This window comes from Ranitomeya variabilis, chromosome 2 (assembly GCF_051348905.1).
Source record: "Ranitomeya variabilis isolate aRanVar5 chromosome 2, aRanVar5.hap1, whole genome shotgun sequence".
Lineage (NCBI taxonomy): Eukaryota > Metazoa > Chordata > Amphibia > Anura > Dendrobatidae > Ranitomeya > Ranitomeya variabilis.
Genome location: NC_135233.1, coordinates 1,046,891,623 through 1,047,035,801, shown reverse-complemented (window position 1 = coordinate 1,047,035,801; position 144,179 = coordinate 1,046,891,623).

The window sequence follows — 144,179 nt, the reverse complement described above, 5'->3', positions numbered from 1 at the left end:
TCCACACCAAACAAAAAAAAATGGGGTGGACAAAAATATTGGCACTGTTCGAAAAATCATATGATGCTTCTCTAATTTGTGTAATTAACAGCACCTGTAACTTACCTGTGGCACCTAACAGGTGTTGGCAATAAGTAAATCACACTTGCAGCCAGTTGACATGGATTAAAGTTGACTCAAGACCAAAGAACTGTCTGAGGACTTGAGAAACCAAATTGTGAGGAAGCATGAGCAATCTCAAGGCTACAAGTCCATCTCCGAAGACCTGAATGTTCCTGTGTCTACCGTGCGCAGTGTCATCATGATGTTTAAAGCCCATGGCACTGTGGCTAACATCCCTAAATGTGGACGGAAAAGAAAAATTGACAAGAGATTTCAATGCAAGATTGTGCGGATGTTGGATAAAGAACCTCGACTAACATCCAAACAAGTTCAAGCTGCCCTGCAGTCCGAGGTTACAACAGTGTCAACCCGTACTATCCGTCGGCGTCTGAATGAAAAGGGACTGTATGGTAGGAGACCCAGGAAGACCCCACTTCTTACCCCGAGACATAAAAAAGCCAGGCTGGAGTTTGCCAAAACTTACCTGAAAAAGCCTAAAACGTTTTGGAAGAATGTCCTCTGGTCAGATGAGACAAAAGTAGAGCTTTTTGGGCAAAGGCATCAACATAGAGTTTACAGGAGAAAAAAAGAGGCATTCAAAGAAAAGAACACGGTCCCTACAGTCAAACATGGCGGAGGTTCCCTGATGTTTTGGGGTTGCTTTGCTGCCTCTGGCACTGGACTGCTTGACCGTGTAACTACCAGCAAAATTAGCAGCATAATGTAGGGCCCAGTGTGAGAAAGCTGGGTCTCCCTCAGAAGTCATGGGCCTTCCAGCAGGACAATGACCCAAAACACACTTCAAAAAGCACTTGAAAATGGTTTGAGAGAAAGCACTGGAGACTTCTAAGGTGACCAGCAATGAGTCCAGACCTGAATCCCATAGAACACCTGTGGAGAGATCTAAAAATGACAGTTTGGAGAAGGCACCCTTCAAATATCAGGGAACTGGAGCAGTTTGCCAAAGAAGAATGGTCTAAAATTCCAGCAGAGCATTGTAAGAAACTCATTGATGGTTACCGGAAGCGGTTGGTCGCAGTTATTTTGGCTAAAGGTTGTGCAACCAAGTATTAGGCTGAGGGTGCCAATACTTTTGTCTGGCCCATTTTTGGAGTTTTGTGTGAAATGATCAATGTTTTGCTTTTTGCTTCATTCTCTTTTGTGTTTTTTCATTTAAGACAAATTAAATGAAGATTATAATACCAAAGAATTTGTATTTGCAATCATTTTCAGGAAGAAACTGAGTATTATCTGACAGAATTGCAGGGGTGTGAATACTTTTGGCCATGACTGTGCATACTACATACATACTACATACATACTACATACATACAACATACATACTACATACATACTACATACATACTACATACATACACACATACATACTACATACATACATACATACATACAACATTTATACATAACACATTCTACATACATACTACATACATACAACATACATACTACATACATACAACATGCATACAACATACATACAACATACTACATACATACTACATAAATACCACATACATACCACATACATACCACATACATACCACATACATACTACATACATACAACATACATACAACATGCATACTACATACAGTACATTCATACATTACATACAATACATACATACAGACATACAGTACATATAACATAGAGTACATACTCACCATCACTTGTCACTTTGTTCTCCGAAGCCAGTGTCATCTGTAAAAAAATTAAAATAACAAACAAACTCTATACTCCCTGATCCGCAGAAATCCACGAGTGTCCCACAACGATCTCCCATGGAGAACGGCAGCATCAGCTGATGCGACCGCTCTCTAGGGGCTCCAGGAATACAATGATGGGAGGAAGGTATCCTTCCGCACTGTATTCCTCCGCCGCTGTAAAAAAATAGTCCCTAGTCTCACTTTTGGCATTGCTGTGTGAGAAATTTCCCAAGCAGCAATTGCCATAAAGTGAGACTCTGAGAGGTTACTATAGTTCAGTGATGCGCTGCAGGAGCCATTGTCTCACCGATGTCACTGTTCTATAGGGGAGATCATCTTGGGACACTCGTTATTAATTGGACTATGGCGGACAGGTAGTAAACGGTTTATTATTTTATGTTTTTTTGCAGGTGCTGAAGTATGGTAAGTATGGTTAAATGAAGAATATTAAAATACTTTTTTCTGGCTGTGTCTTTATTTTTGTTTTAACTCATTCACTACACTAGAATTAATAATGGATAGGCTTCTTATTGACGCCTCTCCATTATTAACCCTGCTTAATGTCACCTTGCAATAGCAAGGTGACATTAACCCCTTATTACCCCATATCCCACCGCTACACGGGAGTGGGAAGAGAGGGGCTAAGTGCCGGAATTGGCGCATCTTACAGATGCGCCATTTCTGGGGCGGCTGCGGACTGGTATTTGTAGCCGGTGGGGCCAATATCCCCTCTCTAGGCTATGAATATCAGCCAGCAGCTGTCTGCATAGACACAGCCAGAAAAAAGTATTTTAATATTCTTCATTTAACCATACTTACCATACTTCAGCACCTGCAAAAAACATAAAATAATAAACCCTTTACTACCTGTCCGCCGTAGTCCAATTAATAACGAGTGTCCCACGATGATCTCCCCTATAGAACAGTGACATCGGGTGATGTCACTGCTCTATAGGACCTTCAGTGACACACTGACAGGAGACAATGGCTCCTGCAGCGCATCACTGAACTATAGTAACCTCTCTGAGTCTCACTTTATGGCAATTGCTGCGTGAGAAATGTCTCACACAGCAATGCTAAAAGTGAGACTAGGGACTATTTTTTTACAGCGGCGGAAGGATACCTTCCTCCCATCATTGTATTCCTGGAGCCCCTAGAGAGCGGTCGCATCAGCTGATGCTGCCGTTCTCCACGGGAAATAGTCATGGGACACTCGTGGATTTCTGCAGATCAGGGAGTGTAGTGTTTGTTTGTTATTTTAATTTTTTTTTACAGATGACACTGGCTTCGGGGAACAAAGTGACAAATGATGGTGAGTATGTACTCTATGTTATATGTACTGTATGTCTGTATGTATGTATTGTATTTAATGTATGAATGTACTGTATGTAGGATGGATGTAGTATGTATGTAGTATGTATGTTGTATGTAGTATGTATGTAGTATGTATGTTGTATGTATGAAGTATGTTGTATGTATGTTGTATGTATGTATGTTGCATGTATGTAGTATATGGTATGTTGTATGTATGTTGTATGTAAGTGGTATGTTGTATGTATGCTGTATGTATGTATGTAGTATGTATGAAGTATGTTGTATGTATGTATGCAGTATGTATGTAGTATGCTGTAAGTATGTAGTTTGTATGTAGTATTTTGTATGTATGTTGTATGTTTGTATGTTGTATGTATGTAGTATGTATGTATTATGTTGTATGTAGTATGTTGTATGTATGTAGTATGTATGTAGTATGTTGTATGCATGTTATATGTATGTAGTATGTATGTAGTATGTTGTATGTATGTATGTAGTATGTATGTAGTATGTTGTATGTATGTTGTATGTATGTGGTTTGTATGTATGTAGTATGTATGTATGTTGTATGTACAGTGCCTACAAGTAGTATTCAACCCCCTGCAGATTTAGCAGGTTTAATAAGATCCAAATAAGTTAGAGCCTTCAAACTTCAAACAAGAGCAGGATTTATCAACAGATGCATAAATCTTACAAACCAAAAAGTTTTGTTGCTCAGTTAAATTTTTATAAATTTTAAACATAAAAGTGTGGGTCAATTATTATTCAACCCCTAGGTTTAATATTTTGTGGAATAACCTTTGTTTGCAATTACAGCTAATAATCGTCTTTTATAAGACCTGATCAGGCCGGCACAGGTCTCTGGAGTTATCTAGGCCCACTCCTCCATGCAGATCTTCTCCAAGTTATCTAGGTTCTTTGGGTGTCTCATGTGGACTTTAATCTTGAGCTCCTTCCACAAGTTTTCAATTGTGTTAAGGTCAGGAGACTGACTAGGCCACTGCAACACCTTGATTTTTTGCCTCTTGAACCAGGCCTTGGTTTTCTTGGCTGTGTGCTTTGGGTCGTTGTCTTGTTGGAAGATGAAATGACGACCCATCTTAAGATCCTTGATGGAGGAGCGGAGGTTCTTGGCCAAAATCTCCAGGTAGGCCGTGCTATCCATCTTCCCATGGATGCGGACCAGATGGCCAGGCCCCTTGGCTGAGAAACAGCCCCACAGCATGATGCTGCCACCACCATGCTTGACTGTAGGGATGGTATTCTTGGGGTCGTATGCAGTGCCATCCAGTCTCCAAACGTCACGTGTGTGGTTGGCACCAAAGGTCTCGATCTTGGTCTCATCAGACCAGAGAACCTTGAACCAGTCAGTCTCAGAGTCCTCCAAGTGATCATGAGCAAACTGTAGACGAGCCTTGACATGACGCTTTGAAAGTAAAGGTATCTTACGGGCTCGTCTGGAACGGAGACCATTGTGGTGGAGTACGTTACTTATGGTATTGACTGAAACCAATGTCCCCACTGCCATGAGATCTTCCCGGAGCTCCTTCCTTGTTGTCCTTGGGTTAGCCTTGACTCTTCGGACAAGCCTGGCCTCGGCACGGGAGGAAACTTTCAAAGGCTGTCCAGGCCATGGAAGGCTAACAGTAGTTCCATAAGCCTTCCACTTCCGGATGATGCTCCCAACAGTGGAGACAGGTAGGCCCAACTCCTTGGAAAGGGTTTTGTACCCCTTGCCAGCCTTGTGACCATCCATGATCTTGTCTCTAATGGCCTTGGAATGTTCCTTTGTCTTTCCCATGTTGACCATGTATGAGTGCTGTTCACAAGTTTGGGGAGGGTCTTAAATAGTCAGAAAAGGCTGGAAAAAGAGATAATTAATCCAAACATGTGAAGCTCATTCTTCTTTGTGCATGAACTACTTCTTAATACTTTAGGGGAACCAAACAGAATTCTGGTGGGTTGAGGGGTTGAATAATAAATGACCCTCTGAAAAGACTTTTCACAATTTAAAAAAAAAATAAACAAAGAAATAACATTCTTTTTTGCTGCAGTGCATTTCACACTTCCAGGCTGATCTACAGTCCAAATGTCACAATGCCAAGTTAATTCCAAATGTGTAAACCTGCTAAATCTGCAGGGGGTTGAATACTACTTGTAGGCACTGTATGTATGTAGTATGTTGTATGAATGTAGTATGCATGTAGTATGTATTTAGTATGTTGCATGTATGTTGTATGTATGTAGTATGTATATAGTATGTTGTATGTATGTATGTAGTATGTATGTAGTTTGTATGTAGGTAGTATTTATGTATGTATTATGTATGTAGTATGTTGTATGTATGTAGTATGCATGTAGTATATATGTAGTATGTTGTATGTATGTTGTATGTATGTAGTATGTTCTGAATGTATGTTGTTTGTATGTATGTAGTATGTATGTAGTATGTTGTATGTATGTAGTATGTATGTATGTATGTATGTATGTATGTAGTATGTATGTAGTTTTTTATGTAGGTAGTATGTATGTATGTTGTATGTATGTATGTAGCATGTTGTATGTATGTAGTATGTATGTAGTATGTATGTATGTAGTATGTATGTATGCAGTATGTATGCAGTATGTATGTATGTATGATGACTTGTAGTCCCATCAGACAATGCCTGCACACAAACACAAAGACCCCCGAGAGGCCTGTACAGACCCCTGGCAGGCCTCACAGACCCCTGGCAGGCCGCACAGACCCCCGAGAGGCCCATACAGACCCCCACCAGGCCCGCACAGACCCCCAGCAGCTCTCACAGACCCCCGAGAGGCCCATACAGACCCCTGGCAGGCCAGCACAGACCCCCCACGGTCCCACACAGACACGCAGTCTCCGCCCGCGCACCGCCCACACTCTTCCCCCCCTCAGGAACTGCATTTGCAAGGAAAGAAAGGGCTTATTTTCTTTCCGATATTTGTGTCCCATTGACTTGCATTGGTTTCCGGTATCGGTATCAGCGATACCCGATATTTTTTGGATATCGGCCGATCCAATCCGATACCGATATTTCCAGATATCGGAAAGTATCGCTCAACACTAATCACAACTGCTATACCCAATAACTTAAATGATACAACACTGGAATCAGGGTCTCTTTTCCTACATCATGCTGCTCTCAGATGAGGTAGCAAAAACCCGTTGACATATTCCTTTTAGAGCAGCATTATGGCCTAATTTTTCTCTCTTTTGGAAGTCAGTAGACCCTGCATGTTGTGATCACTGACAATTTAGATTCCAGTTCTTGGGAGCTTTGGGTGCATCAGCTGTCAGACCCCTAGTAATAACACAATTATAAGCTATACTGTGGATAGGTGATCAAAAATGTTTTTGGTACATCCACTTTAAAGCAAAGTTTTCTTATACCCAGAGCAAAGGTTCAATTTACTGCCTTAGCCCTGTATGTAAGCACCTTAACCAAGTGGCTTAGTGGCAGCCTCCTGGCACTAATCACCCGACACACAGTTCCACCAATTACTGTCCTGTTCAGCTGCACACCTATAAAAAGTTACCGAAAACTTTTAGTAACTTCTGAAGTGCAGTCTTCTGGGAAATGTTAAAAAGCCTCAATAGGGAGATATGGTAAAACAAGGAAAATTGTACGCAAAAAGGATATTGACATTAGAGTAAAGCAATAACTAGAGAAGATTTTACACTTTATAAACCAGGCTACTTCTTCGGAAATGAGAGAAGGTCACGCTCGGCCTGAATGGAATTATTTTAAGAATCATTTCAGATATTTCACAGAAATCCTTTTCATCAACATGGCTTTACAGGGGTCGAAGGGCAGCATCTGAAGATTAAGAGGAGCAGGAGATTTCAGCTTGAAAATGTTCAGAATGAGCAATAGAAATGTGTCATCTGTGTATTGAGAGCTTTCAGATACATTAAAGACTGATCACAAGATATGTATGAAAATAGTCTGCCACATACATGATGGCACAGATTCATTATATTCATTCTGGTCTCAGAAAAATACAGAAATGATTATATTTCCTTGTGAAATGTCAAAACCCGCAGAAACTGAAATTACAAATTGTGGAAACATTTTTAATTACGGTAGTATAATGACAATAAAAAATGAATGTTTTTTCTTTATTTAAATGGAATGTGGCATCACTAAATGACCTTTTTATGATAAATGTATTTTTTATATAAATTAATTGTTTTCAGTTTTACATGTTGAAATCTATGCAAAATTCTTATATTTACACTTATACGTCTTGTTCTGTACAGATGACTTTCAGCAGTCTCATTCATTACCTTCACAGACAGGATTTCAATATTAGGCAACACCTCTAAATACAGTAGATAGCACAGGATCCACTATTCACAATTGATGTCACAGTTCACTTCTTCCCCCTTCCTTCCTAATGACATAAAAAAAGCTCTCCATTGTGACTCGTTGAGTGAAGAAGCAGGCTTTTTTTTCAAGTTTGGGTTTTCCTTCCAACCTGAAGTGCCCAAACTTTTCTTTTCTATCTTTTAATCGACATAGCTTATTTTGTACAGATGCTGCAGTCTCCATTGTAGCAACTACAGTAGATGTTAAAACTGATGTTGTCCACCTAAAGCCTGCACATACAATTCTTGCACATATACACCTTTAAAAAAAAAAGAAAATTAATGAATTTTAACTGTTTTTCATAAAGTTTTTAAAAAGATTTTAGTCCTTTTTTTGCACAATTATATATAATAATTTTAAAATTTCATAGAGCATTTAATCATCTATAGACTTAGAATCCTAGAATGTTAGAGTTGGAAGAGACCGCCAGGGTCATTGTGTCAAACCCCCTGCTCAATGCAGGATTCACTAAATCATCCCAGACAGATGTCTGTCCAGCCTCTGTTTGATGATTTCCATTGAAAAAACGCACCACCTCTTGTGTTCGCTTGTTCCTTTCATTGGTCACACTCACTGTCAAAAAGATTTTTCTCATATCTATTCTGTATATTCTCCCTTTCAGTTTCATTCCATTGCTTCTCGTGTTTCCATGTGAAAATGAGAATAAGGATGATCCTTCTGCACTGAGACATCCCTTCAGATATTTGTAGACAGATATTAAGTTATTAAGTCTTACAAAATTGCACGAAAAGTGACTCCCACAACAAAATACTGTATGTAAGAGCAGTATTAAAGAATCCCTCCCATCCAAATTTGTATCTTCTTAATATATTGCAATTATCTTATTATTTAGCACTGTGTATTTACAATTGCTCATTTTTCCTTTCTACCCAGCTAATTCTTCTCTTTTCCGTTAGGTCCATGACATCACGTGATCAAAAGCAGACTAGCTGAATCCTTCTAAGCTCTATGTAGAAACAGGAGGCCAATTTTCCCTGCATAAGTCATGAGTCACTGCAAAAGTCCCTGGCAGGAGGGAGCAGCTGGGTCAGGAGCTGAAGAGGGAAATGATTTATGAAAGGAAAAAAGACTTCCTGTTTCTACATAGAGCAGAGAAAAGAGAAAAATAATTGGGTAGAAAGGCAAAATGAGCAATTGTAAGTACACATTGCTATATAATGTGATAATTGTAATATATTAAGGGGATAAAAACATGACGGAAGAAGGAGTGCTTCTTTAAGGAGTATTTGATTTTTCTATACTGAGAATCTTGTGTAATGGAAGGCTAATCAAGCATGCTGAAAACCATTATAACAGCCATGTGGTTCAATATCCGACCACCATGTAATTACAGGTCATATTCCAATAGAAGTTTTCATTTAGTCATTAAACCAAAGAAAGTACCTAGCCACCATAACAAACTTTAATCAATTTTCCTCATACTTGGTTATTCCAGGCAAATCTAATTTATTTTGTGCTAATGATTTCACTGTGAATTTGTGTTGCTCCTCTTGATAAAATGTCACATATTCTATAATTTCACTGGTGGTGATCATACAGAAGCTGATCTGATCACATCGCAAATTTTATGTTTGGTAGTTTATGATTAAATTGTCGCTAGAATTCTTAATACTTTTAATGAGAATATTATATATTTCGTCATATCAATAGCAATAATAATATGAGTCAGTGATTATTGCAATAAATTCTAATATTGTTAACAGGGCCGGTTTTAGACAAAGTGGGGCCCTAGGCAAAAGTTCAAAGTGGGGCCCCAAATGCTCACATTGTAAAATCACACAAACATTTAGGCTACATTGCATGAGCAGGATGCGGATACAGTTGGCGGAGAGGCCTGGAGCCAGCGCTGGCACTGTGGCCCCCATATTTAGGGGCCTATATCGGCCAACAGGTCTGCCACTATTAGATGTACACAGGGGCGTTGCTAGGGTCAGAAAGGATTGGGGGCCCAAGACAAAGAGTTGCCCCCCAACCCCCTCTTAATTTTTTTTTTTTACACTGCAGATAACACAGTGATAACTCTCTGAGTACAGATAATGTAGTAGATGTCAACTGCAGTCCTATGTAACACCACAGATACCACAGTGATAACTCTCTGAGTACAGAAAATGTGGTAGATGTCACCTGCAGTCCAATGTAACACCACAGAAATCACAGTGATAACTCTCTGAGTACAGAAAATGTAGTAGATGTCACCTGCAGTCCAATGTAACACCACAGATATCACAGTGATAACAGTGATAACTTTCTGAGTACAGAAAATGTAGTAGATGATACCTGCAGTCCTATGTAACACCACATAAATCACAGTGATAACTCTATGAGTGCAGATAATGTAGTAGATGTCACCTGCAGTCCTATGTAACACCACAGATAACACAGTGATAACTCTCTGAGTGCAGATAATGTAGTAGATGTCACCTGCAGTCCCCTGACGAAGGTTTCCCGAAACGCGCGTTGGGGCAGGCGCTGGGACCCCCTATCTGCCTGCACTAGCTGACCTCATTTGGGTGATGTCTTACCTACGTTTGTTTTTTGTGCTATGCTGACTGTATTCTTTGACATCCATTCATATGTAATTTGTATACTTACCTTTATACTCCTCATGGAGGTTGTGTTATATATATTTATTTTATATCTCAAAGGCATGTTCTGGGTTCCCAGTGCCCCTGCGTTTTAATCTGTTTGGTGGTTACTTGCTGTTGTCACCACCTACATGCCCTGCACAATAAAGCATTTTTATAGACTTTGGCTATCTTTTGGAGTTTGTTCTCCCCCCCAGTACAGATAATGTAGTAGATGTCACCTGCAGTCCTATGTAACCCCACAGATATCACAGTGATAACTCTGAGTACAGATTGTTGCAATATCTGCAGCTTTTTTATTCTTTCATTGCTTTCTACTGAAAGAAGTGACCGCTGCTGATTTAAAAAGCGCTACAGCTCTGGAATCCAGTCAGAAAACAACAAGCGCCTGCAGGAGATTTCGGAAATCTCATATGTTTTGCTGGCACTTTAAAAAGCAGCTTTTCACCATGTTCATATGCAGAATTTTTGCAACTTTTTCTTCTGCAAATAAGAAGTTTGCAGCATTTTACAGCACAAGCAAAAACTGAGATTTTCAGAAATCTCCTGCGCACCCTTTTATTTTCTCCTTACTGAATTTCACATCTGCAGTGTTTTTTAAATCTGCAGCGTGTCACTTCTTTCAGCAATTTTTTTCACCCGTAGAAAGCAATGAAAAAGTTTAAAGAATGCTGCAAATGTGGCAATGTTGTTTTTTGCTGCATTTTTGGTGAATAAAACTTTATTAAACATGTACTGTAGACAAAATGCATACTGTAAAAAACAAACAGAAAAAGCTCTAAGGGTGAGTGCCCACAATCAGTAAACGCTGCGGGTCGGCTGCTGTGCACTTGTGCAGCGTCCAACCCACAGCAGCCAGATGTTACAGCACAGCATAGTGGATGGGATTTCAAGAAATTCCATCTCTACTATGCGTGCACTGACACCCGCACCTCACCCGCAGAGACGGACATGGGGCGCGTCTGTCCAGGCTGCAGCATGTCAATTTATATGGCGCAGACGCGAGTCTCCGCAAGAGAAATCTCACCCGTGCAATGTATAGCACTCGATGATTCCACACGGTTCAGTGAGCACATGTGGAATCACCTGTGTTCAAAAGATGGCAGCACATGTCCGCTGTGTCCAAAGTGCTACCATTTCCGGATCGTCTGCACATACCCTAAAAAATGGTTGCTGTGAAAGCAGTGTTTTTACTGCCAGGAGAGCAGGCTTTGACTGCAAAAAAAATGCACCAAAAACATTGATTCCTATGCACAGCTGTACTATATATGTGTATGGTTTATCCTTATTATTTCATGTGGGAATTCATTTATTTCTATATAATAGATACCCTGATTCAGCAGACAATATTCCTGCCTTGTGTCATCCAGACAGTAGTGACAGGAGGTCGCCCTGTCAATACAAGCACTGATTTAGTGACTGTGGTCAGAGCCTATGCTGATCCCTGCTGTATGTGACTGTGAAACCTGATCCTACAGCAATCAGCACAGAGCTCCTGGACCACAGTCAAGGGGGGTTTACGAGAGAAGCTCCGGGACTACAGAGCAATGCACATTATTCACTGCTGTACACCCTTTGGCACTTCATTAAGTGGCTGCAGACGCAGGAGGCCCCCTTTATAGGTGGGGGCCCCAGGTGTCTGCCTGGTCTGCCTGCCCCAAATGCCAGCCCTGGTTGTTAAATAATTCTTATATGGGTAAATTCACACGACCGTTTTTTCTCCATTCGAGAAAACCGGTCTGAATATTCTGATCAGAGTTGGATTAGAGTGGTATCAGTTTTTATTGGATGCAAAGAGAAAAAAAGTTTCTCCACTTCCTTTATTATATCAGTCTGTGAAAATCAGATTGTCACCCGGGTGCGGTTTGATATTTTTCACAGACCCATAAACTTACATTGCTGATTTTGTTACAACTCTCTGATTAAAATCATGAAATGTCTCCTATTCTTTCCTCGGACCACTCAGTCATAGTAAACAATTGTATATGGGCACAGCCCCATAGAATATCATCGGTACGAATGTGATCTGTGAAAACACAGTTAACACTCGTCCGAGAAAACCAGTCATGTGCACGAGCAGAAATGAGACTATAATAACAGCCATAAGATGGTTTTAGACGGCTGTTATAGGGTTGATTTTTACCACCTCTATTACTGGACTCTGACATTTTTACCCAACCAAACTTGGATCCTCAAAAGAACCCTGTGACGATGTAGCCAATTTTGTTTTTCGCACTTTCTTTTTGTTTTTTTCCTTCTATTCTTCCAAGAGCTATTTTTTTTCATCAACATAGTAATATGCCAGGTGAGTTGCTGCTGGATGAGTTTTTGCTGGACGAGTTTCAGTTTGAATGACATTTTTTTACATTCCCACATGATATAGTGAAAAAGGAGGAAAAAATCCATGTGGAGTGAAATGAAGAAAAAAACAAAGAAAAAAACACAGATTGTTTAATCAAGATCTCGCATCTGTGCTTCTGCCGCCTCTGATTGTTCCACTCCTGATTTTGGCTTGCAGATACTGATGCAAAATACTAACCAAATTCTGAATGTGTAAAAATAGGCAGTATAAAAGCTAAAGCAGGAAATGCAGTGGCCATTTTGTGGTCAATTTGGATAGTGAAAATATCACGTCTATGATGGATTACAGGGTTTTCAAACCGCAGAACTCATGTAATTTTAACCCAAAACAATCTTTATTATTTAAAGAAAAGGCAAACAATGCCACCACAAAGTGACCAAAACAAAACAAAACCAACCAAAATGAACTCCACTTAGTTAAAATCTATGGGATATTCCTAGCAATCACTGAACAAGGTCCTAGATGATGCCTGCCTACCAGCGGAGGTTAACACCCTAGGGGGGACGTATTGGTGCCCCCACTCCAACGATGACTGACCCTAGGGGCCCTAATACACCCTACAACCACTGGTGAGACCCTCTGCCCATGTGCTAAAGGACCACTACGTCTAGACAAACATATGCTGTCCTAGGGAAAGCTAGCACCCAAAGAGATATATAAAAACAATCTGAGCACAACAGGACCAGACCAGTGTATTAGATAAAAGATATCAGCAGATATTGGTAACTACTTACGGTGGCTGCTTAATAAACGTATACCCCTACCATACCAGGGGTTAAACACCACCCCAAAAAAAATTTCATTAGTACCTCAGGCCCTTCGAATCCAGGGTTACCTGCAATTATCAGACCGATACTCTAGTACATAAGTAAACTGTGTATATATCTGCACAGTCCGGATACCACATATATCATGGTTGATGAACCCAAGAAGACCATAAAGGCATCCACCGCAGACTTAATACATATGTACACAGTAATGGTGTTTTAGCAGCCAACACGCCCATAAAAACCATTGATACTCATCTGCAAAATGCCAGACTTCCTACACCGTCTGTCCTTCAATGTTAACGCCTCAATGCGTTTCGCCTGCCTAGGCTCATCAGGAGGCTCGATATATTGATGTCCTTGTGTCCCAAGAAAATGGCTCAATGCCCGCCGATATCCACCTACTTTTATGTCTCCCGCTTGTTGTGCCGTATGGATACCATATACCGAAAACGGCAACTACTTACTTATATCACTACAAACAGAGGGGCTAGGAGCAGGATACCACAGAGTTCACTATGCCACAGACTATACATCATATGTCACTAAAGAGAATAGGAATATTCATATATGGCATGTGATACCTAACATCTTATCCCATCCACCCTCAAGTCGAGGACTATCCAGCAGTAGACTGCATACTAAATTTAACATTTATGTGACAATATTACTCTGTGTATCTGCTTTAATAGTGCCAGTCGGCATGTGCGGGGGAGAACATAAAGAAGGAAAAGTCAAATATCTTAGATAAATCATATAAATATATGTAATTTCTGAAAACTAAGAAATCTACCAATAGTTTAGCATAGTTCAATATCTCTGGACTCTGTAATCCTACTTTTCAGTGAAAACTACAGGAAAAGAGGCCTCCCACAATGTACCGTACACTTATAGAAAACATGCGTATGACAACTGCTCATTTAAACCAAGAGGTTCCCGGGACTCCATTCTAAAAATCCATTCACATTCGTGACGAAGGATTGATCTATCAATGTCACCCCCCCTAGGGTTTACCCTGACAACTTCCATGACGGTGAACCTGACTCCTGTTATATCATCACTATGGTGGGAGCGCATATGTTTGGCCAGTGGGGTATCTCGGTTATTTCTGATATCTCCCATATGTTCCCCCACTCTTCTCTTGAACTCCCTCTTTGTCTTGCCCACATAATCTTTTGGACAAGCGCAGGAGGCCACATACACTACACCCATAGTCTTACAATTTGAAAACTCTCTATGATAGAAGGTTTTCCCTGTGGCGGAGCTCTGGAATCGTTTGCCGGGTTTCATCCATTTACAGAGACTACAGTCACCGCATTTAAAGAAACCGCAAGGTCTCCTATCTAGCCATGTGCCCCTCATACTGGGTCTCTGGTACTGGCTATGTACTAGCATGTCCCTAATTGATCTGCCCTTCCTAAATGTAATGTTTGGGCGTTCACTAATCGTATCATTCAGATCAGGGTCAAATTTCAGGACGTCCCAATGCTTTGTAAAGATCTGTCTTACATCCTTATGTCGCGAATCAAAAGTCCCAATGACCCTCACAACGTCCCCAGGATCATCCTTCATACATTTTTGTAACAGACTCTGGCGGTCCATCTTCTTGGCACCATTGAATGCTCTATCTATAACATGTCTCGGGTATCCCTTTTCTTGGAACCTATTGGACATATCCACCGCCTGACTTTTAAACACGTCAAATCTGGAGCAATTTCTCCTCAACCTAAGGAATTGACCCTTAGGGATTCCTCTCTTTAGGGGAGTCGGATGGTGGCTGTGCCAATGCAGCAGGCTGTTCGTGCTTGTGGGTTTACGGTAGATGCTGGTAGATACTCCTACATGCACCTCTTTTTTAATTTTAATATCCAAGAATGCCAGTTCAGCCTCATTAATATCTAATGTAAATCTAAGACCCACATCATTGATGTTAGGGACTCGCAAGAACTCATGGAACTCCTCTTTTTGCCCCGTCCACACCACAAGCACGTCATCGATATACCTATACCACATAGATATATGTTTGTGCCACCACTCATCCTCACCCCCAAACACAACAGTCTCCTCCCACCAGCCCAGGAACAGATTAGCGTACGATGGGGCGTAGGGACACCCCATCGCAGTGCCCTTGAGCTGGTGGAAGTGTCTGCCGTCGAAGGTAAAAGCGTTATGGGTCTACACGTACTCAAGTAGTGACAGAACAAAGTCATTATGCTTGGTACAGGTCACCGATCTCTGCTGTAAAAAATATTTCACACCCCATATCCCTGCTTGGTGTGGAATACTACTATATAATGCTTCGATGTCAATCGAAGCAAGCCACACATTTTGACCCAGGCATACACCCTCAAGTTTAAGTACTAAATCTGACGCGTCTCTTAAGTAGTAGGGAATAGAGATAACAAATGGACGAAGAATCTGATCTATGTAGAGTCCACAGTTCTGTGTTAGGGAATCCACCCCTGAGACAATTGGTCGTCCCTTCAGGGGGTGGAGACCCTTATGGACCTTGGGAAGTACATAGAATATTGCAGTAATAGGAAATTCTGGTAGCATGAAGTCAAATTCATTTTTTGAGACCAAGCCCTGGGATAAAGCAATCTCCAAAATACCCCTCAACTCATCCTTAAAGGTCCCCAATGGGCTTCCAGAGAGAGTCTTGTATGTTGTATTGTCCTCCAAAATAGAAATACACATTGCCCGATACTCAGGATGATTCAGAATGACCAGATTCCCCCCTTTATCCGAGGGTTTTATAATAATCTGGTCATTCTTCCTAAGACCATCCAATGCTTTCCGTTCATTTTCAAGAAGATTATCCTCTGATTGCCAATCTATTTTATTCAACTTTTTGAGGTCCCTCTCAACTAGTAAGGAAAATAGATCGATGCTACTCATGTCACCCTGGGGTGGCATCCTTACACTCTTGATTTTTAAGGAGGTGAATGGACCTTTTCCCTCCTCAGGGGTGCTATTGTTCTCTTGTAATAGTCCCCGAAGTGCCTCATATCCAATCAAGTCTTCATCTTGCAGACCCAATCTATAACATTCCTCACGGTTGTTATGTTGAAAAAATTTTTTCCATTTAAGTTTCCTACAGAACAAGTTAAGGTCCTTGACCCATTCAAAGCAATTAAATTGGTTTGTAGGAACAAAGTTGAGGCCTCTCTGGAGTACACTGGACTCATCCCTTGTAAGAGTGTGCGAGGACAGGTTCACAATCTGACCCCTACTTAGTTGAAGCGGGTTCTGAGATCGTAACCCGCTCTCGCACCCTGCCCCAAAAAAGAGGAAGAGGAAGGAGGAGGCAGGTGTTAACAAGGGTGTACCGGATGCTTGGCCAGAAACTGTATTGGATGCCAAGAAGGGGGTCATGGTGCCCATCCCACTTTTGTGGGCCCCTCTCCCCCTTTTTCACGATTTCCCCTTCCCACCCTGCCATCTCTGCCTGGATTGATGACCTCTAAAGAATTGTGTACTTATTGTTGCTGTCTCCGTCCTCTCCTCTCCGTATCTGATGTATCAATATCAGAAGAGGAGGCTTCTGACTGTCTCTCTACCTGAAAGTTCAGGACCTGGTTCTCTTTAAAGTCCTTCAGGTCCCTTTGGAACTGCAGATGTTTCCTTTCTTTGAGGAGTGCCTGATATCTCTCTACCGATGTCTGTAACAGGCCCTCCCTCCTATTGAAGTCAGGATCCGTTTTACATTTCAGTACACGCTCTATTTGTTCAACTCGGTGGTGGATTTCTCAAATACTTTCTTCTCCTCTGTTAATAGGATTTGCATGAATCTAATTGATGACTCAATAGATTCTTTGAACCACACATTCATCAATTCAGGGGACGCGATTCTCTGAGAGGGGGCAATATTTATTCTCAATCCCCTAGGAACAATCCGATTCTTTAAATAATTTTCCAGTGTCCTAATTTCCCACCATGATTTCAAGTGGTTCTTGTACCCACCGTATACCTCGTTGAACAAATTTTTAAGAGCTAAAGGGCCCGTACTCGTATCCTGTGAACCATTCACACTGAATGCCTGATTGGCGTCTTCCAACCAGAGATCCGAATTTACAGGTCCAACCAAAAAACTGGCCATGCCAAACTGAATTACCGTATATACTCGAGTATAAGCCAAGATTTTCAGCCCACTTTTTTGGGCTGAAATTGCCCCTCTCGGCTTATACTCGAGTCATACCGTGGGGTCGGCAGGGGAGGGGGAGCGGGGGCTGTCTAAAAATACTCACCTAGTCCAGGCGCGGTCCCTGCTTCCCCAGCGCCGGCAGCAGCAGCTTCAGCTTCTTCCTGTACTCAGCGGTCACATGGTCCCGCTCATTACAGTAAATGAATATTCGGCTCCACATCCCATAGGGGTGGAGCCGCCTATTCATTACTGTAATCAGCGGGACCATGTGACCGCTGAGTACAGGATGAAGCGCTGCGGCGTCGGGGAAGCAGGATCTACACAGCGGCAGGACCAGGTGAGTATACGGGGAGGGGAGCACAGCGCTGGGCGATAGTCACCTGCTCCTCGTTCCGGGCGCCGATCTGTCTCCAGCACTGACGCTGAGGTCAGAGGGCGCGGTGATGTGGTCAGTGCGTGCCCTCTGCTGAACGTCAGTGCTGGAGACAGATCGGCGCCCGGAACGAGGAGCAGGTGACTATTGAAAGTGCGGGGGCCTGAGCGACGGAGAGGTGAGTATGTGATTTTTTTTTTTTATCGCAGCAAATGGGGCAAGTGTCTGTATGGAGCATCTATGGGGCCATAACGTTCCTGCAGCACTATATGGGGCCATAACGTTCCTGCAGCACTATATGGGGCCATAACGTTCCTGCAGCACTATATGGGGGCCATAACGTTCCTGCAGCACTATATGGGGCCATAACGTTCCTGCAGCACTATATGGGGCCATAACGTTCCTGCAGCACTATATGGGGGCCATAACGTTCCTGCAGCACTATATGGGGCCATAACGTTCCTGCAGCACTATATGGGGCCATAACGTTCCTGCAGCACTATATGGGGCCATAACGTTCCTGCAGCACTATATGGGGCCATAACGTTCCTGCAGCACTATATGGGGCCATAACATTCCTGCAGCACTATATGGGGGCCATAACGTTCCTGCAGCACTATATGGGGCCATAACGTTTGTGCAGCACTATATGGGGCCATAACGTTTGTGCAGCACTATATGGGGCCATGACGTTTCTGCAGCACTATATGGGGCCATAACGTTTGTGCAGCACTATATAGGGGCATAATGTTTGTGCAGCACTATATGGGGCAAGTGTCTGTATGGGGCCATAATTAACGTTTGTAGGGCACTACGGCATATGGGGCAAGTGTCTGTATGGAGCATCTTATAGGGCCATAACATTTGTGCAGCACTATAAGGGGCAAATATCTTTATAGAGCATCTTATGGGGCCATAATCAGCATTTGTGCAGCATTATATTGGGCAAATGTGTCTATGGAGCATCTTATGGGGCCATTATTAACCTTTATGCAGGATTATATGGGGCATATTTTAATATGTAACATCTTATGGGGCCATAATGAACAGTATGGCGCATTATATGGGGCTCCTGATTCAATATGGATATTTAAAGACACTTAACCTACTGATGTCTCAATTAATTTTACTTTTATTGGTATCTATTATTACTTTTGACATTTACCGGTAGCTGCTGCATTTTCCCCCCTAGGCTTATACTCTAGTCAATAAGTTTTCCCAGTTTTTTGTGGCAAAATTAGGGGGGTCGGCTTATACTCGGGTCGGCTTATACTCCAGCATATACGGTACTCAAAATATCACGTCTATGATGGATTACAGGGTTTTCAAACCGCAGAACTCATGTAATTTTAACCCAAAACAATCTTTATTATTTAAAGAAAAGGCAAACAACGCCACCACAAAGTGACCAAAACAAAACAAAACCAACCAAAATGTGCTCCACTTAGTTAAAATCTATGGGATATTCCTAGCAATCCCTGAACAAGGTCCTAGATGATGCCTGCCTACCAGCGGAGGTTGACACCCTAGGGGGGACGTATTGGTGCGCCCACTCCAACGATGACTGACCCTAGGGGCCCTAATACACCCTACAACCACTGGTGAGACCCTCTGCCCATGTGCTAAAGGACCACTACGTCTAGACAAACATATGCTGTCCTAGGGAAAGCTAGCACCCAAAGAGATATATAAAAACAATCTGAGCACAACAGGACCAGACCAGTGTATTAGATAAAAGATATCAGCAGATATTGGTAACTACTTACGGTGGCTGCTTAATAAACATATACCCCTACCATACCAGGGGTTAAACACCACCCCAAAAAAAATTTCATTAGTACCTCAGGCCCTTCGAATCCAGGGTTACCTGCAATTATCAGACCGATACTCTAGTACATAAGTAAACTGTGTATATATCTGCACAGTCCGGATACCACATATATCATGGTTGATGAACCCAAGAAGACCATAAAGGCATCCACCGCAGACTTAATACATATGTACACAGTAATGGTGTTTTAGCAGCCAACACGCCCATAAAAACCATTGATACTCATCTGCAAAATGCCAGACTTCCTACACCGTCTGTCCTTCAATGTTAACGCCTCAATGTGTTTCGCCTGCCTAGGCTCATCAGGAGGCTCGATATATTGATGTCCTTGTGTCCCAAGAAAATGGCTCAATGCCCGCCGATATCCACCTACTTTTATGTCTCCCGCTTGTTGTGCCGTATCCGGGCTCCTCCCCTCCGCTTCCTACCATGTGTTGGCATCATAGCACACGCCACCCTCCCGAGCGCATGTGCGGGCTGGAACGTAGAACAGCCCGTCCATTCAATACCTTGTCATGAGAGACGTGCGAGCGATTCCGGTTCAGCCGGAGTTTACTTCCTGTCTAGGTAATCCTGACGTGCTCGCCGTAAGTGTGTGTATGTAGGGTTGCTTAGCAACCACATGGATACCATATACCGAAAACGGCAACTACTTACTTATATCACTACAAACAGAGGGGCTAGGAGCAGAATACCACAGAGTTCACTATGCCACAGACTATACATCATATGCCACTAAAGAGAATAGGAATATTCATATATGGCATGTGATACCTAACATCTTATCCCGTCCACCCTCAAGTCGAGGACTATCCAGCAGTAGACACTGCATACTAAATTTAACATTTATGTCACAATATTACTCTGTGTATCTGCTTTAATAGTGCCAGTCGGCACGTGCGGGGGAGAACATAAAGAAGGAAAAGTCAAATATCTTAGATAAATCATATAAATATATGTAATTTCTGAAAACTAAGAAATCTACCAATAGTTTAGCATAGTTTAATATCTCTGGACTCTGTAATCCTACTTTTCAGTGAAAACTACAGGAAAAGAGACCTCCCACAATGTATCGTACACTTATAGAAAACATGCGTATGACAACTGCTCATTTAAACCAAGAGGTTCCCGGGACTCCATTCTAAAAATCCATTCACATTCGCGACGAAGGATTGATCTATCAATGTCACCCCCCCTAGGGTTTACCCTGACAACTTCCATGACGGTGAACCTGACTCCTGTTATATCATCACTATGGTGGGAGCGCATATGTTTGGCCAGTGGGGTATCTCGGTTATTTCTGATATCTCCCATATGTTCCCCCACTCTTCTCCTGAACTCCCTCTTTGTCTTGCCCACATAATCTTTTGGACAAGCGCAGGAGGCCACGTACACTACACCCATAGTCTTACAATTTGAAAACTCTCTATGATAGAAGGTTTTCCCTGTGGCGGAGCTCTGGAATCGTTTGCCGGGTTTCATCCATTTACAGAGACTACAGTCACCGCATTTAAAGAAACCGCAAGGTCTCCTATCTAGCCATGTGCCCCTCATACTGGGTCTCTGGTATTGGCTATGTACTAGCATGTCCCTAATTGATCTGCCCTTCCTAAATGTAATGTTTGGGCGTTCACTAATCGTATCATTCAGATCAGGGTCAAATTTCAGGACGTCCCAATGCTTTGTAAAGATCTGTCTTACATCCTTATGTCGCGAATCAAAAGTCCCAATGACCCTCACAACGTCCCCAGGATCATCCTTCATACATTTTTGTAACAGACTCTGGCGGTCCATCTTCTTGGCACCATTGAATGCTCTATCTATAACATGTCTCAGGTATCCCTTTTCTTGGAACCTATTGGACATATCCACCGCCTGACTTTTAAACACGTCAAATCTGGAGCAATTTCTCCTCAACCTAAGGAATTGACCCTTAGGGATTCCTCTCTTTAGGGGAGTCGGATGGTGGCTGTGCCAATGCAGCAGGCTGTTCGTGCTTGTGGGTTTACGGTAGATGCTGGTAGATACTCCTACATGCACCTCTTTTTTAATTTTAATATCCAAGAATGCCAGTTCAGCCTCATTAATATCTGATGTAAATCTAAGACCCACATCATTGATGTTAGGGACTCGCAAGAACTCATGGAACTCCTCTTTTTGCCCCGTCCACACCACAAGCACGTCATCGATATACCTATACCACATAGATATATGTTTGTGCCACCACTCATCCTCACCCCCAAACACAACAGTCTCCTCCCACCAGCCCAGGAACAGATTAGCGTACGATGGGGCGTAGGGACACCCCATCGCAGTGCCCTTGAGCTGGTGGAAGTGTCTGCCGTCGAAGGTAAAAGCGTTATGGGTCTACACGTACTCAAGTAGTGACAGAACAAAGTCATTATGCTTGGTACAGGTCACCGATCTCTGCTGTAAAAAATATTTCACACCCCATATCCCTGCTTGGTGTGGAATACTACTATATAATGCTTCTATGTCAATCGAAGCAAGCCACGCATTTTGACCCAGGCATACACCCTCAAGTTTAAGTAGTAAATCTGACGTGTCTCTTAAGTAGTAGGGAATAGAGATAACAAATGGATGAAGAATCTGATCTATGTAGAGTCCACAGTTCTGTGTTAGGGAATCCACCCCTGAGACAATTGGTCGTCCCTTCAGGGGGTGGAGACCCTTATGGACCTTGGGAAGTACATAGAATATTGCAGTAATAAGAAATTCTGGTAGCATGAAGTCAAATTCATTTTTTGAGACCAAGCCCTGGGATAAAGCAATCTCCAAAATACCCCTCAACTCATCCTTAAAGGTCCCCAATGGGCTTCCAGAGAGAGTCTCGTATGTTGTATTGTCCTCCAAAATAGAAATACACATTGCCCGATACTCAGGATGATTCAGAATGACCAGATTCCCCCCTTTATCCGAGGGTTTTATAATAATCTGGTCATTCTTCCTAAGACCATCCAATGCTTTCCGTTCATTTTCAAGAAGATTATCCTCTGATTGCCAATCTATTTTATTCAACTTTTTGAGGTCCCTCTCAACTAGTAAGGAAAATAGATCGATGCTACTCATGTCACCCTGGGGTGGCATCCTTACACTCTTGTTTTTTAAGGAGGTGAATGGACCTTTTCCCTCCTCAGGGGTGCTATTGTTCTCTTGTAATAGTCCCCGAAGTGCCTCATATCCAATCAAGTCTTCATCTTGCAGACCCAATCTATAACATTCCTCACGGTTGTTATGTTGAAAAACTTTTTTCCATTTAAGTTTCCTACAGAACAAGTTAAGGTCCTTGACCCATTCAAAGCAATTAAATTGGTTTGTAGGAACAAAGTTGAGGCCTCTCTGGAGTACACTGGACTCATCCCTTGTAAGAGTGTGCGAGGACAGGTTCACAATCTGACCCCTACTTAGTTGAAGCGGGTTCTGAGATCGTAACCCGCTCTCGCACCCTGCCCCAAAAAAGAGGAAGAGGAAGGAGGAGGCAGGTGTTAACAAGGGTGTACCGGATGCTTGGCCAGAAACTGTATTGGATGCCAAGAAGGGGGTCATGGTGCCCATCCCACTTTTGTGGGCCCCTCTCCCCCTTTTTCACGATTTCCCCTTCCCACCCTGCCATCTCTGCCTGGATTGATGACCTCTAAAGAATTGTGTACTTATTGTTGCTGTCTCCGTCCTCTCCGTATCTGATGTATCAATATCGGAAGAGGAGGCTTCTGACTGTCTCTCTACCTGAAAGTTCAGGACCTGGTTCTCTTTAAAGTCCTTCAGGTCCCTTTGGAACTGCAGATGTTTCCTTTCTTTGAGGAGTGCCTGATATCTCTCTACCGATGTCTGTAACAGGCCCTCCCTCCTATTGAAGTCAGGATCCGTTTTACATTTCAGTACACGCTCTATTTGTTCAACTCGGTGGTGGATTTCTCAAATACTTTCTTCTCCTCTGTTAATAGGATTTGCATGAATCTAATTGATGACTCAATAGATTCTTTGAACCACACATTCATCAATTCAGGGGACGCGATTCTCTGAGAGGGGGCAATATTTATTCTCAATCCCCTAGGAACAATCCGATTCTTTAAATAATTTTCCAGTGTCCTAATTTCCCACCATGATTTCAAGTGGTTCTTGTACCCACCGTATACCTCGTTGAACAAATTTTTAAGAGCTAAAGGGCCCGTACTCGTATCCTGTGAACCGTTCACACTGAATGCCTGATTGGCGTCTTCCAACCAGAGATCCGAATTTACAGGTCCAACCAAAAAACTGGCCATGCCAAACTGAATTACCGTATATACTCGAGTATAAGCCAAGATTTTCAGCCCACTTTTTTGGGCTGAAATTGCCCCTCTCGGCTTATACTCGAGTCATACCGTGGGGTCGGCAGGGGAGGGGGAGCGGGGGCTGTCTAAAAATACTCACCTAGTCCAGGCGCGGTCCCTGCTTCCCCAGCGCCGGCAGCAGCAGCTTCAGCTTCTTCCTGTACTCAGCGGTCACATGGTCCCGCTCATTACAGTAAATGAATATTCGGCTCCACCTCCCATAGGGGTGGAGCCGCCTATTCATTACTGTAATCAGCGGGACCATGTGACCGCTGAGTACAGGATGAAGCGCTGCGGCGTCTGGGAAGCAGGATCTACACAGCGGCAGGACCAGGTGAGTATACGGGGAGGGGAGCACAGCGCTGGGCGATAGTCACCTGCTCCTCGTTCCGGGCGCCGATCTGTCTCCAGCACTGACGCTGAGGTCAGAGGGCGCGGTGATGTGGTCAGTGCGTGCCCTCTGCTGAACGTCAGTGCTGGAGACAGATCGGCGCCCGGAACGAGGAGCAGGTGACTATTGAAAGTGCGGGGGCCTTAGCGACGGAGAGGTGAGTATGTGATTTTTTTTTTTATCGCAGCAAATGGGGCAAGTGTCTGTATGGAGCATCTATGGGGCCATAACGTTCCTGCAGCACTATATGGGGCCATAACGTTCCTGCAGCACTATATGGGGCCATAACGTTCCTGCAGCACTATATGGGGGCCATAACGTTCCTGCAGCACTATATGGGGCCATAACGTTCCTGCAGCACTATATGGGGCCATAACGTTCCTGCAGCACTATATGGGGCCATAACGTTCCTGCAGCACTATATGGGGCCATAACGTTCCTGCAGCACTATATGGGGCCATAACATTCCTGCAGCACTATATGGGGGCCATAACGTTCCTGCAGCACTATATGGGGCCATAACGTTTGTGCAGCACTATATGGGGCCATAACGTTTGTGCAGCACTATATGGGGCCATGACGTTTCTGCAGCACTATATGGGGCCATAACGTTTCTGCAGCACTATATAGGGGCATAATGTTTGTGCAGCACTATATGGGGCAAGTGTCTGTATGGGGCCATAATTAAGTTTGTAGGGCACTACGGCATATGGGGCAAGTGTCTGTATGGAGCATCTTATAGGGCCATAACATTTGTGCAGCACTATAAGGGGCAAATATCTTTATAGAGCATCTTATGGGGCCATAATCAGCATTTGTGCAGCATTATATTGGGCAAATGTGTCTATGGAGCATCTTATGGGGCCATTATTAACCTTTATGCAGGATTATATGGGGCATATTTTAATATGGAACATCTTATGGGGCCATAATGAACAGTATGGCGCATTATATGGGGCTCCTGATTCAATATGGATATTTAAAGACACTTAACCTACTGATGTCTCAATTAATTTTACTTTTATTGGTATCTATTATTACTTTTGACATTTACCGGTAGCTGCTGCATTTCCCCCCTAGGCTTATACTCTAGTCAATAAGTTTTCCCAGTTTTTTGTGGCAAAATTAGGGGGGTCGGCTTATACTCGGGTCGGCTTATACTCCAGCATATACGGTACTCAAAATATCACGTCTATGATGGATTACAGGGTTTTCAAACTGCAGAACTCATGTAATTTTAACCCAAAACAATCTTTATTATTTAAAGAAAAGGCAAACAATGCCACCACAAAGTGACCAAAACAAAACAAAACCAACCAAAATGTGCTCCACTTAGTTAAAATCTATGGGATATTCCTAGCAATCCCTGAACAAGGTCCTAGATGATGCCTGCCTACCAGCGGAGGTTGACACCCTAGGGGGGACGTATTGGTGCCCCCACTCCAACGATGACTGACCCTAGGGGCCCTAATACACCCTACAACCACTGGTGAGACCCTCTGCCCATGTGCTAAAGGACCACTACGTCTAGACACACATATGCTGTCCTAGGGAAAGCTAGCACCCAAAGAGATATATAAAAACAATCTGAGCACAACAGGACCAGACCAGTGTATTAGATTAAAGATATCAGCAGATATTGGTAACTACTTACGGTGGCTGCTTAATAAACGTATACCCCTACCATACCAGGGGTTAAACACCACCCCAAAAAAAATGTCATTAGTACCTCAGGCCCTTTGAATCCAGGGTTACCTGCAATTATCAGACCGATACTCTAGTACATAAGTAAACTGTGTATATATCTGCACAGTCCAGATACCACATATATCATGGTTGATGAACCCAAGAAGACCATAAAGGCATCCACCGCAGACTTAATACATATGTACACAGTAATGGTGTTTTAGCAGCCAACACGCCCATAAAAACCATTGATACTCATCTGCAAAATGCCAGACTTCCTACACCGTCTGTCCTTCAATGTTGACGCCTCAACGCGTTTCGCCTGCCTAGGCTCATCAGGAGTGTTGTGAATTGACTTTTTGGGCTCCCTCTTGTGGTCACTAGTGGTATGACTCTGGGATTGTCTTTCTTCTGTTTGGAACTCACCTGGGTCGTTAGTCCAGGGGTGTCGCTATATTAACTTCCTGGATCCTTAGTCCAGTGCCTGGCATCGTTGTAATCTGATCCTTCTGTTGCTCCTGTCTGCTGGTCCTGTGTCATGGTTCCCAATGGCAAGAGAACGTCAGAAAAACATAAATAAGGACTAGCTCTTGGGTGATGGAATCTCGAGCTGACCGTGAGCTAAACCTACCACACAACTAATAGTGGCCGGGTGGCGTACCTACGTTGCCCCTAGACGCCCAGCGCCAGCCGGAGGACTAACTAACCGTAATAGAGGAAAAACAGACCTGGCTTACCTCTAGAGAAATTCCCCCAAAAAGGAGACAGAAGCCCCCCACATATATTGACGGTGAATTCAGAGGAAAAGACATACGTAGTATGAAGGTAGGTTCAGCAAAGCGAGGTCCGCTTAGTAGATAGTAGGAAAATACAAAAGGGGACTTCACGGTCAGCTGAAAACCCTCTTTAAAATACCATCCTGAAATTACTTTAAGACTCATGTGTCAACTCATGACACCGGAGTGGCAATTTCAGTCCACAAGAGCTTCCAGCTACAGAGAAATAACACAACTGTGAACTGGAACAAAAATACAAAACAAACTTAGGACTAAGAGTCCAACTTAGCTGATCAGAAGACTAGGAGCTGGAACATGCAACAGAAAGGCTCTGGTTACATTGATGGCCGGCACTAGAATAACTGAGCAGCAAGGCTAAATAGGATACACCCATATCCTGATGGAAACAGGTGAACAGAGAAAGTGAAGCACACAAGTCCAGTACCACCAGTGACCACCGGGGGAGCCCAAAAACCAAATTCACAACAGTACCCCCCCTTCAAGGAGGGGGCACCGAACCCTCACAAGAACCACCAGGGCGATCAGGATGAGCCCTATGAAAGGCACGGACCAAATCAGAGGCATGAACATCAGAGGCTGTCACCCAAGAATTATCCTCCTGACCGTAGCCCTTCCACTTGACCAGATACTGAAGTTTCCGTCTGGAAACACGGGAGTCCAAGATCTTCTCCACAACGTACTCCAATTCACCCTCAACCAACACCGGAGCGGGAGGCTCAACGGAAGGCACAACCGGTACCTCATACCTGCGCAATAATGACCGATGGAAGACATTATGGATAGAAAAAGATGCTGGGAGGTCCAATCGAAAGGACACGGGGTTAAGAATCTCCAAAATCTTATACGGGCCGATGAACCGAGGCTTAAACTTAGGAGAAGAAACCCTCATAGGGACAAAACGAGAAGACAACCACACCAAGTCCCCAACACGAAGACGAGGACCAACACGACGACGGCGGTTAGCAAAATGCCGAGTCTTCTCCTGGGACAACTCCAAATTGTCCACCACCTGTCCCCAAATCCGATGCAACCTATCCACCACAGTATCCACTCCAGGACAATCTGAAGACTCCACCTGACCGGAAGAAAAACGAGGATGAAACCCCGAATTGCAAAAGAAAGGAGAAACCAAAGTGGCAGAACTAGCCCGATTATTGAGGGCAAACTCCGCCAACGGCAAAAAGGCAACCCAGTCATCCTGATCCGCAGACACAAAACACCTCAAATAAGTCTCCAAGGTCTGATTAGTTCGCTCAGTCTGGCCATTAGTCTGAGGATGGAACGCAGACGAAAAAGACAAATCAATGCCCATCCTAGCACAGAACGCCCGCCAAAATCTAGACACGAACTGGGTCCCCCTGTCAGAAACGATATTCTCCGGAATACCATGCAAGCGAACCACATTTTGAAAAAACAGAGGAACCAACTCGGATGAGGAAGGCAACTTAGGCAAGGGCACCAAATGGACCATCTTTGAAAAACGGTCACACACCACCCAGATGACAGACATTTTCTGAGAAACAGGGAGATCAGAAATAAAATCCATAGAGATGTGAGTCCAAGGCCTCTTCGGAATAGGCAAAGATAACAACAATCCGCTGGCCCGAGAACAACAAGGTTTGGCCCGAGCACAAACATCACAAGACTGCACAAAAACTCGTACATCTCGAGACAGGGAAGGCCACCAGAAGGACCTAGCCACCAAATCCCTGGTACCAAAGATCCCGGGATGACCTGCCAACACAGAAGAATGAACCTCCGAGATGACTCTACTGGTCCAATCATCAGGAACAAACAGTCTACCAGGCGGGCAACGATCAGGTCTATCCGCCTGAAACTCCTGCAAAGCCCGTCGCAGGTCTGGGGAAACAGCAGATAATATCACCCCATCCTTAAGGATACCTGTAGGTTCAGAATCACCAGGGGAATCAGGCTCAAAACTCCTAGAAAGGGCATCCGCCTTCACATTTTTAGAACCTGGTAAGTATGAGACCACAAAATTAAACCGAGAGAAAAACAACGACCAGCGCGCCTGTCTAGGATTCAGGCGCCTGGCAGACTCAAGATAAATCAAATTCTTGTGATCGGTCAATACCACCACCTGATGTCTAGCCCCCTCAAGCAAATGACGCCACTCCTCAAAAGCCCACTTCATAGCCAAAAGCTCCCGATTACCAATATCATAATTTCGCTCGGCGGGCGAAAATTTTCGAGAAAAGAACGCACAAGGTCTCATCACGGAGCAGTCGGAACTTTTCTGCGACAAGACCGCCCCAGCTCCGATCTCAGAAGCATCGACCTCAACCTGAAAAGGAAGAGTAACATCAGGCTGACGCAACACAGGGGCGGAAGAAAAGCGGCGCTTAAGCTCCCGAAAGGCCTCCACAGCAGCAGGGGACCAATCAGCAACATCAGCACCCTTTTTGGTCAAATCAGTCAAAGGTTTAGCAACATCAGAAAAACCAGTTATAAATCGACGATAAAAATTAGCAAAGCCCAAAAATTTCTGAAGGCTCTTAAGAGAAGAAGGTTGCGTCCAATCACAAATAGCCCGAACCTTGACAGGATCCATCTCAATGGAAGAGGGGGAAAAAATGTACCCCAAAAAAGAAATCTTTTGAACCCCAAAAATACACTTAGAACCCTTCACACACAAGGAATTAGCCCGCAAAACCTGAAAAACCCTCCTGACCTGTTGGACATGAGAATCCCAGTCATCCGAAAAAATCAAAATATCATCCAGATACACGATCATAAATTTATCCAAATATTCACGGAAAATGTCATGCATAAAGGACTGAAAGACTGAAGGGGCATTTGAAAGACCAAAAGGCATTACTAAATACTCAAAATGACCCTCGGGCGTATTAAATGCGGTTTTCCACTCATCCCCCTGCTTAATTCGCACCAAATTATACGCCCCACGGAGATCAATCTTAGAGAACCACTTAGCCCCCTTTATTCGAGCAAACAAATCAGTCAGCAGTGGCAGAGGATACTGATATTTGACTGTAATTTTATTCAAGAGTCGATAATCAATACACGGCCTCAAAGAGCCATCTTTTTTAGATACAAAGAAAAAACCGGCTCCTAAGGGAGATGAAGAAGGACGAATATGTCCCTTTTCCAGGGACTCCTTAATATATTCTCGCATAGCAGCATGTTCAGGTACAGATAGATTAAATAAACGACCCTTTGGAAATTTACTGCCCGGAATCAGATCTATGGTACAATCGCAATCTCTGTGAGGAGGTAGTGAACCAAGCTTAGGCTCCTCAAAAACATCACGATAATCAGACAAAAATTCCGGAATCTCAGAGGGAATAGATGACGAAATGGAAACCAAAGGTACGTCCCCATGAGCCCCCTGACATCCCCAGCTTAACACAGACATAGCTTTCCAGTCAAGGACTGGGTTATGAGATTGTAACCATGGTAATCCGAGCACCAAAACGTCATGTAGATTGTACAACACAAGGAAGCGAATCATCTCCTGATGGTCTGGATTCATACGCATAGTCACTTGTGTCCAGTATTGTGGTTTATTACTAGCCAATGGTGTAGAGTCAATACCCTTCAGAGGTATAGGAACTTCCAGAGGCTCTAGATCAAACCCACAGCGCCTGGCAAAGGACCAATCCATTAGACTCAAAGCGGCGCCAGAGTCGACATAGGCATCCGCGGTAATTGACGATAATGAACAAATCAAGGTCACAGACAGAATAAACTTAGACTGCAAAGTGCAAATTGAAATAGACTTATCAACCTTTTTTGTACGTTTAGAGCATGCTGATATAACATGAGTTGAATCACCACAATAGAAGCACAACCCATTCTTTCGCCTAAAATTCTGCCGTTCGCTTCTGGACAGAATTCTATCACATTGCATATTTTCTGGAGCCTTCTCAGAAGACACCGCCAAATGGTGCACAGGTTTGCGCTCCCGCAAACGCCGATCAATCTGAATAGCCATTGTCATGGACTCATTCAGACCTGTAGGTGCAGGGAACCCCACCATAACATCTTTAATGGCATCAGAGAGACCCTCTCTGAAATTCGCCGCCAGGGCGCACTCATTCCACTGAGTAAGCACAGACCATTTACGAAATTTTTGGCAGTATATTTCAGCTTCATCTTGCCCTTGAGATAGGGCCATCAAGGCTTTTTCAGCCTGAATCTCTAAGTTAGGTTCCTCATAAAGCAACCCCAAAGCCAGAAAAAACGCATCCACATAGAGCAACGCAGGATCCCCTGGAGCCAATGCAAAAGCCCAATCCTGAGGGTCACCCCGCAGCAAGGAAATTACTATCTTAACCTGCTGTGCGGGATCTCCAGCGGAGCGAGATCTCAGGGAAAGAAATAATTTACAATTATTTTTGAAATTCAGGAAACGAGATCTATCCCCGGAGAAAAATTCTGGTATAGGAATTCTAGGTTCAGATATAGGAGCATGAATAACAAAATCCTGTAAATTTTGAACCTTCGTAGCAAGATTATTCAAACCTGTAGCCAAAATCTGAGGATCCATTTTAATCAGGTGAGATCAGAGCCATTCAAGGATTAGAAGGAGAGAGAGAGACAAAGGCTGCAATTAGAGCAGAAATGCAACTGAGTCAACTAAAAAGCAAGCTCAGAAGAAAAAAAAAAAAAATCTGCAGACTTCTTTTTCTCTCCTTTCTTCTGCCAACGGTTTTAACCCTTGGCCGGCCATACTGTCATGGTTCCCAATGGCAAGAGAACGTCAGAAAAATATAAATAAGGACTAGCTCTTGGGTGATGGAATCTCGAGCTGACCGTGAACTAAACCTACCACACAACTAATAGTGGCCGGGTGGCGTACCTACGTTGCCCCTAGACGCCCAGCGCCAGCCGGAGGACTAACTAACCCTAATAGAGGAAAAACAGACCTGGCTTACCTCTAGAGAAATTCCCCCAAAAAGGAGACAGAAGCCCCCCACATATATTGACGGTGAATTCAGAGGAAAAGACATACGTAGTATGAAGGTAGGTTCAGCAAAGCGAGGTCCGCTTACTAGATAGTAGGAAAATACAAAAGGGGACTTCACGGTCAGCTGAAAACCCTCTTTAAAATACCATCCTGAAATTACTTTAAGACTCATGTGTCAACTCATGACACCGGAGTGGCAATTTCAGTCCACAAGAGCTTCCAGCTACAGAGAAATAACACAACTGTGAACTGGAACAAAAATACAAAACAAACTTAGGACTAAGAGTCCAACTTAGCTGATCAGAAGACTAGGAGCTGGAACATGCAACAGAAAGGCTCTGGTTACATTGATGGCCGGCACTAGAATAACTGAGCAGCAAGGCTAAATAGGATACACCCATATCCTGATGGAAACAGGTGAACAGAGAAAGTGAAGCACACAAGTCCAGTACCACCAGTGACCACCGGGGGAGCCCAAAACCAAATTCACAACAGTCCTGGCTCTTGCAAAATTAAGCTAAGTCTTGCTTCTTGTTTTTTGAGTTACTTGCTTTGCTTCTATTTTTGTCCAGCTTGCACTAAATGTAATTTCTGACTTTGCTGGAAGCTCTAGGGGGCTGGTGTTCTCCCCCCGGCCGTTAGTCGGTTCGGGGGTTCTTGAATATCCAGCGTGGATATTTTAATAGGGTTTTTGCTGACCATATAAGTCATCTTGCTATATTCTGCTGTTAGCTAGTGGGCCTCTCTTTGCTAAATACCTAGCTCATGCATATGTTTGTCTTTTCCTCTTACCTCACCGTTATTATTTGTTGGGGGCTTGTATCCAACTTTTGGGGTCTTTTCTCTGGAGGCAAGAAAGGTCTTTCTTTTCCCTTCTAGGGTTAGTTAGTTCTCCGGCTGGCGCGAGACGTCTAGAACCAACGTAGGCACGTTCCCCGGCTACTTCTATTTGTGGTGCTAGGATTAGATATATGGTCAGCCCAGTTACCACTGCCCTATGAGCTGGTTTTTTATGTTTGCAGACTTGGTATTTATTCCTGAGACCCTCTACCATTGGGGTCATAACAGTATGCCAGGCCAACATTGAATGTTTAATGCATTGCAGAAGTGGGATATAAGAAAGGAAATTCTGAATTTTTTTTTTCCCTCTCTTCCTCCCCTTTACCTCTGAGTGGCTTGAGCTTGCTGCAGACATGAATATCTGTCATGATTCTCAATGGCGAGAGAACATAGCCCAGCATATATGAGAACTAGCTCTTGGAAGATGGAAACTATACTGACCATGAACTAAACCTGCCGCACAACTAGAAGTGGCCGGGTAGCATGCCTACGTTTTTTTATCCCTAGATGCCCAGCGCCAGCCGGAGAACTACCTAATCCTAGCAGAGGAAAAGACAGTCCTGGCTCACCTCTAGAGAAATTTTCCCAAAAGGCAGACAGAGGCCCCCACATATATTGGCGGTGACTTAAGATGAAATGACAAACGTAGTATGAAAATAGGTTTAGCAAAATCGAGGTCCGCTTACTAGATAGCATGAAGACAGAAAGGGCACTTTCATGGTCAGCAGAAAACCCTAGCAAAACACCATCCAGAAATTACTTTAAGACTCTAGCATTAACTCATAACACCAGAGTGGCAATTTCCGCTCACAAGAGCTTTCCAGACACAGTAACGAAACAGCAGCTGTGAACAGGAACAAAATGCAAAAACACACAAGGACAAAAGTCCAACTTAGCTGGGAGTTGTCTAGTAGCAGGAACATCCACAGAAAGGCTACTGATTACATTGTTGACCGGCATGAAACTGACAGAGGAGCAAGGTTATATAGCGACTCCCACATCCTGATAGGAGCAGGTGAACAGAGGGGATGATGCACACAAATTAAATTCCACAAGTGGCCACCGGGGGAGCCCAGAATCCAATTTCACAACAGTACCCCCCCCTCAAGGAGGGGGCACCGAACCCTCACCAGAACCACCAGGGCGATCAGGATGAGCCCTATGAAAGGCACGGACAAGATCGGAGGCATGAACATCAGAGGCAGTGACCCAAGAATTATCCTCCTGACCGTATCCCTTCCACTTGACCAGATACTGGAGTTTCCGTCTGGAAACACGAGAGTCCAAGATCTTTTCCACAACGTACTCCAACTCACCCTCAACCAACACCGGAGCAGGAGGCTCAACGGAAGGCACAGCTGGTACCTCATACCTGCGCAACAATGACCGATGAAAAACATTATGAATCGAAAAGGATGCAGGGAGGTCCAAACGGAAGGACACAGGGTTAAGGATCTCCAATATCTTGTACGGGCCGATGAACCGAGGCTTAAACTTAGGAGAAGAAACCCTCATAGGGACAAAACGAGAAGACAACCACACCAAGTCCCCAACACAAAGCCGAGGACCAACACGACGACGGCGGTTGGCAAAAAGCTGAGTCTTCTCCTGGGACAACTTCAAATTGTCCACCACCTGCCCCCAAATCTGATGCAACCTCTCCACCACAGCATCCACTCCAGGACAATCCGAAGATTCCACTTGACCGGAGGAAAATCGAGGATGAAACCCCGAATTACAGAAAAACGGGGACACCAAGGTGGCAGAGCTGGCCCGATTATTGAGGGCGAACTCCGCCAAAGGCAAAAAGGCAACCCAATCATCCTGATCCGCAGACACAAAACACCTCAAATATGTCTCCAAGGTCTGATTAGTCCGCTCGGTCTGGCCATTAGTCTGAGGATGGAAAGCAGACGAAAAAGACAAATCTATGCCCATCCTAGCACAGAATGCCCGCCAAAATCTAGACACGAATTGGGTCCCTCTGTCAGAAACGATATTCTCCGGAATACCATGCAAACGAACAACATTTTGAAAAAACAGAGGAACCAACTCGGAAGAAGAAGGCAACTTAGGCAAGGGAACCAGATGGACCATCTTAGAGAAACGGTCACACACCACCCAGATGACAGACATCTTCTGAGAAACAGGCAGATCCGAAATAAAATCCATCGAAATGTGCGTCCAAGGCCTCTTCAGGATAGGCAAGGGTAACAACAATCCACTAGCCCGAGAACAACAAGGCTTGGCCCGAGCACAAACGTCACAAGACTGCACAAAGCCTCGCACATCTCGTGACAGGGAAGGCCACCAGAAGGACCTTGCCACCAAATCCCTGGTACCAAAGATTCCAGGATGACCTGCCAACGCAGAAGAATGAACCTCAGAGATGACTCTACTGGTCCAATCATCAGGAACAAACAGTCTACCAGGTGGGCAACGATCAGGTCTATCCGCCTGAAACTCCTGCAAGGCCCGCCGCAGGTCTGGAGAAACGGCAGACAATATCACTCCATATTTAAGGATACCTGTGGGCTCAGAATTACCAGGGGAGTCAGGCTCAAAACTCCTAGAAAGGGCATCCGCCTTAACATTCTTAGAACCCGGTAGGTAAGACACCACAAAATTAAACCGAGAGAAAAACAACGACCAGCGCGCTTGTCTAGGATTCAGGCGCCTGGCAGACTCAAGGTAAATTAAATTTTTGTGGTCAGTCACAACCTGATGTCTGGCCCCCTCAAGCCAGTGACGCCACTCCTCAAAAGCCCACTTCATGGCCAAAAGCTCCCGATTCCCAATATCATAATTCCGCTCGGCGGGCGAAAATTTACGGGAAAAAAAAGCACAAGGTCTCATCACGGAGCAGTCGGAACTTCTCTGCGACAACACCGCCCCAGCTCCGATTTCAGAAGCGTCGACCTCAACCTGAAAAGGAAGAGCAACATCAGGCTGACGCAACACTGGGGTGGAAGAAAAGCGGCGCTTGAGCTCCCGAAAGGCCTCCACAGCATCAGGGGACCAATCAGCAACATCAGCACCCTTCTTAGTCAAATCAGTCAATGGTTTTACAACATCAGAAAAACCAGCAATAAATCGACGATAAAAGTTAGCAAAGCCCAAAAATTTCTGAAGACTCTTAAGAGAAGAGGGTTGCGTCCAATCACCAATAGCCTGAACCTTGACAGGATCCATCTCGATGGAAGAGGGGGAAAAAATGTATCCCAAGAAGGAAATCTTCTGAACCCCAAAAACACACTTAGAACCCTTCACACACAAGGAATTAGACCGCAAAACCTGAAAAACCCTCCTGACCTGCTGGACATGAGAGTCCCAGTCATCCGAAAAAATCAGAATATCATCCAGATACACAATCATAAATTTATCCAAATAATCGCGGAAAATGTCATGCATAAAGGACTGGAAGACTGAAGGGGCATTTGAAAGACCAAAAGGCATCACCAAATACTCAAAATGGCCCTCGGGCGTATTAAATGCGGTTTTCCACTCATCCCCCTGCTTGATTCGCACCAAATTATACGCCCCACGGAGATCAATCTTAGAGAACCACTTGGCCCCCTTTATACGAGCAAACAAATCAGTAAGCAGTGGTAACGGATATTGATATTTAACCGTGATTTTATTCAAAAGTCGATAATCAATACACGGCCTCAAAGAGCCGTCTTTCTTAGACACAAAGAAAAAACCGGCTCCTAAGGGAGATGACGAAGGACGAATATGTCCCTTTTCCAAGGACTCCTTTATATATTCTCGCATAGCAGCGTGTTCAGGCACAGACAGATTAAATAAACGACCCTTAGGGTATTTACTACCCGGGATCAAGTCTATGGCACAATCGCACTCCCGGTGCGGAGGTAGTGAACCAACCTTGGGTTCTTCAAAAACGTCACGAAAGTCAGACAAGAATTCAGGAATCTCAGAGGGAATAGATGATGAAATGGAAACCAAAGGTACGTCCCCATGAGTTCCTTTACATCCCCAGCTTAACACAGACATAGCTCTCCAGTCGAGGACTGGGTTATGAGATTGCAGCCATGGCAATCCCAGCACCAAAACATCATGTAGATTATACAGCACCAGAAAGCGAATAACCTCCTGGTGATCCGGATTAACACGCATAGTCACTTGTGTCCAGTATTGTGGTTTATTACTAGCCAATGGGGTGGAGTCAATCCCTTTCAGAGGTATCGGAGCCTCCAATGGCTCCAAATCATACCCACAGCGTTTGGCAAAGGACCAATCCATAAGACTCAAAGCAGCGCCAGAGTCGACATAGGCGTCCGCGGTAATAGATGACAAAGAACAAATCAGGGTCACAGATAGAATAAACTTAGACTGTAAAGTGCTAATTGAAACAGACTTGTCAGGCTTCTTAGTACGCTTAAAGCATGCTGATATAACATGAGTTGAATCACCACAATAGAAGCACAACCCATTTTTTCGTCTAAAATTCTGCCGCTCGCTTCTGGACAGAATTCTATCACATTGCATATTTTCTGGCGTTTTCTCAGTAGACACCGCCAAATGGTGCACAGGTTTGCGCTCCCGCAGACGCCTATCGATCTGAATAGCCATCGTCATGGACTCATTCAGACTCGCAGGCACAGGGAACCCCACCATAACATCCTTAATGGCATCAGAGAGACCTTCTCTGAAAATCGCCGCCAGGGCGCACTCATTCCACTGAGTAAGCACAGACCATTTGCGGAATTTTTGGCAGTATATTTCAGCTTCATCTTGCCCCTGAGACAAGGACATCAAGGCCTTTTCCGCCTGAAGCTCTAAATGAGGTTCCTCATAAAGCAACCCCAAGGCCAGAAAAAACGCATCCACATTGAGCAACGCAGGATCCCCTGGTGCCAATGCAAAAGCCCAGTCTTGAGGGTCGCCCCGGAGCAAGGAAATTACAATCCTGACCTGCTGTGCAGGGTCTCCGGCAGAGCGAGACTTCAGGGACAAAAACAATTTGCAATTATTTTTAAAATTTTGAAAGTGAGATCTATTCCCCGAGAAAAATTCAGGCAAAGGAATTCTAGGCTCAGACATAGGTGCATGAACAACAAAATCTTGCAAATTTTGTACCTTTGTGGCGAGATTATTCAAACCTGTAGCTACACTCTGAAGATCCATTTGAAACAGGTGAACACAGAGCCATTCAAGGATTAGAAGGAGAGGAAGAGAGGAAGGCTGCAGTATAGGCAGACTAGCAAGTGATTCAATTAAGAGCACACTCAGAACTAGAGGGAAAAAAAAAAAAAAAAAAATTGTAGCAGACTTCTTTTTTCTCTCCTTTCTCAGCCAGTAATTTAACCCTTTTTTTTGGCCGGTCAAACTGTCATGATTCTCAATGGCGAGAGAACATAGCCCAGCATATATGAGAACTAGCTCTTGGAAGATGGAAACTATACTGACCATGAACTAAACCTGCCGCACAACTAGAAGTGGCCGGGTAGCATGCCTACGTTTTTTTATCCCTAGATGCCCAGCGCCAGCCGGAGAACTACCTAATCCTAGCAGAGGAAAAGACAGTCCTGGCTCACCTCTAGAGAAATTTTCCCAAAAGGCAGACAGAGGCCCCCACATATATTGGCGGTGACTTAAGATGAAATGACAAACGTAGTATGAAAATAGGTTTAGCAAAATCGAGGTCCGCTTACTAGATAGCATGAAGACAGAAAGGGCACTTTCATGGTCAGCAGAAAACCCTAGCAAAACACCATCCAGAAATTACTTTAAGACTCTAGCATTAACTCATAACACCAGAGTGGCAATTTCCGCTCACAAGAGCTTTCCAGACACAGTAACGAAACAGCAGCTGTGAACAGGAACAAAATGCAAAAACACACAAGGACAAAAGTCCAACTTAGCTGGGAGTTGTCTAGTAGCAGGAACATGCACAGAAAGGCTACTGATTACATTGTTGACCGGCATGAAACTGACAGAGGAGCAAGGTTATATAGCGACTCCCACATCCTGATAGGAGCAGGTGAACAGAGGGGATGATGCACACAAATTAAATTCCACAAGTGGCCACCGGGGGAGCCCAGAATCCAATTTCACAACAAATATCCAGACCTTGATTACAAGTGTGGACCAGCTTGCTGCTCGTGTGCAAAGCATACAAGATTTTGTTACCAGTAGTCCTATGTCTGAACCTAAAATACCTATTCCTGAACTGTTTTCTGGAGACCGATTTAAGTTTAGGAATTTCAGGGATAATTGTAAATTGTTTCTATCTCTGAGACCCCGTTCATCTGGAGACTCAGCTCAGCAAGTTAAAATTGTTATCTCTTTTTTACGGGGCGACCCTCAGGATTGGGCCTTCTCGCTAGCGCCAGGAGATCCGGCATTGGCAAATATTGATGCGTTTTTCCTGGCGCTCGGATTGCTTTACGAGGAACCCAATCTTGAAATTCAGGCAGAAAAAGCCTTGCTGGCTATTTCTCAGGGTCAGGATGAAGCTGAAGTATATTGCCAAAAATTTCAGAAATGGTCCGTGCTTACTCAGTGGAATGAGTGTGCTCTGGCCGCAAATTTCAGAAATGGCCTTTCTGAAGCCATTAAGAATGTCATGGTGGGTTTCTCCATTCCTACAAGTCTGAATGATTCCATGGCGCTGGCTATTCAAATTGACCGGCGTTTGCGGGAGCGCAGAGCCGTGAATCCTCTGGTGGTGTTGTCTGAACAAACACCTGATTTAATGCAATGTGGTAGAATTCAGACTAGAAATTAACGGAAAAAGTCAATTCACAACACAGGAGGCTCGATATATTGATGTCCTTGTGTCCCAAGAAAATGGCTCAATGCCCGCCGATATCCACCTACTTTTATGTCTCCCGCTTGTTGTGCCGTATCCGGGCTCCTCCCCTCTGCTTCCTACCGTGTGTTGGCATCATAGCACACGCCACCCTCCCGAGCGCATGTGCGGGCTGGAACGCAGAACAGCCCGTCCATTCAATACCTTGTCATCACAGATGTGCGAGCGCTTCCGGTTCAGCCGGAGTTTACTTCCTGTCTAGGTAATCCTGACACGCTCGCCGTAAGTGTGTGTATGTAGGGTTGCTTAGCAACCACATGGATACCATATACCGAAAACGGCACCTACTTACTTATATCACTACAAACAGAGGGGCTAGGAGCAGAATACCACAGAGTTCACTATGCCACAGACTATACATCATATGCCACTAAAGAGAATAGGAATATTCATATATGGCATGTGATACCTAACATCTTATCCCGTCCACCCTCAAGTCGAGGACTATCCAGCAGTAGACACTGCATACTAAATTTAACATTTATGTCACAATATTACTCTGTGTATCTGCTTTAATAGTGCCAGTCGGCACGTGCGGGGGAGAACATAAGGAAGGAAAAGTCAAATATCTTAGATAAATCATATAAATATATGTAATTTCTGAAAACTAAGAAATCTACCAATAGTTTAGCATAGTTCAATATCTCTGGACTCTGTAATCCTACTTTTCAGTGAAAACTACAGGAAAAGAGACCTCCCACAATGTACCGTACACTTATAGAAAACATGCGTATGACAACTGCTCATTTAAACCAAGAGGTTCCCGGGACTCCATTCTAAAAATCCATTCACATTCGCGACGAAGGATTGATCTATCAATGTCACCCCCCCTAGGGTTTACCCTGACAACTTCCATGACGGTGAACCTGACTCCTGTTATATCATCACTATGGTGGGAGCACATATGTTTGGCCAGTGGGGTATCTCGGTTATTTCTGATATCTCCCATATGTTCCCCCACTCTTCTCCTGAACTCCCTCTTTGTCTTGCCCACATAATCTTTTGGACAAGCGCAGGAGGCCACATACACTACACCCATAGTCTTACAATTTGAAAACTCTCTATGATAGAAGGTTTTCCCTGTGGCGGAGCTCTGGAATCGTTTGCCGGGTTTCATCCATTTACAGAGACTACAATCACCGCATTTAAAGAAACCGCAAGGTCTCCTATCTAGCCATGTGCCCCTCATACTGGGTCTCTGGTATTGGCTATGTACTAGCATGTCCCTAATTGATCTGCCCTTCCTAAATGTAATGTTTGGGCGTTCACTAATCGTATCATTCAGATCAGGGTCAAATTTCAGGACGTCCCAATGCTTTGTAAAGATCTGTCTTACATCCTTATGTCGCGAATCAAAAGTCCCAATGACCCTCACAACGTCCCCAGGATCATCCTTCATACGTTTTTGTAACAGACTCTGGCGGTCCATCTTCTTGGCACCATTGAATGCTCTATCTATAACATGTCTCGGGTATCCCTTTTCTTGGAACCTATTGGACATATCCACCGCCTGAATTTTAAACACGTCAAATCTGGAGCAATTTCTCCTCAACCTAAGGAATTGACCCTTAGGGATTCCTCTCTTTAGGGGAGTCGGATGGTGGCTGTGCCAATGCAGCAGGCTGTTCGTGCTTGTGGGTTTATGGTAGATGCTGGTAGATACTCCTCCATGCACCTCTTTTTTAATTTTAATATCCAAGAATGCCAGTTCAGCCTCATTAATTTCTGATGTAAATCTAAGACCCACATCATTGATGTTAAGGACTCGCAAGAACTCATGGAACTCCTCTTTTTGCCCCGTCCACACCACAAGCACGTCATCGATATACTTATACCACATAGATATATGTTCGTGCCACCACTCCTCCTCACCCCCAAACACAACAGTCTCCTCCCACCAGACCAGGAACAGATTAGCGTACGATGGGGCGCAAGGACACCCCATCGCAGTGCCCCTGAGCTGGTGGAAGTGTCTGCTGTCGAAGGTAAAAGCGTTATGGGTCAAAACGTACTCAAGTAGTGACAGAACAAAGTCATTATGCTTGGTACAGGTCACCGATCTCTGCTGTAAAAATATTTCACACCCCATATCCCTGCTTGGTATGGAATACTACTATATAATGCTTCTATGTCAATCGAAGCAAGCCACGCATTTTGACCCAGGCATACACCCTCAAGTTTAAGTAGTAAATCTGACGTGTCTCTTAAGTAGGAGGGAATAGAGATAACAAATGGACGAAGAATCTGATCTATGTAGAGTCCACAGTTCTGTGTTAGGGAATCCACCCCCGAGACAATTGGTCGTCCCTTCAGGGGGTGGAGACCCTTATGGACCTTGGGAAGTACATAGAATGTTGCAGTAATAGGAAATTCTGGTAGCATGAAGTCAAATTCATTTTTTGAGACCAAGCCCTGGGATAAAGCAATCTCCAAAATACCCCTCAACTCATCCTTAAAGGTCCCCAATGGGCTTCCAGAGAGAGTCTCGTATGTTGTATTGTCCTCCAAAATAGAAACACACATTGCCCGATACTCAGGATGATTCAGAATGACCAGATTTCCCCCTTTATCCGAGGGTTTTATAATAATCTGGTCATTCTTCCTAAGACCATCCAATGCTTTCCGTTCATTTTCAAGAAGATTATCCTCTGATTGCCAATCTATTTTATTCAACTTTTTGAGGTCCCTCTCAACTAGTAAGGAAAATAGATGCTACTAATGTCACCCTGGGGTGGCATCCTTACACTCTTGTTTTTTAAGGAGGAAAATTGACCTTATCCCTCCTCAGGGGTGCTATTGTTCTCTTGTAATAGTCCCCGAAGTGCTTCATATCCAATCAAGTCTTCATCTTGCAGACCCAATCTATAACATTCCTCACGGTTGTTATGTTGAAAAAAAAATTTCCATTTAAGTTTCCTACAGAACAAGTTAAGGTCCTTGACCCATTCAAAGCAATTAAATTGGTTTGTAGGAACAAAGTTGAGGCCTCTCTGGAGTACACTGGACTCATCCCTTGTAAGAGTGTGCGAGGACAGGTTCACAATCTGACCCCTACTTAGTTGAAGCGGGTTCTGAGATCGTAACCCGCTCTCGCACCCTGCCCCAAAAGAGAGGAAGAGGAAGAGGAGGCAGGTATTTCTATTTTGGAGGACAATACAACATACGAGACTCTCTCTGGAAGCCCATTGGGGACCTTTAAGGATGAGTTGAGGGGTATTTTGGAGATTGCTTTATCCCAGGGCTTTGTCTCAACAAATGAATTTGACTTCATGCTACCAGAATTTCCTATTACTGCAACATTCTATGTACTTCCCAAGGTCCATAAGGGTCTCCACCCCCTGAAGGGACGACCAATTGTCTCAGGGGTGGATTCCCTAACACAGAACTGTGGACTCTACATAGATCAGATTCTTCGTCCATTTGTTATCTCTATTCCCTCCTACTTAAGAGACACGTCAGATTTACTACTTAAACTTGAGGGTGTATGCCTGGGTCAAAATGCGTGGCTTGCTTCGATTGACATAGAAGCATTATATAGTAGTATTCCACACCAAGCAGGGATATGGGGTGTGAAATATTTTTTACAGCAGAGATCGGTGACCTGTACCAAGCATAATGACTTCGTTCTGTCACTACTTGAGTACGTGTTGACCCATAACGCTTTTACCTTCGACGGCAGACACTTCCACCAGCTCAGGGGCACTGCGATGGGGTGTCCCTGCGCCCCATTGTACACTAATCTGTTCCTGGGCTGGTGGGAGGAGACTGTTGTGTTTGGGGGTGAGGAGGAGTGGTGGCACGAACATATATCTATGTGGTATAGGTATATCGATGACGTGCTTGTGGTGTGGACGGGGCAAAAAGAGGAGTTCCATGAGTTCTTGCGAGTCCTTAACATCAATGATGTGGGTCTTAGATTTACATCAGAAATTAATGAGGCTGAACTGGCATTCTTGGATATTAAAATTAAAAAAGAGGTGCATGGAGGAGTATCTACCAGCATCTACCGTAAACCCACAAGCATGAACAGCCTGCTGCATTGGCACAGCCACCATCCGACTCCCCTAAAGAGCGGAATCCCTAAGGGTCAATTCCTTAGGTTGAGGAGAAATTGCTCCAGATTTGACGTGTTTAAAAGTCAGGCGGTGGATATGTCCAATAGGTTCCAAGAAAAGGGATACCCGAGACATGTTATAGATAGAGTATTCAATGGTGCCAAGAAGATGGACCGCCAGAGTCTGTTACAAAAACGTATGAAGGATGATCCTGGGGACGTTGTGAGGGTCATTGGGACCTTTGATTCGCGACATAAGGATGTAAGACAGATCTTTACAAAGCATTGGGACGTCCTGAAATATGACCCTGATCTGAAGGATACGATTGGTGAACGCCCAAACATTACATTTAGGAAGGGCAGATCAATTAGGGACATGCTAGTACATAGCCAATACCAGAGACCCAGTATGAGGGGCACATGGCTAGATAGGAGACCTTGCGGTTTCTTTAAATGCGGTGACTGTAGTCTCTGTAAATGGATGAAACCCGGCAAACGATTCCAGAGCTCTGCCACAGGGAAAACCTTCTATCATAGAGAGTTTTCAAATTGTAAGACTATGGGTGTAGTGTATGTGGCCTCCTGCGCTTGTCCAAAAGATTATGTGGGCAAGACAAAGAGGGAGTTCAGGAGAAGAGTGGGGGAACATATGGGAGATATCAGGACATAACCGAGATACCCCACTGGCCAAACATATGCGCTCCCACCATAGTGATGATATAACAGGAGTCAGGTTCACCGTCATGGAAGTTGTCAGGGTAAACCCTAGGGGGGGTGACATTGATAGATCAATCCTTCGTCGCGAATGTGAATGGATTTTTAGAATGGAGTCCCGGGAACCTCTTGGTTTAAATGAGCAGTTGTCATACGCATGTTTTCTATAAGTGTACGGTACATTGTGGGAGGTCTCTTTTCCTGTAGTTTTCACTGAAAAGTAGGATTACAGAGTCCAGAGATATTGAACTATGCTAAACTATTGGTAGATTTCTTAGTTTTCAGAAATTACATATATTTATATGATTTATCTAAGATATTTGACTTTTCCTTCTTTATGTTCTCCCCCGCACGTGCCGACTGGCACTATTAAAGCAGATACACAGAGTAATATTGTGACGTAAATGTTAAATTTAGTATGCAGTGTCTACTGCTGGATAGTCCTCGACTTGAGGGTGGACGGGATAAGATGTTAGGTATCACATGCCATATATGAATATTCCTATTCTCTTTAGTGACATATGATGTATAGTCTGTGGCATAGTGAACTCTGTGGTATTCTGCTCCTAGCCCCTCTGTTTGTAGTGATATAAGTAAGTAGGTGCCGTTTTCGGTATATGGTATTCATGTGGTTGCTAAGCAACCCTACATACACACACTTACGGCGAGCGCGTCAGGATTACCTAGACAGGAAGTAAACTCCGGCTGAACCGGAAGCGCTCGCACGTCTGTGATGACAAGGTATTGAATGGACGGGCTGTTCTGCGTTCCAGCCCGCACATGCGCTCGGGAGGGTGGCGTGTGCTGTGATGCCAACACATGGTAGGAAGCGGAGGGGAGGAGCCCGGATACGGCACAACAAGCGGGAGACATAAAAGTAGGTGGATATCGGCGGGCATTGAGCCATTTTCTTGGGACACAAGGACATCAATATATCGAGCCTCCTGATGAGCCTAGGCAGGCGAAACGCATTGAGGCGTTAACATTGAAGGACAGACGGTGTAGGAAGTCTGGCATTTTGCAGATGAGTATCAATGGTTTTTATGGGCGTGTTGGCTGCTAAAACACCATTACTGTGTACATATGTATTAAGTCTGCGGTGGATGCCTTTATGGTCTTCTTGGGTTCATCAACCATGATATATGTGGTATCCGGACTGTGCAGATATATACACAGTTTACTTATGAACTAGAGTATCGGTCTGATAATTGCAGGTAACCCTGGATTCGAAGGGCCTGAGGTACTAATGAAATTTTTTTTTTGGGGGTGGTGTTTAACCCCTGGTATGGTAGGGGTATACGTTTATTAAGCAGCCACTGTAAGTAGTTACCAATATCTGCTGATATCTTTTATCTAATACACTGGTCTGGTCCTGTTGTGCTCAGATTGTTTTTATATATCTCTTTGGGTGCTAGCTTTCCCTAGGACAGCATATGTTTGTCTAGACGTAGTGGTCCTTTAGCACATGGGCAGAGGGTCTCACCAGTGGTTTTAGGGTGTATTAGGGCCCCTAGGTTCAGTCATCGTTGGAGCGGGGGCACCAATACGTCCCCCCTAGGGTGTCAACCTCCGCTGGTAGGCAGGCATCATCTAGGACCTTGTTCAGGGATTGCTAGGAATATCCCATAGATTTTAACTAAGTGGAGCACATTTTGGTTGGTTTTGTTTTGTTTTGGTCACTTTGTGGTGGCATTGTTTGCCTTTCCTTTTAATAATAAATATTGTTTTGGGTTAAAATTACATCAATTTGGATAGTGAGTGGACATCAGAGCTCCCAGTATAGCAACAGAAATAGGGAACGAAAGCCATAAAACACTAAATACAGTGTGTACATATTGTGTAAAAGCACAATAGTGAAGATCATTCTGTGAGGAAAAAAGAATAGTGTTATACATGTTTTTCAAGGAAATTGCAAGCTTAGGAGTATTTTGGATTCACTGTCAATTAACATTTCAAAAAAATGTCCTTTTCTATGGTAATAAGTGCTGTTTGAAACCTAAGAGTTTAAGGTGAAGCAAATGTCATATTTACTTGATTTCTTTACACACATCACTGCTTTAGATAGTAATATATATATTTATTTTGTTGAAATATAATAGTTGAGCTGTTTTTCGGCTGCTCTGAAGGTTAACTGTTTTGCAGAGGTTTGCAGTTTATCTTAGGAATAATGCTCAGTTTTGCCTTCTTGGGTCTTTAATTATTCATAGTGGTGAAGGAACATGAGAAACGTCTTTATTATATATGTTCCTTTCTTGCACCTGTCTTTGTTTTCATTACAGTGGTAAAGTGCCTGTAGAAATTACACTTCTCATAAATGTGCAACAGATTCCATTAACACCTGCAGGACGGAGTTTGAACCTCTTACTTTGATGGACAATGGAAGAAGCCGTAGATGATGCAAAGGAAAATTTTATTCCCTTCAATTTCACCGCCATGAAATAAAGGCTCATAGAAGTGCAAGGGCATTGTACATTAAAAAAAATAATAATAAAAATGGAATGAGCATGGAGAGTAAGGCCGGCGTCACACTCAGCGTATGAAAATACGGTCCGTTTTTTACGGCCGTAATACGCAGAAATGTTCCCAAAATAGTGGTCCGTATGTCATCCGTAGGCAGGGTGTGGCAGCGTATTTTGCGCATGTCATCCTCCGTATGTAATCCGTATGGCATCCGTACTGCGATATTTTTTCGCAGGCTTGCAAAACCGACATCTAATGGATTTATGTGCTCAAATGTTCGTTAAAACATATATACAGTATCTATATATATGTCATTGAGACACATATATATATATATATATATATTTATATTTCAGACAGCGCTAGATATCATAAAAGCCGGTAATTCAATTGCCGGCTTTTGCTCTCTCCTTCTCACACCCGACATGATATGAGACATGGTTTACATACAGTAAACCATCTCATATCCCTTTTTTTTTGCATATTACACACTACTAATGTTAGTAGTGTGTATGTGCAAAATTTGGGCCCTCTAGCTATTAAATTAAAGTGTTAGATCGTGGAAAAAATTGGCTTGGGCTCCCGCGCAATTTTCTCCGCCAGAGTGGTAAAGCCAGTGACTGAGGGCAGATATTAATAGCCTAGGGAGGTACCATTGTTATTGCCCCCCCTGGCTAAAAACATCTGCCCCCAGCCACCCCAGAAAAGGCACATCTGGAAGATGCGCCAATTCTGGCACTTGGCCACTCTCTTCCCACTCCCGTGTAGCAGTGGGATATGGGGTAATGAAGGGTTGATGTCACCTGCTATTGTAAGGTGACATTAAGCCAGATTCATAATGGAGAGGCGTCAATTATGACACCTGTCCATTATTAATCCAATAGTACGAAATGGTTAAAAAAACACACACACATTATTACAAAGTACTTTAATGAAATAAAGACACAGGGTGTTTTAATATTTTATTAGACTCTTAATCCACCTGAAGACCCTCGTTCTGTAAAAAAGGAAAAATAAAAAAACAACAATATCCCATACCTTCCGTCGTTCTGGTCACGTCCCACAATGTAAATCCATCTGAAGGGGTTAAAGCACTTTACACCCAGGAGCTCTGCTAAAGCAGCTGTGCTCGTGGTTGTAAAAAGACGGGGAACGAATGGAGTGCAGGGGAATGTCCTGTAGTTACCTCGAGTCGCGGTGATGCGCCCTCTGCAGGATGTCTTCATATGAACTTGAGCGTGGGAACTTTTCCCAGGCTAGAGTTCATATGAGGACATCCAGCAGAGAGCGCATCACCTCGACTCAAGGTAACTACAGGACATTCCCCTGCACTCCATTCATTCCCCGTCTTTTTACAATCATGAGCACTGCATTAGCAGAGCTCCTGGGTGTAAAATGATTTAACCCCTTCAGATGGATTTACATCTTGGGACGTGACCAGAACGATGGAAGGTATGGGATATTGTTGTTTTTCTATTTTTCCTTTTTTACAAAACGAGGGTCTTCAGGCGGATTAAGGCCAATGTGATATTTCAGTTTCTCTTTTTGAATAAATTTGGAAAAATTACTACATTTCCATTTTTTTCATTCAATATGGGGTGCAGAGTGTACATTAATGAGAAAAAAAATTAACTTTTTTGAATTTACCAAATGGCTGCAATGAAACAAAGAGTGAAAAATGTAAAGGGGTCTGAATACTTCCCGTACCCACTGTAGATATTAGACTAATGTTGGCCGAACCTACCGATATTGACAGTTTCTGCCAATGGTCTAATGTGCATGGGGGCGCCAGCACACTGTTGGTTGGGGGAAACATCAGTCGGTGACTTCTTCAGAGCACACAGGAGTGCTTAGACTCATGAGTGCTCCTGTGTATGGGAGAGTCGTCTTAGATGACAGTGGGACCAACGATCGGCCAAAGCATCATTCAGCCGACAGCTATTTAATGTGCTCAATCAAATAAGGCAGCACACTGCAGCGCTGAAACATGCAAACATGAAACACGAAAATTGAACTGCATTACTGCAATAGAAATATGAAAAATGAGAGCATTTAGCGCATAAAAATGGCCAATTTTATGTGTACCTGGTAGCCACTTTACGGCATCTCTCTTATACCAGGTCCTACGCTTTCCTTTCCTCGCTGAGAATAAACATCTCCATCTGAATGGGTACCTATGAAAACCTCTTCTTAGACTAACATTCTCTCTCTCTGAAGCCTTCTGACCGAGCACTCCGCCTCCTAGCCACAGGTGTTTTAATTGCAACAGGTCCAATACCCCTCCACAGAGAGAGAGAATGTAGTCTAAGAAGAGGTTTTCATAGGAGATGGAGATGTTTATTCTCAGCGAGGAAAGGAAAGTGTAGGACCTGGTATAAGAGAGATGCCGTAAAGTGGCTACCAGGTACACATAAAATTGGCCATTTTTATGCGTTAAACACTCTCATTTTTCATATTTCTATTGCAGTAATGCAGTTCAATTTTCGTGTTTTATGTTTGCATGTTTCAGCGCTGCAGTGTGCTGCCTTATTTGCTTGACTATATAAGAGTTGGTGACTCTAGGTTCAGCACCTGTTCACACTTAGTCTATGTTTGGATGTGACGGTCAGTTTTTTAAAGCTATTTAATGTGCATCATAGCCTTAAGACATAAATATTTTGATAGATTTAGTGCTGTCTGAGTGTGTTAAATAATTTTATACATTTGTATACCTAGACCCATTCTTTATTAATGACCTTGTGGATGGGATTGAGAGTAAAGTGTCGGTCAGTTCTGACAACACCAAACTATGCAAGATATTAAAATCTGACCTTCACAGTACAAATTTACAAAACAATTTGGATAAGATGACTGAATGGGCAAACACTTGGGAAATGTAGAGTAATGCACCTAGGATGGAGTAATCCCATTGCTGCATATACATTAAATGGGAGTATACTCGGGACTACAGAACAGAAGGACTTGGGTATTCTGCTTGAAAGTAAGCTGAGCAGCAGTACTCAATGTCAAGCAGCAGCCGCAAAAGCAAACAAGATTTTAGGATGTATAAAAAGAGAGATGAAAACCCTTCCCAACGTATTGTTAACCCTTTATGGATCACTTGTAAGGCCTCATCTAGAATATGGGATCTTGTTTTGGGTTGGACATTTTAAAAAGGATATTTAGAAGTTAGAGTCTGTAAAAAGGCAGGCAACTATATTAATAGAAGGGATGGAAGGCTTCTCATCTGATGAGAGGTTGGAAAAGTTGAGCTTGTTTAGCTTAGAAAAAAAGAGAGATCTCATTTATTTGTATAAATATGTGAGGGAGGGCCAGGGCCATAGTCATGGCTGAGACTATCGGTTTACACGCGCCCTGGTCTCCCATCACATGAATATAGTGTCCCCTTTGCAGCATACCTTCTGTTTCACCTTCTGCACCGTCAGGGTCCCATCTGGCTGGCTGAAGTCCCGCTGCTGGCATTGTTGCATATAAAGATACAGAGTCCATTTCAAACTTAAAATGTAATACTTTACTTTCCTCTTTTTTTGCAGCACATCCTTTTCAGATACAGCATCAGCATAGTGCTCCATACAGTCCACATTCTCTACATTCTGTGCACTTTTTTCTACGTCCCTCAGTACACATCCGGGTCGTACCGCCTCTTGCGGTAACGCAGTGTCCTCCCTTTCCAGACTCACTATGCTTGGGGTTCCCCCATCTGTTTTGCGCCGGATCTGAGGGCATCAGCCCATGCGATGATCTGTCACATGATGAGCGACCTGCATCCCCGTACTGTTTAGGACCTCTTCTTTCACTTCTGCACAACACTACTGTCACACGGCTGCTTCATCTGAGCTTCAGTCCATCCGGACTCTGGATGGCTGGGCACTTTGCTTTAACATTGCGGAACTATCCGCCCTACACGGGCACCCAGACCCCTTCTGCCATACAACAGGAAGACTTCTCCTCTTAACCACGGCTAGCTCCTCCTAAATAACTATGTACTCTAATGTGCCCCATCTAGTGTCCGCTTCAGGGTACTACACTTACCCTATCTCTACTCACATATAGAAAGACAAATATACACAGCAGTAACACATTATACTCTACTTCAAGGGGGTAGGGACGTGGAACAGTTTCTGTACCCCCTTTCAAATACATGTGTGGTCCATAGAAATGACTGGCACATGACTTTTTCCTACTAAAGAGCAAACTAAGGTAGAAGAAAGGCAATTCGAGCAGCTAAATAGGAAAGGGTTCTTTACAGTTAGAGCAGTCAGACTGTGTTGAGCCCCACCACAAGAGGTAGTTATGGAAGACACTATAACAGCTTGTTAAAAATGACTGGATGGTTTCCTCAGTACAATAACAGTATGGGTTATAGATTTTTATAGATTGATAGAATTTAGTGACAAAAATTTATAATTAGTGAAGAAAGGTTGAACTTGATCTTTTTTCAAGCTGTGTAACTATATAACCCTTCTGTTTCTGTGATTTTAAGTTCCCTTTTAAAATGGCTACCGTGACACAGCTTATGCTGTATTCTGAACCATAGAAATGTTTAGTCACAAGGAGATGGATCTTTTTATCTCATTTTTATCTTATTGTGTGGCAATGAGACCTCATCCTTTCTTTCAGTTTTTGTCCTGTTTTTCCAACATAAAGACCCCCAATAGGATATTTAATGCACAGAATCAGGAACATGACATTCGATGTAGAACATGTGAAGGTTCCTGGACTCTTCTCGTCCTCCTGGGCATTGGGGATCTGTGGTGTTTATATGATCACAGGTTTTGCATCTCCTTTCATTACAGCAATAAGTACCTTTTGGTCTATCAAAGGATATTGAGCTTCTGATCTTGATATTTCTTAAAGATGGAGGTTGTCCGTAACATAGCAAGGGAGCATCTTTGAATATTGTATTTAGCAGGTCATCCTTGTGTAGGATTAGAAGTGAACTACGTCAATATAGATAAAAAAAATTGTGCATCTATGGTAATGAGTGTGACATACAGCAGGGGTGTCAAACTGCATTCCTCGAGGGCCTCAAACCATGCGTGTTTTCAAGATTTCCTTCTCATTGCACAAGGTGCTGGAATCATTCTGTGCAGGTGATTAAAAGATCACCTGTGCAATACAAGGAAATCCTGAAAACATGACCTGTTTGCAGCCCTTGAGGAATGCAGTTTGACACCCCTGACATACAGCCCACAGATTGAGATACTAAAAAACAAGATAGGAAACTTCATCATATCATCATCTGCGGACATCCCCACTATCATCATGGGCGATTTCAACATACCCATTGACACTTCCCTCTCAGCTGCCACTAAACTTCTATCTCTCTCTTCCTCCTTCGGCCTCACTCAATGGTCTTCTGCAGCCACTCACAAAGATGGTCACACACTGGACCTCATCTTCACCCGCCTCTGCTCCCTATCTAACCTCTCTAACTCGCCTCTTCCTCTCTCTGACCACAACCTTCTCACATTCTCATCTCTCTCCACTCCATGTCTAGAGTCCCCACCCCACAAACTTTCACACCCTCGCAGAAATCTTAAACATCTTGACCTACATTAATTCTCTGAATCCCTCCTCCCTCTCACAGACATAAGTTCCATACACAATGCGGATGACGCTGCCCCACTTACACATACCAAAGCTCGCAAAATCAACAGACAGCCCTGGCACACCAGCCTGACCAAAGAACTGAGGCAAGCTTCCAGGGCTGCAGAGCGCAGATGGAAAAGATCCCACTCCAACGACCACTTAATCGCATTCAAACAGTCCCTCACTACTTTCAAGACCGCACTCGCCACAGCTAAACAAACCTACTTCTCATCTCTCATATCCTCCCTGTCTCACAACCCTAAACAGTTATTCAACACCTTCAATTCTCTCCTCCGTCCCCCAGCACCTCCTCCCTCCTCACTTATCTCTGCTGAAGACTTTGCCTCATTCTTCAAGCAGAAGATTGATAACATCAGAGACAGTTTTGGTCAACAAGCCCCAGAGCCCTTCCTCCCAACTTCCCTACCCTCCACCTCCAAAACCAACTACTCCACCATTACAGAAGATCAACTCGCCACTCTACTCTCAAGATCGCATCTCACCACCTGTGCACTTGACCCGCTCCCAACCCACCTCATCCCAAACCTCACCACAATCTTCATCCCAACCCTAACCCATCTCTTCAACCTATCACTAACAAATGGTGTTTTCCCCTCAAGCTTTAAACATGCCTCCATCACACCTATCCTCAAAAAGCCCTCTCTTGACCCATCCTCTGTATCTAGCTATCGCCCTATATCACTTCTCCCCTATGCCTCAAAACTACTGGAACAACACGTCTACCTTGAACTGTCCTCCCATCTCTCTTCTTGCTCCCTCTTTGACCGCTTACAATCTGGCTTCCGGTCACACCATTCCACTGAAACTGCCCTAACTAAGGTCACCACTGACCTTTTAACCGCCAAGAGCAAGCGACACTACTCTGTTCTCCTCTTCCTCGACCTGTCGGCTGCCTTTGACACAGTGGACCATTCCCTATTATTACAGACCCTCTCATCCCTTGGCATCACAGACTTGGCCCTATCCTGGATCTCATCATACCTAACAGACCGGACATTCAGCGTCTCCCACTCACACACCACCTCCTCACCTCGCCCCCTCTCTGTCGGAGTCCCACAAGGTTCAGTCCTTGGGCCCCTGCTCTTCTCCATTTACACCTTTGGCCTGGGACAGCTCATAGAATCTCATGGCTTTCAGTATCACCTCTATGCTGATGACACACAGATCTACATCTCTGGACCAGATATCACCTCCCTACTAACCAGAATCCCTCAATGTCTGTCCACTATTTCATCCTTCTTCTCCGCTAAATTTCTGAAACTTAACATGGACAAAACAGAATTCATCATCTTTCCCCCATCTCACGTGACCCCCCCAACGAACCTATCCATTACAGTAAATGGCTGCCCACTCTCCCCAGTCCCACAAGCTCGCTGCCTCGGGGTTATCCTTGACGCTGATCTCTCCTTCAAACCACATATCCAAGCCCTTTCCACTTCCTGCCGACTTCAACTCAAAAATATTGCACGAATCCGTTCATTCCTCAACCAAGAATCTGCAAAAACCCTAGTCCATGCCCTCATCATCTCTCGTCTTGACTACTGCAACCTCCTGCTCTGTGGCCTCCCCTCAAACACTCTCGCACCCCTCCAATCTATTCTAAACTCTGCTGCCCGACTAATCCACCTGTCCCCCCGCTATTCTCCGGCCTCCCCTCTGTCAATCCCTTCACTGGCTCCCCATTGCCCAGAGACTCCAGTACAAAACCCTAACCATGACGTACAAAGCCATCCACAACCTGTCTCCTCCTTACATCTGTGACCTCATCTCCCGGTACTTTCCTACACGCAACCTCCGATCCTCACAAGATCTCCTTCTCTACTCCCCTCTTATCTCCTCTTCCCACAATCGTATACAAGATTTCTCTCGCGTATCACCCCTACTCTGGAACCCTCTACCACAACACATCAGACTCTCGCCCACCATCGAAACCTTCAAAAAGAATCTGAAGACCCACCTCTTCCGACAAGCCTACAACCTGCAGTAACCACCGATCAACCAACCGCTGCACGATCAGCTCTATCCTCACCTACTGTATTCTCACCCATCCCTTGTAGATTGTGAGCCCTCGCGGGCAGGGTCCTCACTCCTCCTGTACCAGTTATGACTTGTATTGTTCAAGATTATTGTACTTGTTTTTATTATGTATACCCCTCCTCACTTGTAAAGCGCCATGGAATAAATGGCGCTATAACAATAAATAATAATAATAATAATAATCATATCCCGCACATCACTGTTGCTTTGCATCGCTGGGGTTCTAGATTCATATCCCACAAAGGACCACAAGGAGTTTGTATGTTCTCCCCTGTTTGTATGGGTTTTCTCCCTCACTATAAAGACTTTTTAATAGGGAAACTAGATTATAGAATCCAATGGGGACAGTGATGATGCTGTCTGTAAAGCTCTGGAATATGATGGCACTATATAAGTAATTAAAATATTTAAATTGGGTCTTTGGTGTGCTTTGCACTGATGAAAGGCAAACAATCTGAATCATGTGTCTACAATTAGAGATTCTGGTTTGGGATTTTATCCTAAGTCCTGTAACAAGTCTCTTTAAAGAGTCGATATGGAATTTTAGGATTGCTAATTCCAATTGGAAGCACTAGAGTTCAAGTCATCTTCCTCTCTGAAGAGGCAATTTGCATATAAAATAAAAAAGTACATTGGGGGAAACTAAGATGGAAAAATAGGGGAGTCGCCACGCAATTACAGACGAAAAGAAGTACCTCCATGTGGTTAAACCTTTTTGTGGTCTAGGATACAACATCAATCATGTGAAAGCTGTCAAATTAAAAGGCAACTTCAACCAACCCACCCCTGACTTTCACTTTTATAGAATGCCATAGGGATGAGCAGTAGTGTTGAGCGATACCTTCCGATATCGGAAAGTATCGGTATCGGAAAGTATCGGCCGATACCGGCAAAATATCGGATCCCGGATACCGATACCCGATCCCAATGCAAGTCAATGGGACGAAAATATCGGAATTAAAATAAACCCTTTCTTTCCTTGTAGGTTCATTCTACATGAAGGAAAACAGCTAAGAATAATGTAGGATGTATTGGGGGAGGTGGCGGAGACATTAAAGGCACAGAGGTTTAGCCCAATCACATAGAATAGCAGGAATATTAAATTTTTTTTAATACGTTCGGAGTTACAAAGATATTGACTATGTTACGTTTTTTTTTAATTTGTCAGATATTGATGTTTCACTACTTCCACGCCCTTCACCCTCTTTTTTACTTCTCCCACACTTTCTTCTTCATCATCATCAGCATCTTTGACATCAACTTCTTCTTCACCTTATTCATCTTCTTCTTCATCTTCTACCTCTTATTTTTTTTCTTACATTGTTCATATTCTTTATATTTAACTATTATTCTTCTTTATATTCAACTTCTTCATCATATTCTTATTTGTGACAGGCATTCTCATAGTTGTTATCTCTAAAAGTTTGAAGATTACACCTTCCGTTCTGCCTGTCACAAAAGAGTTACATTTGTCCGTGTTCAGTTTGGCCTACAGCATCAGGCTTTATCCAGGGGCACCACGAGGAGGAAAGGACTCACCCCAATACACTGCTTAGTCTTCTTCTGCTTATAATTTAGATAATATCTTTTGCTCTGATATTTAGTGTTATGCTTAATGTTCTTCTGCTCTTTGTTCTGCAGCCTCTTGCTCTTCTGCTTCTCGGTCTCCCATGTCGTCGTCGTCTCCAGGGTCGTCGTCTCCGGGGTCGTCGTCATTGGGGTGGTCTTCAGGGTCATCTTCTCCAGGGTCGTCGTCATCTCAGTGGTTGTCGTCTCTGGTGTCGTCGTCATCTTAGGGGTGGTCTTCCGGGTCATCGTCTTTAAGGTCTTGAACTTGGAAATGTAGCAGAAGGTACAAGAAGGCTGAGAAAATGCCGAGAAACAGCTGATGGAACAGGAACTCGGATGGCTACCCGAAGGTCCAAGAGCCAATGGAACTACCGAGGACCAGCTGACGTTACTGGAACCCGGTTACTAAGCAGGAGGTACCCGTGCCTGAAAGCACTACCAAGGACCACCTTATGTTGGTGGAACTCGGATACCCAGAAGGAGGCACCTAAGCCAAAGGCTCTGCCCGGAACCAGCTGACGGTACTGGAACCAGGATGGGGAGCAGAAGATACAAGAGCAAAAGACTTCCTAGAGCCCCAACTAGTGGTGTTGGAGCAAAGGGTCAGCAGGGGGAGCAGAGTGTAGGCCGAAGCCTGCACTGGAGGCATTTGGAGGTCTGTTGTGTCTGCGTGGCGTTTGCAGGACACGATGCCGGCTACATAGCAGGGGAACAGCTGGCGTTGCTGAACCCCACTGACACATTGGCTGGTGTTTTTCTCTGTGCAGCCAGCACTTCCGGGAACCAACTGGCGGTGTTAGAGCCCAGGGTCAGCAGGAGGAGCAGAGGGAGCAGAGTGTAGTCTGAAGCCTGCACTGGCGGCAGCTTTGTGTCTGTGTGGCGTTTGCAGGACACGTTGCCAGCTACACAGCAGGGGCACAGCTGGCGTTGCTGAACCCCACTGACACATTGGCGAGTGTTTTTCTCTGTGCAGCCAGCACTTCCGAGCACCAACTGGCGGTGTTAAAGCCCAGGGTCAGCAGGAGGAGCAGAGGAGCAGAGTGTAGGCCGAAGCCTGCACTGGAGGCAGCTTTGTGTCTGCGTGGCGTTTGCAGGACACGTTGCCGGCTACACAGCAGGGGAACAGCTGGCGTTGCTGAACCCCACTGACACATTGGCGGGTGTTTTTCTCTGTGCAGCCAGCACTTCTGGGCGCCAACTGGCGGTGTTAGAGACCAGGGTCAGCAGGAAGAGCAGAGGGAGCAGAGTGTAGGCCAAAGCCTGCACTGGCAGCAGTTTTAGGTCTGTTGTGTCTGCGTGGTGTTTGCAGGACACGATGCCGGCTACACAGCAGGGGAACAGCTGGCGTTGCTGAACCCCACTGACACATTGGCTGGTGTTTTTCCCTGTGCAGCCAGCACTTCCGAGCACCAACTGGCGGTGTTAGAGCCCAGGGTCAGCAGGAGGAGCAGAGGGAGCAGAGTGCAGGCCGAAGCCTGCACTGGTGACAGTTTTAGGTCTGTTGTGTCTGCGTGGCGTTTGCAGTAGACATTGCCGGCTACACAGCAGGGGAACAGCTGGCGTTGCTGAACCCCACTGACACATTGGTGGGTGTTTTTCTCTGTGCAGCCAGCACTTCCAGGCACCAACTGCCAGTGTTAGAGCCCAGGGTCAGCAGGAGGAGCAGAGGGAGCAGAGTGTAGGCCGAAGCCTGCACTGGCGACAGTTTTAGGTCGGTTGTGTCTGCGTGGCGTTTGCAGTACACGTTGCCGGCTACACAGCAGAAGAACAGCTGGCGTTGCTGAACCCCACTGACACATTGGCGGTTGTTTTTCTCTGTGCAGCCAGCACTTCCGGGCACCAACTGGTGGTGTTAGAGCCCAGGGTCTGCAGGAGGAGCAGAGTGTAGGCCGAAGCCTAATTGAACCAATTTTAAAGGTAACCTTTAACCCCCCCTCAGGTGTTACAAACTAGAAGAGCCACACCTTGGGCAGCAGTAATGCTGCACAAGTCAAAGGTTGCTCTTTTAATTTTGTTCCTTGCACACGCTGCATGAAACACGTATAAAATTTAGCCCCTTATACAGTCAAAACTGTCTTGGAGGCGTGAGTTCCCTTCTTAATGAGACGCAGCACAGCTGTCAAAAAAACCACCTTGGTGCTTGGCGCGGCCTCCTGAGTGTTCCATTTTGCTGTACAGGAGTCTGCGCTGTTGTGTTATCCCTTGGCAAAGCGCTGTTTGTGCTGCCCATCTTCTGACATCATTTCATGTCAGCCGGTGCGGTTCGCGATGCCCATGAATCTCAGCCCCGCAGTGTCTTTTCATTAATTCACACTGCGGGGCTGGGATTCATGGCCTTGTGCAGTAAATATGTTTGCCTCTCACTCATGTCCTTACACCTGCTTCAGACTGTGCGGCGTCAGCTGATCCCTTATCGCATGCCACGGCCATGAAGCCATACAGTCTGAAGAAGGCGGAAGGAGATGAGTGACAGGCGAACATATGCACTGCTCATGCCCAGCAATCACACCCTCGCAGTCAAAATAAATAAGACACCGAGGGGCGTTGTGTCGGGCAGGGCGGCCGCAGAGGCGCAGCCAGCCAACCAATGATGTCAGAAGATGGGCAGCACTACCAAGGGGGTTGCAGTGTGTCATTACAAAGAAAAGTCACACCTCAGGGATAGTTTAATGGTCTCAGGGGACACATTTTAGACGTGTTGTGTTCGACGTGTGCAAGGAGAATAACTGAATGAGCCACCTTGTACAAATGCAGCATTACTGCTGTACAAGGTGGCTGTTATACATGCCAACGCCTGGGGGGGGACAGGTTCCCTTCAATTTCAGTTCTTGTGTCTGCGTGGCGCTTGCAGGACACGATGCCGGCTACACAGCAGGGGAACAGCTGGCATTACTGAACCCCACTGACACATTGGCTGGTGTTTTTCTCTGTGCAGCCAGCACTTCTGGGCACCAACTGGCGGTGTTAGAGCCCAGGGACAGCAGAAGGAGAGGGAGCAGAGTGTAGGCCGAAGCCTGCACTGGCGGCAGTTTTAGGTCTGTTGTGTCTGCGTGGCGTTTGCAGGACACGTTGCCGGCTACACAGCAGGGGAACAGCTGGCATTATTGAACCCCACTGACACATTGGCAGGTGTTTTTCTCTGTGCAGCCAGCACTTCCGGGCACCAACTGGCGTTGTTAGAGCCCAGGGACAGTAGGAGGAGCAGGCTGGAGGTATTGCCGCAACACAGCAGGGGAGCAGCTGGTGTTACTGAACCCCAATAACAGAGCAGCGACTGGTGACTGTGCAGACAGCACTTCTGGGCAGCAACTGACGGTGTTGAAGCTCAGGGACAGCAGGAGGAGCAGATTTGTTTTGCCAGAAACACAGCTGGGAATCAGCTGACGTTACTGAAACCCAATAACATGACAGCAAGTGTTAACTGTGCAGCCAGCACTTCCAGGCACCAACTGGCGGTGTTACAGCCCAGGGACAGCAGGAGGAGCAGAGGATCACAGTGTAGGCCAAAGCCTGATTGTAGCAAGTCGAAAGGGAACCTTTAACCCCCCCAAGGTGTAGCTGAAAGAGCCATCTTGTGCAGCACTAAGGATGCAAAAGGAAAAGGTGGCTCTTTTAATTATGCTCCTTGCAATCACAGAACTAAACACTTATAAATTGTGTCCCCTGATACCGTGAGACCGTCCCGGAGGTGGGACTTTCCTTCGTAATGGGACACAGCTCAGCCGTCATTCCTACCCCCTTGGTGGCGTGCACCGCCTCCTCAGCATTGTTTGAATCTGTCCCGGAGCCTGCACTGTTATGTTATCCCTTGGCCAGGCACACTTAGCGCTGCCCGTCTTCTGACATCATTCAGGGCCACGCTGCCCGAGATCCCACCTCGCAGTGTTGTCTAATGTAATCCCACTGCGGGCCTGGATCCATGGGCATGCGCAGTGCATATCCTCTCCTCTCACTCCCCTTCCTCCGGCTTCTTCAGACTGTGCGGCATCACGGCCGTGGCATGCTATTAGGGATCAGCTGACGGTGCAGAGTCTGAAGAAGGCGGAGGGAGATGAGTGAGAGCCTGAGGTGAAGATATGCACTGCGCATGCCCATGGATCCCAGGCCTGCAGTGTGATTAAATCAGAAGACACTGCGAGGCGGGATCTCGGCCAGCGCGGCCGCACATCCGCAGTCAGCCTGACACCAAATGATGTCAGAAGACGGGCAGCGCTAGGTGTGCATGGCCAAGGGACAACATAACAGCGCAGGCTCCGGGACAGAATCAAACAACGCTGAGGAGGCGGCGCACGGCACCAAGGGGGTAGGAATGACGGCTGTGCTGCATCACATTATGAAGGATAGTCCCACCTCCGGGACGGTCTCACGGTATCAGGGGACACATTTTATAAGTGTTAAGTTCTGCATGTGCATGGAGCTAAACTAAAAGAGCTACCTTTTCCTTGTGCAGCATTACTGCTGCACAAGGTGGCTCTTTCAGTAACAAACGCCTGGGGCGGGGGGGGACAGGTTCCCTTTAATATTTTGTTGTGCCAGCGTGGCGGTCGCATGACACGTTGCCAGATACACAGCAGGGGAGCAGATGACGTTACTGAACCCCAATAACACATTGGCGAGGTGTTTGGCTCTGTGCAAACAGCACTTCCGGGCAAAAACCAGCAGTGTTGGAGCCCAGGGACAGCAGGAGGAGCAGAGTGTAGGCCGAAGCCTGCACTGGAGGCATGTAAATGTCTGTTAGTGTGCCAGTGTGGTGGTCGCATGACACGTTGCCGCACACACAGCTGGGGAGCAGCTGACGTTACTGAACCCCAATAACAGAGGAGTGTCTGTTGACTGTGCGGACAGCACTTCCAGGCACCAACTAGCGGTGTTAGAGCCCAGGGACAGCTGGAGGAGCAGATTGGAGGTATTGCCGCACACACAGCTGGGGAACAGCTGACGTTACTGAACCCCAATAACAGAGGAGCGACTGTTGACTGTGCGGACAGCACTTCCAGGCACCAACTAGCGGTGTTAGAGCCCAGGGACAGTAGGAGGAGCAGATTGGAGGTATTGCCGCACACACAGCTGGGGAGCAGCTGACGTTACGGAACCCCAATAACAGAGGAGCGACTGTTGACTGTGCGGACAACACTTCCAGGCACCAACTAGCAGTATTAGAGCCCAGGGACAGCAGGAGGAGCAGAGGAACACCGTGTAGGCTGAAGCCTGATTGGAGCAAGTCGAAAGGGAACCTATAACCCCTCCAAGGCGTTTGTAGCTGAAAGAGCCAGCTTGTGCAGCACAAAGGATGCAAAAGGAAAAGGTGGCTCTTTTCATTATGCTCCTTGCAAACACAGAACTAAACACTTATAAAATGTGTCCCCTGATACCGTGAGACCGTCCCGGAGGTGGGACTTTCCTTCATAATGTGACGCAGCACAGCCGTCATTCCTACGCCCTTGGTGCTGTGCGCCGCCTCCTCAGCGTTGTTTGATTCTGTCCCAGAGCCTGCGCTGTTATGTTATCCCTTGGTCAGGCGCACTTAGCGCTGCCCGTCTTCTGACATCATTTGGTGTCAGGCTGGATGTGCCAGTGCGGCAGCGCTGCCCGAGATCCTACCTCGCAGTGTCGTCTAATGTAATCCCACTGCGGGCCTGGATCCATGGGCATGCGCAGTGCATATCCTCGCCTCTCACTCCCCTCCCTCCGGCTTCTTCAGACTGTGCGGCGTCACGGCCATGGCATGCTATTAGGGATCATCTGACGGCGCACAGTCTGAAGAAGGCAGAGGGAGATGAGTGAGAGGCGGAGGTGAAGATATGCACTGCACATGCCCATGGATCCCAGGCCCGCAGTGTGATTAAATCAGAAGACACTGCGAGGCGGGATCTCGGCCAGCGCGGATGCACAGGCTCAGTCAGCCTGACACCAAATGATGTCAGAAGATGGGCAGCGCTAAGTGTGCCTGGCCAAGGGATAACATAACAGCGCAGGCTCCGGGACAGAACCAAACAACGCTGAGGAGCCGGCGCACGGCGCCAAGGGGGTAGGAATGACGGCTGTGCTGTGTCACATTCCGAAGGAAAGTCCCACCTCCGGGACGGTTTTACGGTATCAGTGGACACATTTTATAAGTGTTAAGTTCTGCGTGTGCAAGGAGCTAAACAAAAATAGCTACCTTTTCCTTGTGCAGCACTACTGCTGCACAAGATGGCTCTTTCAGTAACAAATGCCTGGGGGGGGACAGGTTCCCTGAAATTTCAGTTGTTGTGTCAGCGTGGCGGTCGCAGGACACATTGCCGGCTACACAGCTGGGGATCAGCTGACGTTACTGACACCCAATAACACTGGGTCATATGTTTTGACTGTGCAGACGGCACTTCTGAGCCTCAACTGGTGGTGTTGGAGCCCAGGAATTACAGTTCAGGTGGTTGAAAGATGAACACAACAGGAGACCTTGATACTGTAGACAGTCACCCAATTATTTAATCAGGAAGAGGAGTGGCAAATTCCTGCAAGATCCAGGCCTGGTTCATTTTCAGGAAAGTAAGCCGGTCAACGTTATCGGAGGATAGTCGCATGCGACGGTCTGTTAGTACACCACCTGCAGCACTAAAGACGCGTTCCGATAATACACTAGCCGCAGGGCAAGCCAGCACCTCCAATGCATACTGGCTTAGCTCTGGCCATGTATCCAGCTTAGAGACCCAAAACTTGAAAGGGGAAGAGCCGTCTGGGAGTATAGTAAGAGGGCAAGACATGTAGTCTGTCACCATCTGATGGAACCGTTGCCTCCTGCTGACTGGAGTCGCCTGTGATGGTGTAGACATTTGTGGCGGGCACACAAAACTGTGCCACAGTTGGGCCATACTGGTCTTGCCTTGGGCAGAGGCACTGCTTCTGCTACCTCTTTGTGCAGAGCCTCCTCCACTGCCAGGACGCACTGAGCTGCTTTGTAAAGCACTAGCAGCACTTCTCTCAGTTGGACTGGAGAAGATGATGGAATTCACCAGTGTGTCTTGGTACTCCCGCATTTTACAATCCCGGTTCAACGGTGTGATGAGGCTTTGTACGTTGTCCCGGTAGCGGGGATCGAGGAGGGTGTACACCCAATAATCAGCCATGTTGAGAATGTGGGCGATGCGCCGGTTGTTTCTCAGGCACTGCAGCATGTAATCAACCATGTGCTGCAGACTGCCAACTGGCCAAGAAACGCTGTCCCCTGCTTGAGGCGTGAGCTCTGCCCGCTCTTCATCACCCCACCCTCGCTGTACACACTGACTACTGGACAATTGTGTAACTCCCTCCTCTGGATGGATGTCTTCCTCCTCCATTGACTCCTCCTCATCCTCCTCACAAAGTGTCCCCTGCCTACACGTTTGTGAGGAACCACGTGGCGCTGACTGTCCAGAAGCTGATGGAAATGGTGAGTCCTCATCCTCCACCTCTTCCACAACATCATCCCTTAGCACTTGCAGTGTTTGTTGAAGCAAGCTGATAAGGGGGACAGTCATGCTGACTAGTGCATCATCTGCACTCGCCATCCGCGTGGAATAATCTAAGGGACGCAAAACCTGGCAGACGTCCTTCATAGTGGCCCACTCTGTGGTTGTGAAGTCTGAACGGCGCGGAGTGCGACTTCTTTGCGCCTGATGCAGCTGGTACTCCATTACTGCTTGCTGCTGCTCACACAACCGCTCCAACATATGTAACGTGGAATTCCACCTGGTAGGTAGGTCACATATGATGCGATGTTCCGGAAGGCGGAATCGGCGCTGCAGAGCTGCAATGCACGATCTTGCCATGCTGGAACGTCGCAAGTGAGCACACTCTAGGCTGACCTTGTGCAGCAGTGCATCAAGATCCGGATAGTCCCTCAAAAAACTCTGCACGACCAAGTTGAGCACATGTGCCAGACATGGGATGTGAGTGAGGTTGCCGAGGCCCAGAGCTGCCACCAGATTTCGGCCATTGTCACACACTAGCATGCCTGGCTGGAGATTCGCTGCCACAAACCACACATCACTCTCCTGCTTGATGGCATTCCAGAGCTCCTGCGCTGTGTGGCTTCGATTCCCCAAAGAAATTAATTTCAAGACGGCCTGTTGACGTTTGGCCACGGCTGTGTTCATGTCGGTCGTAACAGGTAAACGTTCACGGGTCCATGTGGAGGTGGACTGTGATGGCTCCTGCAGCGATGTTTCTGAGGAACTTGTGTATGAGGAGGAGTCAATGCATACAGACTGGATTCCTGCAATCCTTGGAGTGGGCAGGACACGTCCTGCGCCACTCGCACGATCTGTACCCGGCTCACAACATAACAACATTAACCCAATGGGCAGTGAGGGAAAGGTATCACCCCTGTCCATGGTGACTGGTCCACGCATCTGTGGTGAGGTGGACCTTGCTACTGATGGCGTTCAGTAGCGCGTGTTTTATGTGTCCCTCCACATGCTTGTGCAGGGCAGGGACGGCTTGCCTGCTGAAATAAAAGCGGCTGGGCACATTGTACTGTGGGACTGCCAATGCCATCAAGTCACGGAAGCTGTCAGTCTCCACCAGCCTGAATGACAGCATTTCCAGTGACAGAAGTTTGGCAATGCCTGCATTCAGAGCCTGTGCTCGTGGGTGGTTTGATGAGAATGGCTGCCTTTTCTCCCATGCCTGTACTACCGATGGCTGTAGACTGGCCTGGGAGTGTGAGGATGACTGGGAACGTGGTGCTGCAGGTGGAATTACAGTGGGTCTCTGGACAACAGTGCCAGAGGTTCTTCCTTGGCAATCCTGGGAGGAAGCCGAACCAGCTGTGTGTGAGCTGGAGGAAGAGGCAACACGAGCTGAAGAGGTGGTAGCTGCCGCTGTTGGATGGCCTAGCTCTTCAGTGTGTTTTTGTAACTCCGCCGCGTGCCTGGTCCGCAGTCTTCCCCCTCCCTCTCCCTCTTTGGCCCGTTGGGGGAATCTCTTCCTCAGAGCTGCTCCCACCACCTTCCTGTCCCTCACGCCATGATGGGTCAAGGACCTCATCATCTACACTACCCTCTGCCACCAACTGCTCCTCCTGGGTAGTCTCAGCAGCACAGCACGCACCAGAAAGTGGCACCTGAGTGTCATCATCAGCGGATGCGTACTGCGGTGTGGTGACCGGAGACACTGGCCCACCCGCCTCTTCAGACTCAGAGAGAAAAAGCTGTTGGGCATCACTGCACACTGCCTCTTCTTCCGTTTCTCCAATGCTGCTTGGCTGGCCCCCTGTTTCCAAGCCAAGAGATTCAGAGAACAGAAGTAGAGACGGCTCCTGTCCTTGGCTCTCTGACTGCCTGGGCAATTTGGCAGGTGGTGAAGAGACAGATGGGTGCTCTCCAGTGCTCTGTGCCTGAGAGGATGTGGCACTAATTGAAGTCGATGCGTTAGCTGCCTTCCATCCGACAACGGCTTCATTTTGGTCTTCACGCAGCAGCGGTGTACGGCGCTCTCCGACAAAGCTGCGCATGAAGGACTGTTCCCTGCTGAAACTGGGTTATGATGAGTCACCGGTGCCCGCAGCAGGCACAGAATCCCCACGTTCTCTCCCTGCTCCGCACCCATGCCCACGTGCCTTACTCCCTGCCTTCTTCATCTTGGTTGACTGATAAAGATAAGCAGAAAAGTACTAACGGCTTAGTGTGCTTATTCCTGAACAGCTCCTAACAGGTATAAGAAACACTAATTTTCTAAAGTGTGGACTAGACTTTAATATGAGCTAATGTGGCCTACACAACTGTAAAGTGGTGTTTGGTGAACTTTATTAGCTATTTATTTTTTGGGGGCTGAACTGACTACAGTGCGAGCTGCACTCACACGGAGACCGTGCAGACAGCCGTAAACGGCGCTGCAAGGCCCAAAAAACCTCCTCTACGTTATCCTATGTAGTGTTTTTCCACAATTTAGCTGGATACGGGTGGAAAGCCACTAATAGGAATTATTTGAAAAAATGTGCAGCAGGCTGCACTATTTGCAAAAAAGGACAATGTATTTTATGCTATGAGGCAGTGACGCACCCTGAGCTGGATACAACCGGCTGTGGCTGCACACAGACTACAGGGTGAGCTGCACTCACACGGAGACCGTGCAGACAGCCGTAAACGGCGCTGCAAGGCCCAAAAAACCTCCTATACGTTATCCTATGTAGTGTTTTTCCACAATTTTGCTGGATACGGGTGGAAAGCCACTAATAGGAATTATTTGAAAAAATGTGCAGCGGGCTGCACTATTTGCAAAAAAGGACAATGTATTTTACGCTATGAGGCAGTGACGCACCCTGAGCTGGATACAACCGGCTGTGGCTGCACACAGACTACAGGGCGAGCTGCACTCACACACAGACCGTGCAGACAGCCATAAACGGCACTGCAAGGCCCAAAAAACCTCCTCTACATTATCCTATGTAGTGTTTTTCCACAATTTAGCTGGATACGGGTGGAAAGCCACTAATAGGAATTATTTGAAAAAATGTGCAGCGGGCTGCACTATTTGCAAAAAAGGACAATGTATTTTACGCTATGAGGCAGTGACGCACCCTGAGCTGGATACAACCGGCTGTGGCTGCACACAGACTACAGGGCGAACTGCACTCACATGCAGACCATGCAGACAGCCATAAACGGCACTGCAAGGCCCAAAAAACCTCCTCTACGTTATCCTATGTAGTGTTTTTCCACAATTTAGCTGGATACGGGTAGAAAGCCACTAATAGGAACGGTTTGAAAAAATGTGCAGCGGGCTGCACTATTTGCAAAAAAGGACAATGGAATGGATAGAACAGTATGAGACAGTGAACCACCCTGAGCTGAATACAACCGGCTATGGCTGCACACAGACTAGAGAGTGGGCTGCACTCACACATACACACAGAGACCTTGCAGATCACTGTGAAAACAGCGCTGCAAGGCAAAAGCAAGGTGAACACACAGCGGTTGCTAAATTAGCCTGGGAAAAGCACAAAGAAGCAAATCGCTATCTCAACTGGCCCTCAGTCTAAACACAGCATCCTATGCCTAACTGAATTGACAGCAGAGTGAGCCAGAAAGGGCGGCAGCGTTTTTTATAGTGCATCATAACATCATTTCAGCAGCCAATCACAGCCTTGCCAGTAGTTACATGCCCACCATGCTGAACAGGATGTGCCCACACTTGTAATCATTCCTCATTGGCTGAATTTGTGCTGTTTGAATTATGGGAACTTCCGATTCCGGTATCCGATATGCGGTAAGTATCGGATCTCGGTATCGGAATTCCGATACCGCAAGTATCGGCCGATACCCGATACTTGCGGTATCGGAATGCTCAACACTGAGCAGATCTGTGGATTTTCTGGTTTGTCCTGTTTGGCCAAACTGTAGTTCCAAGTTCAGGTCACTATCAAAACTTGACTCCAAACCCAAACCCAATAGAAGACAATGGCGACCTGAACTTCAGTGCTTTAGAATGGCTGTAAAAGCGTCAAAGTGAGGGCTAGGGAGCTGCAAAAAGGAAGCTAAATGGGAGTAAGAGCAGGACAATTACCCTGCAAACAAATGTGAATAGGGAAATTACTTAAAATAGCAGAATAAAAAAAAGGAAAAAATTATATTTTTGAACCATGAGGCGGAGGTCAAAGTGGAGGAGGTAGTGGAGGTGTGTGTGGAATAGGCGAAGGAGGAGGAGGTAGCCAACACTGTTTTTGTGTTTATTTTTATTTTTTTATTTTTTGGGGGGTTTCTGAAAACAGGCAGTGTAATTATCTACTAATCCTTCTCTCCCTGTATACAGGCCCTGTAATACTCTACCCTTTTTTAGTGAAAACAATGAGGAGAGCATCAAATAGGGAACATGGCTGTGTTGTTGGTGATGGTGGTGTAGCTGCTGCAGGAGGAGAGGGGTCATGGTTGATCTGTGCCTGTTACACACCCAATTGAAACACCTTCTTCTGGTGCATGCAGGCAGCAGGACTTTCTGTGTCATTTTGTAGGCCCGAGTATTGCTGGATGAATGGTGAGGCCAGAAAAAGTAGAGGTGGTTTTAGATTGGTTGGCTAAGAGTGCCTTCAGTTCCTTTTCCTTGTCTTCCACCCATTCCCCTGCTGAAAGCACAAATTTTTCACCTCTCGCCCATAGGCATCTATCATCCACCTCACCCCCTTGTAAATCAGGATAGCAGTCTGAGCCACAAGTTATGCAGAAGTCAGTTCTGCTTTCACATGACTCTGTTGGCTGTGGTTCTGTGGGCCATCCACCTGGCCCTGCCCCACAAGTGGAAAAGACTGAGTGCACTGATAGCCACCAATCTGGTGTTGGTGATGTGTCAGCAGGGTCTTAGCAGGCTGTATGCTGTGCTGAAGACATGGGTTTTCAAGTTCCGCTTGAAAGTTCAGAATGTAGGGTATAATCGGATGTGTTGGGCCACAGAATTCTACAGGATGAAGAATACATGTGAGAAGTCTTGCCGTTGATTGGATGAGGAACATGAGATTGTGGAGGAGAGAAAGAGATCTTGAGAGGACCACAGATTGCATGGTGGGAGATATTGGGAGATTTGTTCATTTGTGGGAGATTATGGATGGCTTTGTACGTCAGTGTTATTGGCTTGAAGTGGAAATGTTGGGGTATTGAGAGACAATGAATGGTTTTGCAGAAGGGAGAAGCAAAGGAAAGGTGAGGACAGAAGTGGATTAGTAGGGCAGGAGAGTTAAGGACAGACTGTAGAGGTGCGATAATGTGATGGGGGATGATGAGGTCCAGACCCCACATGGAGTCAAGGAAGGCCATCTAAGTAATGTGGGCTGCATGGAGGAAGAGGTAGTGGTCATGCTGCCCCAGCTGCACAGAAAATGAAGGAGCATGGTGTAAAAGAGAGAGCAGTGTGCAAAAGCACAGAGGGTGGCCCCTAGCCAGGAAGTCAGCTGCTACTGGTCACTGTGCTGATAAACTGAGCACAGCACTGATGATGCCATTGTAACACCCCAGGTAACTGGCTGTTACAGTGGTATTGCCTTTGTAGCGCCCCCACTGCCGCAGGGCCGAGGGGTACCCGGTACCGGGCCTCTGAGTTTCTGCTTCTGGGGTTGTCACGGCGGCTAGGCCCCGGTCCGTGACCCTGCCGTGGGGCGCACAGTGAATGATCGGTGTGGATGTCGGTGCAGTTGTGGGGTGCAGGTCACGGTAAATAACGAGGACACCAGGTTGCAGTCTCTTTACCTCTTTACTGGAGATCTCTGAGTCCTCAGTCCAGAATACGGTTCACCAGGCTGCGGAAGTCCGGCCGGTCCAATGGCACTTCCAGAGTTCTCTTCACAGGTGGAAATCGATGCCTTCCTTCTTAGCGCTATGTGTTGTAGTCCTCCCCTGCTGTGCTTACGGAAAGTACCCCACAACTGTTGTGTCTGTTTCTTAAGTTCCCTCACAACTCGATTAAATGATGATCTTCTAATCGTCCGTCCCTCCCTGATGTTACGGTTAGAACGGCACCCGTTTGTCGGGTAGGCCTGGAGTTCTTCCGGGACCCTAGAGACGCCCCTCTCCCGCAATTGCCTCCCAAGACTTCATAGGTGATATGTGTTAGACAGCCCGCCTTAAACTGACTGTCCTGCCGCTGTTTGGAGTATTGCTTGAAGCTGAATGTTATTCTACTCCCTCGGCGTTCCGGCCACCGGTAGTGCGCCTCAGTAGGGTGTTGCTTCGGTCTTACAGCACGACCCCTACTGGAATTCTCCTATTGCTTGATCTCGTTTCTCACTCAGCACAATCTATCTCGCTTCTAGTCCTTTCTTAGGGCACCGCCGCTTTTCTGAGCAGGCACGGTCCCGTTACGTTCTTTCCAATGCCAAGCCTCTGCCAGGATCCCACCCCTGGCAGAGACCCTACTGTCTCTTCCTCCACAACACCCTCTGCCACAAGGTGTTGCTTCGTTCAATCCAGTCAGCTTTCTGATCTAACTTCCTGCCTGACCCCCGGTTTACCCACTATGGTGGGGAGTGGCCTAATGAATAGCACCCTTAGCTCCCCCCGGAGGCCCTGCGGTGAAATGTATTGGTGTCTGTGATACCTGATCAGATGAACTCCTTCAGTGCCATCGAACGCACCATGGCTCCCCATAGTGGCGGAGCCACAGTACTGCAACGACCAGGACTCTGGGGCGCTGCACCTTCCTCACGGGGAGGGTGATGCCATGCTTGGAAGCGAGGAAGGATTCCTTTGACAGGTAAACACATACATGCAACATGTTCTGACTTTAATCAGGCCAGGTATCCACACATGTCTTGGAGGATGAGTTTCTGTACCAATAGTGGCCAGGTAAACACATGTCCAACCAGGGGACAGTTTTGGAGGAGGAGGAGAATTAGGAACAATCATGTTCACAGTAGGGTTTGCTCTCAAAGCAGCTCATGGGCATCACCGGAACATGGATCTGGAATACAGAGGACCCTTACCATTCACTTCTCACTGAGGACAGCTTGTCTTTGCCTCTGGGCAGCGTGGAACATGAGGCAATACATGCAGCTGTGCCTGTGCAATGACCGCCGAGTTGCCCGGATTGTTTGTTACAAGTGCTGATTACTGGGTGGCCACCCTGCTGGATCCCATCTACAAGTGCAACATGCCACCCTTACTTCCATCACTAGAGCATAATTGGAATAAGCAGGAATACAAGAGCACACTGGTAGACACACCTGTCCACGGGTGCTCAATGGGAGTACAAGACAGAGGAAGATGAAGTCGCAGACACAGATATGACACAGGCACCACCTCGGAAAAGAGGGTTAGCATGACAGAAATGTGGAAGACTTTCCTCAACATGTCTGAACACCAAGCACCACCATCTGATACGGTCCCTATTAGCAGGAGGCAGCGATTAGATTATGCCTGTGTACCAACTTAATTTGGATTAATAGGTAATTTACTAAAAAAACAGCCACTGAGCTTGCCAGTTCGTGTGCAGACTAGATATCCCAACATGACAGTCCCTAGTGGTGCCTGTGGTTACAGAGATAGCAAAGAACTATTATAACTCAAACCTAAATTCCCTAAATGGCCATGGAGTTGCTTCAGAAATGGAGAGTAGTGCAGAGTGTGAATTAACTACAAAAGCAGAAGTGTGCTGAACAAAGAAAAGATCTCAGCGTGAATAAAGCAAATAACGAAGTACCAAGCAAAGAATAAAGCAATTACTCTTAACAAATATACAGTCTACTTACTAAAGTTAAACAGAAGAGAGGAGCAAAGTATAGCAAAGATACAACGAGATGAAAACCCTTAGCTCAAAGCTCACTGAATCCAAACATCAATGCAATGTCAGATCATCTAAATGACTCTATAACCAGCAGGAAACACACAGTGAGAGACAGAATATAAACCTGTCATACTAACAGATAACCCTAAGGGTAAATGGATTCAACTTAAGGGATAATGTGATTAAAACTTTACTTTTATTGTAATTAATATGGTCAAATAAATAAGGATTAATATAACATTTGTTTGGGACTCCTCTATGGGATATAACTCTCCTAAAGCCAATATATCTCCTACCTAGATTAATGACTGCAGTCCACTAGCTGGGATAGCTTTTCTTAGGATAATTATATATGTCAGTTGCAAGACTACTAGAGCAGATTGAAATGTACTCATAGCCTCTCCGACAATGTTTCACCATGACCGGCTTCATCAGAGAACTGTGGCTAAATTTAGTTCAAAAGAGAGTGCAAGGTATTTAAGGCTTCTGTTGTGACATCATCAAATTAACAAGCCAATCAGGTCTTCCTATATATTATGTCCAATCAGAAGTAGAGCTGTTAATAATGATGTGTCATAGCATCCCCATGTTATGCAAGCGATAAGCATACAAAAAATGATAGTTACATAGTGGGGCAAATTAAAAAAGTTTAAAAAAAGTTAGAAAAAAGTTTAAAATAATTGTACAAATATTTTTTTTAAAATTATTGCTTCAAAGCATAAAAAAAGATATAACTGTAATCGTACTGACCAGAAGAATAACGCTGACTTACCAATGTTATCACAAGCAGAACGACAAAAGAAATCCAAAAATTGCTGGTTTTTGTTCAATCAGCCTTCATTGAATCAGCCCCAACCACATATGGGGCATCGTTACATTCAGTAGAAATAGTGGGACAAATTATGGTAGCATTTTTACTGACTTCTTGCGTCAAAATGTAAAATCTGGGGCTAAAACTAAATTTTGGTGGTAAAAATGTAGTTATTTTTTCTTCATTGCCCAATGGTGTAAAATTCTGTGACACATCCATGGTGTCAGTATGATCACTGCACCCCCAAATGAATTAGTTGAGAAGTGTAATTTGTAAAATGGGGTCACTTATGGGTGATTCTGCTGTTCTGGCAACTCAGGGGCTCTCCCAGTGGTCATGGCACCCCAAACCATAATAGTCAAATCTGCACTGTAGTATGGTGCTCCTTTCCTTCTGAGCTTTGCACTGTGCCTGAAAAATATTTCCCTATTACAGGTAGGATATTGCCACACTAAGGGAAAAATGGACCTCAGGTTTTGTAAAAAAAAATTCCTATAAACCCTTTGAAAAATTAAAAACTTGGGGCTAAAACAACAATTTAGTAGTAAAAATGTTATTTATTCTTTCTTCACCGCTCAATGGTATAAAATTCTGTAAGGCACATGGTGTCAATATGATCACTGCACTCTTAGATGAATTCATTGGTGAGTGTAGTTTGTAAAATGAGTTCACATATGGGGGTTCCTGTTGTTCTGGCACCTCAATATTGTGCCTCTTCCTTCCTGAGCTTTGCACTGTGCCTTACAAGTAGTATTTCTTCACATATGGTTATCAGCGTGCTCAGGAGAAATTGCACATCAAATTGTATGGTGCAATTTCTCCTGTTACCCTTGTGAAAATAAAAAAAATTGGGGCTAAAATAACAATTTTTTCAGGGAAAATGTGATTATTCTATTTTCATGTCTCAACGTTATAAACTTTGGTGAAGCACTTGGGGGTTCAATGTGCTCACCACTAGTGTTGAGCATTCCGATACCGCAAGTATCGGGTATCGGCCGATACTTGCGGTATCGGAATTCCGATACCGAGTTCCGATACTTTTGTGGTATCGGGAATCGGTATCGGAACCATATTCATGTGTAAAATAAAGAATTAAAATAAAAAATATGGATATACTCACCTCTCCGGTGGCCCCTGGATCTTACTGCTGTAACCGGGAGCCTCCGTTCCTAAGAATGAGCGCGTGAAGGGCCTTCGATTACGTCGCGGCTTCTGATTGGTCGCGTGACCGCTCATGTGACCGCTCACGCGACCAATCAGAAGCCGCGACGTCAGCCGCGACGTCACCGAAGGTCCTTCACGGGCTCATTCTTAGGAACGGAGGCTCCCGGTTACAGCGGTAAGGTCCAGGGGCCGCCGGAGAGGTGAGTATATCCATATATATCCATATACTCACCTCTCTGGTGGCCCCTGGATCTTACCGCTGTAACCGGGAGCCTCCGTTTCTAAGAATGAGCCCGTGAAGGACCTTCGATGACGTCACGGCTGACGTCGCGGCTTCTGATTGGTCGTGTGAGCGGTCACATGAGCGGTCACGCGACCAATCAGAAGCCGCGACGTCATCGAAGGCCCTTCACGCGCTCATTCTTAGGAACGGAGGCTCCCGGTTACAGCGGTAAGATCCAGGGGCCACCGGAGAGGTGAGTATATCCATATTTTTTATTTTAATTCTTTATTTTACACATGAATATGGATCCCAGGGCCTGAAGGAGAGTTTACTCTCCTTCAGACCCTGGGAACCATTCCAATACTTTGCGTCCCATTGAAATGCATTGGTATCGGGTATCGGTATCGACGATATCCGATATTTTTCGGGTATCGGCCGATACTATCCGATACCGATACTTTCAAGTATCGGACAGTATCGCTCAACACTACTCACCACACATCTAAATACATTCCTTAAGGGGTTTAGTTTCCAAAATGGGGTCACTTGTGTGGGGGGGTTCCACTGTTTAGGCACATCAGTGGCTCTCCAAACGGGACATGGCGTCCACTAATTATTCCATGAAATTTTAGATTTTAAAAAGTCAAATGAAGCTCCTTCCCTTCCCAGCCCTGCCGTACGGGCAAACTGTTGTTTTCTCCCTCATATGGGGTATCAATGTATTTGGAGAAGTTGCACAACAAATTGTATGGAGCAATTTCTCCTGTTACCCTTAAGAAAATGCAAAATGTGCCGCTAAAATTTTTGTTATCCACATTTTGATTTTATTTTAAACCAAAGAAATTTCACACAAACCAAGTTGTAGAGTATATGTGAGAACAGTTAATTTCTGAAACAAAAATATTTTCATTGTACCAGGACAAGCGGTTTGTAAAAATTTGAACCCACTGTCATTTTACACAAAGCTTGTTAAACTGTGTGGATGACTAATTGAATCAGGAAAACATTTTTGAACTTTTTTTGAGTGTTGCATACCACCAAAATGTACTCAAGAACACGTAATACTGTACGGATCAGCAGTTTAATACGGATTAATTTTTGAACAAGTTTTCTGAGGATTATATAGCAACAAAATGTATCCAAGTTTATGTTGTATTAGATGGATGAGCACTATAATTCCTATATATTTTTAGCAAGTTATTGGAGGGGTATATACCAATGAAATAAAAGTAGAATTATTTTTTAAACACACTACTAGTATAGGCCCAGCGGTAGGTTAAAAATTTTTTTAGGCACACTACTTGTACAGAAAGAGGGGGGGAATAGAATTATTTTTTGGGCACACTACTCACAAAAAGACGGCTGTAGAGTAAAATTATTTTTAGGCCCACAAATAGCAAAGAGACTGCTGTAGAGTAGAATTATTTTTTAGTCACACTACTCATACATACATGGCACAGAGTACACAGAGGCTTTTTTGAACAGTACTCCAACAGTCAGGGATGCAGAGTACACACAGAGGCTTAAAAGCATAGTACTCCCACAGGTGGTGGTGCAGAGTATGTAAGGAGGTGGCGAGGAACCTCACATGCCTCCTCTCCCCTGGACACTGTTCACATGATTACCTGCAGCACCTCATTGTTATTAATGTGTAGTGTAATGTTTATGTACTGTGATGTCTTGTATCTGCCATGTACTGTGCATATGTTTAGGATTAGGGATAGATGATGGTGTTAGTTTAGGCACAGGCAGCAAGGAGTTAAGTAGATGGAAGGGGAACAGAGCAGAGCAGCAAAGAGCAGGGAGATATAGGAAAGGCACTTCCTGTTTAGAATCATATGCCTGGGCAGTCTGCCCAAGGGCAGGACTCATACAGTGAGACAGTTACAGGCCATAGGGGTAAAGATGCAAACAGCAGTAAGGGCCCCCCGGCTGGAGAATAATACAGTCGGGCACCAGCTAAACAGGACCATCCCCAAGAAGGATCCGGGGTCTACAACCGGGGAGGGAGCAGCTGAGATGGCATTCCTGGCACCTTTCCCAATTGGAACCGGACGAGGGGCTGACAGGGAGCTGGTGAAGCTGAAGGTACAGATGGGACACAAACTGTCCAAAGATGCTGCCCGGATGGCACAGGAAAGGAAAATGCAGACAGGACAGAGTCTGGCTAGAGGTACGGCAGTGAACACTGAGAGTAAAGAGAGAGAAATGACAGAGATACTAGTGTCTGCCCAGATTGCAGAGGAAGGGAAAGTACAGGAAACGTTGCCCTGTGTGAACTGTGCTGCTGATGTGATGGATGTGGAGCGCCCCCAGATGCAGGGCCATGGGGTACTCGGTACCAGGCCTCTCTGTCTCGGTCCTGGGGTTGTCATGGTGGCTAGACCCGGTCCGTGACCCTGCTAAGGGGCGTCCAATGAATGGTGTGATGGTGGTGCGTGGTACAAGTCGCGATGAATAACGAGGACACAGGGTTGCAGTCTCTTTACCTCTTTACTGAAGGCTTCAGGATCCGCAATCCAGAGCACTGCTAACAGGGCTGGCTGAGACAGGCCGGTCCGAAGGCACATCCAGAGTTCCCTTTATCAGGTGGAAATCAGTGCCTACCTTCCAGCGCCTGTGTGTTGTAGTACCTCCCTGCTGAGCACCACGGGATAGTCCTCACAACTGTTGTGTCTGTTTCTGATGTTCTTTCTCACAACTCTCGTTTCTGTTCTAATGTTCTTCTATGTCCCCCACATGATATGGCTAGGACGCACCAGTATGACGGGTAGGCCTGGAGTTCTTCCGGAACCCTAGAGTCGCCCCTCTCCCACAATTGCCTCCTATGTCTGCTTAGGTGATTTAGGTGAGACAGCCAACCTAAAGTCAACTGCCCTGCCACTGTTTGAAGTAATGCTTGGAGCCCAATACTTCCTCGGCGTTCCAGCCACCGGCTACGCGCCTCAGTAGGATGTTGCCACGATCTTAAGGCACGACTCCTACTGGTTCTATTCTCCTTTGTGCTGTGATCTCGTTTCTCACTTCTCCACAATAAACCTCACTTCTTATCCTTTCTTAAGATACCACCGCAATCAGGTGCAGGCGCGGTTCCGTAACGATCTGTCCTTTTCGCTAGGCCTCTGTCAGCATCCCACCCCTGACAGGGACCCTGAATCTTCCCCTGCAACACCCTCTGCCACAGGATGTTGCCTGGATCGAACCCAGTCAGCTTCTCCCCCTAACTTCCAATCCAACCCCCAGTTTTACCAGATTGTGAGGAGTGGCTTAATACATAGAACCCTTTGCTCCCCCTGGAGGCCAGAGTGTGAAGTGTAATGTGTGACTGTGATACCTGGTCAGGTGAACTCCTTAAGTGCCATCAGACGTACCATCACTCCCCTTAGTGGCGGAGCATCAGTACTGCAACGACCAGGACTCTGGGGCGCTGCAGATGCCTTGCTGTTTAGTAAAGTCCAACTGTTAGAAAAGAATGGTGACTTTGTGATGTTTCAAGGAACCTGGGAGCCAGAAGCTGGAGCAGCGGAGGTAACCAACTGTACAGCAGTACAAGGACTTTATTTATATTTTCATGTACAAGGTGTCGGAGGGCTCACAGACTGTTGCTTAATGAACTCTCCCACGACTACCACCCCGTGCCACCATGTTACAAGTACACATAGAGGCTTAAAGGCACAATACTCCCACAGGCGGGGTGCAGAGTACACAGAGCAGCTTTTTGGCACAGTACTCCCACATATAGGGGTACACAAAACACACAGAGGCTTAAAGGCACAGTACTAACACTAACAAGGATGCAGAGTACACACAGCAGCTTTTTGGCACAGCACTCCCACATATATCGGTGAAGCGTACACACAGCAGCTTTTTGGCACAGCACTCCCACATATATCAGTGTAGAGTGCACACAACAGCTTTTTGGCACAGCACTCCCACATATATCAGTGTAGAGTACACACAGCAGCTTTTTGGGACAGCACTCCCACATACAGTACAGACCAAAAGTTTGGACACACCTTCTCATTTAAAGATTTTTCTGTATTTTCATGACTATGAAAATTGTACATTCACACTGAAGGCATCAAAACTATGAATTAACACATGTGGAAGTATATACTTAACAAAAAAAGTGTGAAACAACTGAAATTATGTCTTATATTCTAGGTTCTTCAAAGTAGCCACCTTTTGCTTTGATGACTACTTTGCACACTCTTGACATTCTCTTGATGAGCTTCAAGAGGTAGTCCCTGGGAATGCTCTTCCAACAGTCTTGAAGGAGTTCCCAGAGATGCTTAGCACTTAAAAAATCTTTAAATGAGAAGATGTGTCCAAACTTTTGGTCTGTACTGTATATCAGTGTAAAGTACACACAGCGGCTCTTTGCACAGTACTCTGACTGAGACACGTTCAGAGTACACAAAGAGGCTTTTGCAGAGTGCGTAGTCTAATTCTGTCCCTCACTCCAGCTGCATCCTGTCCCTGTAAATAATACCTGTAATGCTCGCATGGCTGTGTCAATAAAGTTTTGTCAAATCAAAATACCAGGAAGTATTAAAAACAAACCAGCTTTGTTTAGAACATGATACACTGAAAGAGACAAAAAATGCAGCGCCAAAAATGCAATGAAATTGCAAAGAACCTAATTTACCCAGTAGTTGCAGAAATGTGGCACATTGCAATAAAATGCAATAACAGGTGATTAAAAGATTGTATCTAGACAAAAATGGTATCAATAAAAACTTCAGCATGGCGCTAAAAAAATAAGCCCTCCCCCAGCATCAGGTCACGAAAAATGGAGAGACGCTACAAGGTCTTGGAAAATGGTCCCATTTCTGTTTTTGCTTTTTTACCAAATTTGTGATTCTTTTTTTCAACGCTTAAATAAAAAGGAACCTAGACATGTTTGGTGTCTATGAACTTGTCATAACCTGGAGAATCATAATGACTGTAGAATTGCACTTTTTTGCAATTTCGCCGCACTTGGAATTTTTTTTTTTTTTTTCTACTACATGATATGTTAAAACCAATGGTGTCATTCAAAAGTACAACTTGTCCTGAAAAAAACAAGCCTCTACATGGCCATGTTGACCGAAAAATAAAAAAGTTATGGCTCTGGGAAGAAGGGGAGCGAAAAACGAAAATGCAACAACGGAAATATCTCTGGTCGTGAAGGGGTTATAACCATCAATATTTATTTCCCATATTAAAAGACAAATTTTTGTTATAAATTTCCATCATAGACCTGAGCAAATCATTCTCGAATACATTGCACTGTGCTTCTGACCTCAAACACTCTTTCCTAGTAAAGTTATAGAAGCCGTGAAAACACGAGGCCAAAGTTACCAATAAATTCTGCTGCAGATTTACATGTTGTTTAAGGCAGAACTCTTATTAAACTGCTGGCACAAGCAATTGTTTTAGCAAGGCCAGGCAGTGTGAGAATCAGTAATTACATTTGCATACAGTATGTGGTGTACTGTAAAGAAGTCATTGCATCGGAACGTTCTGTGCAGAGACACAAATGCCGCTCATAGATTACTGACGATGAAAAGGGTTATCTAAACCGATCTGAAAAAGAAAAGCCTCATATCTGAATAACTGTAATGTATTAAAATAAAACACATTATTATTTCTAAATAGCAGGAAATAAATGAATGCACATTTTTATTGTATTTTTTCCATACATCCTTATTACATACATTCCTGCGCCTGATAATCCCCCTTTCTCTGCCAATAAGCTATCTATGGAAATGTTCATAAATCAGTATTAATTAGAGCAGGGAAGGAGGGGGATGCAGCTGCAGCATTGTATCTCTCAGCACATTGTGTCTAATAGGCAATAGGTAGTGCTACTATTGATTATGTGAAAACATTGGAAGACCTTGAACTTTAATATATGTAAAAATGGATGCACTCCACTTGGCACAATTGTGGATTTGCCCTGGATAAAGCTAAAAGGGAATCTGTCAACAGGCTTCTGCGATGTAATCCGAAAGCAGCATGAGTTAGATGCATAGCTCCTTATTCCAGCAATGTATCACTCATTTTACTGGATGGTGCAGTTTTTATAAAATCACTGTTTTATCAGCTGCAGATCTAGCAGTGTTCAGAATATTGAGACCTGTATAGCCATGCCCACATTATTGATTTGCTCCTTGGGCATATGTAGAAAGCTGCAAATCAGTGGGAGGGGGGAATACACCGAGCATGAGGACTACATGACACAAGACAACTAGTCCTTTAGTTATAAATCTCCTGCTGATAAAACACTGATTTAATTGAAAATACAACAATCAGCCCAGTAAGTGATAGATCCTTGGAATCAGTGTCTCTACCCCTACATTATGGTGCTCTCAGAATAAATAGCAAGAACCTGCTGTCAGATTCAATTTAAAGGAGGTTTCCCCTACCATAAAATTTGTGTGGGGAATTATATAACCCCCTCAACTTCCCAGCATTGTTTCTGCTCTGAACTGACTTCTGTGCCCCCCGCCAGTCTCCTGATGTGAACAATGTCATGTGACACCTACATCCAATCAGCAGCTATATGCTATTTGAACAGACCTTTATAGTGTAGATGAAATGTGAAAGCTGCAGTTGATCATTCCCAATTTTTTTAACATTTCCATATAAATGGTAAAGGTCGTCCTTAGGAATGAGAGAAATGAGAGATGTACTTCATCCTATGTGGCTGCACAGGGCTCAATAGTCATCCTGCAGTTATCCTGGCACCAAAAGGCTCAAAACTACCACAAATCTTAACATGAAAGGGGTTGTCACTCTATGTTGGTATTATTTGGGCAATGTACGGTGGCATACATACTGTATATGGCACTTCTACATAGGTGGTATACAGTAAATGATCTCCGCAGTGTATTGTGCTGGCACCATTGTGTAGCATTTTGGTTTAGGCAACCTTATGGAAGTTGTATTTGACCAACAAATGTTGAGCACCAATCTATATAGCAGTTTTATTCTATTAGTCTATTGTACACTGTATGGTGGTACAGCGTAACTGGTATATCATCAGCAGGTACCAGACCTGGCAAATAATTACCAATTATATAGGTGTAGCGCCCCCACTGCCGCAGGGCCGAGGGGTACCCGGTACCGGGCCTCTGAGTCTCTGCTCTGGGGTCGTCACGGCGGCTAGGCCCCGGTCCGTGACCCTGCCGTGGGGCGCACAGTGAATAACAGGTGTGGATGATGGTGGTGCGGTGCAGTAAATAACGAGGACACCAGGTTGCAGTCTCTTTACCTCTTTACTGAAGATCTCTGGGTCCTCAGTCCGGAACACGGTTCACCAGGCTGCGCAAGTCCGGCCGGTCCAATGGCACCTCCAGAGTTCTCTTCACAGGTGGAAATCGGTGCCTTCCTTCTAGCGCTATGTGTTGTGGTCCTTCCCTGCTGTGCTTACGGAAAGTCCCCCACAACTGTTGTGTCTGTTTCTGATGTTCCCTCACAACTCGATTAGATGATGTTCTGCTAATCCTCCGTCCCTCCCTGGTGTTCTGGTTGGGACGGCACCCGTTTGACGGGTAGGCTCGGAGCTCTTCCGGGACCCTAGAGTCGCCCCTCTCCACAAGTTGCCCCCCAAGACTGCATAGGTGATATGTGTTAGACAGCCCACCTTAGACTGACTGTCCTGCCGCGGTTTGGAGTATTGCTTGAAGCTGAATATTATTCTACTCCCTCGGCGTTCCAGCCACCAGTAGTGCGCCTCAGTAGGATGTTGCTTCGGTCTTACAGCACGACTCCTACTGGTATTTCTCCTTTGCGTGATCTCGTTTCTCACTCAGCACAATCTATCTCGCTTCTAATCCTTTCTTGGGGACTGCCGCTACCCGGAGCAGGCACGGTCCCGTTACGTTCTTTCTTGTTGCCAAGCCTCTGTCAGGATCCCACCCCTGACAGAGACCCTACTGTGTCTTCCCCCACAACACCCTCTGCCACAAGGTGTTGCCTGGTTCCAACCCAGTCAGCTTTCTGATCTAACTTCCTGCCTGACCCCCAGTTTACCCACTATGTGGGTAAATGTTACCTAATGAATAGAACCCTTAGCTCCCCCCGGAGGCCCATCTGTGAAATGTATTGGTGTCTGTGATACCTGGTCAGATGAACTCCTTCAGTGCCATCAGACGCACCATAGCTCCCCATAGTGGCGGAGCCACAGTACTGCAACGACCAGGACTCTGGGGCGCTGCATAGGCACCATATAAATGAGAGTTATTATGATAATAATTTGACAGGCTCCTTACAAAAGTCACTTAGAATGCTCTCCTCAACATTGAATAAGTAACACTAAGGTGAAAAATTTGTGGAACTATAGATATCATAGAATGGATAGACAGATTAATGATCTGCAAAAAATGAAAAACTGGAATCATTTTTTTCAAAATATCTTGATGTATTCTGTATCGAGCATGAACGCTATTATCAGAAATCTCTGCACTTACACACCTGGTTGCCTGAGGAATGTCTTGCCATGCTGAATGCACTTCGGCAAATCATCAAGATCTGCTGCTGGCAGCTCCTTTAAAATTATCGACCAATGACAGAAGTGCTCTATGGGAGAACAAGTCCAGAGACGCAGGCTATGGTAGTACGTTTACGCCATGAAGGCAACATGAGGAAGATGTATTCTGATGTTGTTATGTTGGAAAATAGTTCCAGGAGCATGTTGCAGGCCATGGTAGCACGTTTACACCATGAAGGCTGCTCACAGAAGCATGAGTAAGATGTAGCCTGGAGTTGTCATGTTGAAAAACCGTTCCAGGAACACTTTGGAGAAATGGCCTTACCACCGGTTCCATGATAGATTCACCCTGTACTGCAAATTAAATTGGACGCCACATACCAAGCCTAAGGCGTTAAACAGTTTCTGCTCAAACCAACACAAGGTGTTTGCACAACATTGGGCTACGAGTAGTGTTGAGCGATACCGTCCGATACTTGAAAGTATCGGTATCGGAAAGTATCGGCCGATACCGGCAAAGTATCGGATCTAATCCGATACCGATACCAATACAAGTCAATGGGACTCAAGTATCGGACGGTATCCCTGATGGTTCCCAGGGTCTGAAGGAGAGGAAACTCTCCTTCAGGCCCTGGGATCCATATTAATGTGTAAAATAAAGAATTAAAATAAAAAATATTGCTATACTCACCTCTCTGACGCAGCCTACACCTTACCGAGGAAACCGGCAGCCTTGTTTGCTTAAAATGCGTGCGTTTACTGCCTTCCGTGACGTCACGGCTTCTGATTGGTCGCGTGCTGCCCATGTGACCGCGACGCGACCAATCACAACAAGCCGTGACGTAATTTTCAGGTCCTGAATGCCTAGAATTAGGCATTCAGGACCTGAAAATTACGTCACGGCTTGTTGTGATTGGTCGCGTCGCGGTCACATGGGCGGCACGCGACCAATCAGAAGCCGTGACGTCACGGAAGGCAGTAAACGCACGCATTTTAAGCAAACAAGGCTGCCGGTTTCCTCGGTAAGGTGTAGGCTGCGTCAGAGAGGTGAGTATAGCAATATTTTTTATTTTAATTCTTTATTTTACACATTATATCGATCCCGATACCGATTCCCAATACAACAAAAGTATCGGATCTCGGTATCGGAATTCTGATACCGCTAAGTATCGGCTGATACCCGATACTTGCGGTATCGGAATGCTCAACACTAGCTACGAGCAAGACATTCAGCTACAGGTAAAAAAAATGGCTTGCTCATCGCTACTGTATTTCCACCACTGAGTCCAGAGTTCCAACAAGTCTGTCAGCTGGGGCAGACACACAAAGTACAATACAAAAGAAGAAGTTGATGTCAACGGTAAAATTTATTTTCACTTTATTAAACTTCAATAAAAAAGATAATCATGACTGGACGAAAATTCAGATATTGATGCAACAGTCTTAACCGTAACAGATGTCAACTTCTTTTATATTGAACTTTATGTGTCCAGTTAAACATGTTAAATTGACCTCATGTAACGACTCTTAAAGGTCATCATGGTGCAGTGCACGATGGCAATGGAGGCAGGAATATAGATCTATCTTCTTCAACGAGAAGTCTCGCTTTTGTACAGGATATACTGATAGTCGGAAATTGGTGTGGAGACCACGTGTGCAACACCATGATGAGACCTTCATGAGGGAATGTCACACCTGTGGTACTCACAGGATTATGATGTGGGGTGGTATAATGTATGGTAGCTAGACCCCTTCAGTCTTCATTCCACATACACTAACAGACGAGAGTTACATTGATTTGGAACCAGTAGTATTGCCATTTCCCATATGGCCGTGTCACAGGAGCCCCTTTTAAAAATGAACACACCAGGTCACATGTTGCTCTAGTTACTGTGAGTAAATGTGGGTGGGGCCTGAAGGTGCTTCCATGGTCTGTAGCCTCTCCAAACTTGTTTCTCGTTGAGCACATCCGGGATGTCATTGGTCAGCAATTGCATAGGAACTGCCAGCAGTGGATCTTCATTTTTATATTTTTTATGTTGGATCTGGGGCCAGACAAAGTAGGGTCCAAGCAAAATCCAGACCCTCGTCACCAGACGTTAACCACCAAGGGTGGAGGTGATCCTGATGAGAATCAGATACCAGAGGCGCATGCGAACTGTACTGTTGTCTCATAGCAGGAAGAGGAGGGTGACTCTCAGGCTGAGAAGTGTGAGAACAGAGAGGATGACGACAAGGTTGTAGATCCCACTTGGTGTGAACCCAGAGGTATTGTCATGTCGGACGCTGTTCAGACTAGGTCGTCCGACAGACAGCGGTAATTCTGCTGTTGACCACTATTTGCTCATTGGCGTCTGCTAGATTTTGTCTAGCTGTTCCAGGGTTAATTTACCTGATCCTCAGATTGGAAGCTGGGCCATTCCCATGGCCTTTAAATAGTTCTCCTGTTCATTGGGCATCACCGATTATAGCTTCTCTCTTGTGCGTTGTTATCTCAGTCTGGAGTGGAGAGCTGGTTTGGAGATTCTTATTTACTCCTTCCTATATTTGTATTTATTTTGCCCTGCACATTTATAGTGTATTCCTGAGTGACTGCGGCGTGGTGTATATTTTCCTTTATCCTTGTCTGTTCTATCTGTGGGTATTGGAATATTACCTCTTCACTGGGTGGAGGGCGGAGGTATCAGCCTAGGGTTATTACAGGAGTTAGGGTGAGGTTCGAGGCCTGGACATGCACACCATCAGTGTAAACTCCAGGTAGAGGGTCAGTCAGGATTTCCCTAGTCTGAGGGAAACTGCAGGGGCCCGGGTATTTAGCTCTCGCTCACCTATTTTCCCCGTGACATTTATGCAGCTGAGTAGCTCAGCAGAGGAGGTGGAGGAGGAAGATGAGGAGGTTACATTGTGGTTTTCCACACACACACAAAGTGATGCAACTACAACAAGTGCTGAAACTTCAGCCCAAACCATGTCTGAGGCCAGGACCGGTTGTGAGTGTGCAGTTTGCATGGGTGGCAAGGGTTGCCTAGTCTGGGCATGTTTTGAGACCACAAAGGAAGACCCAACACACGTTATCTGTCAAATTTTCAAAATAAAAAACTCAGTAGAGGCAAAAATTGCAATAATTTGGCACTGACATTCATGAACCGGCACATGCGTGATCAACATGCCTTAGTGTGGGAATCTCACTGTGCTAAAATGCGGACTAGCGGACCTTGCCAACCACCAGCCTTCCCATCAACACCATCTGCTGCTTCTTGCTCCTCTGTCATCATTCCAAGTGTTCACGCATAGGTCTCCAGCCGCAGAAACTACAATTGTTTACCCACCATAGTCCAATGAGTGACGGCCGTTCAGCTGTCATAGAAGTAGGCATGACTGCTGCCTTTGTTTCACCTAGCACAACACATCTTTCTCAATCCACCATAACTTCTCCGCCTGCACCTCTCTCACAGTCCAGCAGTTTGTCCTGTTTGCCCTCTCTCAGCATAGCAGCCAGCTCTCAGTCAAGGAGTTATGGTCATGTAAAATAATGTTTCCTCCTACACATGACAAAGCTAAGAGTTTGAACTCCATCATCTCCTGTCAGAAATGCTGACTTTCCGCCTAGTGTATACAGATGGTTTCTGATAGTTGATGGTTGATGGCCAACGCAGTCCCCAAGTATCAGTTGCCCAGTTGCCATTACTTCTCAAAAAAGCTGTGTTTGCGCTACACCAGAATGTTGCTGACAACATCACCCGTTCCCTGAAAAAATTTGTCTGCCAGGGTGCATTTCACCAATGACACCTGGATGAGCAAATAGGGGCAGAGGAGTTACATCTTGCTGACTGGACACTGGGTGAATCTGGTGGCTGTCAAGGGGCTGCTCCGCAAGTCTTAGAATCCTTTAGGCTTGCAGAACAAACCTCTGTATCTAACAGTTCCTCCACTGCTTCTGCCTCTTGCAACTACTCTAGGGCCTCCACCTGTGCCCTCAACCTATCCCTTAATCAGACAATGCTTTCCAACAGTGCAGATAGAATCTCCCCCACCTCTATACTGGGCAGCCATGGCTCACCACAATCAGGCAGTGTTTAAATTAACATGCTTTGGAAATCGCAGTCAGACAACTCAAGAGTTGTGGAAAGGTATCCAGGCTGATTTAGAGCAATGACTGTCTCCACTAAACCTGGAGCCAGGGAAGGCCATGTGCAGGGGTGTAACTATAGCGGTCGCAGCGGTCGCAGCTGCGACGGGGCCCAGACTGCTTAGGGGCCCATCCATCCACCTGTCTGGCAATAGTGAAGGAGAAGGACTCAACCATTGTGACCAGCAGCAGAGAGGCGTCACCACAGGTCCTCCAGTTACATGGGGGAAAATGGATTGAATGTGGTCACGTGATCCAACCTTGTGACCATAGAGAGAGGCGTGGCCACAGGTCCTTCAGCAGCTCCGAAGGTGTGAGTGTGAGTGGCCGAGTGCTGCAGCTTGCGGTTTTTAAGCCTAAAAAGCTGCAAGCCCTTGCTGCATCTTCCTCCTCCTGCTGCCGAAGGGTCCCTCAGGCTTCAAATCTGCACCTGTCCTCCTGTTATTAGCAGCCGATTGGTGCCAGGAGCTGTGCGCAGACATTGTAGGTGAGTAGTGGCGGGAAGCTTCCTCATCGCTTTCAGTCACTCCCTGCTCCTGACTAAGTGGTCTGCGGGACTGGCTGCTCGGAGGTAATAGACTCTCCTCGACCCGTGAGTGAATGTGGCGCAGTGTATACAAGTGGCGGCAGGGCGAACACAGTTAATGTACATATCTACAACTGCAAGTCCCAGCAGGAACGTAGACAAGAACCACCGATTTCTACATAGGGCAGCGTGGGTCAAAATACTACAGGGCTCTTTATGGGACTACGCAGGCAGTCATAGAACTACTTTTAAAATCAGTTTTTCTTTAGTTCTATGAGAGCTGTGAGCTGATTGTTTGCTTAAGTCACTGCCACTGTAACGTGAGGTATTAGGTATTATAGTATTATAGTAGTTATATTCTTGTACATAGGGACAGTATTATAGTAGTTGCACTTAAGCATTTTATAAGTGTGAATTAAAATAGTTTTTTGACTTATGAATAATTTTATGAGTGGAATTACCAAGGCATTATTGCTATCTGTAAACTAATATATAAAATAGATTAATGGCCAAACTCGTCTGTGCTAAAAAATAGGAAAATGTGAAATATGTGAAATGTGAAATAGCATACTGGCTTATGAACTTAATGAACAAGCACATGAGATTTTTAGCACAAGATTTGCAAACGTTGTGAGCCCATTCACCAAAACGTCAAGGTAATCTCAGATCGAATGGGTAACTACACTGACTGTCTGATGTGAACACTTACCTATGGTATCTGAGCTGAATGCCTAATGTGAACACTTACATGTGGCTAATGACAGGGTAAAGCCTACTAATATAGGAGGCTCAGAACCAATAGTGTTGAGATGTAATTAAAACATGGAGAAGGGTGGGACGTTCAAGTCAGAAAACATTTTCCTATTTTTTAGCACAGACGAGTTTGGCCATTAATCTATTTTGTATTTGACTTTTTTTGGCTACAAACTATTTATATATATATATATTGTTCGGTCAGTTTATCTATTTTATTATATACTCTTTTCTGACTTGAACGTCCCGCCCTTCTCCATGTTTTAATTACATCTCAACACTATTGGTTCTGAGCCTCCTATATTAGTAGGCTTTACCCTGTCATTAGCCACAAGTAAGTGTTCACATTAGGCATTCAGCTCAGATACCATAGGTAAGTGTTCACATCAGACAGTCAGTGTAGTTACCCATTCGATCTGAGATTACCTTGACGTTTTGGTGAATGGGCTCACAACGTTTGCAAATCTTGTGCTAAAAATCTCATGTGTTTGTTCATTAAGTTCATAAGCCAGTATGCTATTTCACATTTCACATATTTCACATTTTCCTATTTTTTAGCACAGACGAGTTTGGCCATTAATCTATTTTGTATTTGACTTTTTTTGGCTACAAACTATTTATATATATATATATATATATATTGTTCGGTCAGTTTATCTATTTTATTGTAAACTAATATATGTCACTCGTATTTTGGGGACCATTTTTGATCTGTATTTGACAGGAAGCATCATCATTAATTAATTTTTTTGTGAAATACTGTTGGATTTTTATGATATAAATAAAGTATATATTTTAACAATACATTCTTTTCCCTGTCCATTATGGTGGGAGGTTTGGTATATAGATTGTAATTGAATGTGTTTCTTTGCTATTATAAATTTAATGGACTAAAATGTATGCATGGATGACTATGAACTGTGCAGTATATTATATAGAGGACTATGGGGGTGCATTATATTATAAGGAAGACTATGGGGTGCATAATACTTCTTATATGGATCCCCATGACTTCTATGTAAGCCCCTGATGAGTATAATGGTTTATTTTCTTTCATACATTACAGAACAACGGCAGAACGGGGGACAAATATATACCAGAATGGGGGACCGGATAGTTACGCCACTGAGGTCAGACTATACAAGATTGCAACAAAGCTATAGTGTGCAAAATAAATAGGGAAAATGTGAATTTGGGCAGAAAATATTTTGGCATGGTGGGGGGGGGGCCATTTGAAAGTTCGCACCGGGGCCCATTACTTTGTAGTTACGCCATTGGCCATGTGCAATAATAGTGCAAACGTGGTATCTGCCTTACGACATGGCAATCTCACACATGTGCCTTGCATGGCGGATAATATTTGCAGATGACACTAAACTCTGCAGGGTAATCAATACAGAGGTGGACAATTTTATATTACAGGAGGATTTATGTAAACTAGAAGCTTGGGCTGATAAATGGCAAATGAGCTTTAATGGGGATAAATGTAAGGTCATGCACTTGGGTAGAGCAAATAAGATGTATAATTATATGCTTAATTGTAAAACACTGGGCAAAACTGTCAATGAAAAAGACCTGGGTGTATGGGTGGATGACAAACTCACATTTAGTGGCCAGTGTCAGGCAGCTGCTACAAAGGCAAATAAAATAATGGGATGCATTAAAAGAGGCATAGATGCTCATGAGGAGAACATAATTTTACCTCTATACAAGTCACTAGTGCGACCACACTTAGAATACTGTGCACAGTTCTGGTCTCCAGTGTATAAGAAAGACATAACTGAACTAGAGCGGGTGCAGAAAAGAGCGACCAAGGTTATTAGAGGACTGGGAGGTCTACAATACCAAGACATGTTATTACACCTGGGGCTATTTAGTTTGGAAAAACGAAGGCTAAGGGGTGATCTTATTTTAATGTATAAATATATGAGGGGACAGTACAAAGACCTTTCTAATGATCTTTTTAATCATAGACCTGAGACAGGGACAAGGGGGCATCCTCTACGTCTGGAGGAAAGAAGGTTTAAGCATAATAACAGACGCGGATTCTTTACTGTAAGAGCAGTGAGACTATGGAACTCTCTGCCGTATGAGGTTGTAATGAGTGATTCATTACTTAAATTTAAAAGGGGACTGGATCCCTTTCTGGAAAAGTATAATGTTACAGTGTATATACACTAGTTTCCTTGATAAGGCCTTGATCCAGGGAACTAGTCTGATTGCCGTATGTGAAGTCGGGAAGCAATTTTTTTCCCCAATGTGGAGCTTACTCTTTGCCACATGGTTTTTTTTTTGCCTTCCTCTGGATCAACATGTTAGGGCATGTTAGGTTAGGCTATGGGTTAAACTAGATGGACTTTAAGTCTTCCTTCAACCTTAATAACTATATTTCTATGTTACTATGTCCTCAACCTGGGGGTACAGCAATTTCTCCTCCAGTATCTCGACCTGTTGCTGCAGGTTATCAACTTGCATCGCTACAGTGGTTTTTCAGCTAACCGGTTAACTGTTTGATTAGTGATATTCCGACACATGGACGAGCCCTGGTGAAGTATGTCCTTTTGCATATACTGGGCCAACGCAGTCCGGACATGGGGCACATCACGCTTGTGGAGTGGGCACATGTGAAGGAACTCTGCGCCCTTCTGCACAATTTTGAAATGGCTACTAAAATGGTTAGTGCTGACAATGCCATCATCAGCATCACTATTTTGGTCATCTACATGCTGGCACACTTTGAATAGTCTGCATGAGGAGGTAATGGTCCCAGAGGAAGAGTTGGAAGCAGAGGAGGAGGCGGAAGCGATAACAATATCTCAAATTTGTGGACTGTCTTCCAACAGGTGGGTGCCATGAGAGGGTGTCTTACAATAATCAAGGAGAGCTTATGGTACCAGATAAACTGTTATTGAAGATGTAGGAGCCGAGAAACAAATTGAGGAGGACGAGGTGATGGATGTGCAACAGTCAGGAGATGAAGGGGATAATGATATGCTCTCTGTTTTCCGTGGTTAACACTAGGGGATGGAGGAAGCAACCTTGAGTGTTACCCCGCCACAAACACAGCATAGACTTGGACCTCATAGAAGCACCCGACAAATGAGCGCCTTCTTGCTGCATTATCTTCAACATGATGCCAGTATTCTTAGAATGAGAAATAGTGCAGACTACTGGGTTGCCACTCTGTTAGATCCACGGTACAAGAGTAAATTTAGCCAGATGCTTCCCCCTGGAAAGGCATGCGCGCATGCTGGAGTATCGAAATACGCTTGCAGAGAATCTTAACCGTGGTTTTCCACAAGACAGCAGTGAGGCACACCGTGTGCATCCCAGTTGTAGATGTCCAACCCTGGGAACGCCAAGGCGTCATTGCCAAAACATTAGAAGCAGCAGTAGTGTAAGTGGCATAAGCAATTTGTGTCGTTTAACACATTTTTTGGACCAGTTTGTGCACCAGTAAAACAAAGTAAAAGTCTGTCACGTTGTGAATGATTGGAGAGGATGGTGCAGGAGTATCTGGAGATTAATATCAATGCCATCTGGGGGGTATTGTACCCTTTTACATTATAGTCTTTAAAAATGTAAGAGTGGTCTGTGCTCGCCTGTTGCGCCTTGAAGGTGTGGTCATGCTCGGCATCCAGCATTCTCTCAGAATGTGTCTTCGGTGCTGCTTGTGGTGTCCTGACCAATAAGCACATCCGGCTGTCCTCTCCACGTGTAGACCACCTAACTTTCATCAAAATAAACAAGTCATGCATCTCCGATGACTTTTTTTGCACCCTAGTCGCAGATTGGGCAGACTAGGTAATGTTGTCGTTTTTAGTGTCCTGTATTGATTTCACATTATTGCAGTCTGTTACATCTTTGTGTCTTCTATGCCTGCTGTTGCTACTGCTGCTGATGTTACAAAAAATTTTTTGACATGTGGATATTCCAAGTTGGGTTTCCATCTGGTGGGTTGCCTGTAGTAGAAGGTGTATCAGAGGCCTATTATAATTTTTCTACTCTGGAAAATGGTGGCGTTTTAGGGCTGTGTGACAATTATTTTTTGAAATGTGGATACTCAAAGTTGGGTCTCTATCCGGTGGGTTGCCTATGCTGGAAGGTGTGTCAGAGGCCTATTATAATATATAGTCAGTGGAAATTGATGCAACTTTAGTGGTGGGTGACAATCATTTTTTGAAATGTGGAGACTCCAAGTTCGGTCTCCATCTGGTGGGTTGCCCTTATAAGTAGGTCTCCCAGATAGGCAGGTCTGCACTTACTTTCAGTCAACTACCTGTGTTACCTCCTTTACATTTTTTACTACCAGTATTACTGTGTGAAATTGATGTTGGCGCCATGTGAGTGTGGCTGGAACAATAAAAAAAATATGGAGGTGTTGCATCAGATATCAGGTCTCCCAGCTAAGAAAGTTTACACCTTTCCCTTAACCATAAGGTCCTCATTGAAACTTCAATTCCAAGATGTAAATGATTGGCCAGAGACTGATACCTCATGTATGGCCCTTGGCTGAATGTTTCTGTGCCATTATGACAGGTTCTACAGTGGGTCAATTGATCAGCCAAATACATGTGTTAGTATTCTTACATTTTTCTACCAAAAGTAGACTATGCAACTGAAATTTGTGCCATCTGAGTGTGGCTGTGTGGCTAGAATAAAAAAAATATGGATGTGTTGCATGAAGTATCAGGTCTCCCAGCTAAAAAGGCTTACAACGCTCCCTTAAGCATCAGGTCCTCATTGAAACTTCAACTCCAAGCTGTAAATGCTGGGCCAGACACTGATACCTCCTGCATGGGCCATGGCTGACAGCTTGTGTGCCATTAAAACAGGTTCTACTGTGGGTCAACGACCTGTGTTACTATTCTCACATTTTTCTACCAATAGTAGTCTATGAAATTGATGTATGTGGCCGGAATAAAAAAAAAAGTTGAAAATCGGAGGTGTTGAATGAGGTGTGAGGTCTCCCAGCTAAGAAGGCTTACACCGCTGCCTTAACTGCTAGGTTCTCATTGAAACTTCAATTGCAAGCTGTCAATGCTGGGCCGTACCAAGATACTTCATGCATGGCCTATGGCTGACTGCTGCTCTGCTGTTTGCAAATTTCTACTGTGGGTCAATTGATACCACTTTTCCTGGTGTCTGCCCCTAATTTTAGCTATTTGGCAGCTTTTTGCCACCCCTAAAGTTGTTGTATATGCGTTTGGTTATGTTTCCCATTGAATCTTGAAGGGGTTCTAGTACCTTCATTGAACCATTCGGCAAACGGAGGTCTGTTCGGCAAAACCGAACCGAACCTTCAAAGGTTCCCTCATCTCTATTGCAATGTCAATGTAGAGGAGTGTATCAACCATCGTTGTATTATAGTAATGTACAGTAAGCGCACAACTTTGTATTTATCACATAAGCACCAATACAGCTTTCATCTTGGTCACATTTCCAGTTAAATTAACAGAAAAGTGAAGTGGAAAATTGAAAATCATGTCCAGGTTATTAAAAGTAACGGTCTTCCTATCCTTTCAGCGCACAGAGAGTTATTTAATGTCGTAATACATTTTCTGCATCCCAAAATCCGATCAATAGTATCCAGTGTGGTTAAGAATCAATAAACCACAGTCAAAGTGACACTATAAAGGCTGACTGAAAGAAAAAAAACCACAGCAACCTCAGGGAACAACTTCAACTTCTTAATCTCCTCTTAAAATAGAATCACTGATTTCTGCTGTACAATGCCCATCGATACTCAGTTGGAATTGTGTGGTATGAGGGTTTTTATTAGTATTCCTATGTAATATAGTTATTTATTGCATTATATTTCATTACTGGGAATGGGTATGGGATTTTTGTTAAATTTTATAACATAAGATATCAGTAAATCTTAGGCGCCAAGTCACAATTTGTGACAGTTGTCTAGAGATGTTCTGGCTTCGTAACTGCTCTGTGCATAACATCTTTACAAAGTTTGACCATAGGGTTTCATTAAGCCGATGGAGGCCAAAGTTTTATCCTTTCTACTTCTGTCAACTTACAGCAGTATAGCACAAAAAAGCATAGTAAATTTCAATACTTCATACAAAGATATCCAGTAAACATTTTTTTGTTAAATGGGTCAGCATGGACGATTTATCGCACTTTGTCCCTTTATATTTATTTGACTTTCATCCTTAGTCACATAGCAGGGCTCATTAAAGGGTCGTTAGTGAATTTTAGGATTGCTACATCCAATAGGTGGTACTAGAGTTCTAATCCGCTTCCTCTCTGAAGAGGAAATTTGCATATTTAATTTCCCAGAGGAGCATTGTGTGACGCCCCTAGGGGTATTTGCCACAAAAATAGTTATTGACACCAAATACAAATACTAAAATAGCAAGACTGCACTACCATCTCCGGCCAGAAGGGGGAGCTCCAGAGACTCCCCTTGATCTATTCTGGTCTGAGAAAAGGACTGGCAGTTGGGCTAAGGAGCTAGGAGTGAAAGGTCATACAACTGATTTTCTAACAACCCTATGACGGTTGATAAGTCAGGACCATCGACCTGAAGAGAAGGAGAATAGAGAGAAAGGACATTGTGAGAACCGGGTAGCATTAATTATTACCCAGAATAGGCGCAGAGACGGATACCGGATCCGCGGCTATATTCATTATATATAATACAGCAACCAGAAAGACGTGAGGTGATATCAGCCTCACTAGGGTCAGGCGCAGCAACAGACACAGAGTTCAGCGGTATTCCCAGAGGGGATAAACTGACAAAAAGGACTCGGGTTGCCCATCGAACCAGGACCCGGGAAGGACAGATTGAGTCGGCAGCCAGTTCACATACAGCAGTAGGGCCACATGGAAACTGCGCATAATAAGAGATAGAAATCTTGACAAGGTCAGAGTAATTCAGAGTGCTCATACAGACTCCGGTGACCGTACTGATTGGAAATCCCTTCATGTTGAAGTAAATTGGTTAAACGTTTCAACGCCTCAGTCTTTCATTTGGATAATAATCATCTACTCAAGATCGGGATCATCACTACTGGGAGGATCTGCTGCTGATCAAGTAAGTGCCTGTTCCTTCTCGATATCCCTTACACTGTGCATTGCCTGAGAACGCAGCACTGGGTCAAGCCATTCGTGACATCCCCCTCAAGAGACAGATTTCATTGGTCTAGTGCTGGGTACCTCGGTCTCCCGGGCATCACAATTGCATGGCCTATAAGTCTCCTCACACTGGTACGTCAGGTGTGTCACTATCAACAAGGAAAATATTACCCCTTAAACTGCTCTATATTTTGAAACATCACTTCTTCCAGTGTTTCCATTGTTTGGAGGCAGACATTAAAGGTTTGTTTTTGTTTTTTCCAAATTTTAGAAAAATGGACCTTAAACATTTCCTGTCATGTAACATTGTAAATTCAGATAGCATTCACCTATCCAGGTCTAGCTCTAGCGCTCCACTGCTGAACCTTCCCTATAGCTAAAAATTAGTTACTTATTTGGGATCAAAAACCTGAGCAAACAACAGAGGAGTGAAAGAATAGCTTAATTTAGTTCCTGTTCACTTGATGCAGCTTTTTAAACTATATAAGAATAGATGATGTGAGACTAGTGGAGTTATCTACTTACTGGAGTTCTCTTGTTGATTCCAGTTTGTGGTTCACACTGTGCAGACTTGAAAAACTAGGGTTAGGGAACATATTAATAATATAAAAATTGGCTTAAAAATGCATAGTGTCTCAGTCCATTTTAAAATTGTACATAAAAGTGATCCTAAAGGTCTTTGTTTGATAGCTGTAGAGGCCGTGAGAAGGTATTGGCAAGAGATCTAAATAAAGGAATTAATTCTGGAAATCTTTGGGGGGATATTCAGTGGCAAGTAAAAGTTTGGGCACCACGGTCAAAATTACTAAATTACTGTTAATGTGAACAGTTAAGCAAGTTGAAGATCTTATATGGATGTGTAAGGAAAAAATAAAAAAAAAATAGCAATTGGAAAAAGGGAAGGAAGAAGCAAAAATTAAAAAATAAAAATTGTCCTCGGCATGAAGGGGTTAATATATGTAGAATCTGTATATGGTAATATATAATTTATTAGACTGGAAATGGTCAGTTTAAAAAAAAAATGGATTTTAAGCCATCAGAGATGCATCAGTAGCAGGAGGGATAATAAATGCTTTTGTGGAGTAGTTTATATATGAGCTTTTAGTTAGGCAGTAGGAATGTATGACACGTCATATTGTACACTGTGTCATGGCAGAGCATATGGAGTTGTGCCCATTGAAAGTACTAGGTCAAACCTTAAATTGTGTTGGTGCCTCATAAATAATATGTAATTATGACATCAGTGCTTGAATAGTTCAGAGAAGAATAGTGGAACTCCGTGAGGGACATTTAGTAACAGCCAAGACACCCAATGGGAACTGATGTGTCTGACTCTGAAATAGTATTTCTGGCAATGGTAGATGTCAGCTTCTTGGCATTCTTGAAAGTAAACTAATGCAGACAAATGAACAACTGCATATAGTTAGTTATACATATGGCCTCATGTACACAGAAGCTTTTCTGAGTCTCAATCCTATGGAAGTACACAATGCTCCTAGAAGTGAGCACCTCTGTAATATGACTTGTTTTGTAACATGCCACAACGAAGTTAAAAGAACATGAAGGTATGGTGTAGGCACATGACAGGCTTAAGGTGTCATATTATGGATCCGTATAATACATATTGGAATATAGCCAAGTGGACGAGGCCCCGGATACACTGCTTAGATTTATGTTTTAGTAAGAGGAATACTGTGTCCAGTTTTAGACACCACATTTTAAAAAAGACATCAACAAACTGGAGCAAGTTCAGAGAAGAGTGACAAGAATGGTGACTGGTCTGCAAACCGTGTCCTATGAGGAATGGTCACAGGATTTGGGAATGTTTAGCTTGCAAAAAAGAAGACTGAGAGGAGACTTAATGGGCTGTCACATTATAGAAGGATCATCTTTATTCTCATTTGCACAAGGAAAGACTAGAAGCAATGGGATGAAACTGAAAGGGAGGAGACACAGATTATATATTAGAAAAAACTTTTCGACTGTGAGGTTGATCAATGAGTGGAACAGGCTGCCACGAGAGGTGGTGAGTTCTCCTTCAATGGAGATTTAGTGAATCCTGCTTTGAGCAGGGGGTTGGACCAGTTGATCCAGGAGGTCCCTTCCAACTCTATCATTCTATGATTCTAATTAATTATCCATGTATATCTGCAATGAAAACGTAATACAAGCACCACTCACATTAAAAATAGGAATCGTCCCCATTTTATTCCATGGGGCTGTGAACATTTCCGATTTTCTTCTCAGACCAAGGATGCCTGATTTGCCTCCAAGAATTAGATGGAACTCGTACATTCAACTCTATGAGTCTGTGGAAACATTCAGATGACAAAATAGAGAAAATTTGATCACAGTCTGATCAAACTCTGCATAGAGTGTGATCAGAGTTTGATTAGCAAAAGCCTACCAATTTTGTCAGATGAGAGACAAATTGTCATGTGACCCTAGCCTAGGCCCCCCACATTAGAATAACGTTGACTGAACACTCTGACCGTCTAATGTGTGTGGCCCTGGAAGATGATGTCAGGGGAGATAAGGGTCTGGGAAGTTTGATTTTAGTCTTCTGTTTCTTTTGTTTTCCCTGAGATATTACACCACCAATAATGTCTGGCAGTGGCTCTCTCATAGAGAACACAGTTCCTGTGTATGGAGGAGTCTGGTGAGATAACTGCCAGATGAATGATCTAAGGTGTATGGGGGGCCTTAGTGAGTACAGAAAAATGTGATGGACATTTTGACATCAAGTATAACATATTTCTTACTTCTGTGGTAATACAATATCTGCTCCCTCCATCATAATCTTTCTTGGCCCATTGAAAAAATTCTGAAGTGCAGAAAGGGGGAGAGGTAGTGCAAGAGGAAAGGGGGTTGGACAGGTGGAGGTTTCAGTTGAGTAGAAATAAATTAATGATACCATTGTATCTTCATTGCCATGCAATGTGCCTCATGAGCCATGACGGCAGATAATGACCATCTTGGAAAGCAGAATGAGAAAATGATTTGTTGTCTTTTTTTCTTTCTTAGAAATACAGTGACCTTATGGCACGGTGCGGATCTTTAAGTTGTGCATCTGCTAATCTCATAAAGAATGGGATATATAGCAGTAATATTAAACCCACAGCAGTCAGATATAATTATAACCTTCAGATCCCTAAAGTAATTCCATCTTCTGTTTGTGGTAATAAAAATGTAAAAAAGATCATTATGGATGAAGGTACGGGAATCCAAAGTCAAGCCTTAGAACGCTGTTTCTCGCTCGCTGCTTTCACCCTTTTGAACTACAGTAGACTGAGCTAGAATGATGTGGCATGCAGTTGCTGCCCTTTCTAAATCGAGTTTATCTCAGCAAATTATAAAGCTTTTTGATTTATTAAAGTAGAATGGACGTGATCATATCATGAGTCATTAAAAGTCTTTCAGAGCTTTCTCAGGAGACCTCTCATGTGGCACCAATTGGTGTTGTGTTACTCACTTATGAGACCCCTGTTTTTATATAATTTTAGATTCTGGGGGTTAGAAGATCCATTGCAGGTTTTGGCAAAATCCACAAGAGGATTATGCAAAGTAGGAAAAACAGAACGTAATTTATTACTTAAATTAAAAGATGCACTTTAAAAACTCTTGCGATGAGACAAAACATTTCGGTGTCTATGTTCTGTGTGAGACTTCCTGCACTCGTCTTTTGATAGACACATATACTATAAAGGTGGATTTAAAAGTGTGAAATGTCAAATAATTGTTCAGGAATTATGAAAATTCCATTCACTTCTGTCATGACTAAAACCAATATCAGCCTTTGTTTTAATTTGCGCCATAGCTATCCACGCTATGACTACATTTCTTCATCGGCATACTTTGAGCTAACGGATCAGCATTACCACTTTACTGATTTACTAATATTCTAAAATAATGGATCCACATTGCTGCTTCACTGACTTTCTACTTTACCATTATTACCAGGAGACCGAAGAAACTGATACTGGCCTCTGCTAAACTTAGACTGGCGTGGATATTTGCAGTTGAATATAACACCAACATGCATGAATGTATGCGTTTCACCTTTTCATTATAAAACGGCTCCATGTTACTCTGGTTTCATGTATGAAAACAAGACCTGTGGCTCCAGATAAGGTTGTACTCGTGTGGACGTTGATATTTGCGATTAAAGAGAATTAGTTTGGAAGTTAAAACTGTTTGTTACGATCTCATCAGATGAGTTATATTCAATAAGCCATAGGTCTAGGTGAAGCAGCTTGGCCTGCAGGTAACTATGCAGTGGAGCAGGTCTTGGCAGATGACACGTGGATCAGAGAGCAACGGAACAGCCAGATATGCAGGGAGGCAGAGAAGCGAGCAGAGAAAATAGCACAGCCAAAGCTTGATGGATATTGGCCCCTTCTTAAAATAATAACTCCAGCCGCAAGTTGTCTGCTTTCCAGGCTGGTTATTATAAATATGGGGGTCCTCACATAGTTTTTTAATTTATTTAATATAAATTAATCAGGTGTTGATCACACAGGACTTGTCCATAAATTTGGCTGTCTAGACAACAATACCAGCTGCACCCAGCCATAGTGAAACCCTATTTTGCAATTGTTTCATTTTGTTGCATTCCAAAATTTAAACCTTCTTCCACCTACACCATCATGTAACTGCTATCAGCGAGATCAGGTGTACGTTAATAAGAGTAGTACTCATTAGCTGATGCCTGAGCGGCTGTAACCTTTTCACTGCTGGTCACATCTGGTGGCTCACACAGTGTCATCTGTGTAACATTGTGGGAACCGCAGTGCTATGACCGATAGGTAACGTCTGTAGAGCTATCGCCGATCAAAGCCAAGGTTTCCCATGCGGTCACACAGACGACAGCATGGGAACCACCCAATATTTGGGCCCCCCATTAACCTGGGTTCGGGTACCTTACTTATTTATACAGTTCAGCCGAACCCGATGGACCCTAATGTCCAGGGTCCACCCATTCTTTATGCCACTCTATACTAATGCATGCTGAAACATTGCCTCGATTTTTAATCGGATAATCTACATAATCTGTTCTTTAGTCTTTAAAGAGTTATAAATATTTACTATCATAAATTTTCTTATACTCTATGGACTATACTCCTTTTCAATTTTTTTTATTTATTTACTGCCCTTTGGGCATTATTGTATTACTCCAAACTAAATCAACGGTTGTAATGAATAAGTAGACTTTTGTAAAAACTGTTGCTATTTTACATAAGAGGAATATTTTCCATTGACTCTATATCTATTGTTGCACATTGAGAAATGATACACATGGGCAGGTTAAATCTCTCTGTAACTTCTGAGTTAAATTTTATATGACACAAGTAGTACCTTTTGAGACCTGACTCTAACTGTGTGTTCCTCTAATTTTACGTAGGGGATTTTTGTGTTGGATCCTATATGAATGTGTCACGATGGAAAAAAAATGGTCAGGCCTTAGAAAAAGTCACAGACTTGTGTGAAAAGCTTCTGGGCAGTTCTGTGAACTCAGAGGAACTTTGGTCTCATTGAAGCTCGTCAGATTTCATTTTCTTACCTGTGCTAGAAAAATGAAGGATGAATCCTTGAATCCTAGTTGCTATGAGACCCCGTGTCCCCGTGATAACTTTCAGCTGCCAGAGCACATTGAAAAAAGTATTGTTTTGAAGCCATTTGCAGACGAGCTCTACTTCTTAAAGTCTTGAATCTCCAACTGATGATAACTCACAGGAATAATGTATTAAAATATTTTTTAAATCTTAAAAAGGGATTTTAATATAAATATTTCTCATTGCAAGGATATTATTTTTCTCATACCTAGCTAGTGAAGCACGGTCTGTACTTGTTGTAGCTTTATCTGTGATATTTGCTTAAAAAAAGCATGATATAGGAAATAATTTATAGTGCACCTGCCGTGCACCTTCAACCTTCATTGCAACTTTACAACTAATTATAAATAGGCCATAGGGCAGTATCACCCACATTGTGGCTTTTCACGTATTGAATAATTGCAACTACTAGCTTGTCTTAAGAGCTGTTGGTAGTTAGTGATGAGCGAACATGCTCGGTGATACTCAAATATCACTAAAGTATCTGGGTGCTCAAATGTCCTCGGCACTCTCTGAACTTTGGATGATGCTCGGATTGAATGCTCGAATCTCCGCATCGCATGTTTGGTGCCTGTTAGACAGTCAAGAAACATGCGGGGATTGTCTGCCAGTCACTGTAATGTCATAGCCATCATCAGTGTCGGACTGCCGTGCCAAGGACCCACCAGTAACATTGATTTTGGGAGGGGCCCATTTTTCACTAGCATACAAATATTATGCTACCCTCGTTCACACATTTACCCATATCTGTATATGATTATAAACTGGGTAGTTTGGTTAATGAATGATGAGATGCTGCTTTTTTCTGTACAGAGTGAATCAAGTCAAGTGCTGCCCATACAGTGAGGTTGGGGGCCCACCGGGGGATTGCCCTGTTACCCTATGGGCCAGTCCGAGCCTGGCCATCATGGTAGCATTACTGTGATTGGCTGGCCGCATTACTTTATCAGAGGTTATACTGTAGATTACCTCATCAGAGTCTGTAGAAGGATCTGCATCACCATGTTTGGCTCACTGACGCAATTGCACAGCTCAGGGACATTTCTGATTTGAGGAAGAGAGTAACTGTCCAGGCCTGTGTGCACAGTTTTAGGAATCAGAGTCCTCTAGTGGTCATGCTTTGCAGAACCATAATACTAAAAGTCCTTATAAGAGTTATACTTGTGCTTTGCTGTTTCTATGTGATAGATTATGCATTTAGGCTTGGGACAGCTGCTGGAGCAGGGAGAGTGGCTGAATACAGCCTCTAGGCAGGGTGTGGGCTTTGAAGTCCATTGTAAAATATATAGCTGCGGCAGGTGACCAGATTTTTTTTTCAAGTAACTCTATTGTAATCCATAGAGTTTAACTTGCTTTGTGTGAAATTATGTTGGTTTGAAATAATAATAAAAAAACTCGCTTGGCCTGCTACAGGTGTCCAATTTTTTTGGCCCAAAAATTGTCTATTGTCATCCATACAGCTTAACATGCGTTGTGTGAAATTAAGGTGGTTTTGAATTTTTAAAAACCACTTTGCCTGCTACAGGTGACCACATTTTTTGTTCCAAAAATTGACTATTGTAATCCAGACAGTTTAACTTGCCTTGTGTGAAATGATGGTGGTTTGAAATTTTTAAAAACCACTTGGGCTGCTACTGGTGACCAAATTATTTGTTCAAAAAATTTACTATTGTCATACATATAGTTTAACCGGCTTTGTGTGAAGCTACAGTGGTTGGAAATTTTTTAAAAAGCTTGGGATGCTACGGGTGACCACATATTTTTATTCTGAAAATTAACTATTGTAATCCATACAGTTTAACCTGCTTCGTGTCATTCGGAAATTACGGCGGTTTGAAATTTTAAAAAACTGCTTGGCCTACTGCAGGTGACCACTTTTTTAATTAATTTTAATTGATTATTGTCATCCATACTGTGTAACTTACTGTGTGTCAAATTATGATGGTTTGACATTTTTAAAAACCACTTTGCCTGCCACATGTGACCAATTTTTTTTATTCCAAAAATTGGCTATTGTCATGCACACAGTTTAACATGCTTTGTGTGAAATTACAGTGGTTTGAAATAATAAAAAAAAACTTGACCTACTACAGTACAAGTGATGACATATTTTTGTTCCAAAAATTAACTATCGCATCCATACAGTTTAAAGTACTTTGTGCTAACTACCGCTAGCATGATCAGGCATGTCATATTTGCACCCAATTTGGTGGCCCGAGCACCTGGGTCCACAATTGGTGACAGCAGGTGACACCTACTGCCCTGCACCTGCCCTTCCCTTGCACATTCTGAGGCGCTATCATCAGACACTCACAAATCTTTATTCCAGTGCAGCATTCAACTGTCCCTAACCCAGGCCTTGGAACTAAAAAGAAAGTTTCCTACCTCCCACCCACAGACCAAACACTAAAAGGGCACATTTCCAGTCTGCTTACCATGGAAAGGGTGTGACTCGGCCCCAGCCTCCACGATGTTCAGCCAGTTTGCAGTAAGGGAAATGCTGAATCCCTGACCACAAGCCCTTGTCCATGTTTCAGTCATTAGGTCAAAAATCCCCACAAGTGCATTGGTAAGGGCAAGGGTGATGTTCCTAGGCACATGTTGGTACAAGGTGGGGATGCCACATCGGGAGAAATAGTGGCGGCTTGGTGACTGAGCACCTAGGGATGGCTGCCACCATGAATCGGTAGAAGTCATCCGGTGTCTTCTATATATATTTTTTATTCAGCATTTGTGGTTTCACCCAATTAATTGTTCTTTCTGTATTTTACCTACACCTGATGAATATGTTGTTTTTAATTGATCAAGTGATTTTCTATAAGTGTGTTTATTGGTGGATTTCTAGTTTAATGTCTTTGTGATTTTGTGATCAGTTAGATTGCAGCTCTGACAAAGAACGCCATGTTCGTTTCAAACGCGTTGCTGCAAAGCTTTTTTTTATTATTGATTTTTGTACATTTTACTTGCACCTTCACCTATCAAATAAAAAAAAATTGGCAAAAAAATATTCTGGAATCTGAATCAAGCCCTCCTTTCGTCCACATTGTATATGAATGACAAATAAAAAGACAAATAAAGCTGCTAAACATGTTGATTACAATTTCCATAAGATCGGTAAAGCAAATAAGAAAAATGTGACCTTGTTGAGGATAAGTCATGGGACCTGATGGAATACACAGGTGACAATCAGTGCAGAAATGCTAATAACAAGAATAAGCTTCAATATGAGGAAGTGAGCAAGAGCAACTTGTGTGGTATAGAAAAGAACAACACGTGAAGAAGAAAATGGCCTGGAACAGAAGCAGAAGCACTGTCACAGGGAGCTAAGAGGTAAAAAGATTCAGAGAAATACAGAAACAACATGGATTTCTGGTTTTATTGACCTTAAGTTGGCAGTCATGCAGATGTAAGTCTTCGAAGCCTAGATGACAGATACTGGATAGTTAATGACGATGTGTGCTCGGAACTGGTTGCATGCAGTTGTAGAGTGATCAGATCGGTAGTAGAGAGTGACTTGCATGCCAACAATTCAGGTAGCTAAAAGAGCAGATACTGTGCTGTTCCATTTTATTTAAGAATCTGGATGCCAGAAACTGTCTATGTAAACCAGCAGAGAGTCTGTGCATAATATTAGATTTATTATACCCATTACCCTTCCCCAATCTTTACGATCTAGTGTTGATGATTAAAACATCATGAAACCAAACTCATCAAGTCTTCATTCCAGGTACTCTAGCATCTTGCTTTACATCCATTTGTTCGAGAGACCCAGGAGCCATTTTTCAACACTACAATGTCAGGTGACATGTTGCCTGTGCTACTGTGTTCAGCCTTGGAGGCCTAAACATACAACCATGGCCTGCAGAATCTTCCGGCTTGTCTCTCATCAAACACATATTGGACATAATTGGTCGGCATTTACAAAGGAGCTGCTGGCAACAGATCTTGATGAGTTATCCATCTGCATTCAGAGTGGCAGAATATTCCACAATCCTTAATAACCTCATTGATAGCAGCCAATGCGCCTAAGTATTCCTATTTCTGCGCTTGGCGCTTATACTTGATTTTGAACTTATCAAGATGTTTTGAACAATTTATTTCCATTTTTTCACCATTTACAGATTATAAACATGTCGATCCATTCTGTGATTTCCTAAGTCAATGACACTCACTATTGCAATTTCAATGTTGAAGAATGTAAATTGAGTGTTGGAGAATTTTTGAAAAAAATGATTTGCCCAACCCCCAAACTCTTTAATATTATCCTTCAAAAGGATGGATTATAACAAAGAATATTCTGTGCTGTAATGTAGAAATTCAACAAATATATTCAGAACTGTACATATTTTACCAAATGAGAATACAGTGTCACATCTCTTCAGTCGCTCAGATTTTATGTATTTACATTTTACAAGCGTTGTTTTGCATGTTCTATCTTTTCCTAAAAAACAGTTCAAATTACAATGGATGTAAACTCAACAAAGCAAAAAAACCATATTTTTTAGGAATTTAATGATGATCTAGATAAATATTTGCATTTTATGTCTCAACAAGAATAATTAAATATACTAAATTAAACAGCCTAAATCCCAAATGAATCATCTGCTCCATCTGTAAAATTTGCTGATCCAGCTCCAACTCAGTTCCACTGTTAGCTCCTTTCTCACGCGTACTAATATCCCAAATTCTGGATATGATAGAAGATCACATTTTAAGGAGACAATCCAGTGTAATTAGTCTTTGTATGAAAAAATATGAGCATATTTATTTCTTCTTATTCTAGAGTCATACGGCCGTAGATTCTATCATCCGAGAGAATCTGTCCGATTATGCAAATTACTCTCTAATCAAACTCTAATAAGAGTTTGATCAAAGTTTCAGCACAGTGGGATTGGATTTTCTTGAACTTTCTTGGATGATAGAATCGGAGCATAATGTGAGGAGAAGATGGAGAAAAAAAATGTCTCCATCTTCTCCATTGTGTAATTCCACAAAAAAAATCAGATTTCTACCCACTAATTGAATGCATGGCTGAGTACAATTCGATTATCGGATCAAACTCGGTCCAAGGAAGGAAACAGACATGTTTGCTGACCCGTAAAATAACATTGGTCTGAGTGTTATCCGATATTTTGTCGGATCGCCCTAGAATGTAAAATGCGGTGATATGAGCAAGCCCGTATGTAGAGATATAAAAAGTTGAGAGTGCTGAATTGACAAGCACCTGTGGTGATTTCTAAGTGTCACATGTGAGTGCCACTTCTTAATTTGAGCAAACAGCACTCCCATGATTATGTACAGTGGGGAAAAAAGTATTTAGTCAGCCACCAATTGTGCAAATTCTCCCACTTAAGAAGATGAGAGAGGTCTGTAATTGACATCATAGGTAGACCACAACTATGAGAGTCAAAATGAGAAAACAAATCCAGAAAATCACCTTGCTTGATTTTGCAATATTTATTTTGCAAATTATGGTGGAAAGTAAGTAAAAACATTCAAGATTTCTGGCTGTCAAAGACCTGTAACTTCTTCTTTAAAAGGCTCTTCTGTCCTCCACTCATTATCTGTAGTAATGGCACCTGTTTGAACTTGTTATGAGTATAAAAGACACTTGTCCACAACCTCAAACAGTCACACACCATACTCCACTATGGTGAAGACCAAAGAGCTATCAAAGGACACCAGAAACAAAATTGTAGCCCTGTAGCAGGCTGGGAGGACTGAATCTGCAATAGGCAAGCAGCTTGGTGTGATGAAATCAACTGTGGGAGCAATAATAAGAAAATGGAAGACATACAAGACCACTGATAATCTCAATCGATCTGATACTTCCACGCAAGATCTCACCCCTTGGGGTCAAAATGATCACAAGAACAGTGAGAAAAAATCCCAGAACCACACAGGGGGACCTAGTGAATGACCTGCATAGAGCTGGGACCACCGTAACAAGGGCTACCATCAGTAACACACTATGTCGCCAGCGACTCAGATCCTGCAGTGCCAGATGTGTCCCCCTGCTTAAGCCAGTACAAGTCCAGGTCCACCAGGAGTTTGGTAGAGAGCATTTGGATTATCCAGAAGAGTAATAGGAGAATGTCATATGACCTGATGAAACCAAATTAGAACTGGGTGGTAGAAACAAAACCCGTCATGTTTGGAGGAGACAGAATGCTGAGTTGCATCCAAAGAGCACCATGGGGGTTTCAGCAGATGGTCAATACACTGCTCTAGGGACCTGAAGGGTACGTGGCTGCGTACCTGGACGATATTGCCATGTCTAGTCCCACCTGGGAGGATCACCTAGAGCACCTGGGGCAGGTGCTTGGGCAGATCCAACGGGCAGGTTTGACCATCAAGCTGGAAAAATGCCAGCTGGGCATGAGTGAGTTCCTCTACCTGGGTCACCGGGCAGGCGGGGGGTCTGAAGCCAGAGCATGGGAAAGTGGATGCCATTGCATCCTGGGCCACCCCCAGGACCAAGAATCAGGTGATGTCCTTCTTGGGGACCGCCAAGTACTATAGGAGATTCATCCCACACTATAATAGCCTGGCAAAGCCCCTGAAAGACCTCACTAAGAAGAAGCTGCCCATCACAGTTGACTGGACAGTCCCTTGTGAGACATGTCAGAGATGGCAGTCGTCCCTTTTGGACCTCCCGCTAGGAAGTTATGACTCATCTTAGATATTGGGAATTATTTCAGCTAAGAGGTCAAGGGAGGAGAATTCAGTCCAACCCAGAGGGGCAGTGACAAATATGGGTTAAAAGCTAGCTACACACCTTTAGCCTTTGTCTTAGTTCTGCCATGGAAGCCACATCAAGTCACATGTGGAAAAGGACCAGAAACTAAGAAGGTGCCTGTGGATACGAGAGCTTCCTTTCATCCACAATTGATAAGAAACGTTAACGTGACACATACAGCTAACTTCAATCCCAACCTGTATCCTACTTTTATCTATACGTCTGGCTGTAATATCTGTATATTTCTTTGTATATATTTGTAGTATCTAGTGCGCCTTTCGATGATTAAAATATCAATTCATTTTGGGTTGCTCTTTTATCTCGTAACCAGATTTCCCACGTCCGTGAGTTCAGCTAGTACTTATATGCTACCTTGGGTTGGTTTCTGACGCAATATAAGCTTGTTAATGAACTGGGCTTATATCTATTGAGAAACTCGTGGCATCGTACTGTTCTGGTGTTATTGGGGGATGCTGGCAGTGATGGACTGGAGGTTTATATACATATATTCCCGGCTTGGGACTGTTGATATATATACCACTCTCATTGCAGAGTGCCACGATAACCAATACGTGACAGGGCAGCTTCTCCGGCGTCAACTTATCCTAGGTGCAGTTCTCTGACTGACCTGAGGGTAAGGGGATGCCAGAGAGCTGTGACTTTGTAAGCTCCGTCACAGAAAGGTGACAGTGGGGCGATATCTGTATCCCCGTCCTCTCTCGCGTGTGCTTTCCTTACACTAATGAAATGGGTGTGTCACTCCCAAAGATACTCCCTGGTTCCAGTCCCTTTTGTTATTGCTGATGAGGCATTTCAACACACATGCCATTTAATGAGGCCATATCCTTGGCGTGGTCTTGACCGATGATGTCTGATTTTCAATTACAGGTCAACTAGGGCACTGACTCTGGTTGAATGCACCTTTGGCATTTTGCCCGCTAAATGGAGGGTATTGCTTAATGTCCTCCAATTAAGAGAGCAGAATGTCAATGGAGTCATTAAACTCTGTGAACACAATTTTACCCCCCTCCACAATTCGCCTGTGTCTGTGGATGCAAAGGGAGCATTGGCTAACAATTCAATTACATAGGTTGTGTTCAGATGCCTGAGGGGTCCACACCATGGCATCAAAATGTGGTGTTATGATGTTTACCCTATGATTATATTTTGGTATTACTGTTATAATACCCAAAATATGTGTAAACTGTAATGGGGGTAGTGGAACCACTGTGGTCAGAGGAAAGCCTTGAGGGGTGTAACTTGGTTAACACCTGACTCTTCACTAGAGCCCCTGATGATGGGGTTAGATTTGGCTCCTGATTGACACCAGCTGACCCAAAGGGACAGGTAGCTGAAACTGCTCAGAAGAAGAGTACAGCTGGTACTGGTACAACTGGTGTACTGATAGACACAGGCAGGTTCATACTGGTATAGTTGGTACACAGAAGGAAACAGGCAAGTGCAAGCTCATACGGCTGGTATACAGAAGGGTGCAAGCTGATACGGTTGCTATACAGATAGGCACAGGCAGGTGTAGGCTGGTACAGCTGTTATACAGAAGGGCATAGGCAGGTGCCAGCTGGTATGACTGATATACACATAGACACAGGTAGGTGCAGGCTGGTACAGCTGGTATACAGATAGCCACTGAACGTGCAGGCAATATTTCTTCTTGCACCCATTGATTTGCATTAGCGAGTCTCGTCCAATATACGCAGCCACTTACAGTATGCTGCAATTTCTTTTCTCAGTCCAATCTGAGCTGCAAAAAAAATTGCAGATGAACACAGAATCATTCACTAACACTAGTCAGAGTGCAATCCGTTTTTCTATCATATTGCACTCATCCGTTTAAAATGCAGATGAGTATAAGCCTGTCATAGTTAGGACATGTTTAATGTCCTGTTCACTCAGGGTTAATGTTCCTGGCCTCTCTTTCAAGATGGGAGGGGTATTTATATTCACTCCAAACTGGGTTTTTCTGTTAGCTATACGTTCTGCTTTAGTCTGTGTGCTTGACCCCTGAAGTGTGTGCTCAGTTTGCATTGGGTTTCTCTTGCTCTCCGTGCATTACTCTGTTTGTTCTTCTGGATTACTGAACTCTGGCTTCACTTCTAACTATCCCCTGTCTCACCCCTTTTGTACCTCGTGATCTCCTGGCTCCGATCTTTGCTTGTTTGATAACTCTCTAGTGTTTATCCCTTCTCTGTACCCCAGCATCTGGCTCCGCCCCTGACCTCTTCCCACTCTGTCATATGTTTCAGGTCCTGTTGGTTACCAGGTTAGTAACCCGGCATTTAGCTCAGCTCCTTTGCTGCTGTGTGTAGCTCTCCCCACAGCATTAATACCCGGGAGCCGCGACAAAGCCCTTACTAGTAAGTTGAGCAGCAGTACTCAATGTCAAGCATCAACTTGCAAAAGCATACCAGATTTTAGGGTGTATAAATGGAGAGATAAAATCCCATGATCCCATCATATTGTTATCCCTCTATAATTCACTTGTGAGGCCACATCTAGAATATGGGTTCAAGTTTTGGGCTCCACATTTTAAGACAATATTAAGAAGTTAGAGTCAGTTCAAAGGTGGGCAACTAGATTATTACAAGGGATGGAAGGCCTCTCATGTGAAGAGAGGTTGGAAACGTTGGGCTTGTTTACCTTAGAAAAAGACATCTTAGAGAAGATCTAATTTATATGCATACATATATGTGTGGTTAATACAAAGGACTGGCACATGACTTATTCCTTCCAAAGACCATACTAAGGACCAGGGGGCACTCATTACAAGTAGAAGAAAATCAATTTCGACAGCTAAATAGGAAAGGGTTCTTTACATTTAGAGCAGTAAGACTGTGGCATGCCCTAACACAATAGGTAGTAATGGCAGACACTATAACAGCTTTTAAAAAAGGGCTGGATGATTTCCTCAGTACACATAACATGGGTTATAGAAAATTTAGTGACAAAATGTACAATTGGCGGAGAAAGGTTGAACTTGATGGACCTATGTAACTATGTAACTATATACAGTAACTATCAGCACAACGAAAAAGAAAATCAGACTGTAGGTTTTGCTGCAGTGTTATTTATTTGATCCGGTAAGAAGTCAAAAAAGATATAATCCAACGTTTCGAGCGAGAGCAGTCTTTTTGAAGAATATTGGTGCGTAGCAAGAGCCGGGAACCAGAAAATCCTCAGACGCTTATCCAGTTGAAGTGTATTGCATGCGCTGCTATATACACTGCCAGACAATCAGAGGCCAGCAGCTAGCATCAGTGTGCAAGTGACTGGGGATGTATTGCAGTAACGTCATGTGCTCCTGTCGCTTGTATGCTGAAGTCAGCTGCCGGCTTCAGATGAGGACTCCATGTGGCAGGGAGCAGAGGGAAAGTAAGTATAATTTTTATTTTTTTTCTATGCATTAAACAACAGAGGCAGAATGGTGGACAAATTACTAGCATGGGGCCCAGGATAAGGGACATATACCAAGATAAGGGACATATTATCAGCATGGGTCCCAGAATAAGGAGCACAAACCAGGATAACATACATATTACCCGGATGGGGCCCAGTATAAGGGACTTATTCCAGGATGAGTTACATATTACTAACATGGGTCCCAGAATGAGGGACATAAAAACCAGAATAAGAAGCATATTAACCTGATGGAGACCAGGAAATGGGATATATACCAGGATGAGGGACATATACCAGGATAAGGGACATATTACCAGGATAGGGCCAAGGATAAGGGATATATTATCAGCTTGGGGCCCAGGATAAGGGATATATACCAGGATGGGGCCTATATTTACCAGAATTAGGAATATGCCGCATCTTTCGGATTATAAAATACTTTTTTCCTTCAGTTTTGGGAGGAAAATAATCCGAAAGTAGCTTACTGTGGGGTGGCGGCGGCAGCGATGGAACGGGGTCACATGAGGCAGGTTTGCTGCTTTATGAAGCCAGTGGCATTGGCAGCAGCGGGGCGATGCTGTGGTGTCTGTGCTCTCAGAAGATGTCGGCGCATGTGAGCAGAGTCCTCTTTTCTCATTGGTTTCCCTGCTGTGGGCTTTAGCAAAATGGCCTCCAGAGGCGGCACAAATGCAAATTGAGAACTAGGGAGATGAGATTTCATCTCCCGAGATCTCAATCTGCCCATGCGCCTCCTCCAGGGGCCATTTTCCCAAAGCCCACCACATATATATACCAGGATGGGGAGCCTTGGTTCAAATCTTGCACTGGGGTCATAGGACTCTAGTTATGCCATACCACACAGACATTTAATTATTGGCTTGCATGGTCATGTCCTAGGTCATGGAAGCCTTTTCAGGCTGATACACACTTTTTCACAATGTTAAATAGTGATGGGTAATTTTTAATTGAATGTTGAAATCACCAGGTCCAGCAACTTTCCTAATAATCCACAAAAATTTGAATTGAGTTGAATCTTAAGGTAAAACAAGTCCCATATAGTAGGTACACATTAGCAGTCATAATAAAAACTAAGTATACATTCCTTGAATTTTGTGGTTTTACATATCAGGAGATAATAAAAAAATAATCTATTCCTTAGAAGAAATTTGATAAATGCAACCTCAGCACAACAATACTTCACAAATGACATTGTGTCACTATTTAACAAAAACTAGGCCAATATGTAGATGCAGTATGTGGAAAATTAAGTACACCCTTACTGAATCTATAGGTTGTAGGAGGGTATGTAGCATTTAGGTACTGCTAATCTAATGTTGTTCATCAGCAAGTTTTGGCAATTTGCTGTTCTAGAGCACTCAGGGATGTGGTAACTCAATACTAAGGAAGAAAGACATCAACAATCATCCTAGAAATGTAATTGTTCCAAACAATTTGTACTTTATCATTCCAAAGAGAGAAAGATTATTCACAAGTAGAAAACATTCTAGACAGTGTGCAATCTTCCCATGAGTGGATATACCAGGAAATTCAGCCCAAGATCAGACTATGCAATGCTCAAAGAAGTTGCAAAAAAACTCCAAGAACCAAAGCTCTGAATCTAAAGGCCTTCACTAAAATGTTAAATTTTCAAGTTTATGATAGTACAATTAAAAAAAGACTGAGGGTTGCCAACAGAAAGCCTTTGCTTCTAAAAAGAATTTTGCAATACCGCATCTGAACAAATCAAGGACATCCTTAACAATGTCTTTCGAACAGATAAGACCAATGTGGAGATGTTTCGTCATAATGCCCCTATCCTCATTGTTAAGCACTGTAAGCACGGTGGTGGAGGTGTGATGGTTTGGGCTTCTTTTGCAGAATCTGGAGACCTTAGGGTACCGTCACACAGTGCAATTTTGATCGCTACGACGGTACGATTCATGACGTTCTAGCGATATCGTTACGATATCGCAGTGTCTGACACGCAGCAGCGATCAGGGATCCTGCTGAGAATCGTACGTCGTAGCAGATCGTTTGGAACTTTCTTTCGTCGCTTGATCACCCGCTGACATCGCTGGATCGTTGTGTGTGACAGCGATCCAGCGATGCGTTCGCTGGTAACCAGGGTAAACATCGGGTAACTAAGCGCAGGGCCGCGCTTAGTAACCCGATGTTTACCGTGGTTACCAGCGTAAAAGTAAAAAAAAAAAAACCGTACATACCCACCATCTGATGTCCGTCAGGTCCCTAGCCGTCCGCTTCCCGCTCTGACTGTCTGCCGGCCGGAAAGTGACGTCACCGCTGCACTCTGCTCTCACTGTACGGCCGGATCTGTCAGAGCAGGAAGCGGACGGCTAGGGACCTGACGGACATCAGATGGTGAGCATGTACGGTTTGTTTTTTTTTACTTTTACGCTGGTAACCACGGTAAACATCGGGTTACTAAGCGCGGCCCTGCGCTTAGTAACCCGATGTTTACCCTGGTTACCCGGGGACTTCGGCATCGCTCCAGCGCCGTGATTGCAACGTGTGACTGCAGTCTACGACGCTGGAGCGATAATCATACGACGCTGCAACGTCACGGATCGTGCCGTCGTAGCGATCAAAATTGCACTGTGTGACGGTACCCTTACAGTCATTGAGTCTTAATATTAAAAACTTATAAGAAAAAACTTTTTTATACAGTCCTGATATTTAAAACCACACAACTTAAAAAGAATGTACTTGTACTTATTTTTTCTCATGAATGCATCTCAAGACCCCCAACAGTGCAGATGAGCTGTGGAGAGGTGGTTTTGTTGTCCCATGCAAATGAATGGAAATGCTAAGTAGCTCTCCATTGATAGCGATGTGTGTAGGGAACCTGATCTCGAAATAGATATGGGTTCCATTTATGGGACCTGCATATATTATACATTTATGGTATATCCAGTGGATTGGGGATATCCAGTAGTCCACATGGAATGAGTCATCTAAGGATTGGCGGATACAGCACAAATTTATGAGATAAGACTGCCTTTCTAATTTGCGAAGTCTTTCTCAATATAACGCTACTTTATAGATACATATAATATTCATGTCATGTCATGTTACAAAAGCACATGCTAGTCTAAGCCATTTATAACAAACCTTCTATGATTTTCATACTCTCTCTTTGATACCCAGTAGTGGTTGTACTAGCTTTTTATCATCTAATAATAGCTAATTCATACACTCCAACATTAAAACAATGCAATGTTTCCAAGGCTTAGAAGTAATTCTCGATCTTTCTTACTCATTTGTAGATTACATCAGTTGTTCATCCATGACTGCCTTTCATTCTTTTTTAGCTTTTCATAAATTAATCAAAACAGAAGTAAAGAACTAATCCTTTGGCATACATTACTGCCAGCAGCCCTTTTACATTACTTCCACAGCAGTGCTTAATTATAATACATAGCTCCTGATGGTTACAACACTTTCAGCAAGGACAGGATTAAGGTCATATGATTGCATGCTGATGGCTAAAATATCAAGGGATTTTTGTCATGTAGCCTGTCTGTTGAAGAATGTTGGCTAGATTTCCTTATATAAAGAATATGACAAGATGTGAAGAAAAAAAAAACAACTTTCTCCAAAATTGTTTCCAACTTTTATCTAATTAGTTTACCCTTTAAATATTCAAACGATAGACTAATTTTCTCTTTGTGTCTGTTGACTATGGATAGATCTTGAGCAAGAGTCTTTTTGGCATGATTTGATGTAGGAGTAGGACTCACTCTATAAGTGTTCATAGTCTAAGTAGAAAGTAGAAGAATGAGTCATTCTATGATTTAGCTGAAGTGCACTTCCCAAAGGATTTATTCTATGATCTTTTGGGTGTCTACACTGATGAAGAAGTCATCCTGTGATTTGTTACGAATACACTTGAAGATTAGCCCCTTTCTGCCAGCTGACGGAACAGTACGTCAGCTGGCAGATCCCCTGCTTTAAGGTGGGCTCCGGCGGTGAGCTGTTTTGTACAGCTGACATGTGCGCGCAATGAGCTCGAGCGGAATCGCGATCCGCCCGCGCCCATTAACTAGTTAAATGCCGCCATCAAGCACTGACAGCGGCATTTAACTAGCGCTCCCGGCCGCACGGCCGGCAGTGCTCGCACTGCTGACCCCCGTCACATGATCTGGGGTCAGCGGTGCATTGCCATAACAACCAGAGGTCTCCTTGAGACCTCTATGGTTGTTGATGGCCGATTGCTTTGAGCGCCACCCTGTGGTCGGCGCTCAAAGTACACCTGCCTTTCTGCTACATAGAGGTGATCTGTATTTCACCTCTATGTAGCAAAGGCGATCTAGTTGTGCATGCTTCTAGCCTCCTATGGAGGCTATTGAAGCATGCCAAATTTTTTTTTAAAAAGTGTTTAAAAATATATATATAAAAAAAAAATATATAAAAGTTCAAATCACCCCCCTTTCGCCCCAATCAAAATAAAACAATTAAAAAAAAATTAAACATACACATATTTGGTATCGCCGCATTCAGAATCGCCCGATCTATCAATAAAATCAAAGGATTAACCTGACCGCTAAATGGCGTAGCGAGAAAAAAAATCAAAACGCCAAAATTACGTTTTTTTGGTCGCCACGACATTGCATTAAAATGCAATAACGGGTGATCAAAAGAATGTATCTACACCAAAATGGTATCATTAAAAATGCCAGCTCGGCACGCAAAAAATAAGCCCTCAACTCCAGATCATGAAAATTGGAGACGCTACGGGTATCGGAATTTTTTTTTTTTTTTTTTAGCAAACTTTGGAATTTTTTTTCACCACTTAGATAAAAAATAACCTAGACATGTTAGGTGTCTTTGAACTCGTAATGACCTGGAGAATCATTATGGCAGGTTAGTTTTAGCATTTGGTGAACCTGGCAAAAAAGCCAAACAAAAAACAAGTGTGAGATTGCACTTTTTTTGCAATTTCATCACACTTGGAATTTTTTTCCCGTTTTCTGTTACAAGGCATGGTAAAACCAATGATATCGTTCAAAAGTACATCTCGTCCCGCAAAAAATAAGCCCTCACATGGCCATATTGACGGAAAAATAAAAAAGTTATGGCTCTGGGAAGGAGGGGAGCGAAAAACGAAAACGAAAAAACGGAAAAAGCTCCGGGGGTGAAGGGGTTAAGGAATTATTCCATGATTTGTTGGTAGTCTACCCAACTGATGGAATCATCTTATGATTTCTTGGGCAGTTAACCCAACTGAAGGAGTAAACTTGTGTTTTTTTTTGGTAGGCTACACAGATAAAGCAACATTTTCATATTTTTTTGGTAGAATACCAAGCTGAAGAAGTCATCTCATAATTTTGTTGGAAGTTTCCACAAGGGAGAAAATAATTTCATAATTTGATAATCTATCTAACTAAATGAATAATCACATGATTTGTTGACAATCTATCCAGTTGAATGTGTCATTCTATAATTATTTTTGAAATCTACCCAACTGGAGGAACTCCTCCATATTATACTGGGCATATAGTCAACTACAGAAGAGATCCCATAATTTGTTGGGGGTTTATTCAGCTGACGAAGTAATTTCATACTTTTTACGAAGTCTACTCAATTGAAGGAGTTATTACATTCCATGACAAACTAATAGTCTACTCAGTTACAGAAGTCATACCATTATTTGTTGGGAGTCTACGAAGGTGAAAGTGTTCTCATATGATTACTTGGTTGCTCACCTCAAGTAGGTGTAGCATGATTTATTGCGAGTTTTACAAGCAAAAGACATTATCTGAAAAATAGTTTGGTTGCCCAGATGAAGGATACATCCCTTAAAGGAGCTCTCCCTTTGCAGATAATAGGCTGCAATGGTTAGAAAAGAACAAGTGTATTACTTACCCTTCACACATCCACCAAGATCTCAATCATTGAGCTCCGTTTCTCATGTTAATAGCATGGGCAGATCCTCTGAGATCACTCTGATTGTTTGAAATGCTGTTGATGTAACCTTGCAGTCAAACAATAGATACTTCAGAATCAGTGTAGGTGCTGAACACAAGGAGAATAATACTCAGTTTGTTTTCTATAACTACCGCAGCCTATGAAAGTTCGTTTTAAGAAAGCAGACAACCATTTAGGTTATTGTGAGCCTGTTTGGTTGAAGACATCATCAAGAATTTAAATGTTATTAGAAAAGATCAAATCTTCAGATATTTGAATTAACCAAAGAACTTGAATGCTCCTTTTTATGATCGGAAGTCTCTCTAGACCCCAAAGCACAATAAACATAGGATGTAAAAAAAAAAAGATTAATATTAATCTCATCTCTCATCTGTCTCACTACTGCCGCCAGAGCCCACTGTTCAGTCCTCCACGCCCCTTATTTTTGCCTTCCTTCCATTGTGTGCATCCTCTTTGGCTTGCTTTATCCTGGACTCTGGCTTCTGACATGACTAGGCCAGTGATGTCCCTGTGCACCTCATCATCACATCACAAACTTACAACATGTGTCAACCAAAGTTTAACCACCTTCTTGGGGGGCACACCTTGTGATGTCATAACTTGTATCCTAACAGCACAGAGCCCAGAAATATCAAAGTACTAGAAGTGCTGGAAGTTGCTTTCATGAGTGAATCAGTTAAAAGAAGATGTGCATGCGAGGAAAGGTAAAAAGAAAAGTCTCAGAGGACCGGATGGCAGGCTGCAGGGACTGGTGGAACAGGAGAGCCATGAGGCGAGTATTCATTTTTTTTTAACTTTGGCCATTTTGCTGAATTTGCACAAAGTGAATTGCAAACAAGTTGTATCCTGGAGAATATCATTTTTTTTGTAAAACTAAAGGAGGATTAATTTCTCCTTGAACAAATTTGATTTGAATGACAGTTGAAGACCTGAGGAAATATTTAGTGTAGAAGGTGTATCATGCAGGTAAATACTTTTTTGCATTTATTTCTAAATGACCAGTTACTGATCTTTAAATTCCCTAGAAAGGCCTAATGACTAAGACACATGCAATGTCATTGCAATGCTGGGGCCTTGTAAATACCAGAAGGACCCAAGTTGCCGGCATTTGAGTGCTGGCCAAAGAAGTTCACAGTCTGGCTGCTATAGAGTACTAGCAAGGATGCCGGACCTATTTATCGTTTTGCTGAACCAGTATCCTATTTATCTTTTTGCTCATCACTAATACTCACTTGATATATATTGTAGCTCTTATTTAGTGCATTGATGAATGTAACAAATAAATTAACATATATATTTTATCAGATTTAATATAAAGTCTTTCATTATTCATTGGACCAACATACAAGTAGATATTTTTAAGACTTGTAAGCTATATTTTGATAGGAACCGTACAAGTCTGAGATGTAAATAAAGTATATACTTTTCAATTGATGATGGCTGAATTAAAGTTGAGTTGTTCTAATGAACATGCAAGTGTGTCACATTTGGCCCAATTACATATTCATATGCAATTCATTAAGTTTTTAATCAGGGTGACTTTCCATGCTTGTTATTCTCTCATGATCGTCCAATGATTTCCCATAAGACGTTCCTTAGAAGAGAAACTGAATCTTCCTTGGGAAATGAAACCACATCAAATACATTTTCAGGCGATATCATGAAGCATTTTTCCATAATTTCTGTTAGATGATAAATGGCCAAAGTTTAAACGAATGGCACACGGAATGTATTCTATAGAACATAATCACTAAGCCTTAAGTTGTGGCCGGCACTTCACATCTGATTTCACCCCATTGTACTCTCATTACACTTATGGTTCCCAACCTGTGAATATGGTATCCTGGGAAGATTTTACTAGGGAAAACAAGTGTGCAATTTATAAGATAAAATTAGTATCAGTCTTGATAAAAATTACATTAAGAATTTCAAGTGATTATGATATCTTTTGGTTTTCATAGTTTCCCCATTGGAGCCAATTACATGATTTATAAGTATCCTACTACCTTTAAATTGCTTTTCATTTGGACACCTTAGTAGTAAAATACTTACATCCCATTGGCTGAAAAGTTAGTAGAGAAAAGCAGATTGATTCAAGAAGAATCAAGCACAAGTGGAATTTCCTGAAATTTCTGGGTTTCATGCAAATTCGAACACTTTCAATTTGCGGTTCGGAAAAAAAAGAAAATTGCCTCCACCATTTCCCACACTGCTGAAGCAGTTCCTCTCTCTCTCTCTCATCTCTGCCTTGAAGAGTGTAAGCTTTAATAGTCAGCAGGATCTTTTCTCTCTCATAGAGAGTAAGTTTTTATGATCAGCAGGGTTCTCGCTCTCTCATTCCTGTTGCATGTAAGCTACAGGGACCTTTCTCTCTCCTCTAGAGCTCTTATGGCTTGTGGGGTCTTCTCACTCTCTCTCCTGTAGAGTGTAAGCTCCAGTAGGGTCATCGCTCTCTCCTGAATATTGTAAGCTCTTAGGCTATGTGCCCATGTTGCAGAAATGCTGCGGAAATGTCCGCAGCATTTCCGCAACTCCCTGCCGTGGGTAAAATGCATGTGGAATTCGCATTTGTTTTCCCACAAAATGCAAGCGTTTTGCAAATGTTTTTAGCTTGCAGAATGCTTGCACTTTTCCAAGCTATTTGAAGTATCGCTTGGAATAGTGATTGACAGGTTGGTCACACTTGTCAAGCATAGTGCTTGACAAGTGTGACCAACTTTTTACTATTGATGCTGCCTACGCAGCATCAATAGTAAAAGATAGAATGTTAAAAATAATAATTAATTAAAAAAATATATATAGTTATTCTCACCTTCCAGCGGCCCCTGATCTCCTCAGCGGTGCTCCCGGTACGTTCCGTTCCCAGGGATGCTTTGCATGAAGGACCTTTGAGATGTCACAGTTGCGGTCATCTCAGGTAATTCACGCAATGCATCCCTGGGAACTGAAGCCGCCTCGCGCACCACTGAGAGCCGAGAGGACTCCGGGAGCCATCAGAAAGTAAGTATATCCCTATTTTTTATTTCAATTCTTTTTTTTACAGGAATATGGTACCCAGCGTGGAAGAGAGTCTCCTCTCCTCCAAACCCTGGGTACCATCCGCAGATGAAGTGCTCACTTTACGCATGGTAGGCATAGCCACATGCGTAAAGTGAGCATTTTAATGCAATCCTATGGTGGTGGAATCGCCATGATGCCGCAGAAATAATGAACATGCTGCAGATTTTACCGCTATGCGATTCCGCAGCGGGAAAATCCGCAGCATGGGCACAGCAACTGCAGAATCCCATAGGATTGCATGGGAATGCGAATGCGTTTTGTAAGCGTTATTTAGGCATTTCCGCTGTGGCAAAAACGCAGGGAAAGTGCATAAAAACGCAACTAGGGCACACAGCCTTATGGTCAGCATAATCCTTTCTCTCCCTCATAAAGTGTAAGCTCTTATGGTAAGCAGGGTTCTCTCTCTCTCACTGCTGTCGAGTGTAAGCTCTTGTGGTCAGTGGAGTCTGGAGTCAGTGGAGTGAAAAATGGAAATTTGGCAAAAATTTGGAAAATGTTGCAATTTTCAAACTTTGAATTCTTATGCCCTTAAATCGATGAAATATGACACAAAATAGTTAATAAATACTATTAGCCACATGTCTACTTTACATCAGCACAATTTTTGAAACATTTTTTTTGTTAGGAAGTCATAAGGGTTAAAAGTTGACCAGCGATTTGTCATTTTTACAACAAAATTTACAAAACTATTTTTTTAGGGACCACTTCACATTTGAAATGACTTTCAGGTCTTTATATGATAGAAAATAGCCCAACATGACACCATTTAAAATCTGCACCCCTCATGGTGCTCAAAACTACATTCAAGAAGTTTATTAACCCTTCGAGTGCTTCACAGGAATGTTTGAAATATGGAAAAAAATTATATAGACCCCAATTTTTTAAATTTCACAAGGCTAACAGGGAAAAAATGGACTCCAAAATTTGTTTTGCAATTTCTCCTGAGCATGCCAATATGCTATCTGTGGGGGGAAACTTCTGATTGTGCGCACAGTAGAGCTCGGATCGGAAGGAGCACCATTTGACTTTTTGAATGGAAAATTTGCTGGAACAATTAGCTGATGCCATGTAGCGTTTGGAGAGCTCCTGATTTGCCTAAACAGTAAAAATCCCCCACAAGTGAAACTATATTGGAAATTAGACCCCTCAGTGAGCTTATTTAGATGAATGGTGAGCACATTGAACCCTCAGGTTTTTCACAGAAGTTTTTTAACATAGAGTTGTTAAAATTAAAAAACATTTTCCTACAAAATTTTTTAGCCCCAAATTTTGCATTTTCTTCAGGGTAACAGCAGAAATTGTGCAATACAATTTGTTGTGAAATTTCTCCTGAGTATGCCAATACCTCATATGTGGGAGAAAACTACTGTTTGCTCGCATGGCAGTGCTCGGAAGGGAAGGAGCATTATTTTACTTTTTGAATGTAAAATTTGCTGGAATCATTAGCGGATGCCATGTCCCATTTGCAGAGCTCCTGATGTGCCTAAACAATGGAAACACCCCACAAGTGACCCAATTTTGGAAACTAGACCCCTCAAGGAATGCATTTAGATGTGTGGTGATCACCTTGAACCCCCAGGTGCCTCACAGAAGCTTATAAAGTTGAACTGTGAAAAAAAAAAAAAATCACATTTTCTCCACAAAAATGTTATTTTAGCCCCAATTTTTTATTTTCACAAGGTTAACAGGAGAAATTGCACCATACGATTTGTTGTGCAATTTCGTCGAATATGTGAATGCACCATATGTGAGGGAATAATATTTTTGAGGCACAGTGCCAAGCTCAGAAAGGAAGAAGTGCCATATTGGACTTATTTTGTATTTTGTATTTTGCTGGAATAGTTTGCGGGTGCCATGTCACATTAGCAGAGACCCTGAGGTGCCAGAACAACAGATACCCCACATATGTGAACTCATTTTACAAACTACACTCCCCAAGGAATTAATCATGGGGTACAGTGATCATAGTGACACCACTTGTGCCTCACAGAATTTTATACCATTGAGCGGTGAAGAAAGAGTAAATTACATTTTTACCACTAAAATGTTGTTTTAGCCCCAAGTATCTTTCAGGCACAGTGTAAAGCTCAGAAGGGAAGGCACACAATACTAAAGTGCAGATTTTACTGTTATGGTTTGCGGGTGCTTTGACCCACTGGGAGAGCCCCTGAGTTGCCAGGATAGCAGAAACCCCCATAAGTGACCCCATTTTGCAAACTACACCTCTCAACAAATTGATCTCTAACACATACCACGATTTAAGATGCACAGATATGGCAGAGAAATATAGGTATAGCACAATGCCAAAGATTTCACTTACTTCTTATATTACCTGAATGATATCTCTTTTAAATTTTAAAATATCAGTGAAAATAAATAAATAAAATTTTCCAACAAACATTTTGCAAACAATTTTGCATTTTCACAAGGGTAAGAGGCGAAAATTGACCCCAAAATTTGTTGTGTAATTTCTCCTGAATACAATGATACCCCATATGTGATCTAAAACTACTTTTTAGACACAGTGCAAAGCTCAGAACGGAAGCAGCGCCATATTGAAGTTCAGATTTAGCTGGACAAGTTTGAAGGTGCCAAGTCACAATTTTAGAGCCCCTGGTGGGTCAGAACAGCAAAAAACCCCATAAGTAACCCCATTTTACAAAGTACACCTCTCAATCAATTAATCTAGGGGTGCAGTGATCACATTGTGTCACAGAATTTTATACCATTGGGCACTGAAGAAAAAATACATTCAATTTTTACCACCAAAACTATGTTTTTGCCTCAGATTTTACATTTTAACTCAAGAAGTGGGTAAAAAGGGCATCATAATTTGTCGCACAATTTCTACAGAATGTAGCAAAACCTCATATGTTGCTGTACAGTCCTGCTTAGCCATACAGAGACTCTTCAGGGATGGAGCGCTACTTGCCTCCTGGAGGACAGATTTTCCTAGAATAGTTTGCAGACTCCATATACAGAGTCCCTAAGTTCTACAAAAACAGAATCTCCTTCAAGTGACCCCATTTTGGAAATTATACCCCTTTTGGAATTTGTCTACAGGTGTAGAGATGATTTTGACTCCATGGGTGTTTTCCAGAAACAAGCAGCAATGAATGTGATAATTGCAAACTGCTGTTGTAGTGTCCAGTACACTGTAGTGACCAGTATGTTATGCCCACCTTATGCTTCTGGAGACATGCACTTGTAAGTTAGGTGGGCTCTTATCGCTTACGATATGCCAAACATGTGGGCGCTATTTGTGGTTTAGGTACACTGTGGAGCTCAGGAGGGAGTGGGGCATTTGGATTTGGGAGTGCAGAATTTGCTGAATGTCTTTTGAGGGGTGAGGAGCAATTTAGCTTTTCCAGAGCTTTTGTGCTGCCAGTAATGTAGAAACCACAATATTTCCGTTAACAGATGACAGGCCTGCGTGGAGACTTGCTTTTTTTGTGGATTGAGTTGAAGCTTTTGTTAGGGACATTTTACATAACGTTTGGGATCGCATTCATTCGACACTGTACACTGAGCACTTACATCAGGAAGTGACGTGATTCAGATTCACATTCACATTTTTCTTAATATGTAAAGAAGAGATGTTCAGATCTATGTGCGGCACACAGAATCTGCCTACAGAGATTATTTTAAATGAAAAGAGGTGTTACCAGTATGAGACATGTAGATCAAGAAAACAAACTGTCATTACATGCCTCCCTCTGGTAAAGCCCCTTTACATTTATGCCATGTGCACACGTTCAGGATTTTTAGCGTTTTTTTCGCGTTTTTTCGCTATGAAAACGTGATAAAAACGCGAAAAAAACGCTAACATATGCCTCCTATTATTTACAGTGTATTCCGCATTTTTTGTGCAAATGTTGAGATTTTTTTCGCGAAAAAAATCGCATCGCGGAAAAAAAAGCAACATGTTCATTAAAAATGCGGAATTGCGGGGATTCCGCACACTTAGGAGTGCATTGATCTGCTTACTTCCCGCACGGGGCTGTGCACACCATGCGGGAAGTAAGCAGATTATGTGCGGTTGGTACCCAGGGTGGAGGAGAGGAGACTCTCCTCCACGGACTGGGCACCATATAATTGGTCAAAAATAAAAGAATTAAAATAAAAAATAGTCCTATACTCACCCTCGATGTCTTCCCGCCTCACCGCTGCATGCTGCCGCTTCGGTTCCTATAGCTGCTGTGCGGTGAAGGACCTGTGATGACGTCACTGTCTTGTGATTGGTCGTGAGCGGTCATGTGACCGCTCACGTGACCGCTCACATGACCGCGACGTCATGGAAGGTCCTGCGCGCACACACCAGCTATAGGAAGAGGAACGGATACCGCTGATGAGATGTCTGGGTGAGTATAACCATTTTTTTTATTTTTTTTATTATTTTTAAACATTCTATCTTTTACTATAGATGCTGCATAAGCTGCATCTATAGTAAAAAGTTGGTCACACTTGTCAAACAGTATGTTTGACAAGTGTGACCAACTTGTCAGTCAGTTTTCCAAGCGATGCTACAGATCGCTTGGAAAACTTTAGCATTCTGCAAGCTAATTACGCTTGCAGAATGCTAAAAAAAACGCGAAAAAAACTGAAAAAAAACGCAAAAAAAAAATGCGGATTTCTTGCAGAAAATTTCCGGTTTTCTTCAGGAAATTTCTGCAAGAAATCCGGACGTGTGCACATACCCTTACAATGAGCTCTGGAAGTAGATTCTCAGGGAGATCTATGTCCAGCCAATAGATCTTAAAAGCTCATTTACATATTAAGCAAATGTGAACTTCTCTGGAATAAGACATCAGATCGCAGATATCAAGGTCTTACTTTATTCAGCTTTTTAAGACCTATGCGCCCATATAGACAGCTTAGGAGGGTATACCCTATTAACTCTTTAAGTTTGTTTGGAGTCCACACATTGACATAACACTGTGGGTGAATTAAGTACAAGTTCACTTTTAGAATTGAATGCTGTTTTTTTTTTTCCTTGGATTTTAGTTTTCTGGTCAATTGGTTGTTTTGAGGTCGGCAACCACATTGCTTTATACCAGTGCTGCTTTAATTCTCGTGTAGATAGATAGTAGAGGTAAGCAAATCGATTCTAATTTGTCAAGTCTTTAGAGATTTACTAAAACTGGCAAATTTGAACAATATACATTTTGCTTTGTTAGAATTGATGAAAATGACAATTGCCAGTTTACACATTGAAAAAGATTGCATCAGCCAGAAAAGGATTTTATGACCTCGGGTGCAAACCGGGCGGACTTCCTATAAATCTTTGCAGCTATTTCATATGTGCTAACACAGTCAATCAGGAGGGACTATCATAGTTCATTATTAGTGGAGAAGATAAAATTAGAAGCACTTAGTACATATTAGAAAGTGGGAACGTTATTGAATTTTTTTTTAAATTATATATTTAGTTTAAATTTGAATCTATCATTCGGGATCCAAGGGGTATCGTTTCTCCTTGCGGAGAGTGACATGTCAAGCATGACGAGATGAAGAGACTTTTAAGCCGCAATGCTCCTCTTAGGCTTCCCAGAGGAGCATTGCGGCTAAAAAGTCTCCTCATCTCGGCATGCTAGACATGTCACTCTCCGCAATGAGAAACGATACCCCTTGATTCCCGGTCAGATGCCTCTCACACAGCTAAATCAGATCTCACACTTTGCACTGACGAGGGGAAGCACCGCGAAACACAGTGTCTGAAAATTAAGATTCTGGTTTTGACTTTTATCCTAAGTCATGTGACAAGGCTCGTTAAAGGGTCAACATTGACTTCTAGGATTGCTACTTCCTATAGGTGGCACTAGAGCTCTGGTCCTCTTCCTCTCTGAAGAGTCAATCTATCATTCAACATTCTTTAGCCCCAACCAAGAGGAGCAAAAATAATAATAATTATATTTATTACATCTTAAAGTGTATACAAATTAATTTTCTTTTTGATTCAGAAATAAATCTAAAGTCACAGAAACGGAGCTTGCAGCTTCATCATGTGCAGAATGCGCTCAGATGCATACTTACCTAAAAGTAGTGCTTTCTTATACATTTTTGTTTTCACATTTCTGATGGAATCCAACAGAAATAAAGATCTTTGCATGCCTTTATGAAATCGGAAGTATATGGTACAGGAGACACCACATGACTCTCTATAGCAGTACATGAGCCCTAATTAACACATGCCAATTAAATTTGACCTGCAAAATTCATGCAATGTTTGCAATTAATAAACTGTCTTTCTGGTTTATTATCAGGTCATGAGTAAACACAGAGAAGGTGTGGGAAAGGATGTGAAATCCATTAGAAAATTGTTTTCTTGTTTCCTTCCTTTATCTTCTGTGATAATACTGCAGAATGGATCATTAACAACTTGTAACATACATGACTCCAACGTAAATGAGTTGTAAAGTAGGGCATTAGGAGTATTTTGCTTGTTCTGCTAATCATTCGTATAGCACATATCAGCTAAATGAGAAGTAGCCGGCAAGAAATAAATATTCATTGGTTGCTTTATAATTACCTTCAATAGTCACTGACAAAGACGAATATGTTAGCGGATCAGGATCAAATGAAGGAGCTCTGGACTGAACAATATAATAGGCAGTAATGACATGGTATTCTGACAAGGCTCACTGAACTGGCAGATTTTTTGCAGATTATTGGACCTTTTATAATGATTAGAGATGAGTGAATATTTCAATGTTCGGCTTGGATCACGATCGACGAATTTGCAATATTCCACTATTTATTTGTCAAATATTCGCAGAAAATAGCCGAACGCCATTCAAATCAATGGGAGGCAAAAACAAGCATATGCACAACACCTTCTAACAGACCCAAAAGCTGCCAAGCCACATCAGGGACAGACACCAGGAAAGTGTCTGCAAATCACCCACAGTGCAAATTGTAGCATGGCACTGCAGCAATCAGACATGCATGAGGTATCGTGGGCTGGGCCAGCACATACAACTTTCAATTGATAGCGCTCATGCTATCTTTTGACAGCATGGGAACCACGACTCTCTGACCAGGGGGGATAATTTATCTGCCGATCAGAATCGGTGTTTGCCGTGCTGTCATGCACATGACAGCATGACAAACACCCGGTATTCGGGCAGCTGAGTCCAAACAGTAACACAGACTTCCTGATGAAGGCAGTGTTCAGTGTACATGCCCGAACAGTAGGTGTTCAGTACAGATGCTGAACTTCACCCATCTCTAATGTTCATATTTCCAAAAATTATTGGCAGACACTACCAAAGTGGCATTAATTTCACCACAATAGAAATTGTATAATAGGGACTGACAGGTTTTCCACTACACCCAACCCAGCAGATGGACACCCAAACAGGAGTGTTCACATTTCCAAATATTGTTGGCAGACATCACCAAGGTGGCATCAATTTCATCACAGTAGAAATAGTATAATAGGGACTGACAGGTCTTCAACTGTGCCCAATCCAGCAGAAGGACATCCATCCAAGAATTTCCAAATGAAAAAAAATTAGGGCCTGACATCACAGAAGTGGCATGCATTTCACAAGATTAGAAATACTGTAGTATAATAGTGAATGGCAGGTCTTCCACTACACCCAATCCAGCAGATGGACACCCAACCAGGAGCTCTCAAATAAAAAAATGAGGGACTGACACCACAGAAATGGCATCAATTTCACGTGAGTAGAAATAGTATAATAGGGACAGACAGGTCCTCCACTACAACCAATCCAGCAGATGGACACCCAATCAGGAGTGTTCACATTTCCAAAAATTATTAGCAGACACCACCAAAGTGGCATCAATTTCACGAGAGTAGAAATAGTGTAATTGGGACTCACAGGTCTTTCACTACACATAATCCAGCAGATGGACACCTAACCAAAAGTGTTCACATTTCCAAAAATTATTGGCAGACACCACCGAAGTGGCATCAATTTCAAGGCAGTAGAAATAGTATAATAGGGACAGACAGGTCTTCCGCTACGCCCAATGCAACAGATGGATACCCAACCAGGAGTATTCACCTTTCCAAAAATTATTGGCAAACGCTACAAAAGTGGCATCAATTTCACCACAGTAGAAATAGTATAATAGAGTCTGAGAGGTCTTCCATTACACACAGCCAAGCAGATGGACACCAAGACAGGAGGGATCACATTTCTAAAAATTATTGGCAGACACCACCAAAGTGGCATCAATTTCACCACAGTAGAAAAAGTATAATAAGGACTGACCTTGACTGTTCACATTTTCACAAATTTGTGCTAACATTTGCAGCAACAACAGCAACATCAGGCACCGAAGCCACTCGTTAAAGATATCAAAGAGTGTAGTTACGCAACATTAACCCCTTCAAGACCTTGCCTGTTATGACCTGGTGGTTAAGAGGCCACACTGATATGACCTGGTGGCTAAAACGAAACATGGAACGAGCTCTGAGGAGGTGGTATCTCTACTGACCGCAATCTCTAATCCTAACAACAACATTAGTAATAGCCGTGGGATGTTCCTGACTCTCCCTAGACACCTCTTCACAGCCTAAGAATTAACTACCCCTAAAGAAGGAAATAGAAAGCTATCTTGCCTCAGAGAAAACCCCAAAAGGAAAAATAGCCCCCCACAAATATTGACTGTGAGTGGAGAGGGAAATGACATACACAGAAATGAAATCAGTTTTCAGCAAAGGAGGCCAATCCTAAACTTGATAGACAGAGAGAAAAGGATACTGTGCGGTCAGTATTAAAAACTAAAAAAATCCACGCAGAGTTTACAAAAATGAACTCCACACCGACTCACAGTGTGGAGGGGCAAATCTGCTACCCCAGAGCTTCCAGCTAGCCTGAATATGACATAGTGACAAGCTGGACAAAAAGAGACATATTTGCAAAGCAATAGAGTCCAAAGCAAATGGACAAACAAGAACTAGCAGAAACTTATCTTTTGCTGACAAGGACAGGCCATATGAGAATTCCAAGGACAGAACCAAATCCAACCTAAGACATTGACAGCTGGCATGAAGTAAAGCCCAGAGCAGGTTTAAATAACAAACCCAGGCAAGGCAATCAGTGAATGCAGCTGCTACAGCCACCCAAAGGAGTAGCAGTTTCACTCGAAACCACCAGAGGGAGCCCAAGGGCAGAACTCACAAAAATACCATTAGCAACCACAGGAGGGAGCTCCAGAACGGAATTCACAACAGTACCCCCCCCCTTGAGGAGGGGTCACCGAACACTCACCAGAGCTCCCAGGCCGATCAGGACGAGCCAAATGGAAAGCACGAACCAAATCGGCAGCATGAACATCGGAGGCAACAACCCAAGAATTATCCTCCTGGCCATAACCCTTCCACTTGACCAGATACTGAAGCTTCCGTCTCGAAAAACGAGAATCCAAAATCTTCTCCACCACATATTCCAATTCCCCCTCAACCAACACCGGAGCAGGAGGATCAACGGAGGGAACCATAGGTACCACATATCTCCGCAACAAGGATCTATGGAACACATTATGAATGGAAAAAGAAGCTGGAAGGGCCAAACAAAAAGACACTGGATTGATAATTTCAGAAATCTTATAAGGCCCAATAAAGCGAGGCTTGAACTTAGGGGAAGAAACCTTCATAGGAACATGACGAGAAGACAACCAGACCAAATCCCCAACACGAAGCCGGGGACCAACACACCGACGACGGTTAGCAAAACGTTGAGCCTTTTCCTGAGACAAAGTCAAATTTTCCACCACATGAGTCCAAATTTGCTGCAACCTGTCCACCACAGAATCCACACCAGGACAGTCAGAAGGCTCAAGCTGCCCTGAAGAAAAACGAGGATGAAAACCAAAGTTACAAAATAAAGGCGAGACCAAGGTAGCAGAACTAGCCCGATTATTAAGGGCAAACTCGGCCAATGGCAAAAAGGTCACCCAATCATCCTGATCAGCAGACACGAAGCATCTCAAATAGGTTTCCAAGGTCTGATTGGTTTGCTCCATTTGGCCATTTGTCTGAGGATGGAATGCTGAAGAAAAAGACAAATCAATGCCCATTCTAGCACAAAAGGACCGCCAAAACCTAGAAACGAACTGGGAACCTCTGTCAGACACAATATTCTCCGGAATACCATGCAAATGAACCACATGCTGAAAAAATAATGGAACCAAATCAGAGGAGGAAGGCAACTTAGGCAACGGTACCAAATGGACCATCTTAGAAAACCGATCACAAACCACCCAGATGACAGACATCTTCAGAGAAACAGGAAGATCAGAAATAAAATCCATGGAAATATGCGTTCAGGGCCTCTCAGGAATAGGCAAAGGCAAAAGCAACCCACTGGCACGAGAACAGCAAGGCTTAGCCCGAGCACAGGTCCCACAGGACTGCACAAACGAACGCACATCCCGCGACAAGGAAGGCCACCAAAAGGACCTAGCCACCAAATCTCTGGTACCGAAAATCCCAGGGTGACCAGCCAACACCGAACAATGAACCTCAGAAATTACCCTGCTAGTCCATCTATCAGGAACAAACAGTTTCCCCACTGGACAGCGGTCAGGTTTATCAGCCTGAAACACCTGAAGTACCCGCCGCAAATCAGGGGAGATGGCAGAAAGAATCACCCCTTCCTTGAGGATCCCAGCCGGCTCAAGAACTCCCAGAGAATCAGGCAAAAAACTCCTAGAAAGGTCATCAGCCTTCACATTCTTAGATCCCGGAATATACGAGACCACAAAATCAAAACGGGAGAAAAACAGAGACCACCGAGCTTGTCTAGGATTCAACCGCTTAGCAGACTCAAGGTAAATCAAATTTTTATGATCAGTCAAGACCACCACACGATGCTTGGCTCCCTCAAGCCAATGTCGTCACTCCTCAAATGCCCACTTCATAGCCAACAACTCCCGATTGCCGACATCATAATTACGCTCAGCAGGCGAAAACTTTCTGGAGAAGAAGGCACATGGTTTCATCAAAGAGCCATCAGAATTTCTCTGAGACAAAACGGCCCCTGCCCCAATCTCAGAAGCATCAACCTCAACCTGAAAAGGGAGAGAAACATCTGGCTGACGCAACACAGGGGCAGAAGTAAAATGACGTTTAAGCTCCTGAAAGGCCTCAACAGCCGCAGAGGACCAATTCATCACATCAGCGCCTTTCTTCGTCAAATCAGTCAGAGGCTTCACCACACTAGAAAAATTAGCAATAAAGCGGCGATAAAAATTAGCAAAGCCCAAAAATTTTTGATGGCTCTTTACAGATGTGGGTTGAGTCCAATCATGAATGGCCTGGACCTTAACAGGGTCCATTTCAATAGCCAAGGGAGAAAAAATGAAACCCAAAAAAGAAACCTTCTGAACTCCAAAGAGGCACTTAGACCCTTTCACAAACAACGCATTAGCACGAAGGACCTGAAATACCATCCTAACCTGCTTCACATGAGACTCCCAATCATCGGAAAAAAACAAAATATCATCCAAATACACAATCATGAATTTATCCAGATAATTCCGGAAGATATCATGCATAAAGGACTGAAACACCGATGGAGCATTAGAGAGCCCAAATGGCATCACAAGATATTCAAAATGGCCTTCGGGCGTATTAAATGCTGTTTTCCATTCATCACCTTGTTTAATACGCACGAGATTATACGCCCCTCGAAGGTCGATTTTAGTAAACCAACTGGCACCCTTAATCCGAGCAAACAAATCAGAAAGTAAAGGTAAAAGGTACTGGAATTTGACCGTGATCTTATTGAGAAGGCGATAATCTATACAGGGTCTCAAGGAACCATCCTTCTTGGCAACAAAAAAAAATCCCGCTCCCAGTGGTGACGAAGACGGGCGAATATGCCCCTTCTCCAAGGACTCCTTTACATAACTCCGCATAGCGGCATGCTCTGGCACAGACAGATTGAAAAGTTGGCCCTTAGGGAACTTACAGCCAGGAATCAAATTAATGGCACAATCGCAGTCCCTATGAGGAGGCAGGGAACTGGACTTGGGCTCATCAAATATATCCTGGAAATCCGACAAAAACTCAGGAACTTCAGAAGAAGGGGGCGAGGAAATGGACATCAAAGGAATATCACTATGTATCCCCTGACAACCCCAACCAGTTACAGACATAGATCTCCAATCCAGCACTGGATTATGTACCTGTAACCATGGAAAACCCAGCACAACAACATCATGCAAATTATGCAACACCAAAAAGCGAATATTTTCCTGATGTGCTGGAGTCATGTACATGGTCAACTGTGTCCAGAACTGAGGTTTATTCTTGGCCAATGGCGTAGCATCAATCCCCCTTAAGGGAATAGGGCTCTGCAAAGGCTCCAAGGAAAAACCACAGCGCTTGGCAAATTCTAAGTCCATTAAGTTCAGGGCAGCGCCAGAATCCACAAATGCCATAACAGAAAAGGACGACAATGAGCAAATCAGGGTAACAGACAAAAGAAATTTAGGCTGTACAGTACTAATGGTAACAGACCTAGGGACCCTCTTAGTACGCTTAGGGCAATCAGAAATAGCATGAGCAGAATCACCACAGTAAAAGAACAGGCCATTCTGACGTCTGAATTTCTGCCTTTCTGCTCTAGTCAAAATCCTATCACATTGCTTAGGCTCAGGACTCTGCTCAGAGGACACTGCCATATGGTGCACAACCTTGCGCTCGCGCAGGTGCCGATCAATCTGAATGGCCAAAGACATCGACTCATTCAGACCAGCAGGCGTGGGAAACCCCACCATAACATCTTTAAGGGCTTCAGAAAGACCCTTTCTGAATATCGCTGCCAGGGCATACTCATTCCATTTTGTGAGCACAGACCACTTTCTAAATTTCTGGCAGTATACTTCTGCTGCTTTCTGACCCTGACACAGAGCCAGCAAAGTTTTTTCTGCCTGATCCACAGAATTAGGCTCGTCATATAGCAATCCGAGCGCTTGAAAAAATGCATCAATATTGAGCAATGCAGGATTTCCTGGCTCAAGGGAGAATGCCCAGTCCTGTGGGTCGCCACGCAGCAAAGAAATAACAATCTTCACCTGCTGAATGGGGTCACCAGAGGAACGGGGTCTCAGAGCAAAAAACAATCTGCAATTATTTTTAAAGTTCAAACATTTAGATCTATCCCCAGAAAATAAATCAGGAATAGGAATTCTAGGCTCTAATACCGGAGTCTGGACAACATAATCTTGGATACTCTGTACCCTTGCAGCGAGTTTATCCACGCGCAAGGACAGACCCTGAACCTCCATATCAGCACCAAAATCCTGAACCACCCAGAGATCAAGGGGAAAAAAAAGACAAAACAAGCCAGAAAGGAAAAAAAATGGCTCAGAACTTTCTTTTCCCTCTTTTGAGATGCATTTAACACATTGTAGGCCAGCTGTACTGTTATGACCTGGTGGTTAAGAGGCCACACTGATATGATGGTTAAGAGGCCACACTGATATGACCTGGTGGCTAAAACGAAACATGGGACGAGCTCTGAGGAGGTGGTATCTCTACTGACCGCAATCCCTAATCCTAACAACAACATTAGTAATAGCCATGGGATGTTCCTGACTCTCCCTAGACACCTCTTCACAGCCTAAGAATTACCTACCCCTAAAGAAGGAAATAGAAAGCTATCTTGCCTCAGAGAAAACCCCAAAAGGAAAGATAGCCCCCCACAAATATTGACTGTGAGTGGAGAGGGAAATGACATACACAGAAATGAAATCAGTTTTCAGCAAAGGAGGCCAATCCTAAACTTGATAGACAGAGAGAAAAGGATAATGTGCGGTCAGTATTAAAAACTACAAAAATCCACGCAGAGTTTACAAAAATGAACTCCACACCGACTCACGGTGTGGAGGGGCAAATCTGCTACCCCAGAGCTTCCAGCTAGCCTGAATATGACATAGTGACAAGCTGGACAAAAAGAGACATATTTGCAAAGCAATAGAGTCCAAAGCAAATGGACAAACAAGAACTAGCAGAAACTTATCTTTTGCTGACAAGGACAGGCCATATGAGAATTCCAAGGAGAGAACCAAATCCAACCTAAGACATTGACAGCTGGCATGAAGTAAAGCCCAGAGCAGGTTTAAATAACAAACCCAGGCAAGGCGATCAGTGAATGCAGCTGCTACAGCCACCCAAAGGAGCAGCAGTTCCACTCGAAACCACCAGAGGGAGCCCAAGGGCAGAACTCACAAAAATACCATTAGCAACCACAGGAGGGAGCTCCAGAACGGAATTCACAACACTTGCCCTTTTTCGTTTTTTGCTCCCCTCCTTCCCAGAGCTATAACTCTTTTATTTTTCCATCAACATGGCCATATGAGGGCTTGTTATTTGCAGGACAAGTTGTACTTTTGAACAACATCATGTCATGTACTAGAAACTGGGAAAAAAATTCCAAGTGCGGTGAAATTGCAATAAAAGTGCAATCCCACACTTGTTTTTTTTTTTTTTTGCTAGTTTCACTAAATGCTAAAACTAACCTGCCATTTTGATTCCCCAGGTCATTACGAGTTCATAGACACCAAACATGTCTCATGTTTTATCTAAGTGGTTAAAAAAAAATCCAAACTTTGCTAAAAAAAAAAAAAATTGCGCAATTTTCTAATACCCATAGCATCTCAATTTTTTCGTGATCTGGGGTCCGGTGAGGGCTTATTTTTTTGCATGCCGAGATGACTTTTTAATTATACCATTTTGGTGCAGATACGTTCTTTTGATCACCCATTATTACATTTTAATGCAATGTCGTGGCGACCAAAAGAAGTAATTCAGGTGTTTCAAATTTTGTTCTCGCTACGCCGTTTAGCAATCAGACGCCGTTTAGCAATCAGGTTAATCCTTTTTTTATATATAGATTGGGTGATACTGAACTCGGCAATACCAAATATGTGCATGCTTGATTTTATTTTAATTGTTTTATTTTGAATGGGGCGAAAGGGGGTGATTTAATCTTTTATTTTTTTTATTTTTTTCACTTTTTTTAAAACATTTTTTTTTACTTTTGTCATGATTCAATTGCCTTCATGGGAGGCTAGAAGTTGGCACAACTCGATCGACTCTGCCACTAGGAGCGATCCTCAGATCGCCCCTATGTAGTAGATTTACTGCATTGCTAAGAGCGCCGACCACAGGGTGGCGCTCACAGCAATCGGGCATCAACAACCAAAGAGGTCTCAAGGTGACCTCTGGTTGTTATGCCGACGCATAGCTGACACCCAATCACGTGACAGGGTTGGCAATGTGCTCATTTCTGGCACTCTGGCTGGAAGCTGCAGTTAAATGCCGCTGTCAGCGTTTGACAGCTGCATTTAACTAGTTAATAGTGGCCGGTGAATCGCAAGCACATGTTCAAAACACCTGACATGTCCCGGCTTTGATGCTGGCTCACCGCCAGAGCCCGCATCAAAGCAGGGGATCTGACCTCCGCAGTTCTAGTATGGCGGAGGTTGGTAAGAGGTTAATGCAGCATACTAAAAAATGCAATATCGCGTATTCTGTACAGTCTGCGATTGGGGTACAAAAGTCCTTGAAGATCCATTATTTGTTCATCTTGATCTACACTTTTAGGGGACAGCCTGTTGCGCTTATCCGTCAGGATACCACCAGCAGCGCTGAAGACAATTTCTAAGAGAACACTGGCTGCTGGGCATGATAAAACCTCCAAGGCGGGTGAGGCAAACTCAGGCCACTCATCCGTTTTGGAACACCAAAATGTGAAAGGGTCCAAACCCTTCCTGATGGTATTCATATTCAGTTCTAGATACTCCTGCAGCAACTTCTCCATTCATTCACCACTAGTGTTGAGCATTCCGATACCGCAAGTATCGGGTATCGGCCGATACTTGCGGTATCGGAATTCCGATACCGGGATTCCGATACTTGCCGCGTATCGGATACCGGAATCGGAAGTTCCAAGATTCAAAATGCAGAAATTCAGCCAATGAGAATGATTCCAAGTTTGGGCACATCCTGTTTAGCATGGAGGGCATGAAACTACTGGCAAGGCTGTGATTGGCTGCTGAAATGATGTCATGATGCAGTTTAAAAGTCGCTGGCGCCATTTTGCGATCACTCTGCTGTGAATTCAGTTAGTGACAGGACGCTGTTTGCTGACTGAGGGACAGTTTAGAGATAGCGATTTGCTTCTTCAGACTGTTCGGTGTCAGCTGGTCCCTAATAGCATGCCACGGCCGTGACACCGCACAGTCAGAAGAAGCCGTAGGGAGATGAGTGAGAGGTGGAGGTTCAGATATGCACTGCGCATGTCCACGGATCTCAGGCCCCCAGTGGGATTAAATCAGAAGACAGTACGAGGCGGGCTCTCGGCCAGCGCGGCCGCACAGGCGCAGCCAGCCTGACACCAAATGATGTCAGAAGACGGGCAGCGCAAAATGTGTTGATGGCCAAGGGCTAACCTAACAGCGCAGGCTCCGGGACTGATTCAAACAACGCTGAGGAGGCGGCGCACGGCGCCAAGGGGTTAAGGATGACGGCTGTGCTGCGTCACATCACAAAGGAAAGTTCCACCTACCGGACGGTATCACGGTAGGAGGGGACACTTTTTATAAGTGTTAGGTTCAGCATGTGCAAGGACCATAATTAAAAGAGCTAAGTTTACCTTTTCCAGCATTAGTGCTGTACACGATGGCTCTTTCAGCTACAAACGCCTGGGAGGGGGTTAAAGTTTCCCTTTCAACTTGCTCCAGTGCAGGCTTCGGCCTACACTCTGCTCCCTCTCCTCCTCCTGCTGACCCTGGGCTCTAACACCGCCAGTTGGGGCCCAGATGTGCTAGCTGCACAGAGCCAAACACCAGCCAATGTGTCAGTGGGGTTCAGCACCGCCAGCTGTTCCCCTGCTGTGTAGCCGGCAACGTGTCCTGCAACAGCCACGCAGACACAAGAACTGAAATTGAAGGAAACCTGTCCCCCCTCCCCCAGGCATTTTTACGTTTTACAGCCACCTTGTACGACAGTAATGCTGCATGTGTGCAAGGTGGCTCATAAACGTATTCTCCTCGCACATGTGGAACTGAAAACACGTCTAAAATGTGTCCTCTGTGTGACCATTTAACCGTCCCGGTGGTGTGACTTTCCTTTGTAATGACACGCTGCAACCCCCTTGGTAGCGCTGCCCATCTTCTGGCATCATTGTTTGGCTGCCTGCGCCTCTGCGGCCGCCCTGACCCACACAACGCCCCTCGGTGTCTTATTTCTTGGGACTGCGAGGGTGTGATTGATGGGCATGAGCGGTGCATCACTTCGCCTGTCCCTCATCTCCTTCCGCCTTCTTCAGACTGTGCGGCTTCATGGCCGCGGCATGCGATAAGGGATCAGCTGACGCCGCACAGTCTGAAGCGGGTGTAAGGACCCGAGTGCGAGAGGCGAACATATGTGCTGCGCCAGGCCATGAATCCCAGCCCCGCAGTGTTTTAACAATGTTAAGACACTGCGGGGCTGGGATTCATGGTCATCGCGAACCGCACCGGCCGACATTAAACGAGGTCAGAAGATGGGCAGCGCTAACAGCGCTAGGCCGGGGGATAACACGACAGCGCAGACTCCTGTACAGCAAATAACAACGCTCAGGAGGCTGCACCCAGCACCAAGGTGGGATTCTTGACATCTGCGCTGCGTCTCATTACAAAGGGAACTCGCGCCTCCAACACAGTTTGACTGTATAAAGGGCTAAATGTTATACGTGTTTCATTCAGCGTGTGCAAGGAGCAAAATTAAAAGAGCAACCTTTGACTTGTGCAGCACTACTGCTGCATAAGCTGTGGCTCTTCTACTTTGTAACCCCTGAGGGGGGGTTAAAGGTTACCTTTGAAATTGGTTCAAGTAGGCTTCGGCCTACACTCTGCTCCCCCTGCAGAGCCCGGGCTCCAACACCGCCAGTTGGGGCCCGGTACTGCTAGCTGCACAGAGCCAAACACCAGCCAATGTGTCAGTGGGGTTCAGCACCGCCAGCTGTTCCCCTGCTGTGCAGCCGGCAACGTGTCCTGCAACTGCCACGCAGGCACAACAGACCCAAAGCTGCCGCCAGTGCAGGCTTCGGCCTACACTCTGCTCCATCTCCTCCTCCTGCTGACCCCGGGCTCTAACACCGCCAGTTGGGGTCCGGTACTGCTAGCTGCACAGAGAAAAACACCAGCCAATGTGTCAGTGGGGTTCAGCACCGCCAGCTGTTCCCCTGCTGTGCAGCCGGCATCGTGTCCTGCAAAAGCCACGCAGACACAAGAACTGAAATTGAAGGGAACCTGTCCCCCCTCCCCCAGGCGTTTGTACGTTTTTAAGGCCACCTTGTACAGCGGTAATGCTGCATGTGTGCAAGGTGGCTCATAAACGTATTCTCCTCGCACATGTGGAACTGAAAACACGTCTAAAATGTGTCCTCTGTGTGACCATTTAACCGTCCCGGTGGTGTGACTTTCCTTTGTAATGACACGCTGCAACCCCCTTGGTAGCGCTGCTCGTCTTCTGGCATCATTATTTGGCTGCCTGCGCCTCTGCGGCCGCCCTGACCCACACAACGCCCCTCGGTGTCTTATTTCTTGGGACTGCGAGGGTGTGATTGATGGGCATGAGCGGTGCATCACTTCGCCTGTCCCTCATCTCCTTCCGCCTTCTTCAGACTGTGCGGCTTCATGGCCGCGGCATGCGATAAGGGATCAGCTGACGCCGCACAGTCTGAAGCGGGTGTAAGGACCCGAGTGCGAGAGGCGAACATATGTGCTGCGCCAGGCCATGAATCCCAGCCCCGCAGTGTTTTAACAATGTTAAGACACTGCGGGGCTGGGATTCATGGTCATCGCGAACCGCACCGGCCGACATTAAATGAGGTCAGAAGATGGGCAGCGCTAACAGCGCTAGGCCGGGGGATAACACGACAGCGCAGACTCCTGTACAGCAAATAACAACGCTCAGGAGGCTGCACCCAGCACCAAGGTGGGATTCTTGACATCTGTGCTGCATCTCATTACAAAGGGAACTCGCGCCTCCAACACAGTTTGACTGTATAAAGGGCTAAATGTTATACGTGTTTCATTCAGCGTGTGCAAGGAGCAAAATTAAAAGAGCAACCTTTGACTTGTGCAGCACTACTGCTGCATAAGCTGTGGCTCTTCTACTTTGTAACCCCTGAGGGGGGGTTAAAGGTTACCTTTGAAATTGGTTCAAGTAGGCTTCGGCCTACACTCTGCTCCCCCTGCAGAGCCCGGGCTCCAACACCGCCAGTTGGGGCCCGGTACTGCTAGCTGCACAGAGAAAAACACCAGCCAATGTGTCAGTGGGGTTCAGCACCGCCAGCTGTTCCCCTGCTGTGCAGCCGGCATCGTGTCCTGCAAAAGCCACGCAGACACAAGAACTGAAATTGAAGGGAACCTGTCCCCCCTCCCCCAGGCGTTTGTACGTTTTTAAGGCCACCTTGTACAGCGGTAATGCTGCATGTGTGCAAGGTGGCTCATAAACGTATTCTCCTCGCACATGTGGAACTGAAAACACGTCTAAAATGTGTCCTCTGTGTGACCATTTAACCGTCCCGGTGGTGTGACTTTCCTTTGTAATGACACGCTGCAACCCCCTTGGTAGCGCTGCCCGTCTTCTGGCATCATTGTTTGGCTGCCTGCGCCTCTGCGGCTGCCCTGACCCACACAACGCCCCTCGGTGTCTTATTTCTTGGGACTGCGAGGGTGTGATTGATGGGCATGAGCGGTGCATCACTTCGCCTGTCCCTCATCTCCTTCCGCCTTCTTCAGACTGTGCGGCTTCATGGCCGCGGCATGCGATAAGGGATCAGCTGACGCCGCACAGTCTGAAGCGGGTGTAAGGACCCGAGTGCGAGAGGCGAACATATGTGCTGCGCCAGGCCATGAATCCCAGCCCCACAGTGTTTTAACAATGTTAAGACACTGCGGGGCTGGGATTCATGGTCATCGCGAACCGCACCGGCCGACATTAAATGAGGTCAGAAGATGGGCAGCGCTAACAGCGCTAGGCCGGGGGATAACACGACAGCGCAGACTCCTGTACAGCAAATAACAACGCTCAGGAGGCTGCACCCAGCACCAAGGTGGGATTCTTGACATCTGTGCTGCGTCTCATTACAAAGGGAACTCGCGCCTCCAACACAGTTTGACTGTATAAAGGGCTAAATGTTATACGTGTTTCATTCAGCGTGTGCAAGGAGCAAAATTAAAAGAGCAACCTTTGACTTGTGCAGCACTACTGCTGCATAAGCTGTGGCTCTTCTACTTTGTAACCCCTGAGGGGGGGTTAAAGGTTACCTTTGAAATTGGTTCAAGTAGGCTTCGGCCTACACTCTGCTCCCCCTGCAGAGCCCGGGCTCCAACACCGCCAGTTGGGGCCCGGTACTGCTAGCTGCACAGAGCCAAACACCAGCCAATGTGTCAGTGGGGTTCAGCACCGCCAGCTGTTCCCCTGCTGTGCAGCCGGCAACGTGTCCTGCAACTGCCACGCAGGCACAACAGACCCAAAGCTGCCGCCAGTGCAGGCTTCGGCCTACACTCTGCTCCATCTCCTCCTCCTGCTGACCCCGGGCTCTAACACCGCCAGTTGGGGCCCGGTACTGCTAGCTGCACAGAGAAAAACACCAGCCAATGTGTCAGTGGGGTTCAGCACCGCCAGCTGTTCCCCTGCTGTGCAGCCGGCATCGTGTCCTGCAAAAGCCACGCAGACACAAGAACTGAAATTGAAGGGAACCTGTCCCCCCTCCCCCAGGCGTTTGTACATTTTTAAGGCCACCTTGTACAGCGGTAATGCTGCATGTGTGCAAGGTGGCTCATAAACGTATTCTCCTCGCACATGTGGAACTGAAAACACGTCTAAAATGTGTCCTCTGTGTGACCATTTAACCGTCCCGGTGGTGTGACTTTCCTTTGTAATGACACGCTGCAACCCCCTTGGTAGCGCTGCTCGTCTTCTGGCATCATTGTTTGGCTGCCTGCGCCTCTGCGGCCGCCCTGACCCACACAACGCCCCTCGGTGTCTTATTTCTTGGGACTGCGAGGGTGTGATTGATGGGCATGAGCGGTGCATCACTTCGCCTGTCCCTCATCTCCTTCCGCCTTCTTCAGACTGTGCGGCTTCATGGCCGCGGCATGCGATAAGGGATCAGCTGACGCCGCACAGTCTGAAGCGGGTGTAAGGACCCGAGTGCGAGAGGCGAACATATGTGCTGCGCCAGGCCATGAATCCCAGCCCCGCAGTGTTTTAACAATGTTAAGACACTGCGGGGCTGGGATTCATGGTCATCGCGAACCGCACCGGCCGACATTAAATGAGGTCAGAAGATGGGCAGCGCTAACAGCGCTAGGCCGGGGGATAACACGACAGCGCAGACTCCTGTACAGCAAATAACAACGCTCAGGAGGCTGCACCCAGCACCAAGGTGGGATTCTTGACATCTGTGCTGCATCTCATTACAAAGGGAACTCGCGCCTCCAACACAGTTTGACTGTATAAAGGGCTAAATGTTATACGTGTTTCATTCAGCGTGTGCAAGGAGCAAAATTAAAAGAGCAACCTTTGACTTGTGCAGCACTACTGCTGCATAAGCTGTGGCTCTTCTACTTTGTAACCCTTGAGGGGGGGTTAAAGGTTACCTTTGAAATTGGTTCAAGTAGGCTTCGGCCTACACTCTGCTCCCCCTGCAGAGCCCGGGCTCCAACACCGCCAGTTGGGGCCCGGTACTGCTAGCTGCACACAGCCAAACACCAGCCAATGTGTCAGTGGGGTTCAGCACCGCCAGCTGTTCCCCTGCTGTGCAGCCGGCAACGTGTCCTGCAACTGCCACGCAGGCACAACAGACCCAAAGCTGCCGCCAGTGCAGGCTTCGGCCTACACTCTGCTCCATCTCCTCCTCCTGCTGACCCCGGGCTCTAACACCGCCAGTTGGGGCCCGGTACTGCTAGCTGCACAGAGAAAAACACCAGCCAATGTGTCAGTGGGGTTCAGCACCGCCAGCTGTTCCCCTGCTGTGCAGCCGGCATCGTGTCCTGCAAAAGCCACGCAGACACAAGAACTGAAATTGAAGGGAACCTGTCCCCCCTCCCCCAGGCGTTTGTACGTTTTTAAGGCCACCTTGTACAGCGGTAATGCTGCATGTGTGCAAGGTGGCTCATAAACGTATTCTCCTCGCACATGTGGAACTGAAAACACATCTAAAATGTGTCCTCTGTGTGACCATTTAACCGTCCCGGTGGTGTGACTTTCCTTTGTAATGACACGCTGCAACCCCCTTGGTAGCGCTGCCCGTCTTCTGGCATCATTGTTTGGCTGCCTGCGCCTCTGCGGCTGCCCTGACCCACACAACGCCCCTCGGTGTCTTATTTCTTGGGACTGCGAGGGTGTGATTGATGGGCATGAGCGGTGCATCACTTCGCCTGTCCCTCATCTCCTTCCGCCTTCTTCAGACTGTGCGGCTTCATGGCCGCGGCATGCGATAAGGGATCAGCTGACGCCGCACAGTCTGAAGCGGGTGTAAGGACCCGAGTGCGAGAGGCGAACATATGTGCTGCGCCAGGCCATGAATCCCAGCCCCGCAGTGTTTTAACAATGTTAAGACACTGCGGGGCTGGGATTCATGGTCATCGCGAACCGCACCGGCCGACATTAAACGAGGTCAGAAGATGGGCAGCGCTAACAGCGCTAGGCCGGGGGATAACACGACAGCGCAGACTCCTGTACAGCAAATAACAACGCTCAGGAGGCTGCACCCAGCACCAAGGTGGGATTCTTGACATCTGTGCTGCATCTCATTACAAAGGGAACTCGCGCCTCCAACACAGTTTGACTGTATAAAGGGCTAAATGTTATACGTGTTTCATTCAGCGTGTGCAAGGAGCAAAATTAAAAGAGCAACCTTTGACTTGTGCAGCACTACTGCTGCATAAGCTGTGGCTCTTCTACTTTGTAACCCCTGAGGGGGGGTTAAAGGTTACCTTTGAAATTGGTTCAAGTAGGCTTCGGCCTACACTCTGCTCCCCCTGCAGAGCCCGGGCTCCAACACCGCCAGTTGGGGCCCGGTACTGCTAGCTGCACAGAGCCAAACACCAGCCAATGTGTCAGTGGGGTTCAGCACCGCCAGCTGTTCCCCTGCTGTGCAGCCGGCAACGTGTCCTGCAACTGCCACGCAGGCACAACAGACCCAAAGCTGCCGCCAGTGCAGGCTTCGGCCTACACTCTGCTCCATCTCCTCCTCCTGCTGACCCCGGGCTCTAACACCGCCAGTTGGGGCCCGGTACTGCTAGCTGCACAGAGAAAAACACCAGCCAATGTGTCAGTGGGGTTCAGCACCGCCAGCTGTTCCCCTGCTGTGCAGCCGGCATCGTGTCCTGCAAAAGCCACGCAGACACAAGAACTGAAATTGAAGGGAACCTGTCCCCCCTCCCCCAGGCGTTTGTACGTTTTTAAGGCCACCTTGTACAGCGGTAATGCTGCATGTGTGCAAGGTGGCTCATAAACGTATTCTCCTCGCACATGTGGAACTGAAAACACGTCTAAAATGTGTCCTCTGTGTGACCATTTAACCGTCCCGGTGGTGTGACTTTCCTTTGTAATGACACGCTGCAACCCCCTTGGTAGCGCTGCCCATCTTCTGGCATCATTGTTTGGCTGCCTGCGCCTCTGCGGCCGCCCTGACCCACACAACGCCCCTCGGTGTCTTATTTCTTGGGACTGCGAGGGTGTGATTGATGGGCATGAGCGGTGCATCACTTCGCCTGTCCCTCATCTCCTTCCGCCTTCTTCAGACTGTGCGGCTTCATGGCCGCGGCATGCGATAAGGGATCAGCTGACGCCGCACAGTCTGAAGCGGGTGTAAGGACCCGAGTGCGAGAGGCGAACATATGTGCTGCGCCAGGCCATGAATCCCAGCCCCGCAGTGTTTTAACAATGTTAAGACACTGCGGGGCTGGGATTCATGGTCATCGCGAACCGCACCGGCCGACATTAAATGAGGTCAGAAGATGGGCAGCGCTAACAGCGCTAGGCCGGGGGATAACACGACAGCGCAGACTCCTGTACAGCAAATAACAACGCTCAGGAGGCTGCACCCAGCACCAAGGTGGGATTCTTGACATCTGTGCTGCATCTCATTACAAAGGGAACTCGCGCCTCCAACACAGTTTGACTGTATAAAGGGCTAAATGTTATACGTGTTTCATTCAGCGTGTGCAAGGAGCAAAATTAAAAGAGCAACCTTTGACTTGTGCAGCACTACTGCTGCATAAGCTGTGGCTCTTCTACTTTGTAACCCCTGAGGGGGGGTTAAAGGTTACCTTTGAAATTGGTTCAAGTAGGCTTCGGCCTACACTCTGCTCCCCCTGCAGAGCCCGGGCTCCAACACCGCCAGTTGGGGCCCGGTACTGCTAGCTGCACAGAGAAAAACACCAGCCAATGTGTCAGTGGGGTTCAGCACCGCCAGCTGTTCCCCTGCTGTGCAGCCGGCATCGTGTCCTGCAAAAGCCACGCAGACACAAGAACTGAAATTGAAGGGAACCTGTCCCCCCTCCCCCAGGCGTTTGTACGTTTTTAAGGCCACCTTGTACAGCGGTAATGCTGCATGTGTGCAAGGTGGCTCATAAACGTATTCTCCTCGCACATGTGGAACTGAAAACACGTCTAAAATGTGTCCTCTGTGTGACCATTTAACCGTCCCGGTGGTGTGACTTTCCTTTGTAATGACACGCTGCAACCCCCTTGGTAGCGCTGCTCGTCTTCTGGCATCATTGTTTGGCTGCCTGCGCCTCTGCGGCCGCCCTGACCCACACAACGCCCCTCGGTGTCTTATTTCTTGGGACTGCGAGGGTGTGATTGATGGGCATGAGCGGTGCATCACTTCGCCTGTCCCTCATCTCCTTCCGCCTTCTTCAGACTGTGCGGCTTCATGGCCGCGGCATGCGATAAGGGATCAGCTGACGCCGCACAGTCTGAAGCGGGTGTAAGGACCCGAGTGCGAGAGGCGAACATATGTGCTGCGCCAGGCCATGAATCCCAGCCCCGCAGTGTTTTAACAATGTTAAGACACTGCGGGGCTGGGATTCATGGTCATCGCGAACCGCACCGGCCGAC